General features: G+C 41.4%; 3 protein-coding genes and 1 long non-coding RNA gene across 10 annotated transcripts; 2 read left to right on the top strand and 2 right to left on the bottom strand.

Moving 5' to 3' along the window:
* Nucleotides 1-21833: 21833 nt before the first annotated feature.
* On the bottom strand, nucleotides 21834-71418 carry LOC135227807 (uncharacterized). The gene is made up of 3 exons (XR_010317997.1): nucleotides 69418-71418; nucleotides 22772-25788; nucleotides 21834-22294 (listed from the first exon to the last, which is right to left on the bottom strand). It is a non-coding gene; the product is annotated as an uncharacterized LOC135227807 (long non-coding RNA).
* On the top strand, nucleotides 70885-84558 carry HYLS1 (HYLS1 centriolar and ciliogenesis associated). Of its 5 annotated transcripts, XM_064268895.1 has the most exons (4): nucleotides 79199-79308; nucleotides 80566-80683; nucleotides 82940-83018; nucleotides 83224-84558. In XM_064268895.1, exon 4 carries the CDS (start codon nucleotides 83249-83251, stop codon nucleotides 84161-84163), a length of 915 nt encoding a protein of 304 aa, XP_064124965.1. In that variant the 5' UTR covers nucleotides 79199-79308; nucleotides 80566-80683; nucleotides 82940-83018; nucleotides 83224-83248; the 3' UTR covers nucleotides 84164-84558. The 5 variants fall into 5 exon arrangements, with proteins under 5 accessions (XP_064124963.1, XP_064124964.1, XP_064124965.1 ...); XM_064268893.1 differs by lacking the exon at nucleotides 79199-79308 and adding an exon at nucleotides 70885-70986 and having other exon boundaries at nucleotides 82940-84558; XM_064268894.1 differs by lacking the exon at nucleotides 79199-79308 and adding an exon at nucleotides 70896-71020 and having other exon boundaries at nucleotides 82940-84558.
* PUS3 (pseudouridine synthase 3) lies at nucleotides 76987-87378 on the bottom strand. 3 transcript variants are annotated; one of them, XM_023557072.2, is made up of 6 exons: nucleotides 87187-87376; nucleotides 80855-80986; nucleotides 79613-80030; nucleotides 78950-79515; nucleotides 77769-77959; nucleotides 76987-77627 (listed from the first exon to the last, which is right to left on the bottom strand). In XM_023557072.2, exons 3-6 carry the CDS (start codon nucleotides 79985-79987, stop codon nucleotides 77317-77319), a joined length of 1443 nt encoding a protein of 480 aa, XP_023412840.2. In that variant the 5' UTR covers nucleotides 79988-80030; nucleotides 80855-80986; nucleotides 87187-87376; the 3' UTR covers nucleotides 76987-77316. The 3 variants fall into 3 exon arrangements, with proteins under 3 accessions (XP_023412840.2, XP_003417471.2, XP_023412841.2); XM_003417423.4 differs by lacking the exon at nucleotides 80855-80986 and having other exon boundaries at nucleotides 87187-87378; XM_023557073.2 differs by lacking the exon at nucleotides 87187-87376 and having other exon boundaries at nucleotides 79613-80026; nucleotides 80855-80968.
* A 1465-nt stretch (nucleotides 87379-88843) lies between these two features.
* Nucleotides 88844-121428, top strand: DDX25 (DEAD-box helicase 25). The gene is made up of 9 exons (XM_064268891.1): nucleotides 88844-90464; nucleotides 92733-92825; nucleotides 92939-93041; nucleotides 94511-94625; nucleotides 95648-95825; nucleotides 115425-115662; nucleotides 117016-117178; nucleotides 119339-119527; nucleotides 121348-121428. The coding sequence occupies exons 1-9, from the start codon at nucleotides 90181-90183 to the stop codon at nucleotides 121407-121409; spliced, it is 1425 nt and encodes a 474-aa protein (XP_064124961.1). The 5' UTR covers nucleotides 88844-90180; the 3' UTR covers nucleotides 121410-121428.
* The last annotated feature ends 2010 nt before the right edge of the window (nucleotides 121429-123438 follow it).

Raw genomic sequence — 123438 nt, 5'->3', positions numbered from 1 at the left:
AATATTTTTATATAAAACACCCATGTATCACTACTGTACTTAAAACGGAAACAACAAAATAGGTGTTGGACTCTCAAGATTTTTCTCTATGGCCACAAGTTATTTTCATCAGTGAGCTGCATCTACTTCAAACGCTGCCATTGTAATGTTCTTGGCATTTGCAAAGTATGTCCATGAACATCAGTGGTAGGAAACAGCATTCATGCCCTATACACAGTCACTTCTATTCCTGTCAAGACATACATTGAAGATACACTGAACTCGTTTTTCCCTTTCCTTGCTTAATCATCCTCCTGGTGGTGCATAGTCAAAAGCTCAGGCTACTAACCAAAGGCTGGCAGTTCGAATCCATCCACTCCTTGAAAATCATATGGGACAGTTCTACTCTGCCCTATAGGGTCACTATGCGTCGGAATCAGCTCAAAGGTAACAGATCTGGTTCTCTTGGACCCTTTTCCTAATATTTCTCTATTCCTTTCCTCCCTTACCACTCATCTCCACTATCACCTCCCCAGGATCTATGCCACTTCTATACAAATTCTCCGTCTTCTGCATACCCAAGACACTTTACAGGTGCTTTTTTTTTTTTTTTTTGAGACTCTCTCTCATAATCAATCATTTCTCTCATTGTCTACTTTACCCCAGTACATTATGAACTACAGCAAAGACGTGTGCCATGTCTTACTCATATCCCTTGCATTTCCTGGCTAGTGAATCTTTATTGTGTTTAATGGAACAACCAGTGAGGTTGATGGAATTTTTCTTGTCCATCTGTTAAGTTTGCAGGACTTACATGAAGCCTTATGCTTTTATTTGGCTGCATACCTTTTTTGTCGAGTGTACTGGAGAAATGATAGCCTCTACTCCCCTACCAGACAGGGAACATTCACATCAGTGCCAATATGTTTTCCTCGAAGGGATTATGCAAAGAACATTTCTTATTTTGAGATCCTTGGCATAGTGGTTAAGAGCTCAGTTGCCAACCAAAAGGACAGTAGTTCGAATCCGCCAGCTGCTTCTAGAAAACCCTACTGGGCAGTTCTACTCTGTCCTACAGGGTAGCTATGAGTCAGAATTGACTCAATGGCAACAGGTTTGGTTTTTTGGCAGTCTTCAAATGAAGGATCCCCAGTGGCACAAAGGTTAAGTGCTCAGCTGCTATCCAAAAGGTAGGCTGTTTGAATGCACCAGCAGCTCTGTGGTAGAAAAGACCTGCTGATCTGCTCCCAAAGAGATAACAGCTTAGAAACCTTTTCATATAGGGTCACTATGTGTCAGAATTGAGTAACAGCACACAATAACAGTCTTCAAATATTTTAACCAAAAAATTATCTTTGATAGGATTCTTCCAAAACTCATTAGCAAATTTTACTTCAAAATTCATAATCACCACTACCATTATATCAAAGTATTATAAAATAGGCCTAGAAGTTTGGAAAGAATAATCTGGCCCAGCCCTTTTGGAAATATCTGAAGGCACATGTTTTTCTACTTTTAATGATGATCCTGTAGATTTGTTTGTTCTCATTTTCATCTACATAATATAAAGTTTCTCTTTCATCTTTTCTTTAACAGTTTTTCTCTAACAGCCTCCATTGGTTATTATCACCTAGACTCATTACTTCGTTATAGCTGAAAAATAATTATTTTCTTAATTGAAGTATAACTTATATATAATAAAACGTACATATTTTTAACTATTCAGTTTGATGAGTTTCAGCAAATGTACAAACCTGTATAACCTCCCAATTAAAACACAACATTTCCATCACTCCAGTAAGTTCCTTCAGATATCCATCCACTCCAAAGATAATATTCTGACTTCTATCACCAAAGAATAATTTGTCTGTTCTTGCAGTTAATGTAAATGAAACCATACAGAAAGTACTGTTTGGGGTCTCCTTTCTTTCACTCGACATTTTTAAGATTCATGCATGTTGTTGCTTATATCAAAAGTGTGTTCTTTTATATTCTATAGTATGCATATACTACATTATACATATATAATTTGTTATTCTCTTGCTGATGAACACTGAGCTGTTTCCAGGTTTGGGCTGTTGTGAACAAGGCTACTATGGACATTCTTGTATAAGTCTTTTGTTGGACATGCATATTCATTTCCCTTGGGCAGGTAATTAAGAGTGGAATTGTTGAGTCATAGAGAGGTATATGCATAAATTTAAAAGAAACTGAAAAATACTTTGTCAGTCCTACCAGCACGGTATCAGAGTTCCAGTTATGCCATATACACTTTGTTTCAATTTCCTAGAGTGTTGTCTTAGTTATCTAGTGCTGCTATAACAGAAATACCACAAGTGGGTGGCTTTAGCAAACAGAAATTTATTTTCTCATAGTTTAGGAGATTAGAAGTCCGATTTCAGGGCACTGGCTTTAGGGCAAGTCCTTCTCTTATGTTGGCTCTGGGGGAAGGTCCTTGTTTCTTCAGTTTGTTTCCTGGTTCCTTGGAGAGCTCCTTACAGCTTGGCATCAATCTCCCCGCCTCTTTGCTTCTCTTGCTCACTTGTTTAATCTCTTTCATATCTCAAAAGAGATTGACTCAAGATACACCCTACACTAATCCTGTCTCATTAACATAACAAAGACAACCCATTCCCTAATGGGATTATAACCACAGGCATAGAGTTAGGATTTACAACACATATTTTTGGGGACACAATTCTATTCATAACAGGTGCCATAACAAAATACCATGAAGTGGGTGTCTTATAAAACTGAAATTTATTCTCTTACAGTTCTGGCAGCTAGAGCTTTTAATTCAGGGAAGGATCAAACTACCTGTTCCAGGAAGCAATCTTTCCTTGTTTCTGCTAGCTCAGTAGCCCGAGGCATCTTTTGGAGTTCCTCGGTTTGGAGATGTACCTTCACCTGGTGTCTATCTTCCCTCTGTGTGTAACCCTCTTCCTGTCGGCTCTCCCCTTTTATAACATGCCACTCAGAAGGGATTAGGACTAGAACCTACCTTACTCCACTATGACCTCATTTATCTTAAATGATAACAAAATAAAAAAACTGCATTTCCAAACAAAGTCCCATTCATAAGTATAGGAGTGAGGACTTCAACATATCTTTTTGTGGGATCAATTCAATCCATACCATCCACCAACACCTATTATTGTCAGTCATTTCAATTTCAGTTATTTTAGTAGGTGGGAGATAGTATCTTGTATTTTCCTGATAACCAACAATGTTGAGCAACTTTTCATGCCCCAGGTTAGAATAATTCACCCATGTTTCCTTTTAATACTTACAGGGACTTAAAAGAACATTTAGATTCTCCATCAGAAATTTATCATTTTAAGAGATTGACCCAATTTAATCTATTTACTTATGGCTTCTTTATCCAGTTAGCCTAACAAAACTTATTTAAAAGTTCATATTTTTCCACACTAATTTGTGCCTCTTTTATAATACATTTCCATTAGAGCTCAACTATAATTTTGTGTATTTTGCTCTGTTAAATTTCTCTTTTTATTATCTATACCTTACAGCATACACAAACACACACACACACACAAGTAAATTCAAACTGGATTATAAACTTAATGTAAAAGTAAAGCAATAAAGCTTCTAGAAGAAAGCCTAGAATGTCTTTATGACTTTGGGATAGGCAAATATTACTTGAACATGACCAAAAAAACCCACTAACCACATTAAAATTGATAAATTAAACTTCATTAAATTTAAGAATGTTTGTTAATCAAAATGAACCACTTAGACAGTGAAAAAGGAAAGGGGGCATAGGTATGGATACTTCTCAGACATAGCCAAACACCTCACAGGATTGGATTTCTGGGTTTGAAGGATTAGGACCACAGCTTGGTGGGACGTCTCAGTCAATTGGCATAATATAGTTCATAAAGTTATGTTCTATATCTTAGTTTCATAAGTGTTGTCTGGGGTCTTAAAAGTTTGTGAGCAGCCATCTGAGATACAATTACTGGTCTCTACTTGTCTGGAGCAAAAGAGAAAGAAGGAAAGCAAAGACTCAAAGAAAAAAAGTAGTGTACAGAACAAATAGTCTACATGAATCACAGCCTCATCTATCCTGAGAGCAGAAGGACTAGGTGGTGAGTGCAGAGCCAAGATGGCAGACTAGTCAGATGCACTAAGCCATCCTGCTGCAACAAAGACTTGAAAAACCAAATAAAACAGATACAGATGTCAATCCTGGAACCCTGAACCTTACATGACAGGATAAAGTATTAAATCGGAAGTCACTGAGAACAAGAAACTAAGAGAAAATGGAGAAGGAATAGAAATACAGAGTGGAGGTTCCAGACCAAAAGGCATGGCTCAGTGTTGCCATCTTGGAATAAAGCTAACAACCCCACGCACAGAAAGGCACCTCCGTGGAATTCCCAATAGGAGACAGAGGTACGGCATGGACACACCCAGGACTAGGTAAGACCATGTTTGCTGGCTGCAACTCAAGGAGAAGCCCATACTCTCTTATCTGGTAGAAACAGGGACGCACTCCTACAACCCCCACCCCTCTGGTGAACAGCAACTATAACCACCCCATCATGGCAACCCCCACTGCTGGGAAACAGAGTACAAATCACCCTATTGCCGTCCTCTATTTAGCCCACTCTGCCCCTGCCTCCACCCCTCCTTCTACCTCTCTCCTAAGCCTCACTGTCTGCGACCCCGACGGTACCCCACAGGGCCCTAGGCCCCTTTCTGCCAGCTCTGGACCCTTCCCACCACTGCCCATGGCTCCAAAGGGAACCAGCCTGGTCCCCAGACCCTTACTATTGGCTCTGAACCCCTCCCACCGCCACCCACAGCCCCAAGGGGATCCAGTCTGGACCCCAGCCACCTTCCTGCTGGTTCTGGAACCCTCCTGCCAACTGCCAGTGGCCGCAAGGTGACCAGGCCTGGACCCCAGGTTCCTTCCTACCAGCTCTGGACCCCTCCTGCCACCCACAACAGCACCCAGGGGACCCTGCCTAGCCCCTATGCCCCTTCCTGCCACCTCCAGACCCCTCTCTGCTGCCCATAGCAGCCCTGAGGAGACCTGGCCTGAATCCCAGGCCCCTTCCTGCCAACTCCAGACCCCTCCTGCCATCCTGAAGGGACCTGACCCAAACCCCAGGACCCTTTCTGCCAGCTCTGGAACACTTCTGCTACCTGTCACAGCCCCAAGGGACCTGACCCAGAGACCAGGCCCTTCCCTGCCAGTCTCAAGAACCCCCTGCTGACCCCAATGGCCCTCTTCCATGGTGCAGACAAAAGACCCATGTCCACCCCTTCCCTTCTGCTGGACCTGCCCTGCTGCACCATAGTTAAGCGACCAGCCCTGAACACTAGGACAAGGTGGCAAGAACAATCATGCCCACAGTCAAGCAAACAACAAAGCATGCCCACCCTACCCACCCAGACATAACCAAACAAAACAAAAAAGTAGGACAAAGCAAACAAACCTACAATCAATAAATAAAGAAAATGATACCTGAATGTCTCATAGACAGCAAACATATGAAAAATAGGACAAAAATGGCTCCAGTATGTGACCAGAATAAATTGCCAGTTGACTTTCCAGCAGAAGAAAAAGCACCGGAACAAACTGATAGGGAATTTAAAAGTGTAATATTCAGGGCACTCCAAGAGATTAGGAAAGAGATGAAGGAAACGCAGACAGTACCAACCAAAACATAGCCCAAATCAAGCAAAACACAAAGTCATAGAAGAATTTAGGAAAATAATACAAGAACAAAATGGCAAAATAAAAAATTAGAAATCATACAAAAATAGCAATTGGAAATCCAGAAGATAAACAACAAAATTTCAGAAATGGACAACATAATAGAAGGCTTTAGGAGAAAATCTGAAACAAGGGAAGACGAAGTCAGTGAAATTGAAGACAAATCCACTGATGCCACTTTGAGGAAAAATCAGAGAAAAGAATGAAGAAAAGCTAAGAACTATGTGGGCCACAACCAAGAGCAAAAATTTGTGCATGACTGGAGTTCCAGAAGAGGGGGAGAAAATGGAAAGCACGGAGAGACTCATTGAAGATTTGCTGATAGAAAACTTCCCTAATACCAAGAAAGATGAAAAACTGACCATCTAACAAGCTCAACGAACCCCACATAGGACAGATCCCAAAAGAAAGTCACCAAGACATATCATAGTCACACTCACTAAAACCAAAGACAAAGAATGCTGAGAGCAGTTTGAGAATAAAAAAAAAAGTCACATACAAAGGGAAAACAATAAGACTAAGCTCTGATTACTTGGCAAAACCATGCAGGCAAGAAGGCAATGAAACAGGACCCATACCTCATACCACACACAAAAACTAATTCAAAATGTATTAAAGACCTGAATATAAAACCAAAAACTATAAAGATCATGGAAGAAAAAATAGTCAACACTAAACCCGCCAACCAACACTAGGGGCCCTAATATATGGTATAAATAGGATACAAACCATAACTAGCAATACACAAACACTCAAAAAGGTAAGTTAGAAAACAGGCATCTTCTAAAAATTACACACTTACACTCATCAAAAGACTGCACCAAAAGAGTGAAAAGAGAACCTCCTAACTGGGAAAAAATTTTGGGCTATGACGAATTTGTCAAAGTTCTAATCTCTGAAATCCATAGAAAAATCCAACACCTCAACAACAAAAAGACAAATAATCCAATTTAAAAATGGGCAAAGGATATGAGCAGACACTTCACCAAAGAAGGCATTCAAGTGGCTAACAGATACATGAGGAAGTGCTTGCAATCTCTATCCGTTAGAGAAATCCAAATCAAAATTACAATGAGATACCATCTCACTGAGACATTACTTGCAGGAATCAAAAAAAAGAAAAGAAAACAGAAAATGGCAAATGTTGGAGATGGTGCAGAGAGATTGGAACTCTCATGCACTGCTGGTGGGAAGGTAAAATGGTATAACCATTTTGGGAAATGATATGGCACCTCCTTAAAAAGCTAGACATAGAAATACCATACTATCCAGCAATCTCTTTCCTAGGAATATTTTCTAGAGAAATAAGAGCCGTCACACGAATAGACATATGCACAGCCATGTTCTCTGCAGCATTATTCACAATAACAAAAAGATGGAAACAACCTAAGTGCCCATCAAAAGTGAATGGATAAACAAACTATGGTACATACACACAATGGAATACTATGCACAAATAAAGAACAATGATCAATCTGTGAAACACCTCACAACTTTGATGAATCTGGAGACTACTATGCTGAGTGAAATAAATCAATTACAAAAGGACAAATACTGTATGAGACCACTATTATAAAAACTCAAGAAAAGGTTTACGCACAGAAACGGTATCAGGTGGTTACGAGAAAGGGAAGGGGAGGGGAGGGAAAAATACCAACTAATGATAGATAAGTGGTAACTTTGGTGAAGGGTAAGACAGTACACAATACTGGGGAAGTCAGCACAACTTGACCAAGGCAAAGTCACAGAAGCTTCACAGATACATTCGAACTCTCTGAGAGTACAGATTACTGGGCTGAGGGCTGGGGACCATGGTCTCAGGGCACATTTAGCTTGATTGGCATAACACAGTTTATAAAGAAAATGTTCTGTATCTGGCTGTGGTGAGTAGTGTCTGGGGTCTTAAAAACCTGTAAGCAGCCATCTAAGATACATCTACTACTCTCATGTCAGCTGGATCAAAGGAGAATGAAGAAAGCCAAAGACAAAAGGGAAAGATTAGTCCAAAGGACTAAAGGACCACAACTACCACAACCTCTGCCAGACTGAGCCCAGAAAAACTAGATGGTGCCCAGCTACCACCACTGACTGCTCTGACAGGGGTCACAATAGAGAGTCCCAGACAGAGTGGGAAAAAAATATAGAACAAAATTCAAATTCACACACACACACACACACGCACGCACACACATGCAAGGACCAGGCTTGCTGGCAGCCACCAGACATCCTTTTAACTCAGTACTGAAGTCACTCCCAAGGTTCACCTTTCAACCAAAGATTAGACAGGTCTATAGAGCAAACAATAACACAACAATAACATAAGAAACATGCTTTTTAGTTTAATCATGCATACTAGACTAAGTGGGCACACAAGCCCAAAAGCAAAGATGAAAGGGCAGGAAGGGACAGGTAACCTGGATTAATGGAAACAGAGAACTCAGGGTAGAGAAGGAGAGAGTGCTGACACATCATGGGGTTGGCAACCAATGTCACAAAACAATTTGTGTATTAATTGTTTAATGAGAAACTAATTTGCTCTGTAAACTTTCACTGAAAGCACAGTTTAAAAAAAAAAGAAGTAAAAAGTGGCTATAGGGAATAATCTGACTTTTAATAGTGGGGAAACTCAGGAACCTACATAGTAGGTACCAGAATTTCCCTGGGGGTTCAGATTATTTTACCAGTTTTTAAAAAGCAAAGGGGAAAAACACCAAAAGCTACAGTTTTTTTTTTTTTTTTTTAATTCCTGGTTGTGCAGTGATTAAGAGCTTAGTCTGCTAACCAAAAGGTCAGCAGTTCGAATCTACCAGCTGCTCCTTGAAAACCCTATGGGGCAGTTCCACTTTGTCCTATAGGGTTGCTATGAGTCAGAATTGACTCGATGGCAACCTTTTTTTTTTTTTTAAAGGCACCACACCCAGTATGACATTAAAAAAAGAAAAACGATTGTTAGAACTTGGCAAACTACATTATATCCTGAAACAGACACCCTGAACCCAATAAAAATTGTTTTAAAATAGAAGAAGAAAGAAAACAGACTCTAAGGGAAGTATAAAAACAAAAAAATTTTTTTTTTTTTTAGTATAGGATACCGTCAAATGAGCCAAAATACACATCATAAGGATCCCAGAAGGAGAAGAGAGAAAGAGACAGAAAAGATATTTGAAAAATAATTTTTTTAAAAAAGAGGAGGCCTCATACCACCAAGAAAGCAGCACTGGGACCTGAGGTTCCTGTGCTGAGATGCTCCCACACCAAGGGAAGACTGATGACAAGGATCTTCCTCCAGAGCTGACAGAGAGAGAAAGGCTTTCCCTGGAGCTGACACCGTGAATTTGGACTTCTAGCCTACTGGGCTGTGAGAGAATAAACTTCTTTGTTGAAGTAAAAAAAAAAAACTTGGCAAATTTGATGAAGGACATGAATCTACATACTCAAGAAGCTCAATGAACTCAAAGTAGGATAAACCCAAAGAGATTTAAACTGAGATAAATTATGATCAAGATCTCAAAAACCAAACATAAATGGAGAATCCCGAAAGCAGCAACAGAGAAGCAAATCATCTCATACAAGGGCTCCTCAATAAGATTAACCACCAAGTTCTTAAAAAACTTGGAGGCCATAAGGCGAGGGGATGACCTATTTAAAGTGCTAAAAGAAAAGGGTTGTCAACCAAGAACTCTGTATCAGGCAAAATATTTTTTCAAGAATGAGAGAGAGAAACAAAATCTGAGGAAGTTTGTTACAACTAGACATGCCCTACAAAAATTGCTGAGGGAGTCCTTCAGATTGAAATGAAAGGACAATAGACAAGAACTGAAAAAATATGTGTAGAAAAAAGATATTTGATAAAGGTACTTTCATGGACAAATATAAGGGCAAGTTTCATGGTATTTTTGGCTTGTAACTCTGCTAGTTACACACTATGATTTAAAATGGCAAGTTCATAAAAAGTAATTATAGATTTATGTTACTGGTCACATAATGTATAAATATGTAATTTGTGAAAGCAACAACATATAGGATGGGAGTGGTATAAGAATACAGTCTTTGTATGTATGCTATTGAAATTTCATAGGTAACAACTAAAACTAGGTTGTTATAAATTTAGCATGTTAACTGTAATACTCATGGTAATCACAAAGTAAATATCTTAAAAATACACATAAAATGAAAGAAGGGAATGAAAATGGTTCACTACAAAAAATCAACTAAACACAACTAAAGAAAGTATTCAAAGAAATGAGGAACAAAAAGTTATGAGACACACACACAAAAAAACAAATAGCTTAAGTAAGTGCTTCATCAGTAATAAGCTTAAATGTAAGTGGACTAAGCTCTCCGATCAAAAGACAGATAGTGGCAGAATAGATTTTTTAAAACAATCCATCTATATGCTGTGTACAAGAGACACATCTTAGGCCCAAAGATGCAAAAAGTGAAAAGTGAAAGAATAGAATCATGCAAAAGAGAGCAGGGCTGGTGATTTTAATATAGGGCAAGATAGACTTTAAGTACTTAAAAGCTTGCAAGCAGACATCTAGATACAACTATTGGTCTCTATTCTCAGAGGCAAAAGAGTAAGAAGGTAACCAAAATCACAGAGAAGAAAGAAGTCTATGAGACTGGTAGCCTACACAAGCCATGACCTCAACTACTCAGAGACCAGAAGAAGTAGATGGTGCCTGACTACCACCACTGACCAATCGAACTAGGGCCATGTTAGATGACCCTAGTTAGAATGGGAGAAAAACAAAGAACAAAATTTGAAATTCTTAAAAATGGCCAGACTAACTTGACCACTGAGAGCACTGGACTTCCTGAGACTATCACCCTGAGACACTCATTAAACCTTGAACCAAAATTAATCCCTGAGATCATCTTTTAACAGAAAAAAAGAGTGACACACATATTACTCATTAGATTGGTGCTCTGCTAAAAAAAAAAAATGTGTATGAGTCCAAAATGTGTCAGCATTTAATCCAAACCAAAGGTGAGAAGATAAGGGGACAATGAAACTGTTGTTGTTGCTAGGTGCTGTCAAGTCAGTTCCAACTCATAGCGACCCTATGTACAATGGAATGAAACACTGTCAGTCTTGCATCATCTTCACAATTATTGTTATGTTTGAGCCCATTGTTTCAGCCACTGTGTCCATTCATCTCATCGAGGGGCTTCCTCTTTTTCACTGACCTTCTACTTGACCAAGAATGATATCCTTTTCCAGGATCTGGTCCCTCCTGATAACATGTCCAAAGTCTGTGCCATCCCTACTTCTAAGGAGAATTCTGGCTGTGCTTCTTCCAAGACAGATTTGTTTGCTCTTCTGGCAGTCCATGCTATATTCATCATTCTTTGCAACACCATAATTCAAAGGCGTCAATTCTTCTTCAGTCTTCCTTACTCACTGCCCAGCTTTCACACACATATGAGGCAATCAAAAACACCATGCTTTGGGTCAGGGACACCTTAGTCCTTAAAGTAACATCTTTGCTTTTTAACACTTTCAAGAGGTCTTTTGCAGCAAATTTGCCCAATGCAAAATGCGTCATTTGATTTCTTGATTGCTGCTCCCATGGCTGTTGATTGTGGATCCAAGTAAAATGAAATCCTTGAGAACCTCAGTCTTTTTTCCATTTACCATGATGTTGCTTATTGGTCCAGTTGTGAGGATATTTGTTTCCTTTATGTTGAGGTGCAACTTATACTGAAGGCTGTGGTCTTTGATCTTCATCAGTAAGTGCTTCAAGTTCTCTTAACTTTCAGCAAGTAAAGTTCTGTCATCTGCATATTGCAGGTTGTTAATGAGTCTTCTTCCAATCCTGATGCCATGTTCTTCATATAGTCCAGCTTCTCAGTTTATTCTGCTTGCCATATATTCTTCCCCTTCTTCCCAAACTTTGGTAGCTTTATAATATCTACATTTGGGGTAGAAATATTATTCTGTCACCCTTATGCAGATAACCTAACATTATTTCCTCAGTTAAATATGTTCAATAGTCACAAAAAGTTCTTATGTCAACACTTCTCTGATTATTTCTTTTTTTTTGGTATCAAGCTTACTCTCAAGTTAATTCTTCCCGATGGATTTTTTTTTAAGAAAAATATTTCCAGCTTTCTTACATGTAGATAACTTTTCATCTGCATCCTTATAAAATTCTGCCTCACTCTTTCACTGAATATTTTAGCTATGTAACTGCCTTAACTTCTAACATAAAGTGTGGTATTAAAAAGTCTGATGGCGACCTGATAATATTTCATTGTTATTTGTCAGAAGAGACTCTGAAACTTGCTCTTTAACATAAAGTAGCTAAAATGAATGGAACAAATGACGAAGTAAAGGAACTTAACAGATGATTTCGATGCGTGGCTCGAGAAGACGAAGTAAAGTATTATAATGAAATGTGCAAAGTCCTGGATTTAGAAAACTAAAAGGAAGAACACACTTAGCATTTCTCAAGCTGAAAGAACTGAAGAAGTTCAGCCCTTAAGTTGCAATATTGAAGGATTCTACAGGCGGAACAATTGAATGATGCAGGAAGCATCAAAATCTGGAAGAGTCACTATACCAAAAAGAATTGGTTGACATTCACCCATTTCAGTAGGTAGCATATGATCAAGGACCGATCGTACTGAAGGAAGAAGTCCAAGCTACCAATGGTATTGAAGGAAGAAGTCCAAGCCGCACTGAGGCACTGGTGAAAATCAAGGCTCCAGGAGTTGGCATACCAATTGAGATGCTTCAAAAAACCAATGCAAGGTTGGAAGCACTCACTTAACTATAATTAGAAATTTGGTAGAGCTACCTGGACAACCAACTAGAAGAGATCCTTATTTGTGCCTATTCCAAAGAAAGATGATCCAACAGAATTCAGAAATTATTGAATAATATCATTAGTATCACATGCAAGCTTGCTGAAGATAATTCAAAAACAGCTGCAGCACTACATTGACCGGAAACCGCCAGAAATTCAAACTGGATTTCAACGAGAGTATGGAATGAGGGATATCATTGCTGATGTAAGATGGATCTTGGCTGAAAGCAGAGAATACCAGAAAGATGTTTACCTGTGTTTTATTAACTAAGCAAAGGCATTCGACAATGTGGATCATCACAAATTTTGGGTAACATTGCAAAAATTAGAATTCCAGAACACTTAAATGTGCTCATGCAGAGCTTCTCCATAGGCCAAGAGGCAGTCTTTCAAACAGAACAAGGGAATACACTGCATGGCTTAAAATTGGAAAAGGCGTGCCTCAGGGCTGTATCCTTTTACCATATTTATTCAATTTGTATGCTGAGCAAATAATCCAAGAAGCTGGACTATAAGAAAAACGTGACACTAGGACTGGAGGAAGACTCATTAAAAACCTGCAATACGCAAAGGACACAGCCTTGCTTGCTGAACGTGAAGAGGACTTGAAGTACTTACTGATATGATCAAAGACTACAGCCTTCAGTATAGATTACACCTCAACATAAAGAAATCAAATATCCTCACAACTAGACCAGTAAGCAACATAGTGATAAATGGAGAAAAGATTGAAGTTGTCAAGGATTTCATTTTACTTGGATCCACAACCAACACCCATGGGAAGCAGCAGTCAGGAAATCAAATGACATATTGCATTGGGCAAATCTGCTGCAAAAGACCTCTCTAAAGTGTTAAAAAGCAAAGATGTCACTTAGATGATTAGGGCGCACCTGACTCAAGTCATGGTATTTTCAAATGCCGAATATGCATGCGAAAGCTGGACAATGAGTAAGGAAGACAGAAGAAGAACTCAGGCATCTGAATTATGGTGTTGTTGAAGAATATTGAATATACCACGGACTGCCAGAATAAGGAACAAATCTATCTTGGAAAAAGAACAGCTCCTTAGAAGTGAGAATGGTGAGACTTTTTTTCGCTTACTTTGGACATGTTATGAGGAGGGACCAATCTCTGGCAAGGATGTCATGCTTGGTAAAGTGAGAGTCAGTGAAAAAGAGGAAGACCCTCAATGAGATGAATTGGCACAGTGGCTGCAACAATGGGGTTAAACATAACAACTGTGAGGGCGGCACAGGGTGGGCAACATTTCGTTCTCTATGAGTCGGGGCTCCATGGCACCTAATAAGAACAATGTTGTATTTCAAGTAGCTCTATATTTTTTCTTTACTTTTAAAGGCCAGTAATTTCACTAGATTTTACCTGTTTTGACAACTTTGGTTCATTCTTCACAAGCATGCAGTATGCCCTTTCATCATATAGATTTCGCCTTCCTTTTATTTCAGGAACATTTTCTTGAGTAATGGTTGTAATTTTTGTATTAAAATGTTTTAAATTTTGTATTGTTCCACTTGGAAGCCCTGGTGGCATAGTGGTGAAGTGCTATGGCTGCTAACCAAAAGGTCGGCAGTTAGAATCCGCCAGGCACTCCTTGGAAACTCTACGGGGCAGTTCTACTCTGTCCTATAGGGACACTATGAGTCGGAATGGAATCGATGGCAGTGGGTTTGGTTTTTGGGTTTATTGTTCCATTGGTTGGGTTCTCTTCTTCAACAACATATATTTGTGTAGGATCATCTTGGGCTGCCTTTGATATGTACATTGTCTCTCAAATCTTTTTTTATCTCTTTATTTATGCATCCATCTTAGATCATTTTTCTTCAACCTGAAGAATTTTCTTTTGTATTTCCCTTTTTTTTTTTCTTTTTTCATGTATTTTGAAGCTTGGTTATTAGACTTATATGCATTTATGATTGTTATATCTTCTTAAGGTATTCACCTTTTGGTTATTACAAAAGGTTCCTCTTTCTATTTGAAAATAGTTTTTATCTTGAAGTCAACTTTAATGTAGCCACTCAATCCTTCTTCTGCTTGCTGTTAACATAATAAATCCTTTCCATTTACTTTTAATTTACCTGTAGTTTTATATTTATAGGGCATTTCTTGTTGACAGCAGCTACTTGGATCTTGTTCTTTATCTGTTCTGAGAATACCTGCCTTTAATTGGAGTTTTTAGCTCACGAACATTTAATTATTAATACTATTGGATTTAGGTTGATCATTTTTCTATTTGTTTCCTTTTTGTCCCCATTTTTTTGTTTTGTTTGTTTCTCTTTTGTTCCCTTCTTTCAAGTTAGTTGAGTATTTCTAAAATTTCATTTTAATTTACCTATTGGCATTTTAGTTGGCAGTTTGAATCCACCAGCCGCTCCTTGGAAGCCCTAGGCGGCACTTGTACTGTGTCCTACAGGGTTGCTATAATTGGAATTGACTGGGCAGCAACAGTTTTTTCTTTTCTTTCTTTTTGCATTTTATCTATACATCTTTTTAATACTTTTTAGTGGTTGCCTTTTATAATTTTATGCAATGAGAGTCCACTAACAAGAGCTTCTCTCAGCTGTTTGTATGAAATGTCTTGATTTCATCTTCATTCTTGGGTAAAAGGATATTTAGATGGAAAGTTTGTTATCTTCTAGATTTCATTGTTTCCAATAAAGTTAGTCATTATTCTTACTGTTGCATTTTTAAGATAATAAATCTTTTATTTGGGCTGATTTTAAAATTTTCCCCTTTCGTTTGGTTTTCAGAAATTTGATTACAATGTGCCCCAGTGAGTTTTGTTGTTGTTTAGTTGGTTGGTTTTGGCTTTTTTTTTTTTTTTTTTTTGTATTTATTCTGAATGAGATTCACTGAGGCTCTTGGATTTCTAAATTCATGTGTCATGACAATTTTAGAAAATTCTTGGCCATTGTCATTTCAAAAATTTCTTTTGTACTTTTTGTCTCTTCTCTCCTACTTGGACTCCAATTACCAATATGTTAAATTGATATTGTCCCATATGTTTTCATGCTCAGTTTGTTTTTGAATAAGTATAATTATAATCATAATGAGTATTATTATTATTATTTCTGTGTTTCATTTTGGATAGTTTCTTACCGATCTACTTGAGATGTGCCAAGTGTGTTCTTCCCTTTTGGTTACCTATCTCCAGCTCTTTGCACGTGTCATTATAGTACTTTACTTTGTCTTCTTGAGCTGCCCTTTGAAATGTTCCCTTTAGTTCTTTTATTTCATCATTTTTTCCTTTTGCTTTAGCTACTCAACATTCGGAAACCCTGGTGGCATAGTGGTTAAGTGCTACAGCTGCTAACCAAAGGGTTGGTAGTTCGAATCCACCAGGCGCTCCTTGGAAACTCTATGGGGCAGTTCTACTCTGTTCTATAGGGTCACTATGAGTTGGAATCGACTCAACGGCACTGGGTTTGGTTTTTTTTGGGGCTCGACATTCAAGAGCAAGTTTCAGAGTCTCTTCTGACATCCATTGTGGTCTTCTCTTTCTTTTCTTGTCTTTTTAATGACCTCTTGCATTCTTCGTGGATGATGTCCTTGATATCATTCCACAACTTCTCTGGTCTTTGGTCATCAGTGTTCAATGCATCAAATCTATTCTTGAGATGGTCTCTAATTCAGGTAGGATATACTCAAGGTCATACTTTGGCTCTCATCAACTTGTTCTAATATTCATCAGTTTCAACTTGAACTTGCATATGAGCAATTGATGGTCTGTTTGACAGACGGCCCCTGGCCTTGTTCTGACTGATGATATTGAGCTTTTCCATCGTCTCTTTCCACAGATGTAGTTGATCTTATTCTGATGTATTCCATCTGGCGAGGTCCATGTATACCGTTGCCATTTATGTTGGTGAAAAAGGTATCTGCAATGAAGAAGTCATTGGTCTTGCAAAATTCTATCATCCCATCTCCGGCATCATTTCTATCCACCAAGGCCATATTTTCCAACTACCAATCCTTCTTTCTTTCCAACTTAGTTATTAGTCATCTATTTCTCTAGGAGCCCTGGTGGCATAGTGGTTAAGCACTCAGCTGCTGACTGAAGGTTGGCATTTTGAACCCCCCAGCTGCTCTGTGGGAGAAAGATGTGGCAACACTTTTTTAATATCTATTTTTCTAGTTGTTACAGTGAGATATATTATTTCTCAAAACCCTCTACATCCTAACCAGAAGCCAGACATCTAGTATTCATTTCTGAAATTTTTAACTCGGTTTTCTTGAGTTTTATCAACTCTCTTGTCATAAAATTTTTGTTTTCAAGCCATTTAATTTCTAGGCTTTTCTATATATATTTCTTTTCTCAATTTTATTTAATGCAACTAAAATGTGGAATAAATCATGTAATTTAGACTGCTTTTAGTTTGATTTAACGCCTAACTGATTTTTTAAAACTACAAAGGACTTTTTTCCTAAACCATTTGAGAGCAAGTTGATGACATGTTGCTTCATTATCCTTCAATTCGTCAGTCTTTTCCTCAAACAAGGACGTTCTTCCACTAACCATAATACTACCATCACAATCAAGAAATTAGTATTGATAAAATACTATCATGTAATCTATAAAAAAAAACCACCAATTACTCAATAATGTTCTTTATCACAAAAGATTTTTATCCAGGGTCACAATATTGCATTCAGTTGTTATATCTCTTTCAAAACCCCAGAAAACCAAACGCATTGCCGTTGAGTAGATTCTGACTCATAGAGACCTTATAGGACAGAGTAGAACTGCCCCATAGTGTTTCAGTGGTTAAAAGTTCAGGCTGCTAGCCAAAAGTTTGGTAGTTTGAAGGCACCAGCCGTTCCTTGAAAACTCCATGGGGCAGTTCTACTGTCTTATAAGGTCACTGTGAGTAGGAATCGACTCGGCAGTAAAAGGTTAATCTTTAATCAAACTGCCACATCTTCCTCCTGTGGAGTGGCTGGTGGGCTCGAACCACTGATCTTTTGATTAGCAGCTGAGCACTTAACCACTGCACCACCAGGGCTCCTTATATCTCTTTAGTCTCCTCTAATCTGGAATAGTTTTGTAGTCTTTCCTTTATTGTCATGGCCTTGATGCATTTGAAGATTATAGGCTAGTATTTTGTAGAACGTTCTTCAGTTTGGACCTGCCCAATGTTTTTTTCATGATTAGATTTGGGTTATGGATCTTTGACAGGAGTATCACAGATGTGGTGCTGTGTTCTTCTCAATGCATCCTATTAAGGGGTACATGATTTTGTTTTATCCCATTACAGGTGATGACAACTGATCCACTACAGTGATTTTTTCTTCTATAAAGTTAAAAATTTATTTCCCCTTTGTAATTAATAACTATTTTATGGAGAGTTTCTTTGAGACTATGTAAATATCCCATTATTCTTTCCACTCTCACCAACTAGTTTTAGCATCTATTAATATTTCTTAGCAGAATTAATTCTTACCATGATGGCTGCCAGACAGGGATTTTCCAGTTCCAACATTCATTGTATGTTTATTAGTTGGCATTTATTTCTAAGGAAAAGCTTTCTTTTCTCCTTGTTTATTTGACTATATGATTATAAGTTCATAATTCCTATTTTGTTCAGTGAATTGTAATTTGTTATTATCACTATTTATCTTGATGTTTATATTTGGCCAATGAGAGTCCCATCAAGATTACTTCTGTGTCCTTTCAATGTGTCCCATCATTATTTGAACACTTCCTTATTTTCACAGCCAAATATTTCAGGTCCAGATGTTTTGGACCTTCCCTTCTGACCTGGTTCCTTTTACTTGTAAAGCATATTTAGATGTGCTTTGGATATCTAAAATCTGCGTACTGGGTGTGTTCATTGCTATTGGTTTATCATATTCCTAGGTCCTCTCCATGGTCAAAGCTAGAGATTACATGCATGTATATACAAACACAAACACACATAAACACAAACATACATAAACACACACATACATCTAAGATACATTCTAGCTTTTTTCCTTTCCATATTTTTAAACCCCTTGTTCAATAGTGAGAGACTGAGTTCCTATCAGCCTCAATATGTTTACGTATTTGTTCAGTCCACTTTGTACATAACCAAACTCCCACTGCCACCAGTTCACCTCACTTGGTCTCCAACATTCCACTCCAGGTCATTGCCACTGCTATCTCTTTGTGCAGCTGCTCTCCTCACAACTCTCAGGCTTCAAACTCTCTTCTGGGTCACTACTCACCCTACTTGAGTTTCAGTACTTCTTACCAGCCTGTCACTGCTGCCTTCCATATAAGCTGCCCTCTTCACCCTGAGTCTTGGTTTCCTAGTGTTGCAGTAACAAAAATAACCACAAGTGTGTGGCTTCAAGGAACAGGCATTTATTTTCTCATAGTTCTGGGGCTAGAAGTCCAAATTCAGAGCCTCAGGAAAGCTAGCTGCATTCTCCCTCTCTCTATCTCTCTCCCCTTCTCTTTCTCTGTATTGGCTCTAGGGAAAGGTCCTAGTCTCTTTCAGCTTCTGTAGCCCTGAGTATTTCTTGGTGTTCCTTGGCTGCTTGTAATTGTATCTTCACACGGCATCTGTCTTTCCCCTGTCTGTGTGATTCTCCATGTCTGTTTTCCCTTTTTATAGGACACCATTCAGGTGTAAGTTTAGGAACCCCTACTCTGCTATCGCCTTATTAACATAACAAAAGAAAAACCGTATTTCCAAATAGGGTCACCTTCACAGGTACAGAGGTTAGCACTTCAATATATCTTTTGGGGGGACACAATTCAATCCATAACAGACTGTTTGGCATCGAACAATCAACACGGGACCAGGTGACACCCTCAATCCACTTCAACTCCAACAGCCCATGCTGGTCTACTTCCAGCATTACCTCAGTCTGTATGGACACCCTACATCACCATACTCAGGCTCTAATTATCTGTACCAGGTATATGGATGCTCTCATGGCTTCACTTGGGCTTCCAATACCATATGCTGGTCTTCCACCTTCTAACCTTCTTCAGAGATACCTACCTTGCTCAGCCCAAGTGGCTCTTAGACTAAATTCTCAGGGGGAGAAGCTTTCAATGCTACCTATCTCTTCCCATCCTGAAGACAGAATCATCCTTTCTCCACTCTGAATTGCCTGCTGAAATGGCAATACCTGCAGGCCTCTCTAATAAAGCCTAAAACAATGAATACGTGTGAGTCTTACTCCCTTTTGCAAACCTGAATTTGTAGACTGAGATCCATTCCTGTCATTAAGACGGAAACTGTTTTTGTAAGTTGATGTCGTTGTTAGCTGCCGTTGAATTGGTTTCCAACTCATGGTGATTCCCTTTTAATATTGTCTCCAAAATTAAGCCACCACCAAGCGAGGGATCTTTGGCCTGGAAAGGCATTCTGGACCTGGATCTAGGGTGAATGCACTTGTCCAGGATCAGGACTCCTTCACTATTCCCTCTGCTTCTTATTTGATTTTTGATAAAATGTAAACAACAGAGATTTACTCAGATTGTATTGATAAAATAAGAAGGGGGTATTGTAACATAGGGCAAAATGGGAGTCAGAATCTCATGGAAATCTAAGAGCAAGGAACAAAACAGGGCCAGCCTCAGTGAGATTGGACCTATAGGGCTATGCCGGTTATGAAGCAACTCTGTGGGCTTTGCCACAGTGCTTTGTGAAGCTTCACTTCAAGCTTAGCTATCAATGTGTGTCAGTCAGTCTCCAGTGGTCTGTCTCAATGTCTACCTGCTACTCTTCCTGCTACCAGTTATTTTCTTCATTATCTACATAATATTTCTTCTCTAACTTGAAGCTTTTTCTTAGTCTGTTTCAACATAATTTTGACTTGCTTGGGACCATTCTAGGGACCATTCTAGGCACTAACCATACACACATCACAGTAATTCCCCCATGAATCATTTCATTTTTAGAACCTATTGCCAACATTTCCATTCTGTCCATATTAACTAATTAACTAACCCTGAATACAAGAATCTCCCATACTTTCTACTTCTCAAGTTGTAAAATTATAATATACACTGTAACATTATACAAGTTGAGGGCAATCTCATCATAGGCAATATCAAGTATTTTTAAATCACTTTGTAATTAAAGTATTTTATTTTGTTCATATAAATACAATATGGTAGAAACCAGTAAGCAATCATAAGCCTGAATATAAGCAGGAATACTACGAAACTTGGGGTAATATCATATATGAGTACATATTCACATAACTAAAAAAGAAATATAATAGTGCCTACAGATTCTAATGTATAGGAGCATTAATGTGGTAAAGGAGCCCAGGTGGTGCAGTGGTTAAGTGCTCAGCTGCTAACCAAAAAGTCTGCAGTTCAAATCTACCAGCTACTCCTTGGAAACCCTATGGAGCAGTTCTACTCTGTCCTATAGGGTTGGTATGAGTCTGAATCGACTCAATGGCAACAGGTTTGGGGTTTTTGGTGTGGGGGGGGGGTGGTGGGGATAATGTGGTAAAAAAAAATTAAACCTAAAGTTATTGAATAATAATTCAAAGAATTTTTTTTGGTCATTTTCATGGCTTGTTATTTTTGTTAAGAAAACTGTAGTAAAGATCTGAAGCTCTAATCTCTCCTTGACATTTTCTGTTGCAGGGCTGCGGCAATAGATGGAAAACACTCAGCTTTCTATTGAGGGGTGCACTGAAGGCAAGATTAAGATTTTAATATTTTTAAAGAATGGGTGGCAGAATATCTCTCATGTGCCTGGAAACAGAGTAATTGGCCAAAACTGTGTCAGGCATCCAACCTGATACAGTTGGCTTTGTTCTCGAGGATAAAATAACATGATTGAAAAACACAGTAGCCTAGGGATTCCTGGTCAGGAGTAGCTGTGATCGGTATAGTTTCCCCCCAAAAATGGTGTCATTGGCCATTCTTTTCACATAAGTTAGAGAATGTTTTATAATTTCTCATTAACTTTCCCAAGTCCGTGCTTAATACAAGCCCTCCTTACATCTCTCAGATATCTGTTCTGCTCTCCTTAAAATTTCTGGGATTTCTTGTCCCATTTTAATCTAGTCTGCTTTCTCCTGATCTTTCCATCAGAAGCTTTACTTGAAAAATATTTTGCTCTCTTTGCCAGAAACTTGAGAACTCTGACTTTAGGCCGGGTTTAGCATCAGAGCTCAAGGGCAAGTGGAGACTGCCAGAGGTGTGAGGTAGCAAAGACAAGGGAATCCCAACCAGAAGGGAGAGTTGAAGGTTTTATAACCTAGAGCTTTCCCTTTCCTGTGGAAGCACTGCCATAGGGAAGAGAGCTTCCATGGGTGGAGCTACTGTAGTAGAGAGCAGGGTCAAGGTTCTAGGAAAATGTAAAATGATGTTGTCATTACCAAAAACACCAAGCCAAACTCGTTGCCATCCAGTCCATTCCAATTCATAGTGACCCTACAGGACAGTGTAGAACTGCCCTGTAGGGTTTCCAAGGAGTGGCTGGTGAATTTGAACTGCCGACTTTTTTGGTTACCAGCCAAGCACTTAACAACTGTACCACCAGGGCTCCCATGTTGTCATGAGGGAAGGGAAAGGCCAAGATTCCTGGGACATATGGCTTAAAAATCTTACTTTATTCACCTACATAACGAATATTATAATCTATATTTGTTTTGCCTTCATTACAGAAGTCTTCCTCAGAGCAGCAGTATGTTTCTTTCAGCAGATCATGGAATATCTGGTACATTCCCTCCTCACAAGAGCGACAAGACAGTTTTGTATAACGAAACAGATATCTTCCTATAGAGAAGAAAAGCAAATGTGATCACCTTGCCTCATTTCACGATCTTCCTAGGGATGGTCTCTCTCCATTCCTAAGTTTTCTGTGTACTGGAATGAGCCCCGAGGCTGTGTCTGCCTCTCATTTATGTCTCTCCAGTCATGACCAGGAAACCTTGGTAGTGTTGTGCTTAAGAGCTACAGCTGGTAACCAAAAGTTCATCAGTTCAAGTCCACCAGGCACTCCTTGGAAACTGTATGGGGCAGTTCTACTCTGTCCTGTAGGGTCGCTGTGAGTCAGAATTGACTCGACGGCAACAGGTTAGTCATGACCAGGCAAAAGACATCTGCCTCCCATACAGTTCCCACCCCCATGCTGGTATGTGAATTCCACTTTCTCCCCCCTCTTCCATGATCCTAGGTTCCGCGCACATGTCACCTCAAGGGATTATGGACACCATCGGTGATATATTGTGCGTCTGTGTAACTCCCACTTACCTGTACTGCGCTCGTTAAAGTAAAAGTGCTCTGTGGAACAGCTCCTGTTAGTTAACAAGACATTAAACTTCCAACAAATTTTCATGCCTCCATGGCATTTGTATCCATCAAAGTATTCACACTTATTGCAATTTCGAATATCTAAAGAAAGAGAGGAAAGCTTTAAAGCAGAACTGTAAATATTTCTACTGGAATGATGCAAAGCTCCCAATAGGAGGCTGACAGCACTCCAAGCCTTTGTCATGGGTCCCTACTCCCTTGAGTAGGTGACAGTTTTGACTTTCAAGGAGCCAAGCCCCCCCCACCCCCTAAAGGCTGGAACAGAAAGAAGACACTAAAGTAGTAAGGAGAATGTGGCGTAGTCAGGGAGAGTATAGGCATAATGTGTGAAGAACTCAATAATGTCTCCTTTCATTATGGCACTATTTATCCAAAACTACAAACCAAGTATACCTACATTTTGATGGCTGCACTCTGTCTCCTGTGAAGAGAAGAAAAATTCTCCTTAAACCATTTTGCAGGAGGCCCAGGAACCAAGTTTAGGAACTCCTTCCATCTTCCCCATACATTCTCTTACCACCCATCATCACCTCCCTCTCCAGGCCTTACCCTCATCCATGAAGAGCACCAGAAGTATGCCCAGCAGAAGCAACTGGAACATTCTGGAGCCCATTCCTGAGGAGGTCCCTGTGGGAGGCTCCAGCTATATTTATTCCCATCACCTGCCCTCAGGCATCCCACTAGAATCATAGAATCATAAATTTCAGATCAAACCACCTGAATCCACTCTACAGTGTTCCCAGGAGAGGGGACATCCCGTCTGTGTTTGTTTTACTCCAGCTACTTGCAACGTGGCTCACCAAGACACCCCAATTCACTTGATTAGATCTATTTTAAAATACTTCCTAATGCTGGCGTAGAATCTCTCTCCATCCTACCTCTTCACTTTGGTTGTATCTCTATTTATTGGGCCACATACTACATGTCTAATTCCACATTCACATGACATCCTTTCAGATATAACAAAGCTGGGGTCACAGAGCATCTGTTAGTTACTCAGTCCCTTTCAGGTACCACAACCAAGTTGGACACTCCCTCATTATGACCTCCAATTGGACTACATACCTCCACCGAACTACCTTCAGTGAGGCACCATGAACAGAGCTCAATACTACGGGTATAGTCTGGCTGCCCTGCGTAGCCCCTCTCTCTGAGGGATGCATGGACAGCCCAGAAAAAAGGGGAGAGCTGAAGGCAATCTTAGCTTTATTTATTATTTCAAGGAAGACAAAAACCATAAATGATTATAGAGGGAGAGACTTACATTGGGTGTTATGGGGAGAAAGAGGGAGATATATTTGGATTGGTCACTGGAAAAAGTGTATGGGAGGGGTGTTGGGGAGGGCTGGAAAATGAGTTTTCTGTCTATGTCCCCTGCTTTTACCTCAGTTCCTCCAGATGGTGCCATACTTTCCTGCCCCTCTTTTAGCTATTAAGGTTACCTTATGAGTGAGGCTTTTCCTGAGACAGATAAGATAGATGAGAGAGAGTTAGATAGATTAGATAGATAGACAGATAGATAGATACAAAAAAAACCCCAAACCTATTGCACTGGAGTCAATTCCAACACACAGCGACCTTATTGGACAGAGTAGAACTGCCCTATAGGGTTTCCAAGGAGTGGCTGGTGGATTTGAACTGTTGACTTTTTGGTTAGCAGCCAAGCTCTTAACCACTACACCACCAGGGCTCCCGATAGATACAGAGATGATAGATAGATGATAGAGAGATGATAGATGATAGATAGGTAGGTAGGTAGATGACAGATAGATAGACAGACATACACATGATAGATAGTTGATAGATGATAGACAGACAGACAGATAGACGATAGATAGATGATAGATAGATGATAGATAGATAGATAGATAGATAGATAGATAGATAGATAGATAGATAGATAGATAGATAGATAGATAGATAGATAGATAGACAGTTGATAGATGATAGACAGACGATAGACAGATAGACAGATGATAGATAGTTGATAGATGATAGACAGACAATAGATAGATGATAGATAGATAGATTAGATAGATAGATTAGACAGGTAGATATAGGTAGACAGGTAGACAGATAGATAGACAGATAGATAGACAGACAGATGACATTGCTGTTAGTTGCCATTGATCCTGACTCCTGGCGACCCCATGTGTGCAGAATAGAACTGCTCCATAGGGTTTTCAAGGCTGTGACCTTTCAGAAGCAGATTGCCAGGCCTGTATTTTGAGGCATCTCTGGGTAGATTCAAACTGCAAAACTGTTGACTAGTAGCCAAATGCTTAACTTTTTCCACCACCCAGGCACTCCAGATAGATGACAGACAGTTACAGATGTAAACCCCTTACTACGCTTCCCACCTCCCTTTCCTGCTTGATTTGTCTCTAACCCGATCTGTGTAGCTTTTTGTTTCTGTGTATTTTTTCTCTCTCTGTCACAAGAATGAAAGCTCCATGAGGGCAACAGCTTTATGTATTGTAGCCACTTCTTTCTCCTCAGCACCCAGAATCACGCCTTGCCCATACCAGGTGATCAATCAATATCTGATGAAGAAATGAATGGCCTGATTGGATAGGGGTAACCTGAGAGGCACAAGTGAAGGATACAAAAGTCATTACATTGATGGCACCTAATTCCAAGTTTGCAGGATGAAACTCCTGTCCTTAACCTCGCGGTGACTTCACAGTGACTGCAGAGGTGGACAACAGTAACACAGGTTCACCTGTGGGGGAGAGAGAGCAGCAGCCATTTATCATTTATTCCTGCAGCCAGATTCATGTTACAACCAGGGATGATCCCTCACATGATCCTGATGATGAGGATGGAAGGCCAGGTGTGCTACCCACCTGCTGTGTAGCTTTAAGTGCCTCTGTGCTTCTGTGACCTAACAGGTGGAAAAGAGGACCAGCAGAAGTATAGCTCACAGAGTAACCGTTAGCACCTTCCGAGCTCACACCCTTGTAACAGGGAAAGGGAGAACACAAACATTGATTAAGACCCTACCACGTGTCAGACGTTCTGCTCAGCATGTTACTTATATGATCCCCAGCAGAGAGAACATTCACCAGCACAACCCCACTGAGACCAGGGGTCCCGTAGGCCATGCGTGGCACTCTCAGGGAAGCAGTTCCCATGGGGACCACTTGCTGGGCCTTACATCTGTGGATAACCAAAACCAAAACCAAACCCAGTGCCATCAAGTCGATTCCGACTCATAGCGACCCTATAGGACAGAGTAGAACTGCCCCATAGAGTTTCCAAGGAGCGTCTGGCAGATTCCAACTACCGACCTTTTGGTTAGCAGCCATAGCACTTAACCACTATGCCACCAGGGTTTCCCATCTGTGGATATATCCATGAATATAAGCCCCAGAGAGTTTGAGCTACAGCATCAAATGTGTGCCTCCAAGCCTAGGAAAATGCTCCTGCACCATGGCCTGGGCACCTGGTGATTAAATCTACCGCCATGAATCTCAAACTCCATGCAACTCACGTCCTCCTCCTCCTCCAGGTGCCCCAGGAAACTCATAACATTTTTTCTCGGTATAAAAGTAACAAATTTTAGAAATACACCAAATTTATTAAGCAAATGAGAAGTCCTTTTATTCCACAAATTATGGGGGAAATGCTAATATTTTGTCATATCTCTATCCAGTATTATTTCTGTACATATATTCATCTATTCAGGTTAATAAATACCATCATAGTTGACATCATACATCTGATATTCTGATTTTTTCACTTAGTGTTTTACTGTAGAATTTGCCCCCTTAAATCAATGTCCCTCCTGGAATGTAAGACTTATAAACCCCTTAAAGAAGGCTGATACTCTGACCCTGCCTTCCAGACACAGCCACAGTTTTGGCTAGCTGCTAAAACTTTCAACACCTCTCACTCCACAGACAAGGCGTTGGACACCTGGGGCCACCGCTCCCTACCACATCAGAGGAGGACATGCCATTCGACCCACTGTTTCTTCCCCGCCTCCTAAATGTGAGCCACCAAAACAGTGGGTTCCAAGCCCTCCCCAGTGACTAACTCTGTAGAGGCCCCTACTGGGCCTCTACCTTCTCCCTTCCAGCCCAATTTCCTCTCCAAGGCCTTTCTATTCCTTAATGTTTCTTCCAGACCAGGGGCTGTAGGTCATGCTTCCCCATCCTGTCTAGCTCTGTGCAGCCCAGGGACACAACCTGTGCCTATCTCCTATCCTTAAATGGTGGAGGGAAGGGAGAAGGACGGTGGATTTGAGGCCAAATTAGGCTCTTTTGTAGTCAGCCCAAAACTGTGTTTACTTTGTCTCTGCAGGGGGACAATGAAAAGGCAAAAGAAGTGAGGAAAAATAAAAACATTAATGTCCCCAAAGGAAATTTCCCTGCGTTCAGCAATAACCTCTCCAACCACTTCTTCCAACTCAGCTGGGCACTGCCTTGGTGTTGCTCAGCAGGGAGGAGAGCTGAAGAGTGGGATCCTCATGTGGAAGGAATCAGTTAGCAGACCCAGGCATTCCTTATTACAGGCTTCATCACAGCCTTTGGGAGTACCTGCGTGGTACGAACAGTTAATGCACTCACATGCTAACTGAAAGGTTGGAGATTTGAGTCCACCCAGAGGCACATCAAAAGAAAGGCCTGGTGATCTACTTCTAAAAAATCAGCCATTGAAAACTCTATGGAGCACAGGTCTACTCTGACACACATGTGGTCGCCATGAGCTGGAGTCGACTTGACAGTACTGACGCAGTAAATCACAGCCTCCACACAGGTTGAAGAAAGGAAGTAGGCCACGTGTGTGCAGGCTCCCTGGGATATATAAGAAACACACAAATAACATCTTCCTTTCCACTACCCCCTTTCTCTTTTTTTTAAAATTGTATTTTCTTGTGTTTTTGGCGAAAGCTTACACATTCGATTAGGCTTTCATTTGACAATTTCTATACAAATTGTTCAGTAACATTAGTTATATTTTTCACATTGTGTCAACATTCTCTTTGTGTTCTGGTTGTTCCATTTGCAGTACTCTAGTTTCGCTGCCCCCTTAACTTCTCATATTTGCTTTAGAGTAAATGTTGACCTTTTGGTTTCATATAGTTTTTTTTTTTAGTAGAGCACCACACTTATGGGTAATATTCTTTACTTTGTATGCCGCTGTTATTTCACTAAACGGTGATCTCCAGGGATAGTTTTGGTTCAAGGTTTAAAGAGTATCTCAGGACATTTTGATCAAAGATTTCATAAAAGAATCCTGATCAGAAGGGGGAAAATGCAGAACAGAATTTCAAATGCTCACGGACTCTAAACTTTCTGGAGCCATTAAGGGTGGATGAACCCCTGAAACTGTTAACTGAGATCATCTTTAAACCTTAAACCAAAAATACTCCCTGAAGTCATCTTAAAACTGAACAATAGTTTAGCTTAACTAGTAAAGAACGTCTGTCTTCAGCAGTATGCTCTTTTAAGATCTATAGGATCAAATTGACAACAGCAACTAGAAAGATTAGATAGGAGCCTCAGGGGACAGTGAATTTATGTTAATGAGGGAGGAACAAGTCAGAAAAGGAGAATGAGAATGGTTGCACAACTTGAAGAATGTAATCAATGTCACTAAATTGTACATGTAGGAACTGTCAGACTGGTGTATGTTTTGCTGTATATATTCTCAACAACAAGAAAATAAATAAAATTTAGAGGAAAAATAAAGAGTATCCCAGGGCAATGATCTCAGGGAGTCCTCTGGTCTCAACTGATCCGCTAAGTCTGACATCACTTTTTGTAAGAATTTGAGTTTTGTTCTACACTTTTCTCCAATTCTATCTGGGATGATCTATTGTGACCCTGGTCAGAACTGTCAGTAGTGGTAGCTGGGTACCACCTAGCTCTTCTGGTCTCAAGGTAGATGAGGTCATGGCTCATGTAGGCTATTTGCCCTGTAGATGTGTTTCTTTTCTGAGACTTTGGTTTCCGTCTTATTCTTTTGCTGCTGCCGAGTAGAGACCAATAGTTGTGTCTTAGCTGGCTGCTCACAAGCTTTTAAGGCCCCAGATGATACTCACTTCATTAGGATGCAGAATATGAACTTTGTGAACTATATTATGTCAACTGGCTGAGTTGTTCCATGAAAATAAAGTCCTAAGCCTTCAAACCTAGAAAACCAGTCTCACAAGTTGTTTGGTTATGTCTGAGACATATCCATAATTGTGTCTTGTATGAACACATGTGCCCGCACACATGTATCTGTACTTACATGTACGTATAAATATTTCCACCTGTGCACGGGTATGTATATGCCTGTACCTACCTGTATACCTATATCCCTATACACATACATATGTGACCATACACTTTTTTTGGTCATTGTTGGTGTTGTTGCCAAATTACATATGTCAAGATTCTTTAGTAAAAGCATCCTCTTCTCTTGAGCACTTCTCAACAACATCATTTACTTTGGTCAAGCTGTGCTCACTACACCCACATTAGATGCCACTTTTCCCATCACCAAAAATAACAAATATTAAGGATTTAGAATGTGACTTCCCCTCCGCCCCCCCGCCCAGCCTGTCCCTGGTAACCACCAACGAACATTGGTCTTTTTATATATATCTATTCTTGTCTCCTTATAAAAGTGGGATCATAAAGTATTTGTCCTTATGTGACTGACTTATTTCCCTTAGCATTATGTCCTCCAGGCTCATTCATGTTATAATGTTTTGTGGACTCATCATTGTTCTTTTATGGTTGCATACTATTCTGTTGTATGTATGTAGCACATTTTGCTTATGCCATCCATCTGTTGATGGGCACTTAGGTTGTTTCCATGTTTTTGCTATTGTGAATTATGGTGCAATGAACATAGGTGTGCATATGCCTATTTGCGTCACTTCTATTAGATCTCTAGGGTACATAGCTCGGTGTGGGATTGCTGGATCATAAGGTATTTCTAGTTTTTTGAGGAAGCCCATACCGTTTTCCATAGTGGTTGTACCATTTTAAAGTTCCATCAGCAGTGGATAAGGGCTCCAATTTTACTACATCCTTGCCAACAGGTTATCTTTTTTTTTTTTTAATTAATGCCATTTTTTAGCCTTTTTAGTTAGGTAGTATTTGAATGTAGTTTGTGTGTGTGTGTGTGTGTGTGTGTGTGTATGGCTTCTTTTATTTAGCTTAATGTTTTTACAATCCGTCCACGTTGTAGTAACGTATCACTAATTCTTTTTTTTATTATCAATTAATATTCCATTGTATGGATATACCACCTTTTGTTTATTCATTCCTCAGTTGACGGACATTTGGGTTGTTCCACTTTTTTACTACTATAAATATCCTCCTACAAACATGCAAGTACAAATTTTTGTATGGACCTACGTTTACATTTATCTTCGCATTACATTTTTTTCCTTTTCTTTACATGTTAATCTTGAATTCTCTTGAGGCCATTTATGCTAATAATCTAATGTCAGCTCATTTAGGAAATGTAAAGTGTTCTACAAGACCAGAGTGAGCTATTTTCATTGCTTTACTTTTCATCAATCTTTTGTTGTTGTTATTTCTATTTATTGTGCTTTAAGTGAAAGTATACAAATCAAGTCAGTCTCTCATACAAAAATTTATATACACCTTGCTATGTATTCCTTGTTGCTCTCCCCCTGATGAGACAGCACATTCCTCCTCTCCACCCTGTATTCTCCACGTCCATTCAGCCGGCTCCTGTCCCCCTCTGCCTTCTCAGCTCCCCTCCCGACAGGAGCTGCCCACATAGTCTCATGTGTCTACTTGAGCCAAGAAGCTCACTCCTCACAAGTAACATTTTCTGTTTCATAGTCCAGTCCAATCCCTGCCTGAAGAGTTGGCTTTGGGAATGGTTCCAGTCTTGGGCTAACAGAAGGTCTGGGGACCATGGCCTCCAGGGTCCTTCTAGTCTCAGACCATTAAGTCTGGTCTTTTTATGAGAATTTGAGATCTGCAGCCCACTGTTCTCCTGTTCCATCAGGGATTCTCTGTTGTGTTCCCTGTCAGGGCAGTCATCGGTTGTAGCTGGGCACCATCTAGTTCTTCTGGTCTCAGGCTGGTGTAGTCTCTGATTTATGTGGCCCTTTCTGTCTCTTTGGTTCATAATTACCTTGTGTCTTTGGTGTTCTTCATTCTCTTTTGCTCCAGGTGGATTGAGACCAATTGATGCATCTTAGATGGCCACTTGCTAGCATTTAAGGCCCCAGATGTCACTCACCAAAGTGGGATACAGAATGTTTTCTTAATACATTTTGTTACGCCAATTGATCTAGATGTCCCCTGAAACCATGGTCCCCAGACCTCTGCCTCTGCTACTCTTGCCTTTGAAGCATTGGGTTGTATTCAGGAAACTTCTTTGCTTTTGGTTTAGTCCAGTCGTGCTGACCTCTCCTGTATTGTGTGTTGTCTTTCCCTTCACCTAAAATAGTTCTTATCTGCTATCTAATTAGTGAATACCCCTCTCCCTCCCTTCCCATCCTGGTAATCATCAAAGAATATTTTCTTCTGTGTTTAAACTATTTCTTGAGTCCTTATAATAGTGTTCTCATATATTTGTTCTTTTGCAACCAATTTCGCTCAGCATAATGCCTTCCAGATTCCTCCATGTTCTGAGATGTTTCAAGGATTCATCATTGTTCTTTACCATTGCGTAGTATTCCATTGTGTGAATATACCGTAATTTATTTATCCATTCATCCATTGATGGGCACCTTGGTTGCTTCCATCTTTTTGTTATTGTAAACAGTGTGCAATGAACGTGGGTGTGCATATATCTGTTCGTGTAAAAGCTCTTATTTCTCTAGGATATATTCCAAGGAGCGGGATTGCTGGATTGTATGGTAGTTCTATTTCTAGCTTTTTAAGGAAGCACCAATTCAATTTCCAATGTGGTTGTACCATTTTATCAATATAGTTTTAATTTACATCTCTCTAATGCCTACTGGGAAACCCTGGTGGCATAGTGGCTAAGAGCTATGGCTGCTGACCAAAAGGTTAGCAGTTCAAATCCACCAGGCACTCCTTGGAAACTCTATGGGGCAGTTCTACTCTGTCTTATAGGGTCACTATGAGTAGGAATCGACTCAATGGCAGTAGGTTTGGTTTGGGTTTTTAATGCCTAATGGGGCCCTGGTGGCTCAGTGGTTAAGCATTTGGCTGCTAACTAAAAGGTCAGCAGTTCGAATCCACTGGTTGCTCCTTGGATACCCTATGGGGCAGTTCTACTCAGTCCTATAGGGTCACTATGAGCCAGAATCAACTCGATGGCAATGGGTTTGGTTTGGTTTTTTTAATGCCTAATAATTGTATCTTTTCATGAGTTTGTTGGCCGTTTGGATGTCCTATTTGTTAAGTGTCTGTTTATGTCCTTTGCCCATTTTATAATTGAGTTGTTTGTCTTTTTGTTGTTGAGTTGTCGATGTTTTCTATAAATTTTAGAGATTAGCCCCTTATCAGATATGTTGTTTCTGAAGATTTCTTCCCAGTCTGTTGGTTGTCTTTTTACTGTTTTGATAAAGTCTTTTGATGAGCATAAGTTTTCATTTTTTATGCGATCCCATTTATCTTCTTTGTCTTCCACTATTTGTGTATTTGTTATGTTTGTTAGCTGATTTTTACAAAAGATTAGGTCCATAGTTTTCTCCTAATTTTTTCTTCCAGGAATTTTGTAGTTTTTGGTTTAACATGTCAGTCTTTGATCCATTTTTGAGTTAGTTTTGTGTATGGTATGAGGTATGGGTCCTGTTTCATTTTTCTGCAAGTAGATATCCAGTTTTACCTGCACCGTCTATTAAAGAGATTGTTTCTCTCCCATTGAATGGACTTTGACCCCTTGTTGAAAATCAGCTGTCCATAAATGCATGGATGTATTTCTGAATTCTCAGTTTTATTTCACTGGTCTCTGTGTCTACTGTTGAACCAATACCAGGCTGTTTTGATTACAGTGGCTGTATAGTATGTTTTGATATTGGGAAGTACAAATAGCATCTTCTCCATGACATCTAATCTTCCAGGCAAAATGGGGCCTGGCCAACTGCTTCTCTTGTCCCTTAGACCTGCCTCAGTTCGAAGCTCCATGTAGCAGCCCATAGACACCCCAGAATGCCCTGCCAGCCTGGGTCCCATCCCAGAAATCGTGGACTTACCCTCACCTCCTCCATGTCCAACCCAAATCAGACTCCTGGCCTAGTTCCACTGAGCCCTCCTCTAAATTGCCCTCCAAACTTTCTAGGCTTTAGGATAGCCTTCCAGGTACCAAAGAAGATATCATATTTACTGTAAGTATAAAATAAAGGAATTGGGCACAGGAGCAATATGGTCTAATTCCTTTATTTTACACATAAGGAGAGAGGACTAAATTAAAATCTTACCACAGTGTAAAGGCAGGAGAGATGTTGATCCATGTCTTCTCAGCTATCAAGTCAGGGACAAAATCAGGCAGGTGAAAGAGGCAAACAGTGTGAATTTGGGGTCATATATAATTTCCAAGTCACCACCTTTCATTAGTTTAGCTCTTACCACATGCCCAACACAGAAGCTTAACTAGTTTGACATAGGTGAAAAGGGAAGGGCTTTACTATGGGAAGACCTAGAATAACAATAACTAAGTACTCCTCCAAAAGGTTTCTCCGTGAACCCCTATCCTGAGGCTTTCCAAGACTCTCAGTCACCAGGATCTCAGTCTCTAAGGGTGACAGTTCTCTGTCTTGAGTCCAGCCCCACAACCCTTGTTCAATCAGCCCAGCTGCTATATAAATAGGTCAAAGATGGATCTTGTATATTAATTTAAAATGGTCCTCATGTTGCTTTCTTCTTCACAGCAGGCTAGAAATGTTAACCCAAAGCCCACCAATGCCAGATGCAAATTCTTACACAACCAACCGTTTTAAATATAGCCCAAATAAGAATATTTTTAGCCATTTAGGGAGTCCCTGGGTGGTACAAATGATTAATGTGCTCAGCTGCTAACTGAAAGGTTGGAGATTTGAGTCCAGCCAGAGGCACCACAGGAGAAAGGCCCGGTGATCTACTTCCCAAAAAAATCACGCATTGAAAGTTCTATTGAGCAGTTCTACTCTGACACACATGTGGTTGCCATGGATCAGAACTGACTCCATGGCAACTGTTCAGCTGGTTTTTAGCCATTTAGAGCCTACCTATTTTGCATGCCTCACTAAATTACACTCAACATCTGCTAGCCTTAGACAAAAACCCATAGGTGCCATAGTGTCAGCTCTGAATCATGGTGACCTTATGTATAACAGAACGAAACACTGCCAGTCCTACACAATCTTCATGATTGTTGCTATGTTTGAGTCCACTTTTTTTTTTGGCTATGGTGTCAATCAGCTCATTGTGGGTTTCCCTCATTTTTTCTGACCGTCTGCTTTACTAACCATGATGTTCTTTCCCAGCAATTGGTCTTTCTTGATGCTGTGTCCAAAGTAAGCAAGGTGAAGTCTCACCATCTTTACTTCTAAGGAACAACTCTGGTTATATAACTTCTTCTAAGACTGATTTGTTCATTTTTCTGGCAGTCCACAGTATATTCAATATTCTTCACCAACACCACAGTTCAAATGCATCAATTCCTTCTTTCCTTGTCCAGCTTTTGCAGGCATACGAGGCAATTGAAAAGAACATGGCTTGGGTCAAGCGCATCTTCGTGATCAAAGTGACATCTTTGCTTTTTAAAACTTTAACGAGGTTTTTAATAGCAGATTTTCCCAGTGCAATACATCACTTGATTTCCTGATTGCTGCTTCTATGGATGTAGATTATTGACCCAAGTAGAATGAAATCTCTGAAACCTAGATATAAAAGACCCCAAACTATTGCTTGTCCTTCAAAGCTCTCTGTCCCAGAGACTCCTACTTTGCTGCTGAGCAATATCACCTAGACATGTAAGCCTTCTCTCTAGTTCCCCTCTCCCCAGGGAGTTCCCTTGCCCTCTTCCCCTTCTCTGTGCTAGCCCATGCCACTGTCTCATGAAGGTCTCCTGCTGAGGGACTTCCTCTCCCAGGCAACCCTATCCAAGCACAACCCAATAAAAAGCTTGTGCGATACTCACATCTCATGGTCTTATATTTTTCTTGATCATCCCCAAATCCTCAAATTCAACATACCAGCCCATGCCTGTAAATCTCTAGCTATAATAGTAGCCCACCACAACTGGGAATAAAGAGCTTCAGGGTTGGGAGCCACCCCCAACAACAATTCTTGGCCTCTTTTCCACAGCTGTAATCACAGCAAATGCTCCTCACATGCCCTTCTCCCTGCAGGCTGCTGGGACAATGACCCATCAGGCTGCAGAAGGGAGGCTGGATGGCATATACATGCTCCCCAGCCGTGATTTCTGCCTATCCTCCCCTACCCATAAAAACCTATATATGACCCACATGGGAGTGACAGCATTGACCTTAAACTCCACACAGATTTGCTATAAAGTTATACTGTGAAAAGGGGGATTCACTGCCATGCAACATAACTCTATGAGACTCATCGTTTTTATTTCCCAAAGGCAAAGTAACTTGAGTGCTCTGTTGTCTGTGTTCCCCAATGCCAAAACTCAAGGACATAACAGAAGTAAGATAATGGAAGACTCTGGTGTTTGAGATTCTCAGGAGTCATGGAGTGTAGGCCTCAGATGCTTCAACCAACAGAAGCCACATTCAGAAAAGGTCTCCAATCCAGGGAGGGAACTGGGCCAGGAACCACAGCTATGGCTCTAGAATGTGAATGGGAAGAGCCTGGCAGTGGGATGGCTGCAGGAGTGACCTTTCAAGGGTTAACTTTCGCCAAGGCTTAGATTTGGCTTGGATGTTGGAGAGGGCAAGAGATCAAGAACAGTTTATTTTCGCATGGCCTTTGAAGTCAGGGATGCAGGTACAGAACAGACTGGTTTCTCTCAGTTGGATGAGAAGCAAGGAAATTAGCTGAGCTCTGCTTCACTCTGCAATATAGAGTGCCCAAAGGCCAGAGAAATATTCAGAGGACTGTGTAGATCCCAAGAAGGAGCTGGACCGAAGTGCAGTAGGAATGTTCTCCTTGTATCTCTTACCCCATCTCCAGATTTCCCTTCTCCTTAAGATTGTGTGGGGATCTCCAAGTGCCTCTCCAATGCAAAACTCCCAGACACAAGCAGTTTCCTTCTAGGAGAAAGCTCAGAGGGGCTGGGTCTGGATTATTAGGAGAGAACCTATCCCCAGAATAAGCCCAAGTCAGACACAATTTCTAAGATTTGAATGTGGAGTCAATTCTACCAATCACCCTTTGGTTTCCTAAAGGCCCTTACGATGAGTACTCTCCCTATCTTGGAAGTAAAAATCCTGGAGAAGGACAAAAACTCAACTTTTTCCCCACCAAGAGTGCCTGAGAGAGAGCATCAAAGTCAGAGAATGACCCCGTCACCCAAACCCCACTGCCATCAAGTAGATTCTGACTCATAATTGCCCCATAGAGTTTCCTAGGAGTGCCTAGTGGATTCAAATCACCGACCTTTTGATTAGCAGGCACAGCTCTTAACCACTATGTCACCAGGTTTTCTGACCCTGTCACACACACACACACAAAAAAAAAACAGAGGGGCATAATTATTAAATGCTGTGATTATGACATCTGTAACAGCACCCCTTGGTCTTCTCACCCCCTCCCCCCCGCCCCCAGGACCTCCCTCAGTGATACTACTGCAATCTCTGTTTTTTCTTCCTCTCTGTGCTTTCTTGGCCTTTCTTTCTTGGTCGGGCTTTTTCTCTCCAATGAATGTTATTCCTCTTCCCATTGAAACTAGGGTGCAGTAAGGTGGGGTTAAAGGCAGTTTCTTCACCACTGCTTATATAGCAGCCAGAGGTTAAAACTCCTGGACCACAGTGTAGGGTTGCACAGCCGATTATTGTAACTGCTGCCGACGTGTTTAAAAAGTTGAATTGGCAAAAGCTGTGTGAGAGATATATTACAACAATGACAAGGAAAAAAAATAAAAAAGGATAGGTGCCGAGGCTGCTTATGTACAACCCAAAACCTCATCGGATTTGGTTTTTTTGGTTTGGAGGCTTAGGGTCACGATTTTATGGGACATTCCAGTTAACTGGCCTAATGACGTGTTTAATGCTTCTGTTCTACTTCCTAGTTTGATGCGTAACGCCTGGGGTCTTAAAAGCTTGCAAGAGGCCATCCAAGGTACAACAATTGACTCTATTTGCCTGGAACAACAGAGGAAGAAGAAGAGTCAGGAATAGGAGAAAGATATGGAAGAAAACAAAACCCCACTGTCATCGAGTCAATTCCCACTCATAGCAACCCTACAGGACAGAGTAGAACTGCCCCATAGGGTTTCCAAGGAGCGGCTGGTGGATTTGAACTGCTGAATTTTGGGCTAACAGCCAAGCTCTTAACCACTGTGCCACCAGGGTTCCGAAAGATATGGAATGTGTAGCTAATTGCCTCTATGAACAACTGCCACCTTTGCCATGTGATCAGAAAAACTGGATGGCACCCAGCTACCATTAATGAACATTTTGATCAAAGATTCCACAGAATAATTCTGATCAAATGGGGGAAGATGCAGAACAGAATTTCAAATTCTCATGGTCTCCAGACTTCCTGAAGCCATGAAGATTAGATGAACCCCTGAAACTACTGACCTGAGATAATCTTTAACCCTTAAACCAAAAATATCCCCTGAAGTCTTCTTAAAACCAAACAACAGTTTAGCTTAACTAGGAAAAAAATCTGTCTTAGGGATTGGACTGGACTACGGGATAGAAAATGATACTGGTGAGGGATGAGCTTCTTAGATCAAGTAGACACATGAGACTATGTGGGCAGCTCCTGTCTGGATGGGAGATGAGAGGGCAGAGGGGGTCAGAAGCTGGCCGAATGGACACGAAAATAGAGAGCGGAGGGAAGAAGTGTGCTGTCTCATTAGGGGGAGAGCAATTAGGAGTATATAGCAAGGTGTATAAAATTTTTGTACAAGAGACTGACTTGATTTGTAAACTCACTTAAAGCACAGTAAAAAAATTTTTTAAATGTCTGTCTTGAGCATTATGCTCTTTTAAGAACTACCTATAGGAGATAAAAGTGACAACAGCCACTCGAAAGATTAAATAGGAACCTTAGGGGGCAGTGAATTTATGTTAATGGGGAGGAACAACTCAGAAAAGGAGGGTAAAAATGGTTGCACAACTCAAAAAACGTAATCAAGGTGCATGTAGACACTGTTGAATTAGTGTGTTTTACTGTGTATATCCTCAACAACAACAAAATAAAATTATAAAAAGAAAAAGAATTATCTAGTACAAAATGTCAATAGTGTCAAGGTTGAGAAACCTTGCTGTAGGGGATAAGTGCTTTAAAAACAAAGATGATTGCACCTAACCAAAAAACAACTTCTGGATCACAAACTGTTCCTGTTATTGCAAAGAACATGCTCTACTCTAGGACACAGAGACTGTTTAAGATTGAAACCCTTTTACTTTTGGACAACCAGGTTCTACAAATTTAAAGCAGCTGTCTTGGGAGGTTGTGGTTGCATAAGGAAGGAGGGCCGGTCTGATAACCACTGTGTTTTGATTTAAATAAATTTTTGTACCTTGAAGAACAGCTCCCCACACCTCTCTCTCTGACTTGTGGGCCACTGCGTGGACGTGCCTCCCACCTTTCAAAAAGAATAATTAAGACCCAGCCTTTAATTGTGGTCCAGAAAAGCAGCAGTCTCAGAATTTCAGCCAGGTCTTTGTGTAGGCATAGACTGACAATCAAGTATCAGACACTCTGTTGCTTAAAAAAGGTGGAATCCATTGCCCCATTTTTCTACGCATCTGAGGCTTCTGAGAATGGATTGGAAGGAGGAGAAAGAACAAAGTAGGGCCTAGTATCATTCTGCGTAATAATGTGAAATGCCGTCCTTATGGCTGGCATAGGTCTATGCAGACTGTATTGAACATAGAGAAGTGTGTTCCTTCTTAATTCCTGTATTAAATTGACTGTATTATCTCTGAGAATCAATTTTTTGGAGCGTGATAAGCCTCTGTGTGCCTGCATGTGTGTGAACACACACGTGTGGCGGAATGTATTCCATTATTCTTCTGCTGAATGACCAGGAAGATTGAGGAGTAGTATCTACACCTCATATTGATGAGTGATCTTAAAGGAGATGAAACTTGGCACCACCATCCTACACTGTTCTATGGGCGTGAAGACCCAAACCCTCTTGAATGGTATGCCAGAGGTGAAGTCTTTTGGACCACAGATTGTTCCTATTATTCTCCCCTAGGATATACAGCCCCATCTCCTTAAACACAATCCCTATAACTGCCTGAATAATTCACTTTGGGGAAAATATTCTATGAATTATTACATATCAGAATATACACTGATGGAGAAAAAGTGGGTCTTTTCCTGAGGCTAGCAAGTAGAGCACCTGAGGCAACCACAGTAAGGAACAGCATCGTGCCCACGAGGGCACTGCCCATGGTACGTTTTTTGTTTTTGTGTTTGTTTTATATTCTTTTCCCTTTAGGGAGAAGAACATAAAGTGTAGTTTATTTAGGGTATAGTTTAGAAAGTCATATTTAGTGTATAGTTTTAATTTTTGTTTCTCTTGTTAGACCCATCATTCTTTAGAGTCTCAAACATTTATACAACCCTCTATGGTGGTCTTATTAGATGAACGAGGCAGCCAAAGTGTGGCCTTCCCCACTTTTACTCCTCCACAGAGGCGCATACCATGAAAGCAACACCTCATCAGTACAGCCTCATTCTGTCTCCAGTCTCAGCTCTGCCACTTATTAATGTTTTGATCATGCCCAAGTTGGTTAACTTCTCTGTGCCTTCCTTTCCTCATTAATTAATAAAAATAATTATGCTAATTATAGCATATTACTATATTAATATTTATATTTAATTAAGAAAAAGTAATTATACTAACCTCATAGAGATCAGTGTAAATAGTTTGGGATAATGTCCACGAGTGTCCCTGGGAGGTGCAAACATTCTCAGCTGCTAAACAAAAGGTTGGAAGTTCAAGTCTGCCCAGAGGCACCTTGGAAGGAAGACCTGATGACCTACTCCCAAAAAATCAGCCACACAAAACCCTACGGGGCACAGTTCTACTCCGACACGCATCGACTAGATGGAACCGTTGGGTAGTGTCTACTACAAGAAGCGTTCATGAGAGTCTTAGGATTATGATTAGTATATTAAAAGTCAGTCACCAAAGAATTTCAGGGGGTGTCAAGGATCAAATTGAACAGGAACCCTAGTGGAACTAAGACTGGCATGGAGCATCAGCTACAGCATTTAAGTGGCATAAAAGTGCATATGGTAATGCCAATCCCCTTTATTCTCAAATATATTTCTAAGAGAAGCACTTTCGTGGTGGTGGTGGGGCGGTGGTCATCAGAAGCACAGCCACAGAGTCTGGAAGGGGTGGTTTGAATCGCTGTTGGATCAAGCCACTGAAATGCTGGAGACATTTGGCCCCTTTGCCTCTCACACCTGGATTAGACACTGTCTGTGATTAGTCCCTGGGTGGTGCAAATGGTTAATGTGCTCAGATGCTAGCCAAAAGGTTGGCACTTTTGGTCTACCCAGAGGCACCTCAGAAGAAAGGCCTGGTGATCTGCTTCCAAAAAATCAGTCATCGAAAACCCTACGGACCACAGTTCTACTCTGACACACAGAGTAGCCATGAGTTGGAGTCAGCTCAGTGGTACCTGATTGTTTGGGTGGTGGTTTCAAAGCAGCTGACACTCATTCCCTACAGCTCTGGATAAGGCTGGCAGTTTTGCAATCTTGTTTGCAAGTATCAGGAATAGGAGTCAAACTAGCTTATTATGCAAAACGGGGCATTTATTCTAATGATACTCTGATGTCTCATGGTATGCAAGTAGAGAAACTAGGAACAAACTTCGCAAGCAAGCCCACACCACCTCTCTTCTCTCCCTCTTTTCATGCATACATGTTTTTCTTCTCTCTTGCTTTAGCTGAGCTTTCTCTACCTCTCCGCCTCCTCTTATGAAAATGGATACCATCAAAAGCTCCTGTTTATATATAAAAAGACAATAAAAGGCAAATGTATAGAGACCAAGGTTTATTAGTGGTTACCAGGGGACAGAGGGAGGGGAAAGTGGGGGTTCTTGCTTATGGAGTACCGAGTTTCAGTTTACAGTGACAGAAAAATCATATTGATTAAGAAGGGCGAGAATGGTTGCACAGAAAAGGTGACTGAGAACAGTTGCACAACGGGAAGAATGTCATCAATGTCACTGACTTGCACATGTACAAACTGTTGAACTGGTGTATGTTTTGCTGGGTATATTCTCTACAAAAATAAATAAAATAAATTCTATCTATCTATCTATCTGTATGTACATAAACTATCACAGGATCCTTTGGTAGCTCGCCTCCAAGACGGCCTCCAGTGATTCTCATCTCCTCATGTTCCTGGTGGCGCAATGGGTAAGTGCTCACCTGCTAACCAAAATGTGGGCAGTTGAACCCACTCAGTGGCTCCACATGAGAAAGATCTGGTGATCTGCTTCTGTAAAGATGACAGCCTAGGAAACCCTGGGGGAAGTTCTGCTCTGTCGCATTGGGTCACTATGCGTTGAAATTGACCCGACGGCCCGTGTGCAGCTCCCTCCCGCCTTGAATAGGCTTGCCTTTGAAATCAACAGAATATTATGCAAGTGATGACGTGTGTCTTTTGAGTCCAGGTCATAAGAAGCATTGTAGGTTCTACCTAGCTTTTTCTGGAATCACTCGTTCTGAGGGAGCTTGCCTGCCATGTTTTAAGGATACTCAAGCAGTCCTATGGAGAGGTCCATGTAGCAAGGAACAGAGGCCTCCTGTCAACAGCCAGCACCAGCACGCCTGCCATGCAAGTAAGCCATCTCAGAAGTGGATACTTTAGCCTCAGTCAAGCCTTCAGATGACCGCAGAGGTAGCAGACATCTTGAAGGCAACCTGGTGAGACAACCTAAGCCAGAACTGCCTAGCCAAGCTGCTCCAAGATTCCTGATCTGCTGGAAACATGTGAGGTAATAAATGTTTACGGGTATTTTTTGAAAAGCTCCTATTTATACTCTTCAGTTTTAGAAAGCTGCCAGGCCAAGGTTGGATCTCTCAATTTTATTCCAAAGTCCTTGGCAAGGACATTGGATAACTCAGCTTGAGCCATTTACCCTCTCTGTGCAGCTCTGTCAGGCCACAGAGCTCTGTGCCCTGCCCCCTGATACAGTAGCTCGCTGTCCACAGCCCCTGCTGTTTAGAGAGACACGGTAGATGTTATTCCTGGCCATAGATGTCTATAGTGCCCTACTGGATACTGAAATGTCATTTGAAGCTCTGCCCAATGTAGCAGGGCCCCAGTTGGGCCCCCTGAGCTCTCAGACTTCCAAACCTAATCTGTGGTCTGTGGTGGAAAAGGAAGAATAACTCCCTCCCCTTTGTGCACACTTGCACAGGATGTATGTCTTTTTGCCTAAGTGTTTGTTCCCAGGAAGTTGCAAGATCACACTAATCCAGAAGTGTGGAATCTTCATCCGTTCGCCCTCACTGGAGGAAAGACTGTGAAGAACTGCACTGCTTTTGATAAAGCACTCCTATAGGAAGCTGGCATTGTTTTTATTTAACTACATCTGGGAGTGCAAAAGACTTGATATCAGTAGCTGACTGCTTAACAATAATTAAATAAAATCTCAACTTGAAGAGTAATTTGGACTTGGGAAGTACATTTTTGAATGACTTCAAAATGAAGAAGGAAAATCTTCATATACAAAAAACATTCATATAGTATTTCAAGTGAAAACAGTGGTGGCAGAAGACAACAAGGAAAAAGCCATACAACAGGAACTGGGAACAAGATTGTACCCATTCTTGCTGGGTTGGCCCTCTAAGTCTTCTTCTAAGGAAATCTGTGCTGTCCATAAAAAAACAACACTGCCATTGAGTCAATACCAACTCATAGTGACCCCATAGGGTTTCCCAGACTGTAAATCTCTACAGAAACAGATTGCCACATCTTTCTCTTGCAGAGCCACTAGTGGTCTTGAACCACTGACCTTTCAATTAGCAGCCAATCACTTTAACCACTGTGCCACCAGTGCTGTCCACAGTCTCCATTATCTAAGCATCCATGTCCTACAACTGAAGTAGCTAACACACCCAGCCTACTTGGGCATATCAAAACAAAACAAAAAGCTAGGACACAGTAAGCAAACATACAATAAAAAAATAATAACTTATCAATGGCTCAGAGACAACGGTCAATATCAAATCATGTAACGAAGCAAGTCAAGATGGCTCCAGAAAGTGATCAAAATAAAGAACCAGGAAACCTTCCAGAGGAAGAGAAAATCTTGGAATTACTGGAGTTAGAATTAAAAAAAGATTAATATAAAAAAAAAATTTTTTTTTTTTTTTTTTTTTAATATACAGAGCTCTTCAAGAGATCAGGCAAAACTCAGATCAAGCCAAGGAACACACAGACAAAGAAATACAGAAATTCAGGAAAATAATACAAGAACATAACAACATATTTAACAGGCTGCTAGAAACAATAGGGGGACAGCAACTAGAAACCCAAAAGATTAACAACAAAATTTCAGAATTACACAATTCAATAGAAGATCATAGGAGCACAATTGAGGCAATGGAAGTCAGAATTAGTGAGACTGAAGATAAAGCCCTTGACACCAATTTATTTGAGGAAAAATCAGATAAAGGAATTTTTTAAAAATGAAGAAACTCTAAGAATTATGCGGGACACTACCAAAAGGAAAAACCTAAAAGTGATTGGAGTACCAGAACGGATGGAGTTAATAGAAAATACAGAGAGAACTGTTGAAGATTTGCTGGCAGAAAACTTCCCTGATATTGTGAAAGATGAGAAGATCTCTATCCAAGAAGCTCATCAAACCCTACACAGGGTAGATTACAAAAGAAAGTCACCAAGATATACTATAATCAAACTTATCAACACCAAAGATAAAGACAGAATTTTAAGAGCAGCTAGGGATAAACAAAAAATCACCTACTAAAGTTTTTATGACTACTCAGCAGAAACTACACAGGCAAGAAGGCACTAGGATGACATATTAAACCCTTGAAGGAAAAAAACTGCCAGTGGTATTCCGTCAATTCCTGGATCCTTATGAAACAGGCTGCTTAGCTATATCTTGAACAGTACCTGAGCCAACTTGTTTTTCCTTCTTCTTTCTCTCCTTTTCCTCCCCCAGCCCATCCCTGCCTCCAAGTAAGATCCTGATGTTAGCTCCCAAATGGTTTAAGTGTTAACCAATGTTTCCTCTAAGACTGTGGAAAGCAAGTGGTATTGATCTAAGCCTGTCAAATAAGAAGGATGGCGCCAGCCACTCCCCATCCCCGAGCTGATGGGATAATGGCAGGAAAAGATCAACATGTTTGAGATACGACCACCAAAACCAAACAGAAGAAAGAGAATGGACATTCCACAAGTCCCTAAAATTTATGGCCCCTTTTCCCTTAAAAACCTGAGCTGATCAGTAGTCTGGTGAGACAGACGACTTTAGGAGGAGATCATTCCCCTCTGTCTCCATATACCAGTATATCTAATAAAGCTCCTGCTACCCACCTCACCCCTGTCTCAAGAATTGGCTATTTGCGGCAGGTGGCTCTAACCCGCAAAATTGCAGTAACACTTGCTTTTTGCCAATGCCTTCAGTGCAGGTTGGATTTCTTCTTTCGGTACCATCAGTTCCTGATCATATGCTACCTCCTGAAATAGCTGAACGTCAACCAACTCTTCTTGATATAGTGACTGGATATTCCTCCTCATCAACAAAAACCACTTTGATATGGAAATCAGGAAATCAGTACCATTTACTATAGCCTCCCCCGCAAAAGGTAAAATACTTAGGCATAAATCTAACTAGGGATGTAAAAAACTCATGCAAAGAAAACGACAAAATACTACTGCAAGAAACCAAGAAAGATCTACATAAATGGAAAAACATAAAACGCTCTTGGATAGAATGACTTAACATTGTGAAAATGCCAATAGTACTGAAAGTGATATATAGATATAATGCAATCCTGATCTAAATTGCTGGTGATCATTAACAATTAAAAAAAAAATTTTTTTTTTTAGAGAGATGCAAATCAAAACTACAAGGAGATACCATCTCACCCGGACATTACTGGCATGAATCAAAAAAAAATCTCTTGAGATACAAAAGAGAGAAGTGAGCAGAGAGACATGGGGCCTCCTTCTACCAAGAAAGCAGAGTTGGGAGAGATGCGTGTCCTTTGGACCTGGGGTCCCTGCGCTGAGATGCTCCTAGACCAGTGAAGATTGATGACAAGGACTTTCGCCCAGAACTGACAGAGAAAAAGCCTTCCCCTAGAGCTGGCACAATGAATTCAGGCTTCTAGCCTTTTAAACTGTGAGCGAATAAATTTCTCTTTGTTAAAGCCAACCACTTGTGGTATTTCTGTTACAGCAGCACTAGATAACTAAGACAGGCCAGAAGAACTAGATGGTTTCCAGCTACCACTACCAATCACTCCGACTGGGATCACAACAGAGGGTCCCAGTCACAGCAGGCGAAAAATGTAGGACAAAAAAATCAAATTCACAAAAAAGACTTGACTTATTGGTCTGACAGAAACTGGAGGAATCTGAGATTATGGCCCTATGACACCCTTCTGACCTGGAACTGAAGTCATTCCCAGACACCAAACAATAGACAAGCCCATAATATAAATGATAACACCTGAGAGGAAAGTGCTCCTTAGAACAATCAATTATACAAGATCAAAAGGAAAATACTTGCCCAAAAGCAAAGATGAGAAGGCAAGAAGGGGTAGAAAATCAGGATGATTTTCTGGGTAATGGGGAATCCAGGGTAGAAATGGGGAGAGTGTTGACACACTGTGGGGAATGAAACCAAGGCCACGAAACACCATATGAACCATCAAATGGGAATCTATTTTGCTCTGTAAACTTCCACCTAATGCACAATAAAAAAAGGAACGTTTTAAAATTAAAAAAATTTTTTTCTTTGTAGACACCTTTCTTACTTATCTATTGTTGCTATAACAGAAATACCACAAATGCATGGCTATAACAAAAAGAAATTTATTCTCTCACAGTCTAGGAGGCTAGACGTCCGAATTCAGGGTGCAAGCTCCAGTGGAAGGCTTTCTCTCTCTGTCAGATGTGGGGGAAGGTCCTTGTCATCAATCTTCCCCTGATCTAGGAGCTTCTCAGCGCAGGGACCCTGGGTCCAAAGGACACATACCTCTCCCAACTCAGCTTTCTTGACAGAAGGAGGTCCCCGTTTCTCTCTGCTCACTTCTCTCTTTTATATCTCAAAAGAGATGGATTTAAGACACAATCTAATCTTGTAGATCCTGTGCTACCTCATTAACATAACTGCCTCCTTAACATCATAGACGTAGGATTTACAACATAATGGAAAATCACATCAGATGACAAAATGATGGGATATCATGCAATACCAGGAATCCTGGCCTAGCCAAGTTGACACATATTTTTGGAGGGCACAACTCAATCCATAACAACACCTCACTAGCCTGATCCTAGTCTCAGCCTTGCATCAGATATGCTTCTTTTATTGTATTGTTTTTGTTTTACTAATTAGTGAGGGGTTGTAAAGAACATTTTAATGATGGACATAATCTACTGTAAGTAAACTGAATATGCACGAAAGAAGGGAATAACCAATGTAGCAAAGACTCTGAGAAAAAAGATAATGTCATCATGAGCACAGATGGCAAGATTAGCCTTTGAAAGGAGACTAAAAGAAAGAAATGTTATGAGCCAGTGCAAATAGGTTTGCAAATTTGGTGATGAAAACAGAAAATAACTCAGTACAAAGATAAACTTCATCCCCACTAAGATAACTATAATTAAAACAAAACAAACAACAGGTGTTGGTGAGGATATAGCGAAATTGGAACCCTCATCCATTGGTACTGGAATTCTAAAATGTTACAGCCACTGCGGAAAACTGTTTGGTGATTACCAAAAAAAGTTAAACATAGAATTACCATATGACCCAAAAATTCTGCTCCTAGGTGTATACTCAAAAGACTTGAAAGCACTGGCTCAAATAGATACTTGCACACCAGTGTTTATTGCCGCAATATTCACAGCAGCCAAAAGGTAGAAACAACCTAAATGGATAGACAAAATGTGGTACATTCATACAATGGAATATACTTAGCCATAAAGAGAAACGAAGTCCTCATACATGCTACAACACGGATGAACCCGGAAAACATTACGCTGAATGAAATAAGTCAGTCACAAAAGGACAAACACGGTAAAAAAAAAAAAAAACGGTTTTGAGCCCCTTTATACGAGATCTTTAGCATAGGCAAATGTATAGAGACCAAAGTTTATTACTGGTTACCAGGGGCTGAGGGGAGGAAGAATGGGGAGTTATTGCTTAAGGGGTACTGAGTTTCTGTTTTAGGTAATGAAAAATTTTTGGAAATAGATAGTGGTGATTGTCGCACAACATAAAACTAAAACCAAACCCATTGCCGTCAAGTCAATTCCAACTCAAAGCAAACCTACAGGACAGAGTAGAACTGCCCTGTAGGGTTTCCAAGGAGCGGCTGGTGGATTTGAACTGCCAACCTTTTGGTTAGCAGCTGAGCTCTTAAACACTGTGCCACCAGGGCTCCAATGTCATTAATTAGTGAATTATATATGTAAAAAAATGTTGAAATAGCAAATATTTTTTACATATATACACATACCTATTATACATATATATATATACCTACTTACCACAACGTAAGAGAGAAAAAAGGGATGGACTTCCTAATAGATCTGCTCTAAAATGAAATGGGTTGCTCTTCCCATCTCCAATCATTTCTTTCTAATCTACTGACTACTTCTTAACTCCATACTCCATAATGACTAAAATACAGTGGAATGAGTTGGAAGAGTCTGGCTTGATTTCAATGAATTGTAAAATCTAGAACACTAAAAAAACATTTTTATTTCATGTCTATACTAAATATTTTTTTTTTCTGTCTTTTATTTGGTCTCCTAACTACCGTCTTTGGTTTGGCACAATTGTTTGTGACATAACAATCAAGAGCTTTCATGAGAAAAATATATATTCACATTGTTCAAAATCAAGAAACCTACTTTCTTCAACAAAGAAAAAATGAGATGGAGGGAGAACCCATAAATTAAAAGAAACTTCAACACATCAACCAACTGCAATGTTTGAACTTTATCTAAACCCTGAATTTTTTTTAAAAAGCATAAAACAAACAAAGCCATTTGTGACATATAAGAAACAATTGGATGTAATCCACCACATAAATAAAAAACAAGAATCACACAATTTTATCAGCTGATGCAGAAAAGGCATTTGACAAAGTTCAACACCCATTCATGATAAAAACTCTCAGCAAAATAAGAATAGAAGGAAAATTCCTCAACATAATAAAGGGCATTTATACAAAGCCAACAGCCAACATCATCCTAAGTGGAGAGAGACTGAAAGCATTCACCATGAGCACAGGAACCAGACAAGGATGCCCTTTATCATTGCTCCTAATCAACATTGTGCTGGAGGTCCTAGCCAGAGCAATTAGGCTAGACAAAGAAACAAAAGGCATTCAAATTGGCAAAGAAGAAGTAAAAGTACCTCTGTTTGCAGATGACATGATCTTATACAGAGAAAAACCTAAAGAATCCTTAAGAAAACTACTGAAACTAACAAAGAGTTCAGCAGAGCATCAGGATACAAGATAAACATACATAAATCAGTTGGATTCTTCTACATAAACAAAGAGAGCAACGAAGAGGAAATCACCAAATCAATACCATTTACAATAGCCCCTAATAGGATAAAATACTTAGGAATAAATTTAACCAGAGACATAAAACACCTATACAAAGAAAACTACAAGATACTACTGCAAGAAACCAAAGAGACCTACATAAGCGGAAAAATATACCTTGCTCATGGATAGGAAGACTCAACATTGTAAATATGCCTATTCTGCCCAAAGTGATCTATAGATACAATGCAATCCCAATCCAAATACCAGTGACGTTTTTTAATGAGATGGAGGAACAAAACACCAACTTCATATGGAAGGGAAAGAGGCCCCTGATAAGTCAAACATTACTGAAAAAGTAGAAAGACTCACACTACCTGATTTTAGAACATATTATGCCGCCACGGTAGTCAAAACAGCCTGGTACTGGTACAACAACAGATACACAGACCAATGGAACAGAATTGAGAATCCAGACATAAATCCACCCACATATGAGCAACTGATATTTGACAAAGGCCTGAAGTCTGTTAAAGGGGAAAAGACAGTCTCTTTAACAAACGGTGCTGGCATAACTGGATATCCATCTGCAAAAAAATGAAACAAGACCCATATCTCACACCATGTGCAAAAACCAACTCAAAATGGATCAAAGACCTAAATATAAAATCTAAAATGATAAAGTTCATGGAAGAAAAAATAGGAACAACACTAGGAGCCCTAATATATGGCATAAACAGTACACAAAACATTACCAGAACTGCAAAAACAGCAAAAGAGAAATTAGATAACGGGGAGCTCCCAAAAATCAAACACCTGTGCTCATCCAAAGACTTCACCAAAAGAGTAAAAAAGATTACCTACAGACTGGGAAAAAGTTCTTACCTATGACATTTCTGATCAGCACTTGATCTCTAAAATCTACATGATACTGCAAAAACTCAACAACAAAAAGACAAGTAACCCAGTTAAAAAATGGGCAAAATATATGAATAGGCACTTCACTAAAGAAGACATTCAGGTATCTAACAGATACATGAGGAAATGTTCATGATCATTATCCATTAGAAAAATGCAAATCAAAACTACAATGAGATTTTATCTCACTCCAACAAGTCTGGCATTAATCCAAAAAACACAAAATAATAAATGCTGGAGAGGCTGTGGAGAGACTGGAACACATATGCTGCTGTTGGGAATGTAAAATGGTATAACCACTTTGGAAATCGATTTGGAGCTTCCTTAAAAAACTAGAAATAGAACTACCATACGACCCACCAATCCTACTCCTCGGAATATATCCTAGACAAGTAAAAGGATTACTGGATTACAGGAACATGTATATCCACACCCATGTTCATTGCAGCACTGCTTAAAATAGCAAAAAGATGGAAGCAACCAAGGTGCCCATCAACAGATGAATGGACAAGTAAATTATGGTATATTCACACAATGGAATACTACACATTGATAAAGAACAGTGATGAATCTGTGAAACATTTCATAACATGGAGGAGCCTGGAAGGCATTATGCTCAGTGAAATTAGCCAGTTGCAAAAGGACAAATATTGTATAAGACCACTATTATAACAACTTGAGAAATAGTATAAACTTTGAAGAAAACACTCTTTTGTGGTTAGGGAGGGAGGGTAGGGAGGGAGGGAGGTTGGGAGAGGGGTATTCACTAATTAGATAGTAGATAAGAACACTTTAGGTGAAGGGAAGACAACACACAACACAGGGGAGGTCAGCACAACGGGACTAAACCAAAAGCAAAGAAGTTTCTTGAATAAAGTGAATGCTTCGAAGGCCAGCGTAGCAGGGGCAGGGGTTTGGGGGCCATGGTTTCAGGGGACATCTAAGTCAACTGGCATAATAAAATCTATTAAGAAAACATTCTGTATCCCACTTTGAAGAGTAGCGTCTGGGGTCTTAAACGCTAGCAAGTGGCCATCTAAGATGCATCAATGAGTCTCAACCTACCTGGATCAAAGGAGAATGAAGAACACCAAGGACACAAGGTAATTATGAGGCCAAGAGACAGAAAGGGCCACATAAATCAGAGACTACATCAGCCTGAGACCAGAACTAGAAGGTGCCTGGCTACAACTGATGACTGCCCTGACTGGGAACACAACAGACAACCCCTGAGGGAGCAGGAGAGCAGTGGGATGCAGACCCCAAATTCTCATAAAAAGACCAGACTTAATGGTCTGACTGAGACTAGAAGGACCCCATGGTCATGGCCCCCAGACCTTCTGTTGGCCCAGGACCGGAACCATTCCTGAAGCCAACTCTTCAGACAGGAATTGTACTGGACTATAAGACAGGAAATGATACTGGTGAGGAGTGGGCTTCTTGAATCAAGTAGACACATGAGACTATGCGTGCAGCTCCTGTCGGGAGGGGAGATGTGAAGACAGGGGGAGAGAAGCTGCTGAATGTACATGGAAACACAGGATGGAGAGGAGTGTACTGTCTCATTACTGGGAGAGCAACTAGGAATATATAGCAAGGTGTGTATAAGGTTTTATATGAGAGACTGACTTGATTTGTAAACTTTCACTTAAAGCACAATAAAAATATATATATAAAAAAGGAAATATCTCCTCCCATTCTATGACTTGGTTTTTTCACTCCAATTATGTCCTTTCATGAATAGCAGTCTTGAATTCAAAAGTTTACCTAAATAAATAAAAGTATCCAACATTTATAGAACCTTCCACCCAAATCAGGAGCTTTTTCTCTGGAATGCCTACAAGTGAATATTGCTCAGAGCTGCAGATAATCATCTTGCCTCCACTGGAAGAGTGCGTACCCAAAATTGAAGTCAACTGAGATAGAGAGCCATACTGACACTGTTTGCTGCCCAAGGCCTGTTTCCTTGAAAATTTCAGGGAATGGACCAGTTGAGAGAAAGAGATCGTGCACACAGTGGGCATGCGTAACCTAGTTTGAGTTTAATTTCTGTCACTTGAAACCACGAGTTTTAATCAAAACAATCCCCCGCTGGTTCTTGTTATAGCCCGTTGATCATTCCTACCCAGTCTCCTTTATGTTCTCTTCCGCCGCTCCCTTCTCAAACGTTGGTGTTCCCTAGGATTCCATACTTGCCTCACTGTTTGCCTGAGCAACTGCATCCGCTTTCATTCTTTAAGTAGCTACCTATGAGATTAGGACTCCAGAAGCCTAGCCTCCAGCCCAGGCCTCTCAAGCTGTCTCTCCCCAACTCCATGTGCACCTGATGCGGCTCACATCACTGGTGGGGCTGGAAATCACGTGCTCCCCCTCCCCGCCACAGGGATGGGCGCACGACTGAAGCTGGTCAATTTCCTTTTCCAGTGATCAATACGGACACTGGGGAAGAAAACTTTTCTCTTGTTCAGAGATGCTTATCACTCAGGATCATATAAGCCTGGAGCACCTTCTTTGCAGTCATGAAGCCCACCTGAGAATCAATTTAACCCAGAAAAAAGCTAAGCTAAGGCACAGAGACCCCTGGTGGCACAGTGGTTAAGAACTCAGGCTGCTAACCAAAAGTGCCTTTGGGCAGAGACTGAGGGCCAGGGAGAAGCTTGCCTGCAAGCACAGCTGGAGAGAGGCTGTCCTGATGAAAATACTGTATCCTGAGTGCTGTTGCACCTTAATTGTAACTGTTACTTCCCCTATAATAAACCTCATAATCATGAGTATAGAGTTCTGTGTGAGCAGTGCAGCGAATTATCGAGCCCAGCAGAGAAGTAGAGAGCACTGTGTGAGGGACAGTTGGTGTCAGGACTGATAGAGATGGCAGAGACTGGAGGAGTGAACTCCACTTCCTAGTAATCAGCCTTAGGCTGCTGATCATGGTTCTTCTTCCCCTTTGTGGGGTTGGAGGAGGTCAGACGCTGCCCCCAAGCCATTTTTACAGTGGGTTTCAGAAGCGGGGTCCTTTGCAATGGCTCCAGACTCACAGCAGCATGGAACTTTGTAAGAGAGAGAATGAAGGGGCTTGGGAAGTGAAACTTATCTTATTTACTTTGCCTGTTGTTACCTGTAATGGCTGAAAGAATGTTATGCTGCATCTGGAGAGGCCTGGGGCCAAAGCCAAGCCAAAAAGGGTTGATATGGGGCTGGGACCTTCTAGTTCCATACAGCCAGAGGCCCAGGGCCATATGCATATGATGGGAAGATAGTAGAGGTAAAGGTATAGAGAAGACTAAACTGGAATGTTTTAAAAGGCTTTATGTGTTTAGGATTATGCATTTATCTGAATGTACTACGGATATCGAATGTTTCTCCTACCTAATGTTGTAAAGAGAAACCTTGGTGGCCCAGTGGTTAAGTGCTACACCTGCTAACAAAAAAGGCTGGCAGTTCGAATCCGCCAGGTGCTCCTTGGAAACTCTATGGGGCAGTTATAGTCTGCCCTACAGAGTTGCTATGAGTCGGAATCAACTCAACGGCACGGGACTTGGTTTTTCATAAATGTTGTAAAGCAGACCTAAATGTATGCTAGAAATGAGTATTATAGACAGCGTGTAACTCTACCTTCAGCCAATACTTGAATGGATATGCTAAAAGGGGAACTAGGATTTGCCTGAGGGAAACACAGGCTTTTTGTCTACAGAGTGGGGGCTTAAGTCAAAAACCTGAGCCCCAGTCGGATTTTGCATTTGAAAAGACATGCAGAACCACCCAGAATTGCTGAGAGAACAAAGGTTTGCATTTGAAGTCAGGACCTGCAGAAGGAAAAGGCAGGAGCTGCTTTTTGAATTTTGAGCAAGCAGTTTGCTGCTGGATATATCAAGACAGGAAAAGTCAGTGCCCCTCAGAAGGAGCCCCCTTCCAAGACTAGAAGTTGAAGGGAGTCGGTGAGTAGACAGCTTGATCTGCTCACTTGTGGTGACCACCTGGGTCTGCGCATGAGTGGAAGTGGAGGAATTGCAGCAACAGAGACAGGCTGTTTGGACATGTTCCATTGGCACATGTTGACACAGCCCACGGGGGGCTAGGGATGAGCGAGAAGGACTGGCTGGTCAGAAGTAAAGGGAGTTGTGTGTGGACTCCTAACTTAATGGGTTCCCCGTTGACCTAGCCCAAGGGCACTGGGCATGAGAGTATGTGAAGGGGCTCTCTGAAGTGCTGGGAGGTGTGTGTGAACTCTAGAGCCTGGGCCTGCTACCCATGTGACCTAGCTTGGATGGCTAGGGAGGAGCTGACCAGAACCCGACTGAACGAAAAGACGTTTGACACTGTGAGCTGGTGTAGATTGCTGCAATTTGATGGCTTGCTCTGGTCTGGACTTTGCTTGTGGATTCAGATGGCCAAAGTTCCAACCAGAACAGAAAATTCTCCAAGACGAAGGAATATGCTTCTCTCCTCAGAGTACTGGTTTGATAGGGATGGGCAATTTAAACATTGGCTATCTAAAACAGGGGGAGATAAAGGCATGAAGTGGCTGGCTTACACGCTTTCATTAGTGCGCTTACATTCAATGAGTGGGACCTGGGAGGATCCCCGCTGAAGAGATTCCTCTCTTCCTGATGGGTCTGAGGAAGTGAAGGTGGGGGAAGATGCTGACAGAATTATATGATTCAGCTGTGAGTGATGTCAAACTGGTTAATTGTGACTGTAAAAAACTAACTGTAGAAGCTCTAAGTATAAGAGTGGACTAAGGGGTAGGTGCTGAGACAGGGAAGAGATGGGGCTACCTGAATTAAATAAGGGCTACATTTCAAGGCCCTGTTTGCTCGACCAACTATAATTAAATATAAACTCAAGTGCAGACCACCATGTAACTTTTACTGCTGGCACCCAAGAGCTACTTGTATTTAACAAACTAGGTGCTTAGACAAGATAAGGGGGTACATTTCAAAGCCCTGTGTGCTTGACCAGCTATAAATTACTGATAATCCTCCTGAGTTGTTTTTCAAGGCCTCACCAGGTGCAGAGCGTGCACAGTAAAAATCAACGTGGACTATGAATGACCTTCCACGTGAGACAAACATGAACAGCGACCCCTTGCTGGGCCTCAAACCAAGATCCAGAGGCATCACACACGCACAGCATCCCAGAATAAGTCCTGTTTGACATCCCAGAAGCCTTTGTGACAGACTCCATCTTGGTTAAAACAACCTCTGTGAAGAAGTCCACCTTGAATTCTAATTGCGCACGCATTTGATTTTCATAATCTCTTCCCTTCTCCTGGAAATCTCCGCACATCTAGAGAATAAAGATAATGCCTTTTTCCCACCTAAAAACTTTCATAAGCCCTAGAGAATCCTTTTTCAGCGAGAGACTGAAGGCTAGCATAGGTAGAAACCCCTCTCCCTCAGTCCCTCGCGAGCCTATTACTTTCTGTCACTAATAAACCTTTGTTCCTGTGGAACCTCTAAGCCTCTCCAAGTCATTCTTGGTCAGAAGAAGATAAGAACCTAGACAGGGCTTAGTCCCGAGCTGGGAAGCTTTGCCCTGTAACACAATGGCCACACAGAACTCACAGACCATACTCACGATTATGGGGTTTTGTTATAAAGGAAGTTACAGTTACAATTCAGGCCGAAAAACACTCAGAATATAGCTCTTTCATCAGGATAGCCTCTCCCCAGCTGTGCTTGCAGGCACACCTCTCCCTGGCCCACTGTTTTTGCCCAAAGGCACTCAGTTTATTCTCCTCACGAGCCAGGAAGCCCACTTCCCTGTCTCCTGCTGCTGAGTCTCTCCTTCCTTGGTTGTGGGCTCCTCCTGTCTGCTCTGGAATTGGCTTTTTTAAGGCAAAACTGACCAATCCCCTCGGTAGGCCACAATTACCCTATCACACAATCACCTGGATGGGAGTTACGAGACCATGGCTAGAAAGGCCACACACAAAAGTAATTCATCATACTGCAGGCCACCCCCCGGCTTTTCTAGCCATGGTTCTTTCATATTTGGAGGATAACTTCCCCCTCCCAATCATTTTACCAGTCCAAAACAGTCATTAACAATTAATCCTTCAATAGGGCAAAGAGTCCAAAGGGTGAGTTTACTTAGGTACCAGCCATTCGAGTTTGCTCCGGGTTTTCATCTGATATGGTCATGTTCTCCAAAACTCATCTCGTCTTCACCCTTTCTGGTCTCTGACAAAATTCAACTGATAGAAGATCATTCCCTTGCTCTGAGTCTCATGAGGTATCAGCATACCAAAACCTTTAAGGGACTTTAGGTTCAGCCACTGTACTCTAATCCAGCAGTGCTGTCACAGGGCAAGGCTTCCCAGCTCAGGATTAAGCCCTGAACAAGAATGACCAGGAGAGGCTCAGAGGTTCCACACAAACAAAGGTTTATTAGTGGCAGAAAGAAAGTAATAGGCTCAGGAGGGACAGAGGAAGAGGGGTTTCCACCTAAGCTAGCCTCCAGTCTCTCACTGAACAAAAGATTCCCTAGGGCTTATGAAAGTTTTTAGGTGGGAAAAAGGTATTATCTTTATTCATTAGATGGGTGGAGATTTCCAGGAGAAGGGAAGAGATTATGAAAATCAAATGCGTGCGCAGTTAGAATTCAAGATGGACTTCTTCGCAGAGGTTGCTGGAACCAAGATGGAGTCTGTCACAAAGGCTGCTGGGATGTCAAACAGGACTTATTCTGGGATGCCGTGCATGCATGATCCCTCTGGATCTTGGTTCGAGGCCCAGCAAGGGGTCCCTGTTCATGTTTGTCTCACATGGAAGGTCATTCATAGGTCACGTTGATTTTTACTGTGCACGCTCTGCACCTGGTGAGGCCTTGAAAAACAACTCAGGAGGATTATCAGTAATTTATAGCTGGTCAAGCACACAGGGCTTTGAAATGTACCCCCTTATCTTGTCTAAGCACCTAGTTTGTTAAATACAAGTAGCTCTTGGGTGCCAGCAGTAAAAGTTACATGGTGGTCTGCACTTGAGTTTAGATTTAATTATAGATGGTCAAGCAAATAGGGCCTTGAAACGTAGCCCTTATTTAATTCAGCCAGCCCGATCTCTTCCCTGTCTCAACTGCAATGAATTATCGAGCCCAGCAGAGAAGCAGAGAGTGCTGTGTGAGGGACAGTTGGTGTCAGGATTGATAAAGATGGCAGAGGGAGGAGGCATGGCTGACCTCCACTTCCTAGGAATCAGCCTTGGGCTGTTGATCTTGGTTCTCCTTCCCCCTTGTGGGGTTGGGGAAGGTCAGACACTGCCCCCCAAGCCATTTTATACCAAGCTACTGGGAATTCAGAAAATCCTATCTATTCCCAAAGCTCCCAGATACCCTGCTTTCAGTTAATCAAGATTTACTAACAAAAATGCATTCTTGTCCAAAAGGATTTCCTTTTTAAATGGCCATACATCACTTCCTAAAAAGACCTAGATAGCGCTGAAGGTAAAGTCACAAGTTACTATTACATAGGGTGGCAAAGGGTTTTCTCCCAGGGTTTCTGTTCCTTGTCCTTTCAGTCCTCTAACCTTAACCCTTGGGCCAATAATTCTTAGTTATCTTACTTTTATTCTTTATTCCAAAGTAAAAATTATTTCTCACAACTTCCTAAGGTTCTGCAAAATCAGGATCCTTTTCTATCTGCGCCTGGCATTGAAACTGCTTTCTATGAAGCTCCCTAATTTCTGGCTTTACCATTCAGCATTACTTTTCCTTGGATTGTGGGTATAGGAATGTCCTGGTTATTTTCCCTTCTGTACATACAACACACTACTCAGCTCTTAATTCTCTTATTTCTATAATTTTAAGCGCCTTTAAGAAGTACGTCAGACCAGACTTAATGGTCTGACTGAGACTAGAAGGACCCTGGTGGTCATGGCCCCCAGACCTTCTGTTAGCCCAGGACAGGAACCATTACCAAAGCCAACTCTTCAGACATGGATTGGACTGGACAATGGGTTGGAGAGGGATGCTGGTGAGGGGTGAGCTTCTTGGATCAGGTGGACACTTGAGACTATGTTGGCATCTCCTGCCTGGAGGGGAGATGAGAGGGTGGAGGGGGTTAGAAGCTGATGAAATGGACACGAAAAGAGAGAGTGGAGGGAGAGAGCGGGCTGCCTCATCAAGCCTCATTAGGGGGAGAGTAATTGGGAGTGTTTAGCAAGGTGTATATGGGTTTTTGTGTGAGCGACTGACTTGATTTGTAAACTTTCACTTAAATCACAATAAATATTATTTTAAAAAAGTATGTCAGATACAAATAAACAAGCTGTAAAGAAAACCTCACTCACAATCTGACCCATCCAACCTTACTCTATTATTCATAATAGTGGTTCTCAACCAGGGATGAGTTTGTTCCCAGGGGACATTTCACAATGTCTGGAGACAAGTCTTATTGTCCTGACTGGGAGGGTACTACTGACATCTAGTGGGTAGAGGGCAGAATGCTACTAAACACCCTAGGATGCACAGGATACCACCAGTCCCAACACAGAATTATCCAGTCCAAAACCTCAATAGTGCCAAGGCTGAAAAACTGACTCACAGCATCAAAACATCCACATATTTCACATTACATCTACATTTACACCATCTGTCCCTCCCTACTAGGGCACCTCATTTGTTGTTGTTAGGTGCTGTTGAGTCAGTTCTGACTCATAGCGACCCTATGTACAACAGAACAAAACACTGCCTGGTCTTGCACCATCCTCACAATTGTTGCTATGCTTGAGCCCATTGTTGCAGCCACTGTGCCAGTCCATCTCGCTGAGGATTTTCTCTTTTTCCCTGTCTCTTGGCTTTACCAAGCATGATGTCCTTCTCCAGGGACAGGTCCTTCCTGATATCATGTCCAAAGTATGTGAGATGTAGTCTCGCCATCCTTGCTTCTAAGGAGCATTCTGGCTGTACTTCTTCCAAAACAGATTTGTTCATTCTTCTGGCAGTCCATGGTATATTCTACATTCTTCACCAACACCGTAATTCAAAGTCATCAGTTCTTCTTTGGTCTTTCTTATTCATTGTCCAGTTTTCTCATGCATATGATACAACTGAAAACACCGTGGCTTGGGTCAGGTGAACCTTAGTCCTTAAAGTGATCCCTTTGTTTTTTAACGTTTTAGGGGTCTTTTGAAAAGGATTTAATTAGCAGTAACCTCAGGACCGGGGCTTTGCTACCAAGTGAAATGTTGAAAGAGTCCTGTATATCCCTTTCAGCTCCTGAGGGCTACCGGCTAAAATTAGAGTAAATGAAAATAAAGTCAAATTTAATTCAACCATGTTTGATTTCCACTATACATACAGCATTGGATCCTGGTGGTGCAGTGGTTAAGAGCTATGGCTGCTAATCAAAAGGTCAGCAGTTTAAATCTACCAGGTCCTCCTTGGAAACTCTATGGGGCAGTTTTATTCTGTCACATAGGGTCACTATGAGTTGGATTTGACTTGATAGCAATATAGGTTTGGTATACATACAGAATTGCTTCTTGTTATTGTTGTTGTTGGTTGCCATCCAGTTGATTCTGAATCACGGCAACTTCATGTAACTGAGTAGAACTGCCCCATAGAGTTTTCTTGGCTGTAATCTTTACAGAAGCAGAGGTGTTGTGAATAACACCAAGTAGAAGACATACACTGTGCTCAAAGAGCTTATAATCTTCTTGGGAAGATAAGATATATATAACTGGAAAAGTAATAACAACAAAAGGCAGAATATGAATGTTAGTGCTTAAAATGTGCGTAAGAATGATTGGGAAGTAAGGGTACTTGAATTGGCTCTTACATAATAAAGAACAAAAGAAGTTTATTCTCTGAAAAGCAATCTAACATAATATATAATTTAAATCTTCATTTTACAGTGAGAAAACTGAAACACAGGCAGACTAACTTGTCCAAATTCTGAGAGCAACTTACTGGGACCAGAACTCTGGTCTCCTGATCCCTAACCCTTTGGTGTTTCCTTTATAACACACTGCCCTTTTCGATTGTTGAAAGAGAGAAATGAGCAGAGAAGGCCTTGTCTGAGCACCTGTGGATGCTCATTATCACTATCATAATGACATCTGCGTGTAGTTGACATTTGACATTAGTGAGTAGACTGGTGGAGGAATCTCATTATGAAGTAACAGAATTAAGATTAGAAGGAAATGAGCAGTTTGGGATGAAGAGATGGTTAAATCAAACAGAATAAGAACAATCTCAGACTATGTGCTCTAGATGCTAAATGAGCAATAAAGGGAGCCAAGATGGCAGACTAGTTAGACACACTAAGCCCTCTCGCTACAACAAAGACCCAAGGAGCCAAGTAAAACAGATACAGATGTCAATCCTGGAATCCTGAACCTTATATGAAGGGATAAAGTATTAGATCAGAAGTCAATGAGAAGAAAAAGACACTGACAGAAATTGGGGAAAGAACAGAGATACAGAGTGGAGGTTCCTGCCCAAACGGCATGACTCAGCGTGGTCATCTTTGAATAAAACCAACAACCCCACATGCAGAAAGGTACCTCCATGGAATCCCAAGATAGAAGTATGGTGTGGACAAACCCAGGGCTAAGTAAGACCACGTTTCCTGACTGCAACTCAAGGAGGAGCCCAGATTCTCCCACCCAGAAACCACAGGAGCACATTCCCACAGTCCCCACCTCTCTGGTGAACGGCAGGTATAACTACCAGATCTCTGCAAACCAGCCTGCCGGGAACCACAGTACCAACCTATTCTATTGCCCTCTTCCACCTAGACCCTTTGCCCCTGCCATCATCCAACCTCTTTCCTCCATCTCACTGCCCAAAAGGGACCAGCCCAGACACCAGGTCCTCCCTCACCAGTTCATGATCCCTCCCACCACTGTCCTCTGACCCAAGGGGACCCAGCCTGGACCCCAGGTCCTCCTGTGCCAGCTCCGGACCCCTCCCACCACCACCCACTACTCCAAGGATACCAGGACCAGACCCATGTTCTCCCCTGCCCACTCCACCCCTCCTGACTCTGCCTGCAATCCTGAGGGGACCCAGCCCATACCCCAGGTCCACCTCCTGCTCCCAGAAGCCCTGAGGAGACCCAACCAGGACATCAGGCCTTGTACCACAAGCCCTGGGTCCCTACTGCTGCCGCCATGGCCCTGAGGGGGCCTAGCCTGGACCGCAGCCCCTCCTTCACCAATCCCAGACCCTTCCTGATGGCATCTGTGGCCTTGAGGGGACTTGGGCCAGACCCAGGCCCTCCCATGCTGACCCCAGACCCATTCCGATGGCATCTGAATACCCAAGGGGACCCAGCCTGGACCCCACATACTCCACCGCTGGCCCCAGAACCCTCCCTCTGCCCAGCACAGCCCCCTCCAGCCCCTGGCCTGGTACACACTGCTGACAAACAATCCATCTCCATCCCTTCCCCCCTGCTGAACCTGCCCAGCTGCATTATAGCGGGGCAAACGCCCCTGCACACCACGTGAGAACTATTGTGCCTACAAACAAGCAAGTAACAAATCACACAAGCCCACCTGACCAGACATAACCAAACCAAACAAAAAAGCAGGATGAAGCAAACAAACCTACAATCAATAAAGAAAATAATAACTGAATGTCTCAGAGACAGGAGACACTATCAAAACGTATTTAAAAAACAGGACAAGATGGCTCAGTAAGCAACCAGAATAAAGCATCAGTCGACCTTCTGGCAAAAGAAAAGGCAATGGAACCATCTGATAGGAAATGCAAAAGTCTAACATTCAGGGCTCTCCAAGAAATTAGGAAAGGGATTAAGGAATATGCAGACATAATCAAGGAAAACACACACAAAGCAGAAGAATAATTCAGGAAAATCACACAAGAAAAAATGAAAAGTAAATAAACAATTAGAAATTATACAAAAACAGCAATTAGAAATCCAAAAGAGAAACAACAAAATTTCTGAAATAGATGACGTGACAGGTCTTAGGAGGAAATTTGAAAAAACAGAAGACAAAATCAGCAAAATTGAAGACAAATCTATGCATGCCACTTTATTTGTGGAAAAATCAGAAAATGAAGAAAACCTAAGAACTATGTGGGATGCAATCAAGATAAAAAAATTCCACGTGATTGGAGTTCCAGAACAGAGGGAGAAAATGGAAAACACAGAGAGGATCACTGAAGATTTGCTGACAGAAAACTTCCCTAATGTCACAAAAGATGACCATCCAAGAAGTTCAATGAACCCCATATAGGACAGATCCCAAAAGAAAATCACCAAAACATCATAATCACACTCACCAAAACCAAAGACAAAGAATTCTGACAGAAGTTTGAGAAAAATATAAAGTCATAAACAAAGGGAAAACAATACTAAGCTCTGATTACTTGGCAGAAACCTTGCAGGCAAGAAAGATGACATGTATAAAACCTTAAAAGAAAAAAATACTGCTAAACAAGAATAATATATCCTACAAAACTCTCGCTCAAATATGACAGTGAAATTAAGACATTTCCGGATAAACAGAAATTAAGGGAACTTGTGAAAACCAAATTACACTTACAAGAATTATTAAAGGGAGCCCTTCAGTTAGAGAATCAACAACATCAGACAACAACCTGAATCTAGAAGAACACAGGACAGATACCGACCTAGGTAATGAAATCTCAAGGATAAAACAAAACTGAAAGACTTAATGAACTAGAGATGTCAACCTGTAAATGGCGACAACATCAGAACAATAAAAGGGGAAAGACCCAGTGTAGGTACAGAACTTTCAAATCAAGAGGAAGTCAAGGTGATACTAAGTAATAAGAGACTGGTTCAAACTTAGGAACATAGGGGAAAATTTCAAGGTAACCACAAAGAAAGTTAACAAACCTACTCATCAAAATAAAGAAGAAAAACATAAAGTCTCAGTAAATACAAAATCTACAAAAACGAAAGAAATGAAAAGAAATTCCACAAACAAAAGTAACTCAGCACAGGACAATAAGAGGAAAAAAGAAAACATCAGCAACACAAAAAAAAAAAACATACAAAATGACAGCAATAAAATCACACCTATCAATAATCACACTGAATGTAAATAGCTTAAATGCACCTGTAAAGAGACAGAGAGTGACAGAATGGATTAAAAAAAAAAATGACCCATCAATATGTTGTCTACAAGAGACACACCTTAGACACAAAGACATAAATATATTAGAAATAAAAGGATGGAAAGTATATACATAAAGCAAACAACAACCAAAAAACAGCAGGAGTGGCAATACTAATCTCAGATAAAATAGACTTTATGGCAAAATCCACCATAAAAGACAAGGAAGGACATTATATAATGATTAAAGGGACAATCCACCATGATGACATTACCATAATAAATATCTCTGCACCCAACAAGAGGGCTCCAAAGTACATAAAACAAACTCTAACAGCACTGAAAAGAGAAATTGATAGTTCCACAATAATAGTAGGAGACTTCAACACACCACTCTTAGTAAAAGACTGAACATTTAGAAAGAAACTCAACAAAGAGACAGAAGATCTAGAGGCCACAATCAACCATCTTGACCTCACAGACATATATAGAACACTACCCAACGGTAGCAAAGTATATATTCTTTTCCAATGCACATGGAACAGCCTCCAGAATAGACCACAGCAACCCTCAACAAAATAAAAACATTGAGATAATACAAAGCATCTTCTATGATCACAATGCCACAAAAGTAGAAATTAATAAGGAAAAATTAAAAAATTTACAAAATGGAAACTGAATAACACCTTGCTTAAAAACTACTGGGTAATAGAAGAAATCAGAGATGGAATCAAAAAATTTCTAGAATCAAATAAGAATGAAAACACACTGTCACAGATTGAATTATGTCCCCCCCCCCCCCCAAAACATGTATATCAACCTGGTTAGGCCATGATTCCCAGTATTGTGCGGTTTTCCTCCATTCTGTGATTGTAGTTTTATGTTAACAGCATTAGGATTGTAACACCACCCTTACCCAGCTCACCTCCCTGATCCAATGTGGAGGAAGTTTTCCTGGGGTGTGGCCTGCACCGCCCTTTATCTTTCAAGAGATAAAAGGAAAGGGAAGCAGGCAGAGAGTTGGGGGCCTCATATCACTGAGAAAGCAGCACCGGGAGCAAGGTGCATCCTTTGGACTCGGGGTCTCTGTGCCTGAGAAACTCCTCGACCATGGGAAGATTGAGGACAAGGGCCTTCTTCCAGAGGCGACAGAGAGAGAAAGCCTTCCCCTGGAGCTGATGCCTTCAATTTGGACTTTTAGCATACTTTACTATGAGGAAATATATTTCTCTTTGTTAAAGCCATCCGCTTGTGGTATTTCTGTTATGGCAGCTCTAGATGGCTAAGACACATATCATACCAAAACCTTTGGGACACAGCAAAGGCTCAGAGGTCAATTTATAGCAATAGATCCACATATCAAAAAAAAAAAAGGGATAAAATCAAAATGTTAGTCCAACTCAAACAAAAAGAGAACAGCAAAAGAAGCCCACAGCCACCAGAAGAAAGGAAATATAAAGATCGCAGCAGAATTAAATGAAATAGAGAATACAAAAACAATGGAAAGAATCAACAAAACCAAAAACTTGTTCTTTGAAAGGATCAATGACATTGACAAACCATTGGCCAAATTGACATAAGAAAAACAGGAGAAGAAGCAAATAACCCAAATAAAAAATGAAATGGGAAACATTACAACAGACCCAACTGAAATAAGAAGGATCAAACAGAGTACTATGAAAAACTGTACTCCGACAAATTTGAAAACCTAGAAGAAACTGACAAATTTCCAGAAACATACTACCTACCTCAACTACCACAAACGAGGTAGAAAATGTGAACAGACCCACAACAAGAGAAGAGATTGAAAATGTAATTAAGAAAACTCCGAACAAAGAAAAGTCCTGGCCTAAATGGCTTCACTTGAGAACTCTTCCAAACATTCAGAGAAGAGCTCATACCAGTACTATTCAAACTATTTCAGAACACAGAAATGGAAGGGATACTTCTCAATTCATTCTATAAAGCCAGAATAACCCCAATATCAAAACAAGGCAAAGGCACTACAAAAAAAGAAAATTACAGGCCCATATCTCTCACGAATATAGATGCAAAAAAATTCTCAACAAAATTCTAGACAATAGAACTCAGCAACATATTAAAAAAAAAATAATACACCACGACCAAGTGGGATTCATACTAGGTACGCAAGAATGGTTCAACATTAGAAAATCAATTAATGCACTCCACCACACAAATAAAACAAAAGAATCACATGATCATCTTGATCAATGCAGAAAAGGCATTCATTAAAATTCAACACCAATTCCTGATAAAAACTATCAATAAGTTAGGAATAGAAGGGAAATTCCTCAACATAACAAAGGGCATCTATACGAAGCCAAAAGCCAACATCATTCTCAACAGAGAGAGGCTGAAAACATTCCCCCTGAGAATGGGAACAAGACAAGGATGCCTTGGAAGTCCTAGCTAGAGCAATAAGGCAAGAAAAAGAAATAAAGGACATCCAAATTGGTAAGGAAGAAGTAAAACTATCCCTATTTGTGGATGATATGATACTATACATACAGAACCCTAAAGACTTCACAAGAAAACTACTGGAACTAATAGAAAGATTCAACAGAGTAGCACGATAAGTATAAACATACAAAAATCAGTTGGATTCCTATACACCAATAAATAGAACTATGAAAAGGAAACCAGGAAAGTGATGCCATTTATAATTAAAAAAAAAAAAAAAACTGCCATCAAGTTGATTCTGTCTAATAGTGACCCTATAGGACAGAGTAGAACTGCACCATAGGGTTTCCAAGGAACGGCTGGCGGACTCAAACTGCTAACCTTTTGCTTAGCAGCCTGAGCTCTTAACCACTTTGCCACCATTTAAGAATAAATCTAACCAGGGACGTAAAGGCCTTTATAAAGAAAACTCGAAAACATTACTGCAAGAAACCAAAAGAGACCTACATAAACGGAAAAACATGCCATGCTCATGGATAGGTAGGTAGACTCAACACTGTGAAAATGTTCAACCTAAAGCAATCTACAAATTCAATGCAATCCTGATCCAAATACCAACAGCATTCTTTAATTAGATAGAAACACTAATCATTAACTTTGTATGGAAAGGAAAGAGGGCCTGGATAAGCATTATTGAAAAAGAAGAACAAAGTAGGAGACCTCACACAACCTGACCTCAAAACCTATTATACAGCAAAGGTAGTCAAAAAAACAGCCTGGTACTGGTACAACAACAGGCACATTGACCAATGGAACAGAACTGAGAACCCAGATGTAAATCCATCCACTCACAGTTGCCTGATCTGTATGGAGAAAAGACAATCTTTTTAGCTGGCAAAACTGGACGTCCATCTGTAAAAAAAAAAAGAAACAGGACCCAGACCTTACAACATACACAAAAACTAATTCGAAATGGTTCAAAGACCTAAACATAAAACCACCAGCTATAAATATCATGGAAGAAAAAATAGGGTCAACACTAGGGGCCTGAATATGGGGCATAAATAGGATACAAACCATAATTAACAATACACAAACACTAAGAGATAAGCTAGATAAATGGAATCTTCTAAAAATTAATCACTTAAGCTCATCAAAAAACTTCACCAAAAGAGTAAAAAGAGAACCTACAAACTGGAAAAAGTTTTTTGCTATGACATATCCAACAAAGGTCTTATCTCTTAAATCTATAGGAAAATCCAACACCTCTACAATAAAGACACAAATAATCCCATTAAATAACGGGCAAAGGATATGAACAGACACTTCACCAAAGAAGACATTCAAGCGGCTAACAGACATCCAAGGAAACGCTTGCGATCATTAGCCATTAGAGAAATGCAAATCAAAACTACAACAGGATACCATCTCACCCTGACATTACTGGCACAAATCAAAAAAACAAAAAATAACAAACGGTGGAGAGGTTTCAGGGAGATTGGAACTCTTATGCACTGCTGGTGGTATAACTGTTTTGGAAAATGATATGGCATTTCCTTAAAAAGCTAGAAACAGAAATACCATATGATCCAGCAATTCCACTCCTAGGAATATATCCTAGAGAAATAAGAACCATCACACAAATAGACATATGCACGCCCATGTTCACCGCAGCACTATTCACAATAGCAAAAAGATGGAACCAGCCTAGGTGCCCATCAACAGAAAAATGGATAAACAAACTATGGTACATATATACACAATGGAATACTACACAAAAATAAAGAACAAGGATGAATCTGGAAAACATCTCACAATATGGATGAATCTGGAGGGTATTATGCTGAGTGAAGTAAGTCAATTACAAAAGGACAAATACTTTATGAGACCAGTATCATAAAAACACATGAAAATGTTTCCACACAGAAAGAAAGAATCTTTGATAGTTACAACGAAGTAGAGTAGGGAGGGAAAAACACTAACTAGACAGTAGGTAAGTGGTAACTTTGGTGAAGGGTAAGGCAGTACACAATACTGGGGAAGCCAGCAAAATCTGACCAGGGCAAAGTCATCAAAGCTTCACAGATAAACCCAAATGCCCTGGCTGGGCTGAGGGCTGGGGACCACGGTCTTAGGGGACATCAAGCTCACTTGGCATAACACAGTCTATAAAGAAATTGTTCTACATCCAACCATGGTGAGTAGCATCTGGGGTCTTAAAAGCCTGCAAGTGGCCATCTAAAATACATCTACTGGGCCGATCCTGGCTGGAACAAAGGAGAATAGAGAAGACCAAAGACAAAAGGGAAAGATTAGTCCAAAGGACTAATGGACCACAACTACCACAGCCTCTGCCAGACCTGAGCCCAGAACAACTAGATGGTGCCCATTTACCACCACCAACTGTTCTGGCAGGGATCACAATAGAGGGTCCCAGACAGAACTGGAGAAAAATGTAGAACAAAACCCAAATTCACAAAGCGAAAAGACCAGGCTTGCAGGTCTGACAGAGACTGGAGAAACCCCAAGAATATGGAGCAGGACACCCTTTTAACTCAGTACTGAAGTCACTCCTGAGGTTCACCCTTCAGCCAAAGATTAGACAGTTCTATAGGGCCAACAATAACTCACACGAGGAACGTGCTTCGTAGTTCAATTCATGCATAGGAGACTAATGGGCACACCATCATCCCAAAAGCAAAGATGAGAAGGCAGGAAGGGACAGGAAAACTGGACAAATGGAAACAGGGAACTCGGGGCAGAGAACGGGAGGGTGTTGACACGTCATGAGGTTGGCAGCCAATGTCACAAAACAATTTGGATATTAACTATTTAATGAGAAACTAATTTGCTCTGTAAACTTTCACCTAAAGCACAATAAAAAATAAATGAGAAATAAAGGTAAGTACTACAAGCTCCTTGGAAACTCTAAGGGGCAGTTCTACTCTGTCCTATAGGATCGCTATAGGGTCGAAGGCAGTGGGTTTACCACAAGCATTCCAAAAAGGGTGAGATCCCAAGGGCCTGAGGGTAGCAGGGATGGCTTGGTGGAAGAGGTGGAATGGAGCTGAGCATTCAAAAAGGCAGAGAGGATTTAGACAGCTAAAGGAATTGAGAGGACAGTCTAGATTAAACCGACAGTGTGAGATTCAGAGTTATGAAGAAACCAAGTAGCTTTGAAACAATGAAGAAACGAGACTAAGTGGAGTGGAAGGCTTGAGGAGACGGAAACCAGGAAAGAAGGCTGAATAAGCACAGTGTGTCCAGACTGGGCAGGCCTGAGGAGACTGAACTGGTTCTGGCAAACAGAAATCACTGTAGGTGCTTGAGCAGAATAACTACTGTATTAAATTCATGTTTTAGGAAGGCTCATCTAACGATGATGTATGTATAAGATGGATTGAGGCAAGAGGGATAAAAGGAAAGATGGGATCCCATTCATCAAATAAGAACAATACAATATCCAGGATGTACTGAATTATTATTATTTGGTAGACACTGTACTAGCATGTGCTTTCTCACTTAATTCTCACATAACCTGATGAACTAAATTGGATATCAGCCCCACCTGACAAGTGAGAAAACTGAGTCAAAGAGAGGCTTAGGAACTGGCTGAAGTCTCAAAACTACGAAGTGGAGGAGCCAGAATTTGAGCCCAGACAGTACAACTCCAGAGCCTACACTCTTCACTATGGTGTCATATCCTCTCATATTACTATGTTACTGAAATAATCAAAAAAGGAAATAATTAGGCCTGGACTATTATAATAGTAGCAAAAAGAAACTTAAAAGGCATACCAACCAATCACAATGTGTGGAACTGACTGGATCCTGGTTCAAACAAGCAAACTTGAAAATAAAAAATAAACGTACAAGACAAGGTAGTGCTAAGGCCCGGAGACAGAGAGAGGAAAAGGAAGAGTTAATATTTAGTGTTTGGAGGAAAAAGATTAAACATTATTTTCCCCCTCCCACTGAATCCTGGATCTAAGAACTAGTGTACACTGAACTTGACAACCAGCTCCTGACTATGTGTCTAAGGCGGAAAACACAATGTTCAGGGCTTGTAGGCCAAGTTGTTTAGTTACCTTGCATGGAAAAACCAAATCAAACCAGTTGCTGTGGAGTTGATTCTGGTTCATGGCGGTTCTTGTGTTTCAGACTAAACTGAGGCGGGAAACCGCCAGATGGGAAACTCCCTGATGGCGGCTGGGCGGAGCTAAGCAGCCATTTCCCCTCCATCAGGGCCCCAGTGTCACTGCACTCACCCAATGTCAGTGGCATCACTACAGGGACTGTCCACCAACTCTGATGGACCACACCCCTGAAGAAGAAGCCACCCCTAATCCGTTTCCTCCCCATATATAAACCCCTGTACCTGCCAATCAGAGAGCCATCTTGGCGACAGGTCCCGGTGAGCTCCTTTGTTTGGCCAACTAAGTACAGTTTTTCTTCCTTCACTTTTGTGGACTTGTGCGTTAGTGTCGCGCAAAGGGAGACCTGGAGGTCCGATAACACAACTGCACTCCAGAAACGGATCGCCAGGCCTTTCTTCCAAGGCAAAACTGCCAACCTTTCCGTTTGTAGCCCAGCCCTTAACCATTTGTGTCTTCCACTCACCTTTTCTTCTTCCTAGATGTCGTCCTCAGCAATTCCCAAAGCCATACACCTTTTTTTCCAGATACATATACAAAGCTGGGTTTTTTGGGGGGATGCAAAGAAATAAATATATAACATCAGCCATGAGAAACATCTTTTTTTTTTTAAAGAATACGATCATATGGAGTCAAACAATGGGCCCTTCTGAGTGGCAGGGTGTTGAGAGCATCCCAAAAGAAACCAGCAAGCGCACATTCTAGCAAGGAAGCCCGTGGGGCTGGAGCACAGAGAGAGAGGCTAAAGCGGCAGCAATTGAGGTTGGAGTCACCGCAGTGGGTCAAACCATCGAGCTTTGTATGGTATGGAACACGCTGGGTGCGTGGATGCGCCTCCGGGTCTTAAGGAACCTGCATGTATTAGGCCCCAGGGGGAGCGTCTGAAGAGCTACCATCCTGGAGGTGACTTCCGACGGGGCTCTGAGAGCCCTCCCTTTCCAGCTCCACCTGACCCCTGCAGCCACCAACAATGGGAGGGCAGAGACCAACAACGACGACAAAAAAAGTCAAGTTGGTTCTGACTCTGGGCAACCCCATGCGTTACAGAGAAGAAGCGCTTCATAGGGTTTTCTTGGCTGTAATCTTGAGGGAAGCAGATGGCTAGAGCTTTCTTCTGCGGCACCGGTGGGGGGGTTCCAACAACCAACCCCTGCTGTGGGGTGGATTCCGAGTCATAGCGACCCTGTAAGACAGCAGAACTGGCCTATAGGGTTTCCAAGGAGCGCCTTGTGGAATTGAGCTGCCAACCTTTTGGTTAGCAGCCGTAGGTAGCTCTTAACCACTGTGCCACCAGGGCTCTGTTAAAATCCAAACTCATTGCCGCCGAGTCGATTCGGACTCACAGCGACTCTATAGGCTAGCGGTCAAGCTCAAACCTCTACCTCTCTAAAAACCCAGCGTCCTCGGTTAACTGAAGTTCGGTGACCTAACCTGGCTGCCAGGCTTAAATCAGGAGAAAGGCACTAACGGCTCCCTGCTACGTGCCCAGGCACGCCGGGGTTAGGACAACATTACGGACTCCACGCCCTAAATCCCGGGCTTCGTCCCGCCCGTGGGGGAGAGCCAAGAGAAAATATGCACCAATCAGAATGCAGAAACGGAAGCCTCTCACCCTCGGAACCAATGAACTGGCAGGTGGGCGGGGAAGAGGGAGCCGGTTCGCTCTTCTGATTTAAACTCCGGGGATGGGCGGTTAACGGCACCCCGAGGGCTGAGACTGCAGTGCGCGTGCGCCGGCTGTGTGTTAGCTAACAGCAGCTTGCGGTGCTGCGCTGGCCGGCCGGCGGGTCTCGGTGAGTCGGTCGGCTCCGGGAGCGTGTGAGGAAGGTGGGCACGGGAGTCTCCGGGCTGCCCTCTCCTGTGGAGCCCAGGGTCCTTTCCCCATGGTGGTGTGGTGGTTAAGAACTCGGCTGCTAACCAAGAGGTCGGCAGTTCGAATCCACCAGCCACTCCTTGGAAACGCTATGGGGCAGTTCTGCTCTGTCCTGTAGGGTCGCTGTGAGTCGGAATCGACTCAACGGTAACGGGTTTGGTTTTTTGGTTTAGTTTTCAGTGGCACTGAATTGTTTCCCTCTCCTTGACGCCAAGTTTTCCGACGAGCCCGAAGGCTTCGGAACCTTCACGTTTCAGATAAACCCAGATGGTATTGTTTCTTAAGGGGACGCGTAAGCCGTAAGGTGCCGGGCTTGCCGGGAGCCCTGTTCCCGGCCCTGCGGGGCCCGGAGCCCCCGAGGAGGCGCCCGGGGACCCGCGCCGACCGTGGTGCGCGCACAGCCGCAGACAAAAAGCCCCAGCCCGGGCCTCGCACGGCTAGGGGGCGCGGGCGTGGTCGGCCGGCTCCTGGGTGCCGCCTTCGAGCCACCTGGTGCCCCCCGGGGAGGAAGGGCGCAGCGCGGGAGACAGGTGCCCTGCAGAAGAACCGAGTTCCCAGGAGGCCCTCACCGTGGCCAGATGGTGCAGACCGTTGTCGTCTTTGTTGTATTTAAGAGTAGGAGGAAAGTATTCTCACCTTCAAGCCACACCTTTTGTGGATTCCTGGGCAGAGCACGGACAGCTGGTCCGTGCAGGAAGCTACTTCGCTAATGATTTAGGATGGAAAAGCAGGTTGGAGAGCCAAAGAGTCCTACCCCACCGTGAGAATAAACCTTTTTCTCATTGTGAAAATTATGGAATCCCAGTGTTTTTAGAAATAAATCCAAGCAAGATTAAATACGTATACAGAAGAAAGAAAAAGAGTTCCAATCCTTTCAGCCACAGATAACCATCAACTAATAAACATTGTTCACGTTTGGGTTAACTTACTTCAGATATATCTGTTATGGATATGTACACTATTATACTTGTAAAATATATATGAATTCATATAGGTTTAGACGATAAATTTTATAAAGTGTATTGATTAAGCAAATTGTGCTTTTCAGCGTTAATGTATTGGGAGCGCGTTTCCATGTAAAATGTAGATGTGCTTTATTATTTTCACTGAACACTTGGTATTTCTTGCAGTGGCTGTACTGTACCATATTTTATTTAACTAGTCCCCTACCAAGGGACATTTAGATTGTTTCCACTTTCTTCATGACCATGAAGTAGCATGATAGTGGCCATCTTTGTACACTACATAGTTGCATTCTTGTCCAATGTGTACACTGTGTAACTCCTTAGAATACCTGTAAGTGGATTATGGTTTGGAAATTATGGTACAATTTAAATTCTCATTTATAACGCAAAACTGAGCCCTTGAAAGACTGTTGTGATATACCCCAGTCACAGAGTGTAAGGATGCTTGTTTCTCCACGCTCTGATTACCAAACCAAACGCCTTGCCATCAAGTTGATTCCAACTCAGTGACCCTATAGGACAGAGTAGCACTGCCCCATGGGGTTTCCAAGGAACAGCTGGTGGATTCTAACTGGGTGTCTTTTTGGCCCTGGGCTCTTAACCAATAGCCACCAGGGCTCTGTGGTCTGACTAGTGCCGGGTAATGAAAACTCTTACCAATCAATTTAAAAGGGTATCTTGATGTTTTTTCTTTGCATTACTGATGGAATTAAACATCTTTTCCTATGTTTATTAGTCATTTCTTTGATAAATCATGTTTGTCTTTTCCCTGTATTGTTTTCTTACTGTATGTACCTTTAAATAGCTTTCTGAAAGGACTTTGCATTTGTGACTTTAAACTTGTTGCAAATCTTTCCCCCAGTTTGCTGTCTCTCCAACCTTGATAATGGTGTCTTTTGCCTTTGTGGTAGTTACTGTGTTATTTTAATACCAGGGTCCTAGAAGCTACATGCTTTCCTCTCCAGAGGTAGAAGAATGTGTTATAACTCTGTTATAGAAGAATGTGTTAATAACCTCTCTCCAATGATTAGAATTTTCTAACTACTGACCCAGGCCCCCCTCTATCCCAGTTTAAATTCCTCACCCTCCACCTTCAATAGCCTTTCAGTCTCAAATAGCTAAACCTGGGACATTGAATCACTTACCACTGGGTTTTTTTTTTTTTTTAAGATTGAAGAGTATCTGCTGTTGGTATTTTATTCAATATTATCTGTATTTATCTATAAAATATAAACTGTTCTAGCTTCTATGTGAAACTTCCCTTTAAAAGAGAAAGGATTATCAGGTCTTTATATTAAAAAGAAAGAACTGTTACCTGGACCTTATTCTGTGTTTATAGTAATAAATAATACAATCTTAGGAAGTAAAATTAGAGAAGTAATGGGAAAAAAATAGAAAAACATACAAAATTGTTATCTGGAAAGCTGAAGGGGCAGGACACCTTAAAAAAGGCATTGCATATGATTTAAGACCTAATGAATTTTTAACATGGTTTTGTCTTTATATAGTATTTTGTTCATATAGTTTTTAAAAGTTTATATTTTACTATTTGCAAATGCCTATCTTCATGCATTCAAGAAAATGGCAGTATGCCCTTATTTAAATGCAAAGAAAATGACACAATCACTGTACAGTGTAGTGTAGAATGTTGTTAGGTGCCTTCGAGTCAGTTCCAACTCATAGTAACCCTATGTACAACAGAACAAAATACTGCTCAGTCCTGCACCATCCTCATAATTGTTGCTATGTTTTAGCTCATCATTGCAGCCACTGGATACGTCCATCTCATCGAGGGTCTTCCTGTTTTTCGCTGACCCTCTCCTTTACCAACCATGATGTCCTTCTGAAGGGAAGTCTTGCCATCCTCGCTTCCAAGGAGCATTCTGGCAGCCCGTGGTATATTCAGTATTCTTCGCCAACACCATAATTTATAGCATAGTATTCATGCTATAAAAAAGTCTTTTGGCTTTAGTGTCAAAGATCCAACTAGCCCGGACAGATTCCTATCCCATTTCGGCCCCTACTTTTCTCTGTGTCCGTCTTAGTAGGTAGTTTTGTATTGCATGAACATTTGAAACCAACAGTATGATACATTTTACTTCTTACAAAGCACCATTGCATGTATTATCTTTTAAACTTCACAACCTATTAAAATACCAATTCCTTCCATTTTTCAAATGAAGAAAGCCCTACACTACTTTCTTCTAGTATTTATTTATTCCCTACCATAGGTCAGAGACTACAAGTATTTGGAATTTTTACAAACAATACCTCAGATAACTGAAGTGATTTCACAGTTAAATTGTGGGGGCTTCTTACTTGCTCCACCTATGTTGACTGTCCCGAGTTTTTCTATTAAAAAAAAAAAGTACTAAAACCAATGTCACGAAATTCTTACTCTTCTCATTTCTCGAGACTTCTTAGACCCGTATGTTATTTACAAGTGTGTTGTTTAATTTCTATGTTAAGATTTCTAGCTATCTTTTCATTATTGATTTCTATTTTAATTCTTTGTGGTGTAAGAGCATACTTTGGATAGTTTCTATTCTTCTAAACTTGTTAAGGTGTGTTTTATGGCCCAGGATCTTGGTGAATGAATCCTTACTCTTAGAAACTTGATAGTAACCTTGAAATGATTTTACTTAGGACCTAAGACACTGATCCTCATTCCTTCTACAGAATCTTCAGGCTTTTAGTTAGTGCTTTCATCCCATTTATCATTTCTTTACAGTTGATTTTTAAAAATAAGAAGTGACTTCTTAAACTCTTCTAGGTCTTTTTTTTTTTAAACTCGAATACAGATGCCAATCAAGGTACACTGAAATAAGATTAGAAATTGAAAAAAATACTTTGGTTTGTCCTTAAATGTTTGTGTGTGGATATTCTATCATGGTCAGCGATTTCAGTGAAAACAAAAGGATCTTTGCATGAAATCGAAGGACAAAGCAATCCTTTTTTTTTAGAACACTCAGGGCATTATGAAATATTGGCAGATCAGGTCTCAGAGTAGAGCATGATTCAGAATCCAGAATATCTGGATTGTACCATGGACTATTTTGCACAAATTCTTAGTTTTTTTGTACCATGATTTCCCCCTCTCTAAAATGGGGTATCTCCTGGTCCGTACTCTGCTGGATATAAAAGCTATGATAATGTACCTCCTTATGCTGCGGTACTACAAGGTCACTTGTCTTGTGCGATTTTGCTTCCTAAACATGGAATGCTTTCAGTGATGTTTCTGCAGTCTACCTAATACTAAGCTTCTGTAGCCCTCCCTCATCCAGTGTCAGTTTACTATTTATATGTGAGCTAGTATTATTTCCTATTGTTCATATGTTAGTTGTACTTTAAATAGCAGCTTGGGGATAGAAACCATATTTGTATACCCTGAAATTCTGAACATAGGTAGAAACAAACTATTCTTAGTGGCCATCATCATCCGTTGTCATGACTAACAACTTCCTACTTGGTCCCACTGCCTTCAGTCTTCCAATTTACATTTTTCTAGAGCAATATTTTTGCTACATAATTCTATTTTGCTTTTAAATTTCTTCAGTTGGTAAATAAACTTTGGCTCTCATACACATATATTATTACAAATGCAGATAATACAGTAGGTAAAAATTAAAATTGTTACTGTGGCAGAAGGTCTCAGTTCATGTACTTTGATATTTATTACTTTTCATTGCCACAAAGGGCGGTCCGTAATTTAAGAGAACTTTGAGCTCTTCTGAAGAAATATTGGTATTTTTAAGTATTATTTCGAGGGTTACTTACAAACTTTGCTTTGAGAACAAGCAAGTCAAAAACCAAATCCACTGCCATCATGACTCCTAGCAAACCTACGGTACAGAGCAGAACTGCCCCACAGGGTTTCCAAGGCTGTGAATCATTACGGAAGCAGACTGCCACATCTTTCTCCCCAGGAGCAGCTGGTGTGTTCAAACCACTGACCTTTTGCTTAGCAGCTGAGCGCTTTAACCACTGTGCCCCCAGGGTTCCCCAGAAACAAGCAAAGCCATCCATTTTCTGATCTCAGTGTGTGGTACCACCAATTACTCATCAAATCTGAAACCTAAGGAATTATCCTGAAATCCTCCATATTTTTGAACTCCACATTCACTCAACCATGAAGTCCTATTGCTTCTGCACCCTTAATCTCAAATTCATTTACTTCTTTGCATTCCCCTTACTAAAAATCAAGTCTGGGCCATCATCTGTTGCCTCACTGCTCTAACAGTGTCCTACTTGGTCCCACTGCCTTTAGTCTTCCAATTATATCATTACGGAGCAATGTTTTTGCTACACAATTCCGTTTGGCTTTTAACTTTCTTCAGGGGCCCCTCAAGATAAAACCTAACCTTTTTAAGGAAAGCCTACAACATGACCCTTATTACTCTTCTAAGCTATGCTCTTGTCAGTCTCCATTCAAGCCAAGACGTATTTACAACTCCCTGAATGCACGTGCTATAATCTCTAGTCCTTAATACAAACTGCACCCTCTAATGCACCCGTTCTTTATTCCACTTTAACTGGCTCCCACTTGTTCTACAAAACTCAGCTTGGATAGCTCCTCTTTATATGAGCCTTCCCTAAACCACTACACCAGGGGGTTGGGAAACCCCAGCCTGTGGTGTTTTTGTATGGCCCACGAGCTAAGGGTTGTTTTTACATGGGTAAAGAGTTGGTTAAAACTAAGGAGAAACGATATTCAACAGAGACAACAGGTGGCTCACGAAGCCTATTTACTCTCAGGTCCTGTACAGAAAAGGCGTGCCAACCTCTACGCTATACTTAACATCCTTCGTAAGAAACTGTGCCGTATTCAGTTAGGTCACTTCCAGACAGCAGCATACCCAGCACTGAATCCTATCCTGGAAAATAATTAAGATACTCAGGCAAAGCTCTTTTGAGAATTCAGATGAACAGTGAATATCTCCTTTTCTTTAAAAAAGGACAGCACAACAAATAAGATTTTAATGAATATGCACACATCGCACAGGTTCCCAGGGTGGACATAAATACATCCCCCATTTTTCAACTGCTTTTTGCCTCTTCCTTCTTGTCATCCTTTGGGACAGGGATGGGAGAATGTTGGGACTTTTTCTTGTTAGAAGCAAGAACTTCCTTTATAGGGCCAATGGTTGGTTTGCTTGTTTGTTTTGAAGAGCTGATCATCAGAATTTCTAAGACTTCTTGCAGTAAATGTTTTTTTTGTGTGTACTTTCTTTCTACCCACCTACCACTAGCTGGTTGTTGCCTCTTAGATCCTGGGTCTTCTATATTTAAATGATACTTTCAGTTTCTGTATCAACACAGACTCTTTTTGCTGGTTTCTCCAAAACAGTATTTTCTTCCTCTAATGTGTCATTACAGTCCCTTTTGGCTTTTGTTTCTTCCTCGTGGACTAAATGTGGGTTCTCGATACGTCCCCTACGTACAAAATGCTGGATCCGGGATTCCAATCCTTGGCATTTAGGACGATCCATCAGGGGCTTATATGTGCGTGTTTTCACTCCTTCTACAAAGGCACTGGTCTGCTTTATGACAGAGGGCTTAACATTTCTCCACTCCATCATGCCATCCGTCTCTGGTCCTATAATTACACAATCAAGCATTACATGGATACTTTGTCACAAGAGAATCACCTCCAAACATTATACAAAACCTCCACCCATAGCCCTATATAACTTTTGGTTCTTGTGAGCAATTGTGCCCTTGAATGTGCCTGCCATACCTTCCCCACAGGGTACTGCCACCGAGTCCAGTCCTTGCAGCATACTATACAGCATGTGAGTTTTCACAGCATGATTAGCCCACAGTTGTTGGAGGTGGGTAACATTGAATTCTTGAACCTCCCTGTCATAAATCCACTTGATATTTTCAAACTTACAGTCATACAAGACTAGAGGAAATTCTACAGCCATACTAGAGAGAGAGAAGAAAAAACGGATTATGAGAATACATAGCAACCATCCCAGTTTTTTTAAAAAATGGACGGTTAGTTGAAATAAAAAAAAAAAGGGGGGGGGGAACTGCTGATGTCAATCACTGAGTATCTAATAGCTAAGAAAATACAACATCCTCCCTAATCTTAACCAGCTTTATAATAATTAAGGAGAAGAAAAGAAACAATAAGGCAGCAGATCATGGATAAACTGATTAGGCTTAATATATACTGGAGTAAATGTCAATAGTAACCAGTTACCTACAAGTGCTAACCTGGCCTTGTCATACTGCTGTAAAAAGAAAACCAGCTAGTGGTATTTTTCCAAACTGTTAATAGAATCCCAATTTTGTGTAGTATGGAGTAAAAACTAGATTTCACTACTCAGGAATCAATTATTGGTATCTATCTGACTTCAACTTGCTCCCAAAAGAAAAATCTGGTTATACTTCTGTCTGTCCTACCATTTCAGAAACTGGAAATGAGGAGTCAAATGTAGAGTAGGACTGCATGCTACTCAGTAATACAAAATAAGATAGGAACAGTTTGATGCTTCCCTTAAGTTCACCAGAACCTAACAATAATACCTCTTAACATAAATTTAGAGACAGAAAAAGATGTGGAAATGAATGTTCTTATACTTAAGGGGTCTGGTCCGAATGCCTGTTTCCATTACTAATGGGACAGAATGATGAGAGAGGAAAAGTAAAGGATGCCACTCTCCTCCAAATAGCCGTAACCATTTACAAGTTAGATTAAAAGCTTCACGAAGCCAGCTGCTATAAAAGTCTTTTCATGAAGGCAGAATCGGTGACTTGGTTATGTCAGCAGTCACGGGGACAGGGAGGATATGTATATTGTCTTAACGTCAGCCAAGTAAAAAGTAATTCTAAGGGCAATAGCTGTACGGTCTTTCTTTTCTGTTGTTGTTGGTTTTTTTTTGGCGGGGGGGGGGGTGTTAATTTATTTACCTGTATTGAGGTTTCTGGGAATTTTTCTCTATGTTCAGCAGCTCATCGATAATCTCTGGTTTCTCCATACCTTGGCCAATCAGAAAGAGGATAGCCATCATACAGCGGACTTGGTGATAAAGGAATGCCTGGCCCGTCACTTCAAACTGACATAACTGGAAAGATTCTTCCCATCTGTCCTCACCCCGGCTCTGGCCCACTAGCTGCACCTGAGCAGACAGAATAGTCCTCTGAAAATTTATCACTCCATTAGCTACATCCATCTTACACAAGTTCCTGAAATCATGCGTGCCAACATACTTCTGAGCTGCGTAATTCATGATGGCAATATCTAAATCAGCACGAGGGAAAAAATAGCGGTACGTTCGCTCCAGACAGCTGAACCTAGCACTGAAGGCAGGTTCTACAGGGGCCCAGGCCAGTATCCGGATGTCTGGAGGGAGCACCCGATTCAGAATGTGGGTGTAACGGATCTCTTTAGCAGAATCATTGGCTTCATCTTTTAATTGAAAATCCTCTGAATCCTTGTCCTTTGGAAAGTGAGAACGAAGGTCAAGAGATATCACCTGTGGAATCAGGGAAAGATACTCTGTTTTAGAAATACAACTGATGCAAATTCTCAGGACATATACATCTAGAGTATCTTGGGATTGCCTGCTTTACCTGTCCAAAGGCACTAACTCCTTTGTCTGTTCGCCCACACCGGTGATAATTGGATGTCTGTCTACTTTCTACTAGTCGAGTCTTGGTTAGCGCCTCAAACAGCTTCTCCTCAATGGTATTGTTTGTGTTTTCCTGACTGGCAAAACCCTGGTAGCTCCAGCCCAGATAGGCTATCCTCAGAGCTACATGTCTTCGGCCATGAGCACTAAAATCAAATGCACGCTTAGCTTTCCTGCTTCCTGAAGAATCTTCTCTTCTGCTTGTGTCCTTGTTGTTGAGCTGTTCCTTTTTAAGTCTTTGTACCTCCTCCTCCAGTTCTTGCACCCTTTTTACGAGTTTCTCAGTCTGGTTTCTGTCTATGTCATTTTCAGCCATGATATGACAGCCCTAGGAATAAAATCACACAGGTCCACTCTACCTGAAAAGAGAGCACAGGGATTAAATTCAGTGCTGATTCCTCTGATGATGTCAATATCATACCATTATGCTCAAGTAGTACCTAAGATTTAATTTAATGGCCAAAGAATATAGACTTGCATTTACCCAGGGATAGAGCATTAGTTTCATTACTAAGGGCTAATTATCCATTTTGTATAATATTTCAGCTATTACTGTTTTCCATCCCATCTGGCCAATTCACAGGGGGAAGGGAAAGAACGATCACAGATCATTCTGATATCTTTGTTAAGGTTTATTTTACGTAGTCAAATTTGGGGGAAATGTCTATACATTTCATTTCTCTATTTATTAGCTGAGATGATTGAGGGCTGATTTTATTGATATTTTTCCCTAAAACATTTCCTCTTGGTTTCTTATATTTGTTCAATTTTTCTAAATGTGAGATCTCTTTGTATGAAATACATGTCTAATCTGAGGTTCTTTTGCTTTCAGTGTTTCCGATAAAATAAGTGGCTTGGATATTCTATCATTTAATATCCAGTTCTGTTTTAAAGGTGGTGCAACAGAAGCTAACTTAACTGAAGAAACTTATCAATGATTATACTTCACATTGGAAGTAGAGCCTGGAGACAAAACTGTCCCACTTTAAGTAGTTTTAATGGCAGAAAGAAGGTAATTATTGCTTCAATTGCTTTTCTTTTTAAGCAAAATTTAATGCATGTTCTGATAAAAGATTTCTGTAGCTCTAGCAGTTAGAGGAGACAGTCTGGGGATGTAGTTTAGATGTCAGTGTTGAAATCCCTGGGGTAGTTCATTAATCTAAGATGAGGACAACTGTATTACCCTTAAAATCAGGACGGTCCCAGGCAGTCTGTGGGTGTGGTTACTCAGGTTACAGAAGGTTACTCCTCATCTGGTGAGATAATATGGTAGCTAAGGCTAGGTACTTCATTAAGTGTTTTGCCCTTTAATTTTCTGTTTAAAAGAAAAAAAGAAGCTATAAAAGTACTAGAAGAAAACATGGAAAAAAATTTTTTCTTACAATCTTAGACTGCAAAAGACATTTCTAAGCAAGACACAAAACCTAGAGACTATAGAAAACCAAAAAATGTGACTACTGAAAAATAAAAATTTCTGCCCAAACCCCTCACCCAAAAAAACCCATAAAGCCAAAAGGTAAATACCGGGAAGAAAAAATTAATGATGATAAAGGGCTAACCTCTTTAACATATAAGTAAAAATATAAGCACTTCATTAATACATAAGTCAGTTTTAATATCAAGAATAAGAAAAAAGTCCAAACACTATAAGTGGTAAATAGGCAAAGAACAACCATCTCACACAAAAAGGAAAAAAAAAGGAAGTTTATAAATATATGAAAAAACGTTCACATTTACTCAAAGCAATGCAAATTTCTGAGAACTATTTTTCACAGAACTGACCGCAAAGATGAGAAAGTCTGATAGTACACCACTTTGTAGAGGACATGGTGCAAATTCTTTAAAGTTCATTTTGGCAAGAGCTGTCAAAACATACTTTTTGACCAACCTGTTCCATTTCTAGAAATAGAACCTAGAGATACTTAACAGTTTAATAGCTACTCATTCTAACACCAGTTTTTAACAACCAAGCCCACTGCCATCAAGTTGATCTGGACTCAGCAACATAAAGACTAAAATGTCATCAATAAGGAACTAGCTGAATAAATTGTGGTGTACCCATACATTGGAATTCTGTGCAATTAAACAAAATGAAGTAAGTCTACATGCGCTGATGTAGCTGGATCACCAATATTATCTTTAAGATTCAGAAGAGTTGCGTAATTTGCTCCTGTGTGGTATTTTTAAAAATGTATGTATGAACACAGAAAATTTCTGGAGAGATTATAACTGCCTTTGAGGAGTCTTAAGAAGCCCTGGTGGTGCAGTGATTAAGTGTTCGGCTGCCCCCAGCCAATCCACAGGAGAGAGATGTGGCAGTCTGCTCCATAAAGATTTGCAGCCTTGGAAATCCTATGAGGCAGTTCTACTCTGTCCTATAGGGTCACTAGGAGTCGGAAATTGACTCGATAGTGATGGGTAACGGGTCTCCATCTTGGCGGGGGAGGAAGAGTCCTTGCTTAAAATTAGCATGTGCATGTATTAGTTTTTCAGTTTAAAAATAGTAGGGGCACAAAGAATAGTGGGCAGTAGACACCTATCCTAGACCCAGTCAGAAATTAGCATGGGGTATTGGCGAGTTGATTTGCTACATACGTAGCACACATATATATGCTGCTGTTGTGATGGTTTTGTAAATTAAATCACTGTTGTGGTTAAGAGCAGGGGTGGCTGGTTCAGTGGCAGAATTCTTGCCTTCCACGCAGGAGACTCGAGTTCAGTTCCTGGCCAGTGTACCTCATATAGCCACCACCTGTCTGTCAGTGGAGCATGCATGGTGCTGTGATGCTGAACAGGTTTTAGTGGAGCATCCAGACTAACACCAGGAAGAAAGGACTGGTGATCTACTTCTGAAAAATCAGCCAATGAAAACCCTGTGGATGACAACAGTCCAATCTCATTGTGCGTGGGATTACCATAAGTCAGGGGCTGATTGGGTGGCAGCTAACAAAAGCGTAGTTAAGAGCAAGGACTATGAAATCAGACTGCCTGCGTTAGAATTCCAGCTCTACCACTTAATGGCTATGTAACCTTGGGAAAGTTATTTAGCCTCTCTGTGCCTCAAGTTACTGATTTGTGAAAAGGAGACAGTAAGAGTACCTACCCCACGGTTGTAAGGATTACATGAATTAATAAATGTCAAACACACAGAGCAATGCCAGGTACAGAAAAGTGCCCTCTAGGCATATGTTACAGAATGTATGTATTATAACCCCTACCATGTAGTCGTTAGCTTTTCTTATGCCAGAACTCACCTGTCCCGTCCTAGGAGCTACTAAAGGTGGCGGCAAGAACTACCAGGCAGTAGAAAGTGGGAGTGCCTGAGAAAAGAGTGGAAATGAAAGCAGGTAATAGATTGCCTAGAGCTGAGTGACTCCCCCTCCTGAGTATTCCTATACTACCCTGTACTAATCTCTGTTGTAGCACTTACAATACTCACCTTAGCTACCCTTTCTCTACTGGCCAGCTATAAACTGACAGTCAAGAAGGGAAGGAGCAATGTATGAGCTGGGAATTTATTATCAGGAAACTGACAGATGTTTTCTCTTACAGAAGGCCCTACAGTGTAAAGGAAGCAATGGGGGAATTCGTGGGACCTGATGGACAAAAATGGGCCAATATGGATCCAGAAGAACGACTGTTAGCAGCTGCTACAGTTTTTACCCAAATCTGTGCAGGGCGGCAGGGTGAGGGAGATGTCAGGAGGGAAGCCCAGTCTACCCAATATGATCCCTACAGTAAAGCTTCAGTAACCCCAGGGAAGCCACCTGCTGCTCTTCCTTTGCAAATGCAGTACCCACACGTGGAAAGTAACATCCCTTCAGAAACAGTCTCAGAGGCCTCCCAGAGACTCCGAAAGCCAGTGATGAAGAGAAAGGTGCTGCGTAGACAGCCGGGTGGGGAAGTGTTAGTGACAGATGAGTCGATTATCAGTGAGTCAGAATCTGGTACGGAAAGTGATATGGATCTCTGGGACTTAAGACAAAGGCTGATGAATATGCAGTTCCGGGAAGACAGGGAATCCCCGGTTGAAATTTCACAAAAATTTAATATACCACATGAATACCAAACACTTACTCAAGAAGATCAGCTCATTTACTGTCTACAAAGAGAAGGATTGGGCCCCCCAGCTTATGAACAAGACCTGATTGTTGCCAGCCGACCCAAGTCCTTTATTCTCCCAAGGCTGGACCAGTTAAGCCGAAACCGGGGCAAGATTGATCGGGTAGCCCGATATTTTGAGTACAAACGAGACTGGGACTCAATGCGCTTACCTGGTGAAGATCATAGGAAGGAATTACGCTGGGGTGTCCGAGAGCAGATGCTTTGTCGAGCAGAACCCCAATCCAAGCCTCAGCATGTATATGTTCCAAACAATTACCTAGTACCAACTGAGAAGAAAAGATCTGCCCTTCGTTGGGGTGTTCGTTGTGACCTTGCAAATGGTATCATGCCCAGGAAGCAGCTCCCCTTCCCTCTTTCTCCTTCTTAAAGTCTTTTTTACCTGTCGTTCCTTTCTCAGGATTGTTTGGGATAACCTGGTTCTTTATATCTCTTCTAAACAGAAACAACTCACTTCACAAATCTATGGAACATACCAAGTAAGGACCTCACCCATCATTGGTCTTCCCTAGCTGTATATCAAGTGGTTAGATGCCATTTAACTTCCAACTCTCAGTTCCAGTGTCTGCAAGAGAAGTCATGCCAGAGAAAGAAAACAGGCCTGGTCTTCTCTATTTTGTCAGATTAGTAAATTGAGTCGGTAAACACCATCTCTGTTCTTTAAACTTTTTTCCTTTGGCCAGTGTGAGCAGCTGGGTTTTGATTAGTGTGTGTTTTTAAGGTTCTGGGTGTTAAGCTTATGCAATAAAGAATTTTGGAAATCTGTGAGCTTGACCTTACTTTTACTAGATACTTCCCAAAGTAAAAGAAGTGAGGATCTAGAACCTGGACTGTCGTTCTGCTTCCATCTGTATTCTCCATCTGTACTCACCACTTCAGAAATGAGGGCCAAAAAGAAGAAACAAAAACACGCCCTTTACACAGACTTGTAGGGAGAGAAGGAGGGCAGCCGTACAGAGAAGGTATCCCCAGCTGCTAAAGGAATACAGTAAATCCAGGCAGATGTGTTAAGTGCTTTTTAATAGACGCCCAATAACAGCACTATATGACATATAGGATTTTAACCCAAGTTTTATTTCAGCAATACATTGCCTTTGGTTGTCACTTCTGGAATACCATGCTTTTTGTGATCTGCCACTGAGATTTTCTTAGAAATTATGTCTCTTGAAGGCTATTTCTAGTCTGCGATACAATTTCAAACTACTAACATCTGGAATCAAATGCAGACATAGAATCCAGAATGAATTAAGCCTATTTGGTACAGGCCAAACACTAACTCTGCCCACCTTAACTTGGAACTATCTGTTCTAGATGTTTGTAATTTGATTACGAACATCTAAAATCTGGAAGTTTTCAGTTTTAGCATTTGAAGGCAGAAGAGTGACAAGTAGTTTGCGCATTCAAGTAAACACAGCTGTTTAACATAAATGAATCACCCTAATATGGACCATTAAAATATGGACCATTACTATCTGCTAAACTACCCTTTTTTCCCTATTATATATGTAAAGCAACATAATTCATATATTCATCCAGTTCCATTGCTAGGCATTTATCAGTATAAAGGAAGTAATCATTGACTCAGACAAATATATGTAGGATATGTTCATGGCAAATAAGTGAAAAATGCAAACTAAATGTCCAACAATAGGGCAGCAGTTAAAAAGATATTAAACCCAAAAAAAACCCATTGCCGTGGAGTCAATTCCGACTCCTCGCAACCCTATAGGACAAAGTAGAACTGCCCCATAGGATTCCAAGGCTGTAATCTTCACTGAAACCTACTGCCGCTGAGTCAATTCCGACTCCTCGCAACCCTATGGGACAAAGTAGAACTGCACCATAGAGTCTCCAAGGAGCGCCTAGCGGATTCGAACTGCCGACCTCTTGATTAGCAGCCGTAGCACTTAACCACTATGAGTCGGAATCGACTCGACGGCAATGGGTTTTTTTTTTTTTAATCTTCACTGAAGCCAACTGCCACATCTTTCTCCTGTGGAATGGCTGGGGAGTTCAAAACACCTTTAGCAGCCAGCAAGTAACCACTGCATCACCAGGGCTAAATAGTTGTCAGCGTATTATGGAAATCTAATATTAAAAAATGCAAATTCAGTGAAACAGACTGCAAACTATATGATCTCGGTCATACACACATGCAAAGCACAAGGAAGGATCAAAGTTAACTGGGTAGCAGGGTGTCATGGATTGAATTATGTTCCCCCAAAAATGTGTGTATCAACTTGGTTAGGCCATGATTCCCAGTATTCTGTGGTTGTCCTCCATTTTGTGATTGTAATTTTATGTTAAAAAGAATTAGGGTGGGATTGTAACACTCTTACCAGGTCACATCCCTGATCCAATGTAAAGAGAGTTTCCCTGGGGTGTGGTCTGCACCACCTCTTATCTCTCAAGAGATGAAAGGGAAGCTAGCAGAGAGGGGGATCTCATACCATGAAGAAGGAAGCACCAGGAGCACAGCGCGTCCTTTGCACCTGTGGTTCCTGCGCAGAGAAGCTCCTAGTCCAGGGAAGATTGACAAGAAGGACCTTCCTCTAGAACCGACAGAGAGAGAAAGCCTTCCCCTGGAGCTGACACCCTGAATTCGGACTTCTAGCCTACTAGGCTGTGAGGTTGGCTTGTCATATAGCAGATTTGTGGCAAAAACAGGACGTGAGCCCAAATCTCCTGACTCAGTAGTGTTTCTCCAGCACATTGTACTCTTTCTCGGGGTGACATGCAGCGGGTCCCAGGCAGATACCTAACGTACCATCTGGGAAGGGGGCGCCGAATTACCAAAAAAGGGAATTCATGTGTGTAATAAGCAATGCCTGTAAACCAAAACAACCACCGTCAAAGGTTCAATGTATTTTTTTGAAGTTAAAAAAGGGTCTTAATCTCGAAAATATTAGGAACCGGTGAAGTAGTGAAACAGCATTCCTCGTGATAAACTTTATCTTAAAGCAAACGGGGTATTCAAAGGATCAAGGGACACACCCTATGATAACTACCATCGAAAAGCAATCGTGACGTGTAGGACAATCCCCAAAACAATCTGAAAACTGTCGCCATGCCTCCCTCCCATCCCACCTACTATTAGCATCCCGATCTCTACTAGGGTTTAGTTTTATGAGCAAAATTCCAACCGGGGCAGCGATCCAGGGGCCTCTAAACTCCTGTTACAGAATGATAAACTCCTGCTGCGAATTTCTTCCAGGAGACCAACAATGTACCAGACACAGAAAAAAAGAAGTGGTCTTGGTCGAGACCCCCCACTTCCATATGCCAGTGCTTTCCTGAAATGATCGAGGGATGGGGAACCGGGGAAGAAAGGTAACTGTTCAGCTGTTTGTTCATTCCTCTTTGCAGAGCCCCGAAAGTTAAAACGGAAAATACCTTCTGTCGGTCGTCCGCCACGCTGCTTTTCGCGAGACAGGAAGCTGTCGCTCTGCGTCATCGAAGATTGGCCTCATGGGAGTTGTAGTTCTAAAGGGAAGTTCTTTGTGGGAAATGTAGGACTAAGGGCTGCCAGGGGGGGAGTTTGCAGGCTTGCCGCGGAAATCTGCCAGACGTTTTTTACTCCCGACGAGGTAGAATCTGGGGTAGCACAAGAAGAAAAAATAGGAGAAATTTAGTGCTGTGCTAAAACAATAGAAAAGAAACAATTTTTCAAATGTCCGCTATCCTCATACGAAGACAAAGAGACTAAAGATCCTGGCCGAATTTTGTACCTAGTTAAACTTATTAGAAAGTTGCCATTGACGAACAACAACAGCTACTATTAGAATTAGAGGTAAAGGCCGGAAATGAATACGATAACCTCAAAACAAATGACTGAGGTGCCTGAAAGTGAACGAACAGAGCTGGAGAGTGTTGCCGCTTCAGCACCACGGAGAGATCATGACCGTTGGTTTTTTGTGTGTTTTTGTATTTTTCCCAAGTCCAGAGATGCTGACCCAAATCTCAGAATTCCAGTTAGAAGAAGAGTGAAAAAATCCGGTGCTTCTGCCCAAATGTAGCAGCCATTAGTACAAGGGACCTATCCTCCTGGCTTACGCAGCTGCGGGTAGGAGGTGGAGAAAAGAGCTCTCGGGACTGCTTTGAAATGGAGCCACACCTCAGAGTCAAAATGAAAATAAGCCGATATGTGGGAACATCCCAGAAATCTAGGCACAGAAACAGCAGTTATAATTTGAATAAGATTCCCTTCCACACAGTTCGCACTCGCATTCAACTGTCAGGTCAAACTCACCCATTTTGTTCCTCTGCTTTCTTATGCAATTCTCTGGTCTTTCTTACATTCTGCAAAGCAGAGGCGGAAATTCCCGGGGAGACGCAAGCACCAGAGCCTCCAGCGGGGTGGTGGCCACAGCCTCCGGACAGGAGAACTGTTTAAGTAGTGGGGTGGTAAAAAAAAAAAAAAAAAAACACCAAACCTGTCGCCGTGGATTTCCACTCCTAACGACCCTATAGGACAGCGTAGAACTGCCCCCACAGCGTTTCCAAGCATGTGATCTTTATGGAAGCGGACTGTCACACCTTTCTCTGGCCGAGAGGCTGGTGGGTTTCAACCTCCGACCTTCAGGTTAGCAGCCTAGCGCCTTAACCACTGCACCACCAGGGCTGGGGCGGGTAGGGACACAAATGCGCACACATCGCTGCGGCTTAGAGTTTCCAAGCTGGGCGAAAGTTCACCCAGATAGCGCCCCGGTCCACGGTCTAACACCTGCTGCGAAGCTGGCCCCCTCCTCCGGCCTCACCCTCCCCGGCCCTTCCCTCTCCCCCTCCCTCCTCCGGCCCGCCTGCGCACCAAGCTCCGCACTTGCGCATTGCGCCCGAGGGTGGTCGCGTGGACTTGAGCCTGCCTCCTGAGAGAGCCCATTGGCCACTGGGTGTGGCCGGACCCTTCCTCGCGCCTGTGGTGGGAGCACGTGCTGGGGGCTGGAGCAGCGATCACCGCTATGGCGTCGTTACTTTGGGGAGGCGACGCAGGGGCTGCGGAGAGCGAGAGGCTGAACGGCCACGTAACCGCCACCGAGCTGGGGAGGGAGATGGGGCGGGGTCCGGAACAGGGACTTCCCCCTTAGGGGGGAATCTGCTGGAGAAGGGAGGGAGAGCCCGGCTAGCGTTTGGAGTGGGACGTCAAATGGTGGAGGGCAGGTGTGGGGAGGGTTTAGGGGAGGAACACGGGAAAGGAGACCCCTAGAGAGACAAGACCTTTGGTTTGAAGGGTCAGAACGAAGACACAAGCACCTGGAAGCCAAGGGAGGGAGAACAGCTAGTGGCCGCAACAGGGCCCCTAATTTTCTGCACTCCCATATTGGCAGTTAAACCTCGGGTATCTTCCATCCTGTATCTGCCAACGTGCTTTCCTACCTACCATCCTGTTTCATGCCTGTGACCAAGTATTGCCCCTATTTGGACTAAACCCGTTGCAACAAAGTTGATTCCGACTCATAAGGACTAGAGACCTAATGAAACTTACTATACAGGGGCAGTAGAAAGTCTCCTCCAATTTTAGCATAATTCACGCAAGAGACCTAATCCTGAAAGAAATCCATTAATACCTAAAATTGCAAAGGGAACAAAGTCCTCAGGTGGTCTTCCCATATCCCTTTTAGCTGCTGTTAGGGGTGCACTGGGCTGCTTGATGGCTTGCTTCCTAATACTAGTTGAAATTTGTGTCTTTGAATAGTTTTCAAACCACATCCACCCCCGGAAGAACCTTAGGGATATTAAGAGTGCTACAGTCCCCAAAGGAGGTGAGTGCTGTTAGGGTAAAGCAGATTGACCGGTTCTCAATGAACTAAAAAAATATTTTTTTCATCTTGTCCCTGCCAGCTGAAATACCGTTAGCTCTGTGAATGCCCACCACCCTCTACCACCTTCCCGATCTTTTTACCCACTAGGTGACCCTTTTTCCACCAGATGATTCTTCTGTCCCTGCACATTGCAGAGTCTGGAAGAAAAACTGGGATGACGTACTTTTCGCATCTGCTCAGCATTATTTTTGTTTCTCTTCCATCCTTTTAGATGGCTCTATTAATAACACAGATGAAGATGATGAAGAAGATGTAGGTAGGAGATCAGTTCATTTGCATGTATCAACTAGCATTCTGTCAATCACTTTCACAGTGTGACTGGATACTACAATCTCAAGTGGAAAAGAACTGTCTCTGCTTCTATTTTCTTTATAAATAGTGAATACCAGAAGAAATACTAAATTAGGAGTGGGTCACAGTTCCCTAGAGGAAGTTGAAATGGAGTATGCAGGAGTGAGTTAAGAATTTTCAGCTGGCAAGGAAGAATCGGTCTCGTGGAGATGGATGTAGGCTTGCTGGAGGTTAGAGGTTATGTGTAGCAGCAGAGCAAAAGAAAGGATCCGCTGTCATGGAAGAAGAAATTCTCAGTGCTGTATCATTCTTTCTAGAACCTTCTTTAAAAAAAAAAAAAGAAGAGGGACAACTTACTAGGTGTCATTCAAGAGGCTTTATTTCTCCCCTGCAATACTTACTTTTCCTATTTTTTTCTTTTCCAGTGGATTTAGCAGCCAGCTCACTTTTGAACAAGTTAATCAGGCAGTCCTTAGTAGAATCCAGTCATCGAGTTGAAGTCTTACAAAAGGATCCCAGCTCTCCACTCTACTCAGTAAAAACATTTGAAGAGCTGCGGCTGTGAGTATTTTTTTTTTACCTTTTAATGTAGGAAAATGTTGGAAAACATCACAGAACAAACTAATCTGTTAATGATAAAAAACAATGTGGATCTCCTTTGTGTTCTAATATTTAGTATTAAGATGAAATGTGTATATTTTGCATGCAATTAAAATACAACTCTAAGAAGATCACTAGGATACCTGCATTGCCCAGCCAATTGGGAACATTTTTGATGGTAAAATATTTTAACCTTGCTGTGCTTAAGGGGGATAGTTAAGCCAGGTACAGCTAGATTGCTACTCTCCATCCTAGAATCCAGATTCAGGGCCAGTGACGGCTCAAACATCCTCCCTTACCCCTTTGGATAAGTTACAAGCCTACACATTCCTAATTACGTTTTGTTTCAGATGATGTTAAAATGGGTACCTTTCCCAAATGGGTTTGCATTTCCTAGGGACATATCAGTTGGCATTAAGGAAACGTATTTTAACAGAATGGGAAAGTTACTGATGCTGACTTACGTAGAAAGTAAAAATTCAAAATCCCAATGTCCTGACATTTTCTAATCGGTAGGAGATGCCTACCTATGATGAAAGATCGGCTGCTGGTAATCAACCAATTAAGTGATCTCTGTGCACATGATTGGGGCATGGAAGTGTTCCTGCCCACTTGTCTTTATCCTCTCTCTAACATCTATCATGAGGCCTCAGGAAAAATACATTTAAAAATGGCGGGTCAGAATGCTAAGGTAATATTGTGTCTTCTGTAGAGCTGATACGAGAGAGAGGATTTCAAAATCACCAAAATAAAGCTCTGTCTTCCCTGAAAATTGCAGGTAAAGACATCACTGTTTTTCCTTCAAAAGAATTAATAAATCGCACTTAGCTTTCTGCTTGTGGTGAAAATATAACTCTCTTGGCAACCTGATACACTTGTTTCATCAGATGAACTTCTTTTTGCTTTGTGTGACAGGAGGTTAAACTGGGCTCTTATCATTGTCTTTAGTTTAGGCTAATAGTATAGTTTATCATTTTAATGGTCCAACTCTACAGGCATACTTGTATATGTTTGAAGCTTGAGATGTGAATGATAACTTTTTTTTAGATTGTAATCAGAGTTTCGTTATATACGTTCCAAAACAAAACAGAAGTAAAACCAAACAAACTAAAAAACAGCTGTCATCCATTTGACTCTGATTCACGGCAATCCCAGGTGTGTCAGAGTAGAACTGTGCCCCATAGAGGTTGGTTTGTTTTTATTGTGCTTTAAGCGAAAGTTTACAAATCAAGTCAGTCTCTCATACAAAAACTGACACCTTCCTCTGTTCTTCTAGCTGCTCTCCCCCTAATAAGAAACATACTCCTCCTCTCCACCCTGTATTCCCAGTAACCATTCAACCAGCTTCTGTCCCCCTCTACCTTCTCATCTTGCCTCCAGACAGGAGCTGCCCACATAGTCTCATGTGTCTACTTGAGCCAAGAAGCTCACTCCTTACCAGTCTCATTTTGTGTCTAGTAATCCAGCCCAATCCCTGTCTGAAGAGTTGGCTTCGGGAATGGTTCCAGTCTTGGGCTAACAGAGGGTCTGGGGGCCATGACCTTTGGGGTCCCTCTAGTCTTATTCAGACCGTTAAGTCTGGTCTTTTTATGAGAATTTGAGGTCTGCATTCCACTGTTCTCCTGCTCCATCAGGGATTCACTGTTGTGTTCCCTTTCAGGGCAGTCATTGGTGGTAGCCGGCACCATCTAGTTCTTCTAGTCTCAGGCTGATGTAGTCTCTGGTTTATGCGGCCCTTTCTGTTTCTTGGGGTCATCTTTACCTTTCATCTTTGGTGTTCTTCACTCTCCTTTGCTTCAGGTGAGTTGAGACCAATTGATGCATCTTAGATGGCCGCTTGCTAGCATCGAAGACCACAGACACCACTCACCAAAGTGGGATGCAGAACGTTTTCTTAATACATTTTGTTATGCCAGTTGACCTAGATGTACCCTGAAACCATGGTCCCCATGGCCTGCTACTCTGGCCTTTGAAGTGTTTAGTCGTATTCAGGAAACGTCTTTGCTTTTGGTTTAGCCCAGTTGTGCTGACTTCTCCTGTATCATGTGTTGTCTTTCCCTTCACTTAAAATAGTTCTTGTCTACTAGGAATGATAAATTTTTAAATATCAGTTTTAAAGCCCACTTGCAAAGAAGCTTAATTTAGAAATGTACCTTCCAGGTGTTTATTTCTCAGGCTATTGAGCAGTCATAGGCTTTAAATGTTTGATTTTTTTTTTTTTTTTTACAGAAAGGAAGAGTTACGAAAAGGAATCTATGCGATGGGATTTAACAGACCATCCAAAATCCAAGAGATGGCTCTCCCTATGATGCTGGCACATCCGTGAGTTTCCAGGGTAGTGGTATTCCAATTTGGTTGTTTTCAGTCTTTTCTTTTCAATTTGTGCCTAGGCTCTTGTGTTCATTTTATGCCCAGTGGTCTGCTCTTTTCTACAGACCCCAGAACCTCATAGCACAGAGCCAGTCTGGAACAGGAAAGACAGCTGCCTTTGTCTTGGCAATGCTAAGCAGGGTCAATGCCTTGGAATTGTTCCCACAGGTAAGGAAAGACTGAGGGAAGGTGGGAATGAATAGGCATTATTTCATAAAATCACAGAGCATTGGGCAGCAGTGCAGGACAGTGATTGACAGCACGAATTCTGGAGTCCAGCGGATTCCAATTCCAGCTTCTCCACGTACTAGCTGAATGTTTTAGGCAAGTTGGTAAACCTGAGTCTCAGTTTCCTCATCTGCAGACTAGAGCCAGCACTCACAAAGACATGGATCATAGTTGTTCTCTTCACCCTTAAATCCCAACACCTGGCCTGTAGAAATGACTCAGTAAGCACTGAGTGATTGAATAAGTGAATGCCTCATAGGGTTGTTGTGAGGATTAAATGAAATAATGTGCATAAAGTTTTTAGCATTGCGGTTGGCATAAGGTAAACATTCAGTGATGATACCTACATAGCTGTAGGACTATCAATCATCTAGTCCACCCAGCTCAGTTAGCAGAGGCAGAAACTGAAGCTTAGAGAGGAAAGTATCTTACCCTTCCTAAGGTCACACAGTCAGAGGGGCTTTGCAAGACTGGAACTGAGCTGGCTGTTCTAATCCAGTTTCCACGCGTGTAAAGCATCTCGTAATCGCTCCCCTTTCTCCAAACTGCCCTCATCCTCTCATTTGACAAGCTGAGTGCCTGCTATGCTGTAAGTGTTGTGGGAAATACAAGGATTCTCTCCAGAAGCTTGCAAGCTGGTCAGCAAGATAAACTACAGATGCAGATGACTAATGCTAGGCATATGAAATCTCGTGCATTTTAGACAAGTTCGATGAAGTTTATACTTAAAGTTTAATGTTCTCAAGAAAAATTCTTCAGCAGAAGCTGTGCTTGAACAAATGTTGAGAAATGTGTATAGGAACTATTTTCAGCACTTGGGCTTTTTGTTCCCCTTTCTACCACAGACCCCTAACTGAGGCACATAAGTGGATTAAGTATCACCGGCTTCTTCCACCATCTTCATTCATAGACTACAGCCATTTTGGAGGGGTGGACATAACAAAGACAGAGTTTAGGGGAATATTCTGGTACAGGTGTACAGAATGGATCGGATCCACGGAGTTCTGGAAGTAGACTTTCAGTGGCAGGCAAGAGTAGTGAGGATAGCGCTCAAGCTGGAATTTGTCCTGCAGTCCTTCTTACTGCCTCCTAAAGCCTCCCTTATATCCCATCCCCCCCCTCCCACCCCAGCCCCAAAAAGGGTAACCGGTAACTCGTGTTTCCATATGTCCCTTTAGAGAAGAATATAAAAGGCAATTATTTCTCTATCCTTCAGCCCTTTCCTGCCCCCAGACTCAGCATTCACCTCAGTTCTATCAACTGTTAAATTTTTCAATTTAAAATATTTTTATTCCACCTCAATCTCCAGTTTTGTTTCTGGGCCTCGCCCTGTCCAAATTTAATTGTAGTTCAGATTTGAAAGATGGCTGGTTATGAACCTTTCTCCTGCCCTTTCCTCCTACTCACAGTGCCTCTGCCTGGCTCCCACTTACGAACTGGCTCTGCAAACTGGCCGTGTGGTTGAGCGGATGGGAAAATTCTGTGTGGATGTTCAAGTGATGTATGCCATTCGAGGGAATCGAAGTATGTACCAGCAAGCCAGGCCTGGTTTCTTTTTTAAATCCTGGCATCGCCCTTAAGAAGCGTGTCATGTTGTATAACATCTCTAAAATGGGGGGATAAAAGCGCTTGTATGATAGAGTTGCTGTTAAAATTAAATGCAATGGCACAGAGAAAGCCTGATGCACAAGGCGCATAGTCAAGACCCAGCAAAGGCTCTGCACGTCATTTCCACATCCTGCACGAGGATGCTTTGAGGCGGCCTTTTCTGGGAGGTTCAGCTGTTTTGTACAGCATAACTTTTATGTTTTAATTTTCTCACTAAAATATTACATGCTTATAGTGGAAAAAGGAATTTAAAACAGAATATTGGAGGGTAAAAGTGAAAAGTATTCTTCATTGCCCTCCAAAAACTTATTCCCAAAGAAAACTATAGCCCTGTTATTATAGTCCTGTTAAACAGACCTTTGTTGTTTGCTTTTTTTTTTTAGCTTATACAAACACATGAATGCACATAAATATACTTGTTTTCTTTGGGAGAGTTATAAAAATGAGAGCACTTTTTCAAACAATTCAAAAACATGCATGTTTTGGACGTCTTTCTATGTAATTCTATATGGCCCCACCTCATTCTTTTGAATAGCTGCATGATATTCCATAACTTATTTAATGTGGTTGGTTTTTTAGCCTGTAGATGGACATTTCGGCTGTGTTTTTCATCTGGCGAAGGTTTGCAGGCTCTTCACAGCTGCGCCAGTATTTCTGTAGGGCAGTGGAACTCCTGCAGTGTGGCTTCTTAAATGACCTTGGCGTCCAATCAAATATGCAGCACTTTTTATTATCATTACCATAAAGCCAGAAACTCAGGACTTAATCCTAAAACTCTGCAAAATCAAAAACCACAATGACCCGCAGGCTTTGCGTTGGAAAATCCTTATGAACTGTACTGTCGCAGAAGAGTTCTGTGTTGTGCTGCCCTGAATTGTAGACTGTGGGAGTGAAACTGTTTGCATCTGAAGGGGCACTTACAAAGCTTCTCTCCCCAGTTCCCAGGGGCACTGACGTCACCAAGCAGATTATAATCGGCACTCCTGGGACCGTCCTAGATTGGTGTTTTAAGCGAAAATTAATCGATTTGACTAAGATCCGTGTGTTTGTTCTGGATGAAGCAGACGTGATGATTGACACCCAGGGATTCTCAGATCAAAGCATTCGTATTCAGAGGTAATCTTCAAACTCGTTCTTCCTTCCTGAACCTTCTGTCCTAGTTCGTTATTTGTCTGTGGCTCTGAATCATCTTTAGTGCCTACACTGCCACCTCTGAGACTGCTTGGTGTTCTCGCTGTTTTCACCAGCCCAAGGGGCCTCCAGAGTCCTCGGATTTTCCAGCTGCTTCAGTTTGCGGTCTCGTCTGACTGCTTTACTTCTGCAGTACAGGCGTACAGACGGAATCCAGTCGTGGGCTCTGTGGCAGATTTGCCAGTCCTTTTTTATATTTCTAGAAAAATTCTCAAGAGAACCTAGTAGAACCTGCTGGGGATACTGTGAGGGTACAGTGGGTACTCTGTAGAGAGCAGAGAACGTAGTACCTGGGATCAGGAAACTGGGATTCTAATTCTGACTTCGTCTCTACTTCGTTAAATAAGACATAAAGTTTTCTCAGGCCTCTCTATCAGAGTCACCTGTGGGGCTTAAAGTTACACACACCAGGCCCAATCTCAGAGCCCTGGTAGCACAGTGGTTAAGCATTCAGCCGCTAACCAAAAGATCGGCTGTTTGAACCCACCATCCACTCCTTGGAAACCCAATGAGGCAGTTATACTCTGTCCTGTAAGGTTGCTAAGAGTCAGAATTGACTCGAGAGCAATGGGTTTGGTTTTTGGGTAGGCCCAGTCTCAGACCTGCTGAATCAGAATTTCTGGGAGTGGGGTTCAAGAATCTGTCATTTATTTTTAAATAAAGTATCATACATGGTTCAGTGTTGTATTACAGATAGCTCGGTGTTAAGTTCATATAGTATTGAAAGACTTATAATGAAAAACAGTAATCCCCTGCCCCAGCCCCTGGAGAATACGCCTCCCGTCTATCTGTAAATAGAGTGTTTCTTGAAATGTGAATGCATAGTGATTGCCTTCTGACTCCTTAGGAGAGAATGGGGATTTGGTTCTCTTTTTTTTTTTAATTTTTTTTCTACCACCCCACTCTCCCTTTCCTGTCCACTTGGCTTATCGTAGTATTATGGTTACATTAACAGTCAGCATTGTGGAAGAAGAGGCCTGGCAATCTGCTTCTGTTAAGATTACAGCCAAGAAGACCCTGTGGAGCTCAGTTCCACTCTGTAATACATGGGGTCGCCATGAATCAGAATCAGCTTGATGGCAACTGACAACAACAGCGTCACTGATACCATTATGACAGTATAGCTGTTGCTCACTGCTGGGCCAAGCGGTGTATTATGTTTATGATTTTCTTATATAACTTTTTATCCCTAGACTTAATAATTGCCTGTTTTTTCACTTGGTTAGTGTCCTGTGTAAGTATCTGTCCTAGTCTCCCAGTGCAGCTGTAACAGAAATACCACAAGTGGGTAGCTTTAATGAACAGAAACTTATTTTGTCACAGTTTAGGAGGCGAGAAGTTTGAATTCAGGTAGCCGCCTCTAGGGGAAGGCCCTCTGCCTTCTCTCAAGGAAAATCTTTGGCTCAGCTACTCTGGCATTCTTGGCATTCCTTGGAGATCTCCACGTGGCATCTGTCTTTCCCCCATTCATGCTTGCCTCTTTCTGTGCCTAACCCACTTTTTTATATCTCAGAAGTGATCAGCTTAAGACACATCCTGTACTGTTATATATAGATGGGATTAGGATTTACAACACATATTGTGGGGCTCAGTGTTATAGATAGCTAGGTGTTAAATTCTTATACTATTGAAAGACCTGTAATGAAAAAGAGTAACCCCCTGCCCCAGCCCCCTAGAAAATACATCTCCCTTCTGATTTTAACCTTTATATCTGTAAATAGTGTGCAATTCAATCCATAAGAGTATCTTTAGTACTTCTCTACCTGCTCCATTCTGTGTCATGCCAATGTTTCCAACTAGTCAAGTACACTTTAAAAATCCATTGACTTCTTTTTATTACTGGAATTCTCTCCAGCTTCAGTCTGGACTGCTTGCTCCCTGGGCCCTCTGAACGACTATCATTTGGGGTCTTTCCTCTTCTTCCTGGTTCTTCTTCTTGGTTTACTCCCTCGGTTTACAGGAGTAGATTCTCTAATGGCTTCCCTAGAAAGAATCTTTAGAAAGTTCGAGTTGAACTTACATGTTCAACATGTTCAAAGAATGTTTTTATTCTACTTGTACATTTGATCTTTTGATTTATAGTTTGCCGACGTTAAAAATCATTCTCCCTCAATTCAGAGACAATGTTGAAAACAGAAATTTTTTAAAAAATACACTCAATTGTCTCAGCTTCCAAGGTTGCTTCAGAAAATTTTAGTGTTATTCTGATTTCCACGGTTTTGCCTGTGACCTGATTTTTGATCTGTAGAAACTTTGGGGATCTTCTTTCCCCATGGTGTCCTGAAACTTCTCAGTGACGTGCTTTAGTTCAGGGCTTTTTCACACACTGTACTAGACGTGGCATGCGCTCTTTCAGTCTAACCCTTGTGTCTGCCGCTTCTGGGAACTTTCTTACGTCTTTTTTGTATGTAATTTCTTCCCTTAGAGTGACCAACTTTTTAGTGAGCCAGCTCAGGCGCAGTCACACTAGACAAAATTATAGTATATAAGAAATAATGATACACGTGTGCTGTTACTGCAACATAAAATAAGAAAAATATATAAAACAGATGTTTATTTGAAATTACATATTCTGTACTTTTCTGTTACTTGTTAAATGCTGCTGTTTAAAGAAAATGGTATTAGAACTATTAATATCAATTAGTAGTAGTTAATCGTAGAAGTAATTAAATAATATGTATGAGAAAACTATAATATTTTATAATTTTTTTATCCCCTGATACAGCAACTTTTTAAACTTTTTTGTTAACTATTGGCTCTTTAAATTCTGTATGCTGTACTAGCATATATTCTTAAGATACATAAATGTAAGACTTTTTACAAGAAGATCATAAATACATTAGGACTAATTAAACAGATAATACCTGTATTTAAAAAAATTAAAAAATCTCATATTTCTTTCTGTCTCATGATATTAAAAAAAAAAAAGTAGGATGTTTTTTACTCTTTGTTTCCTTTTCCAATAATACTTTTCTTAACTGCCAGTAGGCTTCTTTTCTTTTATGTGGTAGTAAAACTGAACACAGTCAAGTATAAGATTCACCTTGACTTGCAGCTCTGCTCTTACCAAGCCCGCACCCATTCCTGGTGTCAGTCCACTGTGATAGTATCAAGCTAAATACACTCTTAACAAGTGTCTGAGCATGGGATATTTACTATTGACTAGCAATGCAGGTTTTCAGACTTGTAGGAATTAGTTTCTAGCTTTCCAGAAATGTCTGTCTGTTACACCTACGGTCTTGTGTTGGTAGACCAGCTGCTTGTCAAACAGATCCTTTGCCTCTATAAACTCATTATGTAGGCTATCTGTGTCTACAGTGTCCGTGGTTTTTAAGCACTCTGGGGTACATGGATGTCCACATAAGTCAGACCTTTCCTTGGTCAAGGAGGATGGTTGTAGAGCACACCGGTAATTTAAACTTGTGAAATCAAAGATGGGTTCCAAGTAAGTTATAGTTTTAGTGAAGAAATCAGAAAGCCTGTTGAGCTTGGCTGCCCTTTCCTGGTGACATATTTTTGAGTTCTGAAGCAGTCTTATTTCTAAAATGTTGAGTTACTTTTTCCCTCTATGAGTTCTTGTCACAGCCTGCCTGGAACATCAGACAGCTCAGGCACAATCAATTCACCCTTTCCCTAGGCTCCTTCTAGCCTCTCTAGAGGCCATAAGGCACTTTTGGAGAAATAGCATATAATTTCTGTTTACTATAATGGTTTTCTCCATTCTCATCCTCAATGCGTTTCCAAATTAGAGAAGGATATTTGTTTTGTCCCACACTTTGAAATTACGATTTTATCGCAGGCCACCATTTTAACATCTTTTGTATGGTCAGCAACAATGATAGCTCTCCTGTAGGCACAAGTCTAAGGAGGCCATCTCCTTCCTTTTCTTTAGAGTCAAAAACCTCCTTAAGTGCTTCTGCACATTTACAGGAAACTTCAAAGTGACCAAAACCATTGGTAATGAAAACCTTGATCTAACAGGTGAGCAATTCATACCACTTTTTAGCGGTGTTATACAAGGTATACAGGATATTTAGCCTGTGAGATCTTTTCATTTTCTTTGATAAGAAGTTTATAGACTGAAGGGAATTTGCCAAAATTTACTTTTGTGCTGTGGCTACACATGCAGCTAGTTAAGCAAAGTCTAGTTTGTATTTGGACACGATATCAACAATCTTTTGTCTTATATTTTCTGCAGTTTCACTAAAACTTCAGAGACATTAAGAAGAGGATTTGAAACTCTCTTTTTCAAATCAAAGTACCTGAAAGCTAGGGAGAATTTTTTTTGTTGAGAGTTGACATGTATCACTTGATACGTAGAAGGCATAATCTTTGGTAAGATCTGACAGGATAAGCTCTACTGAAAGGGACAACACATCTATTATCAAAATTTTCCTTTTTGTTCACCCACAGGACACGTTAGCTTCAGCATCTGAACCAGGAAATGTAACTTGATCCCATTTCATAGAGCTCTCCAGGCAGTGACCCAGTAGTGCATGCTCCTGTGTGCAGTACCCCAGGCTCGCTCAGCATCTACTGTTTTAATTGGGCACGCTTTCTTTTGAGGAGATGAAAAAATCTTTTAATTAAGGAGACTTTATGAGGTCCAGTCTCATGTGTACTCTCATGCCCCCTCTTTTTCCCCTCATGACCAGCCCCAAACATGTGTCTGCATGTTGTGCAGTGTGCTCTGTTTGGGCTAGTTACCTCCCTAATCCAGTTATTTACGTCCTTCCATCTGTCAGTAGGATAACACAGTAGTTTAGCCTTCTTTTTAGTGCCGTCTGGGTCATGCTGGCGTTAGTACCGTAATCATTCTCATTTTCATTGTTTGAACTCTTAGAAAATAGGGGCACAGTATTCATCATGTGAAAAATTAAACTAGCACCACCTTGATACAAAGCAGACAGTTGTTCCACAGGCAGCATCAAAGATGGGCTCACGGTTACAGTACCCCTCACTGCACACTTAAGTTGCATCAGTCATGGTGACACAACAGTGAAGGACATTTCTGAGAACTGTAATCATAGTTGCCAACATCCGCAGTCAGGAAAGAAAACACAACAAAACAGCCACAGTGACTACGGAAGGCGAGTGATGTATGCTACACCCGTTTGACACTAAAATCAGTGTTCTTTTGGCCCCTGTATTGGGGGCCACTTTATGAATTGTGTACTTCCGGATGAAGGATTGTGACACAGCAGATGACCCAGAGGTCCCAGCATGCCAAGGCAGAATTTCCAAGTGTCTTCTGTCGTGGATTGAATTGTGTCCCCCCAAAATATGTGTCAGCTTGGCTAGGCCATGATTCCCAATATTATGTGGTTGTTCTCCATGTTGGGATCTGATGTAATTGTCCTATATCTTGTAACTCCTAATCTCTGCTTGTGGTTAATGAGGCAAGATTAGATTATGTTAAAGAGGATTAGGGTGGGATGCAATACCCTTACTCAGGTCACAGCCCTGATCTGATATAAGGGGAGTTTCCCTGTGGTGTGGCCTGCATTACCTTTTATCTTACAAGAGATAAAAGGAAAGAGATGTGAGCAGAGAGAGAGGGACCTTCTACCACCAAGAAGAGTCAGGAGCAGAGCACATTGTTTTGACTTAGGGTTCCTGCACTGAGAAACTGCTATACCTAGGGGAAGATGGATGGCAAGGACCTTCCCCAGAGCTGACAGAAAAAGCCTTCCCCTGGAGCCAGCGCCCTGAATTCAGACTTCTAGCCTCCTAGACTGTGAGAATATATTTCTGTTTGTTAAAGCTGTCCACTTGTGTTATTTCTGTTACAGCTGCACTAGATAACTAAGACATGTCCTAACATACACCCGTTTTCAGTCACACACCTTACCTGCTGATTCTTTGGTCTCTGATGTTTCCAGGTCCTCCCGTGGTGCCAAGGGACCCACCAGCTGCCTTTTCATCAGTGTTTCCATTGGCAGCACTTCTTTGTCACCTTATCCATGTTATCGCCTCATCCTTGTTGTTGCTTCCATCCCTTCCTGTCTTCAAAAATGTAGTGAAATGTCTTGGCCACCAGTTTCTCCTCTCCTGTTGGCCGTGTCTTTGTAGATTTATATCTTTCGTCTCTTTATAATCATGTTAGTGGAATGTGGGAAGCTGAGAAGGCAAGACATGTGGCTAGCCTGCCCTAGCTGATTGGAGGCTGCTAGGTTGCTATTGTATAAAGCTTCTCGGATAGGAAACCCTGGTGGCATAGTGGTTAAGTGCTACGGCTGCTAACCAAGAGGTCGGCAATTCAAATCTGCCCGGCGCTCCTTGGAAACTCTATGGGGCAGTTCTACTCTGTCCTATAGGGTTGCTATGAGTCGGAATTGACTCGACAGCAGTGGGTTTGGTTTGGTTTCTCGGATAGCGAAGGCCCTAGGCTCACTGGTGTTCAGGGATTGCTGGGCAGACAATCTCCAACACCCGCTTAGCACTAACAGATTCTTATTGTCATTGCTCTGTCTGCCTCTCAAGAGAGGCAATTTCTCTCTGGTCTCACTTTTATTTTGTTTAAAATAATTAACTTTTTAATTGATATATAAAGTGTGTACAGAGAAATACACAAATCATAAATGTATAGCTCAGGGAATCATCACAGAGGTCAAGAATGAGAACCTTACAAACCCTCAGCAGCCCTCTCCTCTGCAGCCCTTGTCTCCTCCCCAAGATTGAACTCTGTTACGACTGGTCACTCCATAGATTAGTTGTATCTGATTTTTGTTTTTTTTTCTTTAATAATCTATTTTTGTTGTTGAGAATGTACACCAATTCAACAATTTCTGCATGTACAATTCAGTGACACTGATTTCATTCTTCAAGGTGTGCAACTATTCTCACCTTCCTTTTCCGAATTGTTCCTCCCCCATTAATATAAACTCACTGCTTCTAAGTTTCCTATTGACTATTTCAAGTTGCTGTTGTAAATTAGATTCCACATAGGTAGTTCTTTAAAAAACACAGTGCTTAAGGTTGACATTCTTTACTAATTAAGCTAAACTAGTAAAAAAAAAAAATTTTTTTTTTTTTTTTATTGTTTCGTTTAAAGAAGACTTCAGAGGATATTTTTGGCTTAAGGTTTAAAACTTATGTCAGAGCAATAGTTTCAGGGGTTCATCCAGCTTCAATGGCTCCAGTAAGTCTGGACTCCATAAGAATTTTAAATTGTGTTCTACATTTTTCTCCTTTTGATCAGGATTCTTCTATGGAATCTTTGATCAAAACATTTACTAATGGTAGCCGGGCACCATCCAGTTTTGGTCTCATAGCAAAGGAAGCAGGATGTTCATGGAAGCAATTAGCTACACATTCAATTTCTTCCTCCTGTTTCTGACTCTTCTTCGGTTGCTCCAGGTGATAGAGACCATTGTTATACCTTGGATGGCCGCTTACAAGCTTTTAAGACCCCAGTCACTATGCAACAAACTAGGAGGCAGAACAGAAGTACTAAATATGGTATTAGGCCAATTAACTGGGATGTCCCATAAAACCGTGACCCTAAACCTCCAAACCAAGGAAAAAATCCCATGAGGCATTTGTTGTACGTAAGCAGCCTCATCACCTGCCCTTTTTTGTTGTCGTAAGTCTATCACACATTGGCCAATTCAACTTTTAACAGTTCTGCAACTTACTGACATCAATTACGTTAATCATCTGTGCAACCCTTACCCTTCATCAGTGCAAATTTTCCATCACCATAAACTGAAACTCAGCGCTTCCTAAGTAATAACCCCCTTCCTCTACCCCTATTCTTGTCTTTTTATATAAATGAGGTCATGTAATACTAGTTCTTCTGTGATTGACTAATTTCATTCAGCATAATGTCTTCAAGCTCCATCCATGTTGTAACATATATCAGGACTTTGTTGCTCTTACTGGCTGAGGAGTATTCCACTGTATGTATGTCCCACATTTTGTTTATCAGTTCATCCGTTGATGGGCATTTAGGTTGTTTCCACCTTTTGGTATTGTGACTAATGCTGCAATGAATGTTGGTGTACATATGTGTGTCTGTGTTGCTGCTTTCAAGGCCCTTCAAGTCCCTTGAAGCAGTAGTATTGCTGAGTCATATGGTAGTTCATTTTTAGTTTTTTGAGAAACTGCCATACTGTTTTCTGAACGGCTGTGCAGTTTTACATTCCTACCAGCAATGGATAAGGGTTCCAATATCTCCACGTATCCACCAACATTTTTTATTTTCCTTTTTTTTTTTTTTTTGATCTTAGCCATCCTAGTGGGAGTGAGAGAGTATCTCATTGTGGTTTTGATTTACATCTCTTTCTAATCACTAATGATGTTGAGCATCTTTTCATGTGTTTGGTGGCCATTTGAATAGTAGTCTCCAGTGAAATGTCAATTTAAGTCCTTAGACCATTTTTGATTGGGTTGTCTTTTTGTTGTTAAAATTTTATATGTATTTTGGTTATTAGACTCTTACCAGATATATGGCTTCCGACAACGTTCCTCCAATTGGTAGCTTGTCTTTTCACTTTTTTGGTAAAGTCTTTTTTTTTTTTAATTTTTGTTGTGCTTTAAGTGAAAGTTTACAAATCAAGTCAGTCTCTCGAACAAAAATGTATATATACCTTTTTATATACTCCTAGTTGCTCTCCCCTTAATGGGACAGCACACCTCTTCCCTCCACTCTCTATTTTTGTGTCCATTTGGCCAGCTTCTGACCCCCTCTGCCCTCTCATCTCCCCAACAGACAGGAGCTGCTCACGTAGTCTCATGTGTCTACTTGAGCCAAGAAGCTCACTCCTCACCAGTATCATTTTCTATCCCTTAGTCCAGTCCAATCCCTGTCTGTAGAGTCGGCTTTGGGAATGGTTCCTGTCTTGGCCTAACAGAAGGTCTGGGGACCATGACCTCTGGGGTCCTTCTAGTCTCAGTCAGACCATTAAGTCTGGTTTTTTTTACAAGAATTTGGGGTCTGCATCCCACTGCTCTCCAGCTCCCTCAGGGGTTCTCTGTTATGTTCCCTGTCAGGGCAGTCATCGGTTCTTGCTGGGCACCATCTGGCTCTTCTGGTCTCAAGCTGATGTAGTCTCTGGTTTATGTGGCCCTTTCTGTCTCTTGGGCTCATAATTACCTTGTATTTTTGGTGTTCTTCATTCTCCTTTGCTCCAGGTAGGTTGAGACCAGCTGATGCATCTGAGATGGCCACTTGCTAGCGTTTAAGACCCCAGACGCCACTCTCCAAAGTGGGATGCAGGATGTTTTCTTAATAGATTTTATTATGCCAATTGACTTAGATGTCCCCTGAAACCATGGTCCCCAAACCCCCAACCCTGCTACATAGGCCTTCAAAGCATTCAGTTTATTCAGGAAACTTCTTTGCTTTTGGTTTAATCCAGTTGTGCTGACCTCTCCTGTATTGTGTGTTATCTTTGCCTTTACCTAAAATAGTTCTTATCAACTGTATAATTAGTGAAAACCCCTCTCCCCCTCTCCACTCTCCTAACCATCAAAGAGTATTTTCTTCTCTGTTTAAACTATCTTTGAGTTCTTATAATACTGGTCTCATACAACATTTGTCCTTTTGTAACTGACTGCTTTCACTCAGCATAATGCCTTCCAGATTCCTCCATGTTATGAAATGTTTCACAGATTCATCATTGTTCTTTATTGATATGTAGTATTCTATTGCATTAATACACCATAACTGATCAATTCATCTGTTGATGGGCACCTTGGTTGCTTCCATCTTTTTGCTATTGTAAACAGTGCTGCAGTGAACATGGGCGTGCATATATCTGTTCGTGTAAAGGCTCTTATTTCTCTAGGATATATTCCAAGGAGTGGGATTGCTGGATCATATGGTAGTTCTATTTCTACTTTTTAAGGAAGCACCAAATCAGTTTCCAAAGTGATTGTACCATTTTACATTCCCACCAGCCGTGTAAAAGTATTCCAGTCTCTCCACAACCTCTCCAACATTTATTATTTTTGTGTTTTTTGGATTGATGCCAGCCTTGTTGGAGTGAGATGGAATCTCATTGTAGTTTTGATTTGCATTTCTCTTTTTTTTAATGGCTATTAAAAAAAAAAAATGATCGTGAGCATTTCCTCACGTATCTGTTAGCTACCTGAATGTCTTCTTTAGTGAGGTGCCTATTCCTGTCATTTGCCCGTTTTTTAATTGGGTTATTTTTCTTTTTGTAGTTGAGTTTTTACAGTATCATATAGATTTTGGAGATGAGACCCTGATCGGACATGTCACAGCTAAAAACTTTTTCCCAGTCTGTGGGTAACCTTTTTACTCTTTTGGTGAAGTCTTTGGATGAGCATAAATGTTTGATTTTTAGGAGCTGCCAGTTGTCTAGTTTCTCTTCTGCATTGTTAGTAATGTTTTGTATACTGTTCATGGCATGTATTAGGGCTCCTAGCATTGTCCCTATTTTTTTTTCCATGATCTTTATCGTTTTAGATTTTATATTTAGGTCTTTGATCCATTTTGAGTTAGTTTTTGTGCATGGAGTGAGGTATGGGTCTTGTTTCATTGTTTTGCAGATGGGTATCCAGTTATGCCAGCACCATTTGTTAAAGAGACTGTTTTTTCCCCATTTAACTGACTTTGGGCCTTTGTCAAATATCAGCTGCTCATGTGTGAATGAATTAATGTCTGGATTCTCAATTCTGTTCCATTGGTCTACGTATCTGTTGTACCCATACCAGGCTGTTTTGACTACTGTAGCGGTATAATAGGTTCTAAAATCAGGTAGAGTGAGGCCTCCCACTTTGTTCTTTTTCAGTAACGCTTTACTAATCCGGAGCCTCTTTCCCTTCCATATGAAATTGGTGATTTGTTTCTCCATCTCATTAAATGTCATTGGAATTTGGATCAGAATTGCATTGTATCTATAAATCACTTTTACAATGTAAAGTTTTCCTATCCATGAGAAAGGTATATTCTTCCACTTATGTAGGTCTCTTTTGGTTTCTTGCAGTAGTATCTTGTAGTTTGCTATGTATTGGTCTTTTACATCTCTGGTAAGATTTATTTCTAAGTGTTTTATCTTATCGGGGGCTACTGAAAATGGTATTGATTTGGTGATTTCCTTTCGATGTTCTTTTTCTTGGAGTAGAGGAATCCAACTGATTTTTGTATGTTTATCTGTGTCCTGATAGTCTGCTGAACTATTAGTTTCAGTAGTTTTCTGTTTATAAAATAATGCCATCTGCAAATAGAGATACTTGCAGCTTTGTAAATTTTTCATTATGTACTCGAATAACCTTTTTAATTTCTTCAGCTGCTTTATCTGTGTGTTCCTTGGCTTATTCTGTGTATTGTCTGATCTTCTTCCTGATGTCTTGAAGAGTTCTGTATATTAATCTTTTGTATTCTGCATCCGGTAATTCCAAGAAGGCACCTTCATCCAGAAGATCCCTTGATTCTTTGTTCTGAGAGCTTGTTGAAGTAATCATGGTTTGCTTTTGTATTTGATTTCATATTGACTGTTGTCTCCGAGCCATCTATTGGTTATTGTGTTAGTTTATTTTGTGTTTGCTTACTGTATCCTAGCTTCTTGTTTTGTTTTGTTTCGATATGCCCAAGTAGGTTGCTTGAGCGAGCTAGCCTGATTATTTTCGCCTTTAAGTTGCATCACTAGATGGCTAGAGCTGTGATCGGTATATCAGCCTAGGAGTCCATTCACTTTTCTTGTATGGATTCAACTCAAGTGTCCAGGTAGCTCTTCATCAAGTGTGTGATTCAGGCTCTGTCCTGCAGTCTTAGAGGGGCAGCGGTGATTGGTGTAGGTACTGGTATCTGGTCGCAGCAGGGGGTCATGCTCTGAACAAGGCAGGGGGCTGATAACTGTCCCCCAAGTGTCTGTGAGGAAAGCACATCCCTGTTACCTAGAGCGCACAGGTGGGTGGGTTCTGCAGATGGACCATGAGCACCCAGTGTTTTTGGTTATAAGGACTGGGAGGTACCAGTTATCCTTGGACCCCTGTTGTGGGTGGTCAGATGATGTGAGTGGAGCCACCAGTCCTTAGGCCCCTGATGTGGGTAGGTGAGGACCCTGTTTAATAGGCAAAGTGGTATCAAACATTAAACACCTGCCTGTCCACTGCACAGCTGAAATAGTTGCAATCTGCCAACAAGGGTGTATTCTCCTGAAATAGGCCCACACAGGTCCATGCAGCGGGGAAAGCTAGTCAAAGCCCAGAGACGGTTTATGGCTGGACAGGAGCCGGTTCTGTCCTGAGCTACCCAGGTTACTGGAGCTGGCAAATTATCTTTTTCCTCAGCTGTGAATTTATTCCTTCTCTAAGGCCGGGACAGTGGCTCAGGACATTCAGCAGGACTTACCTCAGGCCCAGGGAAATAACAGCCATTGAAGCTGGCTTGGGGGCTGGGGGCGTGGTAAGATATTCGCAAGTACTTAGCTTTTACCAAGACCACTGTTCTTCTCTTGTTCTAGAGGTGTGAGTAGGCTGTGCGGATGGCTGTTTCTCGCTGAGGAAGCTGTGGCCGAACCCTGCCAACAGCCCCCTGCAGTCACTCCTGGGGATGGTGCCTGAGGGTTTCCAGCGATTCAGGCCCAGCATCTCCTCTCAGCTCCTGAACTGTCTCTCCCTCCACCTGCCGCTCAGTCCATTTTCTAACTTTGCCTTTGATGTTCAGGGCTCCTAGCTTGTCGTAAATATAATCATTTCACTTGGTTTTTTTTTTTTGGTCTTTGTTGTAAGAGGGATCACTGGAAGCGTTTGGCTACTCTGTCACCTTGGCCCCACCTCTCAGTAAAGTTGTTTGATAAACAAAAGTTTTTAATTTTTATGAGGTCCCATTTATTTATCTTCTGCTATTTGTGCTTTTGTTCTTGTATCAGATAATCCATTGTTAAAAGCTAGGCCTAATAGACTTGCCCCTACATTTTCTTCTAAGAATTCTGTGGTTTTAGTTTTCACATTTAGGCACTTAATTATTTTGAATTTTTTATTGTGTGTGTATGGTGTAAAGCATGGATTCTGTTTCATTTTTCTGCATGTGGAAATCCAAATTTCCCAACACCATTTATGGAAGATACTCTTCTTCCCTGCACTGAATGGACTTAGCAACCTTGTCAAAAATCATTTGACCATAGATGTTTGGGTTTATTTCTAGACTTTCAATTCTATTCCGTTGGTCTTTGTGTCTATTATTATAGCAGCACTAGGCTGTTTGGATTACTGTAGCAGTGTAATATGTTTTGAGATCAGGAAGTATGAGTCCTCCTACGTTGTTCTTCTCTTTCAATATTGCTTTAGCTATTCAGGGCCTCTTGCCATTCAATATGAAGTTGAGGATTGGTTTTTCTGTTTCCATAAAAAAGGCTATTGGAATTTTGATTGGAGTTGTGTTACTGTAGATCCCTTTGGGTAGTATTAACATCTTCAAAATATTAAGTCTTCCAATCCATGAACATGGAATATCTTTCCTTAATTAAAGTCGTCTTTAATTTCTTTCAGCAGTATTGTATAATTTTTGTTATGTAAGCCTTTTCCATCCCTGGCTAAGTTTATTTCTGGATGTTTTATTCTCTTAGATACTATTTTAATTGGACCATTTCCCTAATTTCTCTTTCAGATTTCTCATTGTTGATACATAGAAACCCAGCTGGTTTTTGGTTGTTGACCTTGTACCTTGCAATTTTGTTGAATTTCTCTATTAGCTCTAGAAGCTTTCTTGTGGGTTCTTTGGGATTTTCTATATGTAGGGCCGTGTCATTTGTGAATAGAGATAATTTTACTTCTCTTCTGATTTAAAAACCTTTTACCATATTTTTACACAAATAACACATGCCTTCTATGGTTCTTTGCCAACTGCTCCCTCCCCATATGAGGTATTTTTATAAGCACGCTTTGCTAATTTTTTTTTTTTTACAGTGGAGCAGTTGGCAAACAAATGTAGAAGGTACGTGTTATTTGCATAAAAATATGTTATTTCTTTTTCTTGTTTTATTGCTGTGGCTAAGACTTCTAATGTAGTATTGAATAGGACTGGTGAGAGTGAGCATCCTTGTTCACAGTTTCAAGGAGAAAGCTCTCAGTCTTTCTCCATTAAGTATAATGTTGAATGTTGACTTTTCATATATGCCTTTACTCATATCGAGGAGCTTTCCTTCTATTCCTATCTTCTTGATGGTTTTCATCAAGAAACGGTGTTGTATTTTATCAGATATCTTTTTTGCATCCATAGAGATGGTCATGTGGTTCTTTTTCTTTGTTCTGTTGATGGGGGTGTATTATGTTGATTTTGTAAAGTTGAATTATCCTGGCACACCTGGAATAAATACCGCTAGGTCATGGTGTATAAATCTCTTAATATGCTGTTAGATTCTGTTTGCTAGTATTTTCTTAAAGGTTTTAGCATCTATTTTGTAATCAGGGTTATGTTTGCTTCATAGAATTAGGGAGTATTCTTTCCTTCTCTATCTTTTGGAAGAATTTAAACAAAGTAGGTGTCAATTCTTCTTTTGGTAAAATATTTGACAAAATTCCCCAGTGAAACTATCTGATCCAGAAATTTTTTGTTGGGAGGTTTTTGATCACTGATTCTATCTCTTCATTTGTTATAGATCTGTTGAGATTTTCTATTTACTCTTGAGTCACTTTGGGTATTTTGTGTGTTTCCAGGAATTTGTTAATTTCATCTAAGTTGTCCAGTTTCTTGCTGTACAGTTGTTCATAATGCTCTGTCATAATTATTTTTGTTTCTGTTGGGTCAGTTGTAATGTCTCCACTTTCATTCCTTATTTTTGTTATTTACATCTTTTCTCTGTTTTTCTTTGTCATGCTAGCTAAACGTTTTCCAGTTTTATTGATCTTTTCAAAGAACCAACTTCTGGTTATGTTCATTCTCTCTATTGTTTTTCTGTTTTTGATTTCATTTATTTTTTCTCTGATTTGTTATTTCCTTTTCTTCTGGTAGGTTTGGGTTTAGTTTGCTCTTCTCTTTCTAGTTCCTCAAGATGTAGAGTTAAGATATTGATTTGAGGTCTTTTTTTTTTTTCATGTAGGCATTTATTGTTATAAGTCTCTGAGTACTGCCTTTGCTACATCTCATAAGTTTTGGTAGAGTCATCTTCATTTGACTCTGAGAAATTTGTGATTTCTCTTTTGATTTCTTCCTTGATCCATCGGCAGTATAATAGTGTGTTGTTTAATTTCCATATGTTTGTGTATTTTCCAGTTTTTTTTCCCCCTCTGTTACTGATTTCTAGCGTCAGCCTATTATGGCCCAAGAAAATGTTTGATTTCAATCTTTTTAAATTAACAAGACTTACTTTGCGACCTCACATGTGGTCTGTCCTAGAGAATGATCCATGTGCACTGGAGTAGAATGCATATTGTTTTGTTGTTGGGTAAAGTGTCTTATATAGGTCTGTCAATTCTAGTTGGTGTATAGTGTCATTCAGGTCCCTCGTTTCCTTGTTGATCTTCTTTCTAGATGTTCTGTCCAATATCAAAAGTGGTGTATTGAAGTGTTCAACTATTATTGTAGTGCTGCCTATTTTGCCTTTCAATTCTATCAGTGTTTGCTTTATATATTTAGGTGCTCCTGTGTTGAGTCAGAAATGACTTGATGGCAATGGGTTTTTTTTTTTATGTTGAGTGCATGTAAGTTTATGATTGTTAAATCTTCTTGATGAATTGACCCTTTTATCACTACATAATGTCCATCTTTGTCACTTCTAACAGATTTTATCTTAAAGGCCACTTTACCTGATATTAACATTGCCACCCCAGCTCTCTTTTAGTTATTATTTGCATGGGTTATTTTTTTCCGTCCTTTCAATTTCAATCAATTTGTGCCCTTAGGTCTAAGCTGCATCTCTTGTAAATAACACATAGTTGGAGCACATTTTTTGTTTTTACTTTTAATTCATTTTACCACTCTCTGCCATTTTATTGGAACATTTAGTCCATTTATAGTTACTGTAATTATTGATAAGAAAGGACTTACTCCTGTCATTCTGTTATTAGTTTTTTGTGTGTCTTAAGCCTTCTTTGTCTTTTTCCTTTAATACTGTCTGCTTTTGTTATTATAGTGAGCCCTTTTGGATCCCTTATTCTTTCCTTTTGTGTATTTTTTTAAAGATATTTTCTTTGTGGTTACCATGAATATTACATTTGACATCTTGCATTCATATAATACTAGGGTAAGTTGATACCACCTTAACTTCAGTAACGTACAAGAAATGCTATATCTATACCACCCCCCATTTTGTTGTTGTTATCACCAATTGCATAATTTTATCCTTGCATTTTATACATTTGTCATAAAAAAGCATAAAAAACAAAACAGAATTATCAAGCATGAATACCATATTATTAGTTCTTAAACTTGCCCATGTAGTTACCCTTACTAGAGATCTTTCTTTTTATATACAGCTTTGAGTTACTTCCTAGTATTTTTTCTCTTCCATATGCAGGACTCCCATTAGTATTTTTTGTAGGGCTGGTCTGGTGGCTGTGAACTCTCTCAGCTTCTGTTTGTCTGGGAGTCTTTTAATTTCGTCCTCATTCTTTAAGGACAGCTTCACCAGGTATAGTATTCTTGACTGATAGTTTTTCTTTCAGCGCTTTAAGTAATTGTTTCATTCTCTTCTGGGTTCCAATGTTTCTGAGGAGAAATCAGCACTTAATTTTATTGGGGATCATTTATATGTGATTGCTTCTGTCTCACTGCTTTCCGGATTCTCACTTTATCTTATTTTTTTGGAGCCTGATTGTGATATGGCTTGGTGTAAATCTCTGGATTTATCCTGCTTGGAGTTCTTTGAGCTTCTTGGATTTGTAAATTGATATTCTTCATCAGATTCAGGAAATTTTCTGTCATTATTTCTTCAAATATTCTTTCTGCCTCTTTCGCTCATCTTCTAGAATTCCCATGATGCATATATTAGATCTCTTGATATTGTCCCATAATTCCATTCAACTGTGCTCACCAGTCCTGAGCCTCTGTTCTTGTTGCTCTTCAGCCTCTGTAATTTTGATTATCTTGTCCTCTAATTCACTGATTGTTCTGCCTGATTAAATCTTTTTAAATCCTTCCGCTGTGTTTCTCATTTCAGTTATTGTCTTTTAGTTACAATATTTCTGTTTGGTTTCTTTTTATCTCTTTTTTAAATCCATATTTTGTACATGATAGCTTTCCTTATTTCTTTTTGATGTTTGTCTATATCTTCCATTAGTTCTTTGATTATGTTTAACATTGTTGTATTGTATTCTTACATTCTTTTCATAATTTAGCTTCTATAAATGCAATTTCACTCCCTTCCTCATGTTCATTTGGATGGGCCTTCGTTTCTCTTATCTTTATGTGTCTTGTGTTTACTTGTTCGGGCATTGGAATTTTCAAGGGTGTTAACTTGCTTAGTTCTGCTCAGTGTTTTGCATTTTTGCCTGTACTACTTTCTGTAAAAAGCTCTTAGGCAGGCAGAGCCTTAGGCCTTTGCTTTCCACTTTGTCTTTCTCTCTGTGGTAGCACTTTCTTCCTCCCTGATTTAATTAGGATTCAAAAGTTTGAGATCTCAGTTTTCAACTTTCAATGTCTCCTAAATACACTAGAGAACCCGCAGTGAACAGTCTGTCCACCAGAGGGCACAGACACTCAGGTGAGATGTTGTACACTAATCTGTCCACCAGAGGGTTAAGTCCTCTCTCTGGTTATTACTCCCTCCTCTGCTATTTCTGCAACCCCATTTTTAGTCAGAAAGCCCACACCAAATGAGCCCTCCTGCCAGGCTGGGTATTGCCTCCTAGTTTTCTCCAAGGCTTCCTCCCATGGCCTATGGGGGCCACTTATATCTGAGTTGGTTTTCAGGGGAAGCATGGGCAGGCTTTCCTCCATATCAGGAGTAGGAGGGGCTGGCACTCTCCCAAAGGACCCCTGAGAGATCTGTCTTGTTGATTTCAGAGCCCCAGTTGCCCTGTGGACCCCTGGTGGCACAGTGGTTAAGAGTTTGGCTACTGACCAAAAGGTCAGCAGTTCGCATTCACCAGCCATTTCTTGAAAACCCTGTGGGGCAGTTTTACTCTGTCCCGTAGGGTCACTGTGAGTTGGAATCAACTTGATGGCAACAGGTTTGGTTTGGGTTGGTTTTAATGGCCCTGTGGTGGTTGGGGGAGCAGTCTCCACTTAGGTGACCTGCCTCATGGCTCTACTGCAGGGGACCTTCTGTAGGACTTTGTAACAGTCCAGCAGCCAGCAGTTGCCAGATAGGAAAGGGGCTGGCACACCCTGTACAGACCCCTGGGGAGGCCTGCCTTGTTACTGTTAGATCCCCACCAATAGTAATATGTCAGTGTATGTAGGCTCCACTCAAGGTGCCTACTTCCTAGCACACAGCAGGCTCAGTCAGCAGTCCTCAGTGCCAACCAGAAGTAGGGCAGGCAGACCCGAACTGAACCCTAAGGAGATCCATCCTGTTGATTTCGGAGGCCAGAGCTATGGGGTGCACAGGCAGGCAATCAGAGTCCAGGCTTTGTGAACAGGCTTCACTGCAGGGGGCTTCTATAGCAATTTACAGCAGCTTTGCTGCTGACATTGGCCAGGTGGGGGAGGTTCTAGCACATTCTAAACAGACCCCCAGGGAGATCTGCCTTGTTGATTTTAGAGGAGAAACTTGGGGTCCTGTCTCTTTGCACAGGCAGGGACTGTTGGTGAGGGAAGCAGGTTCTTTTGCTGGGGTTGCTTCCCCAGTTCATGGCAGCGTGTGGCTTGTGCAGCTGGGAGGAGGGGCAAGGATGTTGAGAGAAGCAATTTTCTTGCCATATGCAGCTCATCATTGAGTTGTTGATTCTTGCCTCTCTGCCATGCCCCACTGCTGTCCTCTGCTGCCTGATTCAGAGTCCCTCAAGGCCAAGCACCGTTTTCTTGTTGTATTTCTTGTTGTATTTGTGAGGGAGGGTTGGAACAATGATCTGTTTATGCTGCCATCTTCCCAGAATCCCCCCAGTTGTGCCTGTTTTTTGAACATCATATAAATCAGCCCTGTTTTTCATCATGAGTTCAGTGTACATTTTAGTTACTGCATTTTCCATTTTTGCTGCAGACGTTATTTACATTCAGCTCTTCCTGTTCCCAATAAAGTTAATAGTAGCTGTTGTTCTTCCCCTCCCCAAATTTATAGCACCTGCCATCGAGTGACTAGTCTCTGTTTTTCTCTTCCCCATTAACTCTGTGTGAGATTATGACCATGAGGAGCATCCCGGGGAGCACTCTTGCCTCCATGATGTTGCCTCTCCTAAGGAGAAAATTGGCATAAAAAGCCTCCCACTCTCCAGGATGTATAGCCAAACTTTGCTCTTGAGTGCACATTCAGCATACATATTTTTCTGAATTCTTGGTGGCAAAGAGGGGCAGGACACTTGGCTCTCGCCTAGCAGTACAGCTCTCCTGGGCTGCCCCATGGAGCACTTGGGTGGGGAGCAGCTGCTGGCAGTGGGCACTGTGCTTGGGGCTGCCTCCAAGAGGAGTGACAGGGTCCCCGCTGGGTGATGGCCTTCTTCTCTTCTCTCTCACAGAGCTTTGCCCTCCGAATGCCAGATGCTCCTCTTCTCAGCAACCTTTGAGGACTCTGTGTGGCAATTTGCTGAGCGAATTATTCCCGACCCCAATGTCATCAAGTTACGCAAAGAGGAGCTGACCCTGAACAACATCCGACAGTATTATGTGTTGTGTGAGAACAGGAAAGACAAATACCAAGCCCTGTGCAACATTTACGGCGGCATCACCATTGGCCAGGCCATTATCTTCTGCCAGGTAAACTGTGCTGAGATTTCTTTCCATCATGCTAGGTCACTACAGGCAGAGGTAGGGGGTCCATAGAAGTAATAAGTGACATATAGCCAGTGCCATATCGTTCAGCACGTTTTATATGCTATGTAGCTTAATCTTCAGAACAGCTCTGAATAGGAATTATCCATATTTTATGGGTGAAACTTAGAAAGATTAAGTAATGGAATAAATAGCATCTTCAATATGATGTTCAATAGTGAGCATCCTTGTCTTAATCCTTATTTTAAAGGGACTGTGTCTTAGTCTTCTGGTGCTACTGTAATAGAAATACCACAAGTGGGTGGTTTTAAAGAACAGGAATTTATTTCCTCAAAGTTCCTGAGGCTAGAAGTCTGATTTCAGCGCACTGGCTCTAGGGGAAGGCTCTGTGTCTGCTCTGGGGGAAAATCCTTGTCTTAGCGTCTCTAGCTCTTGGGGATCTCCTCGTGACTCTATCTTTCCCCCATTTGTTCTTCTTTCTGTGTGTAATCTGCCCTTTTTATAGCTCAAAAGTCATTAGAATTAAGATAGACCCTACACTGATTAACATAACAAAGAAAACCCTATTCTCAACTGGAATTGCATCCATGGGTATAGAAGTTAGGATTTCAACACATATTTTGGAGGGACACAATTCAATCCGTAATAGACTGCTTCTAACATTTCCCCATGTAGGTTAATATTTATCGTAGGGTTTTTATGGATATCCATTACTGTGTTAACAATGTTTACTTCTACTCCTAACTATTAGTAAAGTAGCTACCTAGGTACTCACTATTACTATCACTCTACCTTTATTTTCTGTATATCATTTATTTCTGGCATTTTTTGTGTAAAATTCAGCTCTATTGCTGACTAGCTACATAACCCTGGGCAAGTTAATATTTTAAGCTTTGGGTCTTTTAAAAATTTTTTTAAATGAAATCAGGTAGCTACTTCATTAAATTGTTGTGAAAAGCAAATGACTGTGATGCATGTGAAGATTTTAGCAAGGTGCCTGGTATATCAGCAGCACTCTAAGAGTGTCTCTTCTCATCATTGCATTGTTTCCTTTTGTAGCCCCATGCGAGGTAGGTAGACCATCCTGATTATCTTCATTTCAAGGTGAGGAAGGCAAAGCTCTGACAGGCTGACAGAACGTGTGCCTTAGAAGCACAGGGGAGGGAGAATTCCAGGCCACATATCCCAAGGGTCCTCAAGGACAGCGGGGGAGGTGAAGCACACATGCCTCTGCAGCCTCCCCTAGTCCTCCTCCACGCTCTGCAGGCAGGAGCACCTGCAGGCACAGCTGATCGGCTTTAACTTGTGCTGCTGGATGGCGTTTGCTTTTTCTCATAGACTCGCCGAAATGCCAAGTGGTTGACTGTGGAGATGATGCAGGATGGACACCAAGTCTCCTTGTTAAGTGGGGAGCTGACCGTGGACCAGCGTGCAGCCATCATTCAGAGGTTTCGGGATGGGAAGGAGAAAGTTCTTATAACGACCAATGTCTGTGCTCGAGGTGTGTGTTTAAAGTTAGGTTTATTGAGGTATAGTATACAGAGGATAATATTCACTCTTTTTGAGTGTATAGTTCAATGAGTTTTGATAAATGTATACAATCACGTAACCACCGCCATAATCAAAATTCAGAACCTTTCCATCTCCCCAAAATGTTTCCACGTGCTCCTTTGCAGTCAGTGTCCTCCTCCCATCACTTGGCCCCTGGTGGCTCCTGATCTGATTTCTGTCTCTATGGTTTTGTCTCTTCCAGAATGCCATATAAATTCAATCATACAGTAGGTGGCCTTTTGGAACTGACTTATTCCACTTAACTTAATGCTTTTGAGATTCATCGGTATTGTTACATGCACCAGTATGTTCCTCTTCATTCCTGAGTGGTATTTTGTTGAGTGGTTGTACAACAATTTGTTCATCCATTTACCAGTTGATGGGTATTTGCATTGTTTCCAGTTTGGGGCTATTTTGAATAAAGCCATAATAAACATTGATGTATAGGTTTTTGTGTAGAAATAGGTTTTCATATCTCTTGGGTAAATACCTGGGAAATTCAGTGGGTCATTTGGTATGTGTATGTTAATTTTATAAGAAACTACAAAGCTGTTTTCCAAAGTGGCTGCACCGTTTTATGTTCCCAGCAGCAACATGAGAAAATTCCAGTTGCTCTACATCTTTGCCAGCAATTGGTATTATCAGTATTTTTTATTTTAGGCATTCTAGTAGTGTGTAGTGGCTTCTTATTATAGTGACTAATAATGTTGAACATCTCTGAGGTGTTTTCAATTTTAAAGCTATTGATTACTGAGGGAAAATTTTTTTTTAAGAGAAGAGCCTTTTCACTTTCTTCATGCTTCCTATATCCTTGCCTAGACCCTATACTCTAACCATGTTTCCCAATTAATTCTCAGTTCAGCAGATAGAACTGAGAACGTGCCATGTTAGCAGTGAATGCTGAGTACAGCACTTTACGAAAGGAGCCTGAAAAGGGATGAGGTCTCTTCTCCTCAGGAGCTCATCACCTAGGCTCTTGACTCTCTAGATGAACAATGTCCAATAGAATTTTCTGCAGTGATGGAGATGGTCTCTTCTGCCCTGTCCACCTGTTAGCTACTAGCCAGATGTGGCTGTTGAGCACTAGAAATGTGACAAGTGCAACTGAGGCACTGAATTTTTTCATTTTAATTTAAACAGCCCCATGGGGCTAGTGGTTGCCATGTTGGACAGCACATCTCTAGACCCCAGAAGAAAGAGGGCACAAGAAGCTCCAGAGTAAAGGCAAAGAGCAAGGAGGGCTAGGATCATGACCCAGCCAGCTCGTTAATGGGAGGATGGAAGGCACCGGGGATCACAGAAGTCTTCCTAGGCAACCTTAGACTTGAAAGGGTTTGAAGGAAGGGTAACAATTCAGTTGGACGAGAATTTACAGCATGTTTGGGAAACGATAAGACCTTGTGACTACAGCATTCAGTTCGTGGGTTAGAAGATGATGCTTTAGGTGGTTAAAGGTCTTAAATTGTTTGCGTTTCATCCCATGCAATTGGGGCAGTTATGTTGTGAATTCAGGTGCTCTGGATGTAGCTATGGTAGCTGTCATGGGAGTGATCAGAGGAGTGGGAAAAGACATGGGGGGAAGCCAGTCTGGAGGTTGTTGTACCAGTTGAGGCTACGATGCAGAAGACCTGACTAGAACAATGGCTGTGTAATGAGCAAAGCTGGGACACTGTGATGGGTAAGGAGACGGAAGATTAAGGATGTCTGCTGTGGACTTAGCACAGCAGGAGCAGAGAGGAGTGGTGGCTCTGTGGGCTTGGTGAGTGCTCCTCCCCACCACCCACACACACCATAAACGCACACACACAAGCACACATACACATGTGTGCACACATACGTGCACACATGCAAACATAGGTACACACGCGCACACTCTTTGTGCATATTTAAACTTCTCTGGAATTAACCTGTGCCAATGCTCTTACGTAGCACCATAGACACACTGTGGAAGCAGATTGCCTGGCCGAGGTGCCTGTTTCAATTATTCGAAGCCAGGTTTGATTTATAAATTGTTTCTGTAAAATAAGAATTCCCTCAGTAAGTGTGGCCCTTGAGTAGCTGTGTCCTAAGGAAAAAGCTCCAGGACCCTGTGGTGTTTTGCCTCTTCTAGGGATTGACGTGAAGCAGGTCACGATTGTTGTGAACTTTGACCTCCCTGTAAACCAAGCAGAGGAGCCAGACTACGAGACCTACCTCCACCGCATAGGGCGGACGGGACGCTTTGGGAAAAAAGGCCTTGCCTTCAACATGATTGAAGTGGATAAGCTTCCCCTGCTGATGAAAATCCAGGATCACTTCAGTAAGTAGCACAGCCTCCACAGTGTAAACTGTAGACGTGCTCTGCTGGCAGGGTGGTGATGTGGATCATGGAGCTCGAGTCCAGAGGCCTGTGGTTCTGTGGAGTCACAGGACTGAGTCCCTCATGTGAGACAGTTGAGGAAATAATTCTTAATTGGTTTTAAAGAAAATTTCAAAAAATTAAGTGTAATTAATATGAGCTCAGACTTCTATGCTACATCTCATTCTGTGATCTGGAGATTTTCATGTGCTAGGAGGAGCGATCCTAGTCAAGTAAGTTTTTTCTTAGAGCTGTATGACCATTGTAGACCCTGTGTTGCCAGAAGTTCTTATCTACTCATCCCCCTGCATGGAGCAGCCCTCCTGTGAAGCATTTTGGGAGCTGGCTGGTTCCCAAAGAACAGGTTTAGGTGGTACTGTTGTGTTTCTCCAAGTTCCTCTGGGAATAAAGTTCCATTATATTTATCTGTCCATCCATCCAGCATTTATTTAGCTTTCATAATGCACGGTGTTCATAAAGAAAATTAAGATACCACCTCTGCTTTTAAGGCACAAACAGTCTAACCAGGGAGAAGGTGGTAGCTCTAACATGTAACAGTTTGTGCAAAACTAGAGACATAGACAATACTAAGGAAACACAGGACAGCTGTGTCACCTCAAATTCGAGTCTCACTTAGGGTGATTCAGTGAGAGCTCTCCAGCAGGATTAGGTCATTTCAGGCAGAAAGAATAAGGGAAGACAAGGCACAGAAGTGAGCCAGTGAGGCGTTGCCTGTGTGCAGGTAAAGATGGGGGAATGCCTTTGCACATTACGTGAAGTAGAATTGCCTGTGGCCTCCTTTCAGAGGTACTTCAGAGTTCGCCTCTTCCCCGGTCTGTTCAGTTTAAAGGGAAGAGGACAACCCTAATCACAGCAATAAAATCCTTGGAGAGTGTGTTCTGGCCCCAGTGCCCTCTTTTACACTTCCCTCCCTCTTGCCCCGCCCTCCCAAATAGCAGAGTCCTCATTTCTCAAGCTGTCTGCTGTCGTCTTGCTCAAGCTGTCTTCTGGCCTTCTGGCCTCCGATTAAACAAGGCAGGAACAAGGCAGGCTCTGCTGACCTGCCAGGGCCTCTGGACGGGCAGGCTGCACTCTGATGGAAATGTGAAGGGATGTCCACTTCTCAAAGTGGACCAAAGGCCACAGATATGCCAGAGACCTGGGGTGGAGGAACACATGAATGACTCCAAATAGATCCCTGATTTTCCCTTTTAGGACACTGGTACTTCACCTTTGTTGAAAGCTGTGGACCCTCTCCCCAGGAGAATGCATGCAGGCATCTATATGCCTTCTGGAAGATAATTGTCAAAGCTTCACAGACTGATCTTGGGCTCTCCATGAATAGGTCAAGCACCACTATTTTAGGATAACTGAAGACGGGGGAGGAGGGGAGAGGGCACAAATAAGGCCTGCTGTTGCTATGAGAACAGCCTACGGACCTAGTCTTGGGAAGTGACCCTACTCCCACTTCATTCCCCTGACTCAGCCAGGCCCTTTCCCTGGCTTCTCTCTTTCACCCAGCCCTTTTCTGCCTCAGGTATGTGTGTCCCTTGTCTGGCACATTTAATGTTATTTAATGTTATTTTAGTTAGTGGAGGTCTGTTGTCTTAGTGCCATCCCTTCCTTATCTAGAGAGCATTCCTATCTCAAGGCTTCCTCAAGGTGTCACAGAAACATATATTTTCAAAGGCGTCACTGTCTTCAGAAATTCAGAGTTGTGTGGAATGAAGTTCTGTTTAGGTCCTGGGATAATTCTCACCCTTTTTCTTTTATTCTTTCAGACAGCAATATTAAGCAACTTGACCCTGAAGACATGGATGAAATCGAAAAGATTGAATATTGAAGAGAGACCTTTATCATTGTGAACTGTCCTAGTTTATGGGAAAAATGTCCCAGTGGGTTTTGAAGGTAATTTTTTGTGTTGAGCCTCTTTCAACATGAAACTACCACCTCTGGCAAAATAAAAGTTGTGGTAGCCTTAGTTTTAAGACCCTAGGTCTTTTTGACGTTAAATTGATGTTAAACTCATGATACTTTTGAATAAAAAAGCAAGGTTGTTTCTTATTTCTCATCTTTTTGAAGGTAAACATCTTTGCATGGGCTGCTGAGATGTTTTTGGATTCAGTTTGTGTAGTCTGAGATCTGAGTATTCCTGTGAACATCTCACAGTGCCACAAGATGGCAGTAGAGCCACACCGTTTTTGGAATTTGAGCTGGTGCAGGGCAAATGAAAACGCCACAGGCCTTCAGTCCTCACTCACAGGTGCCATACTGACAGCCATGACGTCTTTCCTTCCCTCATCCCCCTCCCTCCCTCCTTCTGTGTGTGTGTGTGTATGTGTGTACACACACACACCACATTCGTAGGTGAGGGTGCAGGGCAAAACTGTTAAACAGTGAAACATTTTGCTTTTCTTTAATGTTTCCAGTGACATACAGAACTTCAAAATAGTTTTCTATTTTGCTTCTTAATATCTTCAAGTTAGAGGAGGCATAGTCCATCAGTTATCTAGTAAAAAAATAAAGTAGCCTCTGGCATTTCTTTAAAACAGGCAGGGGGAGATGGGAATCCAACTTGTCCTATTAAACTAACACTTCAGAGAGCCAAAGGTTGTGCTTTTAAGAACTTAAAGGTATATCTGAGCATTCTGGATGTTTTCTGGAAAACCCTTTGAGATGCTTTTCATTTCTCACATTTGCCACTCAGAAGTGAACCAGAGAGCCTGAGAAAACACGGTAAATCGATACTCTCCCAGAAAGCCATGCAGGTGTTGCAGCCATACCAGAGCCCAGGTTACAGCTCTGCCGCACCAGGCCACCAGCAGCAGCAGCCTCAGGGCACACCCCGTCCCCCATGGGTGGTTGTCCCTGCTTCTCTGTGGTGACATTCCACCTGCATTTTGCCCTGCCTCTGTTTTATCCCCAAGTGTAGGGTTCAGACAGACACTCCTGTCATCTACCTTCCACATTCCACAGCAGAGATTTATCACGCACCCTTTGTGCAAAACACTGTGGAAATGGAAGGGAATGAGAAATTGCAGTCATCTCGGGGTGCAGAGTCTGATGGCAGCCTGTGCTATGGGACGGTGGGCACATTGCTGGTATAGCACTGGGGGGCCCCAACACCACCTAGACTGGCTGCCCTGAGGAGAGGACACATAGATCTCCTTTTTTTGTATGATTTACTTTATTTTTGTTGTTGTTGTCGAGAATATACACAGCAGAACATGCACCCATCCAACCGTTTCTACATGTTCCCGTCAGTGACACAGTTTACATTCTTCGCGTTGTGCAACCATCCTTACCCTCCTTTTCCAAGTTGTTCCTTACCCGTGGCTCACTGCTCCCTAAGTTTTCTATCTAATCTTTCAAGTTGTTGTCAATTTGATCTCATGTAGATAGATCTTAAAAGAGCATAATGCTCAAGGCAGATATTCTTTACTAGTTATATCTCCTTTTTATAAGAGAGAAATATGTATTCTCCTTATATGCAGTGTCCCTGGGTGGGGCAAACCATTAAATGCTAAGCTGCTAGCAGAAAGCTTGTACCATCCAGAGGCCACCCAGAGGCACCTTGGGGGGAAAAGTCCTGGTGATCTACTTCCAAAACATCAGCCACTGAAAACCCTGTGGTGCACAGCTCTACTCTGACACACATGGGGTCCCCATGGGTCAGAGTTGACAGCAGCTGGTTTGGTTTTGCTTTGGTTTTTCATTATGTACTTAGTTCCACCTTGTAGTTACCTAACGCAGGTCCACTGGGCCAGGGTTTCAAACCCAGCTCATCACCAGAATTACCTGGAGAACTTGGAAAACAAATTTCCAAATTCCTCTACAGACAACCAGACTGTCTGAGGGTAGAGCCCAGGAAG

The sequence above is a fragment of the Loxodonta africana genome, chromosome 15 (assembly GCF_030014295.1).
Source record: "Loxodonta africana isolate mLoxAfr1 chromosome 15, mLoxAfr1.hap2, whole genome shotgun sequence".
In the NCBI taxonomy this organism is placed as follows: domain Eukaryota; kingdom Metazoa; phylum Chordata; class Mammalia; order Proboscidea; family Elephantidae; genus Loxodonta; species Loxodonta africana.
Note: the sequence above shows the minus strand (reverse complement) of the source record. Positions and strands in the feature narration are given on the sequence as shown.

What these genes read in the sequence shown, in the direction of transcription:
- PUS3 (XM_003417423.4), bottom strand. Translation starts at nt 79,987, where the DNA reads ATGGCTGAAAATGACATAGACAGAAACCAGACTGAGAAACTCGTAAAA. An exon ending in TCCCAGAAACCTCAATACAG is followed by an intron (nt 77,960 to 78,949) that starts GTAAATAAATTA and finishes CTCTCTCTCTAG; the next exon opens with TATGGCTGTAGAATTTCCTC. An exon ending in GGCAGTACCCTGTGGGGAAG is followed by an intron (nt 77,628 to 77,768) that starts GTATGGCAGGCA and finishes GTGTAATTATAG; the next exon opens with GACCAGAGACGGATGGCATG.
- HYLS1 (XM_064268893.1), top strand. Translation starts at nt 83,174, where the DNA reads ATGAGCTGGGAATTTATTATCAGGAAACTGACAGATGTTTTCTCTTAC.
- DDX25 (XM_064268891.1), top strand. Translation starts at nt 90,181, where the DNA reads ATGGAAGAAGAAATTCTCAGTGCTGTATCATTCTTTCTAGAACCTTCT. An exon ending in ACATTTGAAGAGCTGCGGCT is followed by an intron (nt 90,465 to 92,732) that starts GTGAGTATTTTT and finishes TTTTTTTTACAG; the next exon opens with AAAGGAAGAGTTACGAAAAG. An exon ending in CAAAGCATTCGTATTCAGAG is followed by an intron (nt 95,826 to 115,424) that starts GTAATCTTCAAA and finishes TCTCTCTCACAG; the next exon opens with AGCTTTGCCCTCCGAATGCC.